At 42.2% G+C, this 110,303-nt stretch overlaps 1 protein-coding gene and 1 long non-coding RNA gene across 2 annotated transcripts; one reads left to right on the plus strand and one right to left on the minus strand.

The window, feature by feature from the left end:
- Positions 1–3,659: 3,659 nt before the first annotated feature.
- Positions 3,660–8,779, minus strand: LOC133217032 (uncharacterized). The gene is made up of 3 exons (XR_009726797.1): positions 8,288–8,779; positions 5,378–5,461; positions 3,660–5,240 (listed from the first exon to the last, which is right to left on the minus strand). It is a non-coding gene; the product is annotated as an uncharacterized LOC133217032 (long non-coding RNA).
- A 2-nt stretch (positions 8,780–8,781) lies between these two features.
- MAF (MAF bZIP transcription factor) lies at positions 8,782–69,271 on the plus strand. The gene is made up of 3 exons (XM_061362154.1): positions 8,782–10,913; positions 21,043–21,114; positions 68,482–69,271. Exons 1-2 carry the CDS (start codon positions 9,841–9,843, stop codon positions 21,074–21,076), a joined length of 1,107 nt encoding a protein of 368 aa, XP_061218138.1. The 5' UTR covers positions 8,782–9,840; the 3' UTR covers positions 21,077–21,114; positions 68,482–69,271.
- The last annotated feature ends 41,032 nt before the right edge of the window (positions 69,272–110,303 follow it).

The raw sequence follows: 110,303 nt of genomic DNA on the forward strand, positions 1-110,303 counted from the left end.
TTTTGGATCATCGTTTGCAAAAGGACACAGGAAAGTGCTGTTGGAATCAACTTTAGGCTGAATCTTGAATTTCAGGCAGATAGAAAAATGAATCTCTGTTAGAAGAGACTGCAGGGGATGGAATCTAAACCTGCTGGGGCTAAACTAACACCAGAAAGTGCTAGCCTGCCACTAGACGAGGCCAGTCTCTAAGTAGTTCAGTAGTTACCTTAACAGCTATAAAAGGTGTAAATCTGTAGAGGGGACAGAAAGAATAGAGAGAAGCTGCCCTACCTGTCTTCTACTCCACAGGGAATAACACAAGCTACATTCTCAGTAGCTGATCCTAGTAAATGCTCTAAATGGAAAGAAAAAAAGCTGTGACTGAAATCTCTGTACAAATTACAGGGAGGCAAGTCTGTATCTCCATTTCTTTCTCTCAGTCTAATTCCTGTGCTGTGCAAATAAGTAAGATCCACTACTGCTAAAGAACTTTAAGCCCCTTTATATGACATTGTAAATATGGAACTAAACAACTTCAGGTATGGAAATACCTCTCCAGCAGCACCATGAGGTTATTTTTATTTCCCAGCGCAATAGATGCAGTAGAGTGTGATAGGTGTGTATTGCGTTAAAAAACAACTCAGGCTTTACATTAAGAAGAAGCAACAGACCACCTTCTTTTTGTTATGAATACAAGTAGTTGTAGAAATGTGCTCGCACCCTGTGCAGATGGCTCCTGGGGCACTGGTAATAGTTTTTTTTGCTTTTTTTGAGCCATGCTGGTCTTGAGAGCAGAGGAGAACAAAGTGAAATTGGTAGTTACAGTTCATATACTCAGAGCATATCACATGTGGCCATTTAGGGCAGGATTAAACAAACATAATTAGAGAAATTCCATCTGAAAGATGGTTCTGCAAAAGGATTCAAGTGCACACCTATTCTGCTCCCTGCTTGAAGTACTAATGCTGCTCCACTGCTAGAAGCAAATGCCTTTTGAAGGCAGTTCAGAGCCACAGCGCAGTCACTTAGCTTTATAGTTTGCTAGCTGCATGTCATCTTTGAAGGCTGGGAAATTGCAGAGGCAGTACCGTGATTCCCAGCCGAGTGAAGCAGACATTTGACACATTTCATCCCTGCAATTAAGGGAGAAAAGCAGAACCGGGGGAAAATTCAAGCAGCATTTTAGCAATAGACCACTCCCTTATCAAGATGAAGTACAAGCATCACCCACAGATATATGCAGGACTGATGCTAAGCACAGACAGTAATAAATGCATGTGAACTTTGCATGAAGAAGCTTCACACTTAGAAGAGTTCATTTATTGCTTTTAGTCATTTACACACATCTTTCTAAAGTGAGGAGGCTCAAACATAATCAAACCCTGTGTGCAAATTACCAAGTCAAATGCTGTTGTTCTGTTCTGTTCTCTTTTAATATCAGAGCGCAAACCTCCCAGTGCAAAAATACAATCTTGTGATAAAATGACTAATACATGACTAAAGCCATTTTCCATTGTGCAGGCATAGCTCTGGGGATCATTTGTTTTTCATGGTAGATCCCTCAGACAGTGAATTCCTCTGGTGGTTGGGATTATATTAATGTCCAGGACTGTTAGTCACCTCAAGGGAGCTGAAATAGGATGCCACTCTGGTTGCCATTGTTAATTCCAACTCCAGGTGTGAAAATTAATTTCATGGGTATTTTTATCATTTCCTTTTAGTTAAGGATTAGAGTTTCCGAATGACCCAGACTCCGGATGGAGACAAATCTGAACCGGGTCTGCCCAGCACTCCTGTAACAGGGAATTCTTATGGAGGGGATAAAAATGGGGTATAAGACTTTCCATCCCTTGCCTGGTGAAGACAGTGAAGACACTGAGAAATATCAGATGTCATCATGACTTATACTTCTTTGCACCAACACTCTGCATAGCAATCCAGTAAATTGCAGGTTGTTTTCATTTCTGTGGAAGAATAACACATTTGCCAATAGCGGGAGGAAAAAAAGGAGAAGTTAAATATATCAAACCAAATCAAATGTAGCTGATTAGAAAGCTACAGTTTCCATTTGCTGGCACTGGCACTGTTTTCACATAGATTTTGTGACAGATGCTGCTATATCTCTATAGTTAAGAAGACAGCTTGAGCAGCCAAGCTTCTGCCACAGAAATCAAACCTGGCATTGTTAACCACAGGTGAAGCTGGGCCATTGAATTTGGGGAATGGGAGGGGGAAGGCTGGGAGGGGAGCTAGCTCACCTTAGTTGGAGAGGACAAGAGACGTAATCAGCTGGATCCATTATGGAGGGGCAGGCCTGAAGGGGGTAAACCCCCTCTCCCAGTTTCTGCCCACAATAAAGCTTCAATTCCTGCCAGTTCAACTGGTGAAGGTGTTGGCTGCAAACCTGTCCCATATACATTGACACCTCCTCCTGCCAGAGCTCGGTGAGTAATGCTCAGAAGATAAGCAGGTTAGGCCAGATTCAGTCAGATAATTAAAGGTTGGAGGTAACATAAGAACCTTATGTGCTCTTATATGCACAGCTCATCTGGGGTTTTGATTTATAATACATTGTGCTCATAACCACCTTTCATCCTACAGCTCTCCTCATGTATAAGGCATCTCTGTTGTGTGCGCAAGCACTCTACGTACTCCAGAGATGGACAGAGTTCCAGAATTCCTGCTCGGGGGGCATGCACTGCTCGAAGCTCGTTTTTCATCTGTGCCGCACTCATCAAGCTCTCCATCTGTCTTTATTTCTAAGTGTCTCTCCCTATTGCTCCTGTGCAAAGCTTTTTGACCTGATCTTTCTCCCCATGCACCTCCTGTGGCTGTTTCTATCGGCACCACCTGAGTGCGGGAAACGCTGCCGCTTGGAATTGGCTTCACTTTACACCTCCCTCCCTGTGCCGAGAGTGACCCTCCCTGCGCAGAGAGCATCAAGAGCTGGGGAGGGCTCAACGCCAGCCCTACTCTGTTATAATGAACCTTTTTAGGTCATGTAAGCCAAGAACCTTGTGTTGTTACAGACCCCATTAGTGACTTCAAGCAGTTATCATGCTTTACTGTTTACAGTGAATAAGCCCAGAGCATGGCGCTCAGCCCATTGCACACAGCGCAGTTTATCACCAAAAATTAATGAGTCTGTGCCATCTCGCACTTCAAGACATTAAATCACAGATTTGTTTAAAATTCACTGAAGTTCGTAACTTTTAATAAAGACCGTCTCAACCTTCACAGTTATACATCAAAACATCACATCAGAATCATGCTCTCCTCACCACTTACTGATGGGTGACTTTAAGGAGATAGCATATAAAATTCGCTTATTTTTTCATGCTGCCTCTGCATCCATTCCTTACTGTTGAAATAACCTAATGCGGAACAGAAAGGAGAAAAGCAGCATAGATTCTTGTGAGCTAAAATAGATATAAATGCAGCGTGCATATTGCAGGACATTATCAGGACAGCTCAGGTACATAACATTAATGTAATTGTTTTACTCTCTTCCCTTAACTAATACTAGTTTTCTGCCTCTGTAGAGTTTTCAGATTAATTTCTGCACAAGTTTTTGCCAGGTTCTCTGTTTATCCACTTCAGCTAATGTGAGAGCAAATACCACACTGTATAACTGAATGTGATCATCCAAGTTATAGATGATAAATTCCACCATAAAGTTTGATAAAAATCTTTATTGCAATTTCAGGTTTTATTTCTTATAGATAAATAGATTATTTTTTTAGCATCAAAATGTCTTCATTGATTTTTACATTTAGGCAAAGCCATTCATGAAAATTAGTAAACTAGGGCATGCATCATGAAACAAGCACAGTACAAAGCTTGTGACACCAACCTTCAGACATATATTAGAGTCACCTGCAGCTTTTCAGTCTCACCTCTGTGCTCTCTTCCCTTCAGATAGAGAAACTGTTTCTGGATCATGAAAAGTTAACTTGGACTATTTCTAGCATTTTACAAACATTATAAGCAAACAATGGAAATATTTTGATTGCTAAAAAGCCATCACCTCATTTGGACTCAGGGTACACAGATCAAACTCACGCACTCAGGTGTAGCACCAATGCTGCATCTTCCATATAGTGACTGTCAGTCACTTCCAGGGGAATAAAATCAAAGCAGCTGCTAATACCTTGCAATTCCCAGAGGTAAAACACAAGCCCTCTTGGATGTGACACAAAAACAACCAAAATATGTGTTTAAGCCTGCCTTTTCAAGCTACTTTTCTTCTAATTTAGCAATAGAAACTTTACAGTCAAATGAATAGAGGCTGTACATTTAGAGTCTGTGCAGAGTGGCAAAATAGGAGACTATACAGGAAAAAAACTACTTTTTTTTTTTTTCCCCTTCTCCTTTGCACAGTTTTGAAACAGGGCAGGTCTGGTGGTTTCAGTAACACTAATGCAAAACTGTAGAATGAAGGAAGAAGTTGTATTAACAGAGAGAATTCTACATAAAATATACTGGAGCTGATGGAGGAAAGGAAGAGACAGCCAAGATGTTCAGCTGCAAGTGGAGTCCAATTTGATGCTCAGCATGAGTTTAAAGGGAAGATTTTCTCAGCCTTAAAATAAAAGAGCAGTATCAGATGCGTGTGGGGCAGAAAACTGTCGTCACAGAAATGGATTGTACCAGGCTCAGAAAAAGCACGAGTGGCAAAAGTAGCTCATTTTACTGTGCTACATTTATAGATGTGCTCATCTGAATGCTCCCAGGAGGACTGGCTTTATGCTTGCGGACAAAATACACAGGCATCCCAGCATGCAGATGGTAAAACCTGAGTGTAAAGATGACCCACCACAAGTGAATTCTGCCTTTGAATTTTGGGGTGCAGACGTGTATTCTTGCCAGTAGATCTGCTATGTCCTTCACTTCTTGTAGCCCTCTGACTTAAACAAATTGCTAACATGAAGGACCCAATCCTGCTTCCATTGCAATCTATACAAGTTTTGTCATTGGTTTCAATGGGATCAAGGATTCAATCCTGCAGTTCTTGAAGTCAATAAAGTTGGGGTTTTCTCTGCATAAGTAAGGTTGCATTAATAGTGCAGAATGGGCCTAAATTATATTGATTATTTGGATTTAAAGCCAAGCATAGACACAGGATTAGGGGAAAGAGAGAAATGTTTGAGAAAGTGAGTTCAGAGCAGCATATGTTCATGGCGTGGACCTGGTCAGCAGGAATGCAGCTGGAGCAAAGGCTGCAGTGGCACAGTCTCAGCCAAGTCCATCGGGAAGTACTGGGGGAAACAGAGGAAAGAAATTCACCGTGGAGATCCTTTTTCATCTGCTCCTTCTAAAGTAAACCTTTGAGTCACTCATTCTTTATTAAAAATAAACAAAACATTGACAGAAGGAATTACTGTCACATACATACACACAGTAATTGATTCTGCTTCTTTGCTGCAGCTTCTTTCCCCTCTTCTCTGATACAGGGTTGTTCTGTGTTTCTGTAACACCACTGGCAAATAAGAATTTATTGTACATATGTTTGTGTTCCACTTAGTAAAAAATACACCTATATTTTCAGATAAACTTAGTAATTCATGAGGTAAGTGACTAGTCATGCTAATAAGGGAGAAATATACTCTAAAGCATAATGCATTACATAAATTTGAATGTAAAATGTTCAATTATGAAGTAAATACAGGTAATGCAAATATTAAATTACATCCAATAAAAATATATAAAGAATGTGTCTTCAAAGGCAGAGGCTTTTATTTGCGTCTGTAAATTGTTTAAAGAGAAAAGAATTAATAAATACTGAATTACTCTAACAATGATTTAGTTCATAATTCACCAATCCATAATGACTCCCAGTAATCAGACTGTTGTTTCATGCCCCCCGATGTAAGGCTGGACTGTTTCCTCAGCAATTTTATCCCTACCAGATTATCTCGTCTGATTCTATTAATTCTTTCCCATAAATCTGCTAACAGTGATATGTGATTTACTTACCCTGTTAACTGATCTGAAGACTGTTAAAAGGATTTATCTAGCCCTGCACCTAGGAGCAGTTTATGCCTTATCACTCTGTTACTCTGAAGAAGTCTTTCTGAAATCAATTTGGCTGGTTTCATAGTTAAATTCAGTGGACACTGTTTAGTTCTGCACCATAAAATAAGACACTAGATAAACAAAAGGAGCAGTAACTGTACTTAATGTGTTGGTCTTGATATGTGTTTAAGTTATAACAAATTACACTCTGAGTCCATATAACTCATAACCTGCACGTTCTCTTCTGCTAAATCTTCTGTGTGAGATACACACGCACGCAGGCTTCAGCGATGGAAGTTCCTGCACACACTGCTGGCATGCTCATCCCAGTGCAGGCCGACCAGAGTGTATTGGGAGTTAATGTTTCACATCCCCCTGCATGATTTGTCAGAACACTCTCCCACAATAAATATGTGTTAGTTTGAACGCTTATGAACCAGGTCAGCAGCAATCAGGGAGCAAGCAGGGCTCCACATTGTGTCGTCGAACGGCGATGCTTAAAAACAAACGGGAGCAAGAGGCTGTGAAAGGGACGCTGGAGTTTTCCCTCTGTGCCTGGCTCAGGGCAGGATTGTTACAAACAGTGGTGGGAAAAGGGAGCAGTCTGGGGGAATTGGCCTGCGATAATTGTGGAAAAACTGGAGACTGAATAGCTCTAATTGAAATGAAAGTGTGTGATTGTTATGGAAGAAACACTGTTAATAGAGGACTGTAAATGTTTAGACACCCATTGTGAATAGCCAAATAATAAAGAAAAATACTACTAAAATGAGAATTATATAGCGTAGGGAGGAGAATGTTGCTTCTGAAGGTTATCCAGAAATTGCTAACAATCTTTTTTTCTCTGCTGCGCTGAACAGTAGAGACATTTTGGTGCAGCAGTTCTGTGTAACAATCACACGAGAACAATAGTGTACAACTAATAATTTTACTCACTGTTCTGGTAGGTCAGAGCTTCAATTAATTTGCAGCTTACATTGGTATCAATTAAGGGATGGTCCCCATTAGCTCACACAATTTCATACTCTTTGTCTAGAGTTCAGAGTTTACTCAGGAAATTTACTCGTTTGCAAATGTAGCACTTTGAATCCTCACGTCCAAACAAACTATTTTATGGGGCTGGAGCCACACTTCCACAGCCATCTATTAAACGGGCAAGTGAAATACTATGACTGTACGTTCTGAAAAGCAATAACCTTTTCATTTAAAAATATTAGCACACATTTTATGTCTCTCATAGGTGTGCATGTTAAGTGATATACAGTATCACATTCATCTTGCTCGGGGAAAAAACAAATACAGGGAATTAGACTGTCCGGGGGGGATTTATGCCGTGAGCCTGGAAGTTTTGTTGATTCCAACAATGCGAAGAAATAGGAAAGCCAGCCCGAGTAGTTAGGTTGTACTAACTTTGTCATGAATTGTAATCTGTAAGATAAAGCTAGCAGATGTCAACGGCTCTGTGTATGTGCATGTGTTTTGGGACCGTGCAGAACTCCATTTTAATTTTGCCAGTGATGCTGGTAGCATTTTTTAGCTTTACAGAATTGCCTCTATGATAATTTCTAGATGTAGTTATCTTCCTAAATTTGCAGTATGCCCTACCTTTCTTAGCTGCCAGGAACAGTACATGCTGTATGACTTTCAGATGTTAGTACTGGCACTCATACTGATAATGGCATAGTCAGAAGATGTTATCCATTTGTAAATCCACTAGCCAAGCACTATTTTCTAAGCAGAGATTCTTTGGCTTTTGCAAATGATGATTTTCACAGTCGGCGAAAAATCACCCAGAGACTTGCCCGCACCTACAAAGTAATGCCCTGTGTGCAGTTATAAATAGCAAATTCCGAGGGGGAAGGGACCGGGCAAGGGGAGCAGGGAGGATTTGAAGTACAATGTTCAAGAAGCTGGTTTAATATATGACCAAGTGTCAGAAGTCAGGTTTCTGAGAATTACTTTTCAGATAAACAACTTTATAGCACTGCACTTAATCTTACTTACTAGAGACATCTCATTTATCACGGAATTACAAGTAACTTTAATTCTATCGATATTCCCATAAAGCCCGGCCGGAAAATCGAGCATGGCAGTCCCGGAGGCTGCGGCGTTCCCCGGCCCGCAGAAGGGGACCGCGGTGCGGCCGGGCCTGGCTGGGCCGAGCCCAGCCTCGTCGGGTCCGGGCCCGGGCGGGGACACCGGCGGCTGCGGCGGGGCCACCCCCCGACGGCGGGACCCGGCCCGACAGCACCGCGGCCCCGCACCGGTCGGGGACCGTCTCGGCACTGACCTTTCGACGAGAGATGGCGCTGTCGAGGTTTAAACCGAGCCGATCAGCCGCTCCGCGTCCAGCCCGCTCGCCGTTTCCACGGCCCCCCCAGCCTCGGCCCCATCCCCCTCCCGGAGGATGGGGGGTGCGGCAGGGGAGGCTAAAGTAAATACAATTAGTTCTAAGTGTATTAAATTAATTAGTACGGGCCACCAGTCCAACTGCAGGGGGGGGGAGAGCTTGCAAACTTGCAGGGCTTTCGCACCTCTTGGCAGGGAAAAGGGGGGAATCGATGCCCCGTCCCCGTGAAAAAATCATCGCTATGTGACGGGGGCGCAGAGCGGAGCGAGTGGCCGGCGGCCGGCACAGGGGACGGCAAGGACCGTCCCGCAGCAAGTACCCGCGCCTGGCACAGCGGACCCGCGCTGCGACCGGCCCCGGCGGCAGCGCCGCGTTCTCGGGTCCCTGCAGGGTCCCGGCGCCCGGTGCTCCCCGGCGGAAGGAGCTCCCCGCCGTCCCGCATCGTTCGTCCGAGCGGGGGCAGCTCCCGGGCACCCCATCCCCGGGGCAGGGCGCTTGCCCGAAAGCGCGCAAGGAGCGCGGCTGCCGGGACCGACCCGGCGCGATAGCGAAGCGCAGCGGCCCCCTCCGCGGCCCCGTCCCGCACCCGCTTGCCCGGTGAGTGCGGCGGACGGCGGTGGGTAGGAAGGGGTTAAGACGCTCCCCAGCTGACAGTCAGCTGATGGGGCCCTGATTGACAGCTCCGAAAAGTTTCCTTGTTTCTATACTATTATGCTAATGAGGGCCGGGAGGCGGCAGCCCATTGGCCCGGCGGCCGAGCCAATTTCCCATTTGACGTCAGGAGCGCTATAAAACTCAGCAATGCTTTTAAACTCTCCTGCTGGATGAAACCTTTAAAATATTTTTCATCTTCTTGCTGTAGCTTTGGGGTCGAGTGTTTTTGCGTTGTTTCCCCCCTTTTTCTTCTTTTTAAACTGTTTTTGTTATTTAGTTGCGATACCGACTTTGATTTTTTGTGTTTCTTTTTTTTTTTTTTTTGCCTTCGCTTCTCTTTTTCCCTCCTCCCTTCCCCGATGAACGTCTCTTCTCGCTCTGCACTTTGCATGAGAAAGCCCAGAGGAAAGGCACCATGAAGTGTTAAAAATAACAAAACAAACCAACAACAACAACAAATTTACTTGCAACACCACCAGCTAACACTTCCAGCTGCAGTTTGCAAGCTGCAAAAAGAGAGAGGAGGCAGAGAAGGGAGGGAGAGAGGAGGAAAAGGAGGAAAAAAAAAAAAAAAAAAAAACCTTTATGCAAAAGGCGAATAGCAAGAGCCCCTCGCTCTGATGCATCAGCGGCAGCGGAGACTCTGCAAGGGATAACGCGGAGCGGGAGCGCCGGGGCGAATTGGAGCGAAGGCTGCGCGGGGCCGTGGCGAGAGGCAGAGGCAGGAGAGAGCGGAGCGGAGCTCGCCAAAAATCAAGCTGGCTCACCCGGTGGCAACTCAGAGCAGTCCCCTCGCTCCCGGAGCGCACCCTTTCTGGAGGACTCTCAGCAGCAAAAGGATGGCATCAGAACTGGCAATGAGCAGCTCCGACCTGCCCACCAGTCCCCTGGCCATGGAATATGTTAATGACTTCGATCTGATGAAGTTTGAAGTGAAAAAGGAGCCGGTGGAGACCGATCGCATTATCAGCCAGTGCGGCCGCTTGATCGCCGGGGGATCGCTCTCTTCCACCCCGATGAGCACGCCCTGCAGCTCGGTGCCCCCGTCCCCCAGCTTCTCGGCGCCCAGCCCCGGCTCAGGCACCGACCAGAAGACCCACCTTGAAGACTACTACTGGATGACGGGCTACCCGCAGCAGCTCAACCCGGAGGCGCTGGGCTTCAGCCCCGAGGACGCGGTGGAGGCGCTGATCAACAGCAGCCACCACCCGCTGCCCGGCGCCTTCGATGGCTATGCTAGAGGGCAGCAGCTGGCCGCGGCCGCCGGCGCCGGCGGCTCCGTGCCGGCCGAGGAGATGGGCTCGGCGGCCGCCGTGGTGTCGGCGGTGATCGCCGCGGCGGCGGCGCAGGGCGGCGCGCCCCACTACCACCACCACCACCACCACCCGCACCACGGCGGCGGCGGCGGCGGCGGCGGGCACCCCCACGCCGCGGCGCCGGGCAGCGCGCCGCCTTCCTCCGCCTCCTCGGCCGCTGGCTCCGGCGGCGGCGGCGGTGGCGGCGGCGGCGGCGCCGGGGGGCTGCACCATCCGCACCACGGCGGCGGCGGCGGCGGCCTCCACTTCGACGACCGCTTCTCCGACGAGCAGCTGGTGACCATGTCGGTGCGGGAGCTGAACCGGCAGCTGCGGGGCGTCAGCAAGGAAGAGGTGATCCGGCTGAAGCAGAAGAGGAGGACCCTCAAAAACAGGGGCTATGCCCAGTCCTGCCGCTTCAAGAGGGTCCAGCAGCGGCACGTCCTGGAGTCGGAGAAGAACCAGCTGCTGCAGCAAGTGGAGCACCTAAAGCAGGAGATCTCCAGGCTGGTCCGGGAGAGGGACGCCTACAAGGAAAAGTACGAGAAGTTGGTCAGCAATGGCTTCAGAGAAAACGGATCCAGCAGTGACAACCCTTCCTCTCCAGAGTTTTTCATGTGAGTGCCCACAGCCTTGCCACCTTAACTAAAAGTTCTCCGTGTGAGTTGTTGTTGGGGGCTTTGCTAGAGCGACAACCCGGCTTGCCACCTTGTATTACCTTTTTTTAAAAAAACAAAACTCAAAACAATTTTAAAACAAAGTTGTGTTTTGGGGGGTTGGTTATTTTCTTTTTGCCTTTTCTTTCTTTTTTTTTTTTTTTTTTTTAAGGTGGGCTGGCTCCGTGTTGGCCAACCAAGTTCTACATGAGTTTCTTTCCTGTTTATTATTTTTTTCATTTTTGTGGGGTCTTGCTGTTGTATTTCCTTTTTTTTTTTTTTCTTAAATTTAAAAGATCCAACTCGCCACCAACTCAGTTCTTCATATGAAGCTCGCTCTTCTTTGAAACCTGCCATCCACATTATATATATATATATTTTTAAGTTCATGAGGTTTTTTTCTTTTGAGCTTGCTGTGTCCAAAAAAAAGTCAGATTTTTCTTTTTTTTTTTTTTGCCATCCTGAGTTCTTCATATGAGATTTAAGCTTTGCAAAAAGAAAAATAATATTAAAAGAAAAAAAAATAAAAAAATCAAAACAAAAACAAAAAATACAAAAACAATGTGAAATTTTTAGACTCCAGCTTGCTGAGTTCCATCAGTTTTTAGCGTTGTTGTGCAAAACTAGAGATAAGCCTAGATCAACTTGCCAAAATCAAGCCTGCATCAACCTTCGGTGTGTTCATGTGAGTTTTGGCCTTAATCAGCCAAATGTGAGACTATAGTCTGCCATTAGAATCCCATACTCATCTCATGCATTACGCTTGCTATTTTGTCTTAGCAACAATGAACTATAACTGTTTCAAAAGACTATGAAAAAGAGACATTATATAAATAAAAAACCCTGCATGCTGGTCATGTATGGTATAGTTATTTTTTTTTTTCTTTTGCTTGGAAGTGGAACTTTGGAGACTATTATGGCATGGCATTCATCCTTTTGTTTTATTGCCTCATCACTTTTTTGGGTTGAAAGCAAAAAAGTGCAACCTTTGATCTTCCTCCTCCTCTTCCTCCCCATTAAAGTTTGCATCTGCTCTAAAACTGCTTTGAGTTACTCAAAACTTCAGACTTCCTTTTAAATGCACTGAAGCATTCCCTCTCAAAAAACCTGCCAGAACGGATTTTGATAACCTTAAGTGGAAAAAAAAAAAAAAAAAAAAAAAAATAAAAAATACAAAAAAAATCACAAGAACTTTGTAAAGACGTTTGAACACAAAATTCACGTCTTGCTTGGGGGATTGATACTGAAACCATGCTGTTGACTAAAACAGTCTAAATATTAATTTTAGGTGATCTGCCCCATTTTTTTTTTCCTTTTGCATTTGGTCATTGTCAAATGTGGAATGCTCTGGGTTCCTAGTATATATAATTTAATTCTAGTTTCTGTCATCTGTTAGCCCAGTTAAAATGTATGCTACAGATAAAGGAATGTTATAGATAAATTCGAAAGAGTTAGGTCTGTTTAGATGTAGATTTTTTTTTTTAAGATTGATGCACTAAATTGTTTACTGTCGTGATGTAAAGGGGGGTAGAATTTGCAACGGGACTGTTTTAAAAAAGTAGTTTATGCAGCATGTGCTTGCAACTTAAATATAAGTTGGGTATATGTAGTCCTTGCTATACCACTGACTGTATTTGAAAACCAAAGTATTAAAAGGGGAAGGCACCTCTGTGTATATCTACAGAGGTATTTTACATTAAAAATGTATAGGTTGTTTTTGGTTTTTTGTTTTGTTGTTTGTTGTTTTGTTGTTTTTCTTTTTTTCAAAATTGAAGTATTGGGGACTGAATTGCACTAAGATATAATCTGCAAACATATAATACAAAAACAACAAAAAAAATTACGAACCTGTTTAGAACGCTAATACAGTTTATGCAGTTATAAAGATGGCATTACTGCACAGTTTTAAAATGATGCAGATTTTTTTACAGTTGTATTGTGGTGCAGAACTGGATTTTCTGTAACTTCAAAAAATTCCACAGTTTTAAAGGCAATAATCAGTAAATTTTATTTTCAGGGACTGATATCCTGTCTTTTAAAAAAAAAAAAAAGAAAATGGAAAAGTAAATCTTACCACAATAAATATAAAAAAATCTTGTCAGTTACTTTTTCTTTTACATATTTTGCTGTGCAAAATTGTTTTATATCTTGAGTTACTAACTAACCACGTGTGATGTTCCTATGTGCTTTTCTTTCATTTTCGACTCTATGGTTATATCAAAAGAGAGAATAATCTACAATAATAAACTGCATTTTTTTGATTCCGTACTCAGTTTCTTAGTCTGTAGTTCAAAGTTCAATAACTCTGAGAGCAGTACTTCAGCATACTGCCTGGCAAAGGGGTGATGCTGGCACAAGAGCTGGACTCAATAATATTCAGGAGGGGAGAAGGGAGAAGATAGCTTTGTGTGAAATGGAAAGCTGTCGCCCGCTAGAAATCAAGTTATCTTTCAGGTAGATGAAAAACATGAGTTTTCAGGTGCTGCTTCTGACTTCTCAGTATTGCAGTGAGCTCAGTTTCAGTGACTCAGATCATCCCACCGGGTTTTAGAAGATCTCAAAGGGGAGGTCTGCTTAAAAACCTGATGACATGATATGGCCCTGTATTTTGATTGTTTTATGATGGAGCGAAGTGAAAGGGAAGACTTCACATCCTCTTATCATCTGATCTAAGCATGCCTGTCTCTAGTAAGAGATGACACCGCATCAGGCTTGGCTTGTCACAGAGCCACTTAACACTAGATCGAAAGATTTCTTGCCATTTGGGTCCATACTGCCTCCTTTTTTTTTTTTTTCCCTTTGCTTTCCCCCCACTTTCTTTCGTTTGTCTTGTGGCTTTCTCTTTCCCCTCAACCCCTTTTTTTCTTTGCTGCAGGCCTTAGAAAGCCCAGAGAGAGCTGAGGAGCAGAGAGGAAAAAAAAAACCCAAATTCAAAGGACTTCCTCCAACTTTTGACAGTTATTTGTTCTAGACAATGAATCCCCAAAGGTTAATGTGCTAGAGACATTCAGGTCTCCGAGCCCCTCTTCACTGCACTTCTCCATGTCAAAGGGCATTTTGACTTCGAAAGGCTCCTCAAACCCTCAACCCGGTTCATTTAAAGCCACCTTCCCCAACAGCTTCCAGTGTCCATTCACAGAGTCCTCTCCCACCTTTTGAATGGGTATATCTGCCCGGTTCGAGAAGTGGAGGGCTCTCCAAAGGATGCTTCAGCCCTCCCAGTATCGGGGTTTTATCTCCAGACCAAGGTTTATAAACACCAGCAGGTGTTTATTCCCTTATATCTCCCTTCCCCACTGTTGGTGCAGCTGTAAGGTCATCCCTCCTGAGCACTGATGGCAGTGGAAGGTGGGGACTTGTTGCTGATCCTCTGCCGTGCCGGTCCAGCCCATGGCTTGGACCCCATCCTGCTCTGAGCGCTGAGGTTAGGATGTGGTCCCAAGTCCCCTGCCGTGCCTGCAGCAACAAGAGCCTGCATTTGTGGGCGCTGAGTGCTGCTGAAGGTCAGCATGCTCCTGTTCAGGTCCCTCTGGAAGGGGATGGACACCCAGCCCTGCCGTTGGTGACAGCCGTGGTCCCCGATGCCGATGCGGCGCCTCACCCCTCCCCAGCACCAGGGCACCAACCTGCCCTTTGGCATCTGACCTGCTGTTGCACCAGGGTTTGAGTAATGGTTCAAGCTCCAGATTCTGGTTAATTCAAGTTCCATTTTCTGGTTAATGTGTAATCTGTGGGTAAACTGGTTGCTATTGGCCGAGCAGAGAATTATCTCCTCTCATAAAGACAGGGCTGCTTTTTATTTCTTCTTCCACCTCTAGTTCCCTGGCTGAGCCTTTACTGATGCCCAGTTTTTTTCACAGGGGGTCACTTAGAGGCTTCGCCGTGGCCCTTTCCAAGAGCTCCTGAAGGAGCCCTGCCCTACGGAAGGGAAAGAACGAGGCCTCTCCTTGGGAAAGCCCCCACCGAGGGAGCATGGAGCCCCAAGCACCCAAAGCAGGACCCACTTCTGGTCCAGTCTCATTCCTGCACTCCTCTGCTGCTCTGGATTTCCTCTCAGGTGGAGTAAGGAGCAGGCACTAAGAATTAGTAGTAGCGCAGAGCGAGGGGAGCAATGCTGCATCCCTGAAGTATCTTTTTTCTCGGAGGGAAAAAAAAAATCCACCCTGTTTGAACAGCGATAAGAAATCCTTCCTAGAAATAGACTGGGTGAAGAAGGGAGAATTCCCGTCACACACCCAACCTGAGGGGGAAAAAACGCTCTCTCCCAGTTTGACATCGTTATGACACATTGCAGTCTTGCTTTGCAAATAAAAGAGAATACAGCCTTCTTAGGGTGCACTTGAATTTGAGCCTGAAACACGCCAACTGGCCAACGCGGGGGGGGGGGGAGTGGTGGGAAATAGATGCACATTTTAATGTTACTAAAGCGAAGGGAGTATTGGGGTTCTCTATATAAATCATGGCAGGGGAGTGCCCACCTTTGCCGAAGGACTGCTTGCTGGGGACTAATTGGAACCGCTCTGCTCTGAATAACCTACATTCATTAATCACCCCTTGCTTGACTCTGGCCTCAATCCTGCTCCCACTGAGCTTGGAGGTACAATCCCCAACGATTTCAAAGGGGAGCAGGATCCCACTGCTCTCCTGCAGGTACCTCACCAGCTAAAGCAGGAGGAACGCCACCCGAGCTGGGCAATCATGTATCAAAAGGCATGTGTGGTCTTAACCTACCCATCACTAACAGCATCCTATTTCTCCCATAGTCCTGTAGTGCTTTCCTGTTTATTAACTACATTACAAAGAACTTTCATGTGACCGATGCGAGAGATGCATGCACGGAGAGTGGCCCTTCCTTTGCTGGCTGGGAAATGGTGTGTGCACTGCAGCTCAGGCTCCACTTTTCTCCCCATCCCACCTCACCTTAAGCTTTTTTCATTCCTCCCCCGCCCCGAAATGAAACAGAACCCAATGCCAGACCTCCGAGCTGCTTCTGAGCAGAGTCCAGGAGTATTTTTGTGTTTGTGCTGCAGCGTTTTCCCTGCTCAAGAACTGCTATCCTGAACCACATCCTAAAGAAAACAGGGGAGAAGGGAAGCAAATATCCCTGTCACACCAGTGTGTATTTATTTCTTGGGCAGTTTCTCACCATCGCTGTGCAGGCGCTGTGCGGGAAGTGCCCATTTGCAAACGGAGCGCCGAGAGCTTCTATTTATTAGAAAGTCGTCTTCATCCTTTTAACACAGAACGGCCCGTGCTGAATCAAAATGCCACTTGAAAACTACCCCCACGCAAAACATGGCAGTAAATTTTCAGTTTAAAACATAAACTTTCCCAGCTCTTTTTTCTTTCCCCTTTCCCCCTTCTGAAAGCTTTTGCGCAGCTGTTTCCTCCCCCTCCCTCTGCATAGTGTGTAGGAAGTTCTCGATCTAGAATCATTCATAATTTTAATACCAATTTCTATTTGACATAATATACTAATATCAGATAGAGAGTGTAGCTGCTTCCTGGATTTAGGGAGGAAATGATGCATATATCAGAATTATCTGCTCAGATGCCAGAACTACATTGGTGTCATTTCAGCATATGCTGCATTGAAAGGAAATCCTCTATATTTATTACTGCGATCATCAGAGGAGCTAAATGGACCCACTGTTTCTGACACCTGTTCAGATGGCTGAATTTAAAATTTCACGCAGGGGAAAGAAAGAAAACAATCCTGCATACTTCAGTGTTAGGAATTAAGATTTTTCAATAAACTTTATTCCCTTCCTCTTTCCAAATCACCGTGTTGTAAGCGGCTGCCACAGGGCTTGGGCATTCCAGGGGTAGCTATGGAGAATGGGATAGGTTTTGTTTGCTCAGCCAGGACAGAACCCAGTCCTGCTTGTACACACACACACACACTCGAGCTGTCTGTAGTCAAATGCTTCACATATCTGTTTGAAGTGCAGGTCTCGGTATGAAAAACTTGAGGTAGCACACTTCAGGACGTGGCAGAGGTGAGTGGCTGTGGAGAGAATTCATCTTTTCTGGGGGAGAGCCGAGCGCTCAACCACTTCACACTTCTTATGGCTCCTCTAATGATTTTTTTTTGGGTGCAGCAGATACAAATCAATAGATTAAAATACTGTATACTCTTGCTGCATCTAATTCTTGACTGCCTGAAATTGTGGGGGAGGACCGTGAATAACATTTGTCACTTTTTGAGGGCTGAGTGCATTCAGATTTGTGAGCTCAAAGCCAACACGATGCAAAAATAGTCCAGGATGTGACTTAACTTTTCAAGTGAGAAGCAAAAGGCCAGGGATCGGCAAGGCTGTAGCCAGGTATAATGGCAGATAGGCAGCTCCAGCCCCGGCTATCTACCACCATATCAGGTTGACCTGGCACAGTGTGATAACGTCTCAGTGCCCTTGATGCAAGCTGCCTGTATCGAACTGCTCTCTGAAATGATATTTTTTTTTGCTGTTGCTGTACCCACTGTTCTTCCCACCGAAGTCTAGCTTTTACACCCATGCCACTTCTGCAGCAGGAAAGCATTCAGGCTTCTAGTTGTGGTGCAGTGGGTTTCAGGGATGGAGATTGCCCTGCCTCTTCCCTTGCTTGGTTTGAAGCCCTATGGACTTTGTGTCATGCTTTCCCTTATTTTACTTTATTTTTATATATTTTTTTAATTCATCTCTGTAAGATACCTTGCATGGAGGGAAGTCAAAACCAGAGCAGAAGTTTGCTAGAAGTGGTGCTTCTGCGCCACGCATTGAAAAAACTACCCAGCGACCAACAAAATCAAGCAGTGTCTTCAAGTTTCCAGCGGGGGTAGGGAATGGAGTGTCCCTGGTAGCTGCTCTCAATTGTTAATTCATAAAGAAGCACAGTCCTGAAAAACGTTCTCAGCAGCTTGTCCCCCGTTAAGCAGAAATGTCAATGGCTGCGCACGGAGGCGTTAAAGCTCAGCACCCTGTGTCAGCGGGAGCTCAGGCATCTCCTTGCCCTTCGTCCCTTGGTTTTCAGTGCGAAAACCGTGTGTTCCCAAAGGCTGCGGGGGATCGGGGTGCGCGGGGACACACATTGGCCTCCCCTCCTTTTGCCTCGGCCGGGAACCAAACGCACATTTTGGGAGGGTTCGGGCACGGATTTTAAATCCCTACTTCCAGCAGCTTGGCGATAGAGCGGGCCGGGCAGGGGTCTCGAACGGTGCAACCCCCCCGATCTTCCCCCGACGAGCAGCGCTTCACGGGCAGCAGGGACAGCACCGGCGCCCGCAGCGGGGCGGGGACGGGCAGGCACGGACCTTCCGCGACCCCAGCACAGCCCTGCAGGCAAAGGGGCTCACACACACAAACATACGCGGTGAGACTGCCCCCGGCGTCCCACCGCGGCCAGGTACGGGAGGGAAGGACCGGGACAGGGACCCGGACCAGGACCCTGACACGGATCCGGTCCCGGGCCAGGTCTGGGAAGGGGAAGGACGAGGGCAGCATCCTTTGTTTGTTTGTTTGTTTGTTTGCTTGTTTGTTCGTTTATAAATTCAATACGTGGAACAAAAGGGGATTCTATGCGTAAGTAAAGGATCCTTCCCTGCATCCAAAGCTTAGCTCCGATATGTCACCCAGGCGGCTTCAGCTGGCTGACCGTCCTCTAGGTATGTTCCTAGAGCACTTCCCTTTGGTTTTGTTTACACTCTCCTTTCTCTTTTGCTCTTTTTTTTCCTCTTTTACTTCTCTCGTTCTTTTGTTGTTGTTCTTGTTTTTCCTTTTCTTTCACTTTTTCATTTCACCTATGCTCACATGGCGATCAGTCTAAACCCCACCCCATTCAAAGGGAGCTATTTAAATGACATTTTGCATCAGGCCCGGCATCTCTGCAGGGAGCAAGATGAGGGGTGGGCAGGATTTACAATTCATGGCTTTTAAGGAATCTGAACTATGGAGAGCAGCGCTTTCTGAGGCTGTTTCCTGAGTCTGTGTGGATGTATCTCAGAATATGTATGTGATTACGCTTAAAGCCATTTTCTATAAGAAACCAGCCAGATTCACTTCCCTGCAGCCTCAACTTCTCCACTTCTCCAATTTTGAAATAAAAGTGCTTTCCAAGGCCTTGACAATAAGCTGTCAGGATGCTAAAGGGGATGGGGACAGAATCAGTTATACTTGTGGTAGCAGCTTCTAAAGCCATGGCTCTCTCCACTGCAAACAGCCCTTGCTCCCTCAAGCACTTGCAGCTTAGAGCACAAAAGTGAACCAAACAAGACCTGTTGTTTTTTTTTTTTTTTTTTTTCTCCTCTCCCCTCTGCCCAACTTAACTGCCTTCAAATTCCCTGATGAAAGCATTTTAGTATGTAGGAAGAGCTGCTGGAGCCTGCAATGCAATTCAGTGTTTTGTGGTGTGGGATGAACAGATTTTCCTTTCCGTAGGATTTCCTCCTGCAAAGTCATTGTAGAGGAGGGAATACGGTAAGATTAAATCTGGTTAAAATACTATATTCATGTCACACCAGATACAGTCTCCAGACTGTGCACAGTCTTTCAGCTTCCTTTATTGTGAAATCCTTTTAAAATAGCACAGTATAGAGTAGAAAACTTACTCAAGTAAAACTCTTCTTGCACCAACTCTGTCAGATAAAATGAAGGAAAGTGATCAGCCTTCTTAAATTAATAAATCTGTTTAGTGTTAAATTAATAAATCTGGCTGCCTTTGTGCTGTCTTACTTTCTTTGACTCCTTCGTTGTTAATGAACTGATAGTTAAATAAAGCTACTAAATGAATCAATGTGCCTCTCTTGTGAAAGTGGATTAAGGTCCTGCTTAAGGTCTCCTATGATGTATCTGAATGGTTGTGGTTTTAGAGCAGGGGTGGCCACAATGAAGGCTGAGACTGCTAAAAGCAGGCTGACCACATCTCTTTCCGGATGCTCTTCAGGTGTGAGTCTTGAGTACCTATTCCTCTCAGCCCCATGCATTAATAACAGGATGGATTCACTGATTGGCATCAAAGCAGAGGTCATCTTGAGGAAAATGACACTAAAGGTCTACGGGAGTCATTTGCTTTAAGAGATCCTGGGCTGTGGGCCAAGTATTGCATTTAAGGAAGCACCATACTCCTTTTTTTATAAAAAAAAAAAAAAAAAAGGAAAAACAAAACAAACAAAAAAAAATGAACTGTTGCTTTCAGGGGCATGATGCAGGGACCATTTCAATGCGCCTGTCCCACCTTTGGGAGAGATGAGGGAAAGGGGTCATTCAACTGGTACCAAATGTGCAGCGGACTTCTGTTTTCAAAGCCGATCTGGAAACAGAATGCTGGGAAAGTGCCTATAGCTTGTCTTCTTTTTGTTTCTCCAAACTGATCAGACTTGTGGTTTGTCCTTGCTCTGATTATGCTATATGGTTACAATGGATGGAGCTGAAGCATTCCTGCAGAAAATATGTGTATGTGCTTGTGTATGCACACTCAGAGAGAGAAAGCTAACTAAAGGGGACACAGCAAAATACCCATATTTAGGAAATGTGGATTGACTCATTGACTTATCTCACTTATTGTACAAGGATCCGCTCTATGTTGATTCTTTTGGTTTAAATTAGATTTTAAATATGTGTTGACAGGATGAATTTGTACAGTGTGAGTAACTGCAGGGAGAAATGACAGTTCTGCTTTTGTTATTAAACTACTGTCTGGAAAATAATAGAGTGTGTACAAAAATTGATTATTATTTTGCCAATTACATTAGTGCAGCTAATAAAAATCATTAAGAGAGAAATGCAGGAAGCTGTGTGCTTTGAAGTCCTAGAAGCTGATATTCACTGGTGAGGCAAAAATATGTGTTTTTAAGGTAATTTGTCAGTAGGAATCTCCTGCTATTAATGTGAAGTAAAGAGTAAATGTGTGAGCTAGAAATGTTTCCCTTCAAACTGTGTTAATTTTCCCTTCACTCACTCACAGTCAGTGAACAGTGTAAGAGAATTTCTAAATTTGATTTTGGATTTGAACATTAAAAGTCCTATTCTGTACCATAGTGGCACGATAGACATGTTTTACAATGTTAAAAATTCCTTCTAATAATGTTTTATTTTTAATCTATTTACTAAATTAGGTACCCGAGAGAATCGTCTACAACGGTGATGTGAAAATCCTGTTACCTGAGGTCAAAACAAAAAAATAAAAGGTATGTTTCCATTTTCATTAGCAGTTTGACATATTTCAGCAGGGGTGGTAATTTAACTGCTTTGCTTTCTGCTGCTAAGACAGTGCTTTTTGCTCCAGCCCCGGGGAGCTGGTGACAGTCGGTGGTGCAGTTTCCTGGGCTTTCAGATGAGGCTGACTTTCAGGTGCCTACAAGAACCATTTGTAATGATGGGGCTTTGTACTTTTGTCAGCCAGGCAGCTCTCCCGTGTCCCACAACTCATATATAATCCTTTGCAAATGTTTTCTTTCTTTTCCTTCAAATGCTAGCGTTCAGACATCAGCTACGGGGATTAAGGATGGGTCTTCTGAAGATCTCCCTCAGATCTTGATGAAAATCATGACTCTGTGTTAGGCACCTTCTGTACTTACAAATTACAGTCGAGTTTAATTCACAGCACTGCGTTCCTCTGGAAATTCATGTTCATTCAGTCTGTCAACATTGACTAAAATATACTCCACTAATGAAAATGTGGGAATTTAAACTTTCAGTCCCTTCCGCTGCTAGACTCAAAACAGGCACTTTATTTTTCCCATGGAATCTGATTTTTATTGACCTTGACTATAAAAAATACTAAGTGGCTTAAATGAGCACCAAGGTTGTAATGACAGATTCCTGTGTGAATATTTTTTTTTGAAACCTCCTGTTTTTGTTAAGGACACAGGCTACCCTACAGCGTACCACACTTTGATCAACACTTACATGCTATTAGAAAGCAGCTAAATTTTATCAGCTATTAGAATTAGGCTTGTTTTATTCTTTATTATTTGTTATTTCATGTTATTTAAAATGTTAGGATGGGGAAGATGTAATTGGTATTCTACACTATGTTATATAGCACCAAGAGGTGTTCTTGGTGTTTAGGCTGCGGGAATAGGTTTCTCAAGAAGCACCAAAAAAGGTTTATTTTGATCCTGATGCTCCTCTCACTCTCCTGAGGAACACCCAGATAGGGTTTTGCCTGCAAAGCAGTTTTGTTCCTGTGTTACACCACTGTAAATGAGAGGGAAACGAAACCACTTTTTTTTTTTTTTTGTGAGACCTTATAGTGCAATATGCTTTTTGCAAGAGCAGAGCCAAGTCATGATTCAGCTGAAATAAACACATCAAGTATGTATCTTCATCGCAAAGGTGAAGCACATGTTCCATCACCTTTTTCCTAGTGTAACAGTTCTAATGTCAATAACCCCATAGGAAAACTTGTGGTTCCTGTAACTTATACATGTAACTATTAGATTTGTATAACTAAGTGATATACATTCTTCTTATCCATATAACAATTGTTATACATATATGTTATCCATATATATATATATATATATATATACACACACACACACACACATATAAAAGCAAAAGCTTTTTCCATGATGGACACTTGTGATCTCAAGACTTGCTTAGCCTGCTGCTTCACGGGACAATTCCTTGTGCCTTCCCTACAATATTTTGTGGTTGCACGTTCACATATTATAGAAAAAAAAAGAAAAATCTGTTACTTTTAAGCAAATAGCTCTCGGGTCTCAGAAGAGTTAACGAACTTTTATGGCAAGTTCAGACAATTCTGACCCCTATGGTAATATTTCATCTAAGGTTACTGTTGGGAGAGAAATCAAATTTCAGCTGTGAACATGATTGACAGGTGAAAGCAAGAGAGAGAAAGACGTCTGGTCAGATGGGGAATTTGGGAATGAGAAGGACAATTCAGGGAAGTGTCTCTGTGATATTAGGAATAATAAGCTTAGATATGAAAACTCCAATTCTCCACGCTGTCGGGAGGCATGATTACTTGATATTCACGGAGGTGGTTCGGTTTGGGTAATTTAAGACTGTACATTTATAATAGTGGACAGTAGTCTCTATGGTTTAACTTACTAACTTGACTTCTTTGAAGGAATTATGTTATTTCTGGCATACTTTTAGCCTTTCAAGGCAATTCATTTTATGAGTGTGACTGGAATATTTGGTGGTCGCTGGTTAAGAGGTTCTCACCATAAGGTCTCTCATGGGTCAGACAGCAGCAGGGTTTTTGGGGCTCACTTGGTGGTGTTGCTCCATGTCCCCATGCCTGGGGGTATGCTGGGAGATTTCAAAGCAAGCACTGCAGGGCAAAATTTGTGTTTATGATATATGGTGTTAAGCAGATTGCAAACCTAGTTGCTATCCCATAAAATCCCACCAAGGGTACGTTGTGGTATTTTACAAGGCAACTGTTATTTTCCACTCTTCTTAATTTTTTGCCTGTTCCATCTCCTAGCAGCTTTGGGGAACGTCCCTTACAATACATATATAACCCCGACACGTTTTATCCTACTTCAGTGTATTTTGATTGCAGGAGAGCTTTTCTGTCCTTCAACATCGTGGAACGAGCAGGAACAAAATATATCTCTAATTATGTCCTGATCAGTGTGATGATGCTGGAAAGTAGAATTTGCTTCTAATATAAATAAAATTGTAGCCAGAATTTCTCTTGAAAATGAAGTTTGAGAAAAAAAAAAAAATCTGTTTTTTTGTATCCATGTGGGTAACACTTAATGTTTCAGTTTTCAAAGAGGCTCTGAAGGACTTCTGTATTGCTCCAAGGGCAGGATGTGGCTGTGAGGGACCATGGGATCTAAACTTCATCCTACCTGCATCTCAGGTGAGAGGAAAGGTCCTGGGTGGGCTCCTGGCCCCACTGCAGGCTTTGGTAAGATCCCTATTGAATTACTACACTTCCACCACAGTGGGATAGTCTACAGGGCAGGTTGTACAAATAAAAAGCAAGATCTGAACTCATATCACAGTAGCTGTGCTGTGAATTCCCTGGATGGATGTGCTTATTCGGGAGTAAGGATGTATTTTCCCCCCCTTCAATATAGCCTAAGCTGCTTTCAAAATAAAATAAATTAACCAGGAAAATCTACTTTTACTCTAGAGGAGGAGTGTCCACACAGGGAATGAATAGCACTGCAGTATAGTTTACTACCTAATTTCCCCATATGGATGAGCCCTAAAACTAAGGAGAGAATAAGGGGCAGTAAAGAACAGAAATATATTTTCTGTTCCTTTTCCAGTTTACCTCTAAGACCTTTCACACAGGGGAAATCATAGAACTCTTAAAGTATACATTTACTTACTTTTCATTGCTATTTCTGCATTCACACATGCATTTTTAAGAGAGATTTGTGTTTTGTGCAAGACCTTTTGCATCCTTACACTGTTCATGTGTATTTTTGATGTGCAGTCCAGTCAGACTGTTGTTCATGACATCATTTTTCTTTTCGTGGCCACAGCCTGTGATGTTAAACCGTCTAACTTCACTGCAAACTAGACCTTATCGCCTTAGTTTTATTCCTAGACCATATATCTGATAAAATTGAAAAATAGATCTAAGAACTGTAAAAGTCGTAAAATTTCTTTGCATATGAGTGACTTATTTTTAGCTTTCCATTGTTGAATTATCACTCTCTGTAAAAATGTCTTTATTTGCCGAAGCTGATGCAAAGATAACTCCCATGAAATATTATTGGCAAATTTCCCTCTTCAACGGGAGTCAGTGGGAGCCTTGTATATGTTTTTCAAGCAGATGTGCTATTTTAAGTCTAAACAAGTATCTTTTATTTTAAATGGGATGCAGAATGTTATTCTTGGTTAAAAAATTGGTAGTAACCTCTCCCCCTCCCTTTCCTCGCCCCAGACATATTTTATACAATTTACAGGTCATTTTAGTTAGGTAAAGAAAAATGTTCTCTAGTACTCAAAAAAAGCATCACTTCACTATGTCTCAAACTCCTCTCTAACTCATTCGTATGAATTTGAAGTATGAAAATATCTTGAGTCCTTATGAGCAAAGAGAAAGTATATGCCTTATGTGACAGGTTTTACTCCCCTCAAATTCCTAGCATAGTCTATTTAAAATTTTCCACTACATTTAGAATAAGCTCTAAAATATTTTCCAATGATGTGGCTTTTGCTGTTGTTTAGTTCTAATAGAGGATTTTAAATTAAATGCTAAAGAAAAAAAAGAAATATTTTTACCGTCTCTTCTGGGTTTTCTAATTTGTGCCACTTACCAAATGATTCACACTGTACCAAAATACAGGAGATTGATGAGACAGGAGAAGTACTGATTTAACATCCCACATATAAAATTACTTCTCAGGCTTCCACATATAGTTCCGATGTTTAGAGAGTGAAGAAACAGGGAGTTGGGAGTTGCAGTCTGACTCACTTGTGAGACTTTGACCCAGTTATTTGATTCTAGATTCAGCAAAATACTGAAGCACTTTAAACTTGTTATCTGAGGTTTCTTCTAAAGGTCTGTTACTGTTGATCTCTTTATATCTCAGTTTACACAGTTATAAACCTAGATAATTAATTCTTACCTTCTAGGCTTTTGTGGGAGTTAAAAAATAGCTGTAATGTTCCTTGAAGCCCTTTAATGAAAGCTGGTGTGTTGAAGTACTTGTCATTTACTTCATTTTATACCCTAGGTACAAAAATCATTGGTGTTACCCAATGTTACAAGTCCCAAGCACCATTTATGCCAGGATAAGCATTTAGCCCCCCAAGCATACCAGGCACCCAGACTGGGTGCTTTGGGAACTGGTAATTTTCTGAATTACACATAATTTAGCTTTACCTTGGTTTTGAATGAGTCAAATGTAAGCAAAACCATGGCTCAGTTATGTGCCCCCTCTCTCTCTTAAACACAACACATCTTTAATACCTCTATGTACACACGCATATGTGGAATAACACTTGTGCACCTGCAAGACATGCAGAGGTCACACTGTCCTTGTAATTCCTCCCTTTTCTGCCATAACCTTTATTTCCCAAGGTTCGAGCCATTATCATTCAGCAGTTGTGCAGCGTTTCTTCTCTTCCACCCCCAAATTATTACTGTTTCCCTCCTACCTTCTACCCCTCCCAAGCCATAATGGAGTCCTCAGCTGTACATTTGCTAACCATAAAGATTTTTGCTTCAAATATGTTGAAAATGCTCTCTGTGTGGGATAAAAAAAGAGCCTATGAACAACACGCTGTGCCATGCTTCAGCATTGCACTTCTACAGGAAAGATAATAAAGATATTAGCACTCATATAATTTCAGATAGGAAATGAAACCAGACATGAAAGAAACACTAGCTCCAGCTGTTGAGTGGGAATCAAACTAGCTATGGGAATTACAGGTACTGTCACCGGAGACAGCCTGACTTCTGAGAAATGACCTCAGGTGTAGGAGCTTGCTGTGGCCCCTTGCAGATATTAACACCTAATTAACAATCTGTGAGAGCATCCTACATCTTAATCACCAGTGAGGTGAGAATGACAATCACAAGGAGGAGAAGAAGGAAAATGGTAATTTTTCCTCTGCACACATCATCTAATAACCATGGTTATTCAGATGCAGCTAAATGCGATTTCCTTTTAGTCATTTCTGTCTATTGGAAGGCACAGTAAGTTCATTTGCTAGCAGGTAGGCAGCGGAGGTGAGAATTGAATTGATCTGAGATACTCTGAAAAATTGACCCTGAGGTCATTCCTAGTTTAAATTGGGAAGTAAGGCTGAGTTTATGTCTTCTTTTTCTTCCCTCTCTGTACTCCCCCTCTTTTTTTGTTTCCAGGCATGTTAGTCTGTACTGTGTAATTATTTAACCATACTCCAATGGTGGGGAAACTTGTTCCCTCAAAGTTAATCAAAATAAAGGGAGCTTTTGTTAGCGGTGATAGGTAATTAAATAGCTGGCTTCATGTTGTGCAGAGGCATTGTGCAGGGTTATTGACATCCCAGAGCTGGGCTCCCCAGCTCTTCTGCACGCAGCCCAAAGTCACCAAGATTAAGGTGCAGGCTAAGTTAGGGAAAGAAAGTGTGAAGGTACGCGAATGATTAATGAGGCCAGGCTGTAAAGGAGAAGGGTGCTCTGTAGCATAAGCAGAGTCTCCCAGAGGACAGCCTGTTTCCCTCGGGAGGGGTATGACTTTTAAAAGGATAAAATTACACGTGGTATTTTTCCTTTATGGTTGTTATTTTCTGGTCGTGGTTTTAGCCTGGAACAGCTTTAAGTGTACATAGGAACAATCTGCTTACCCAATTCATAGACACATAGGGCCAAAATCTGCTCCCAGTTTCCTGGTGTGAATGCCCAAGAGTGTGAGGGAGCTGATGGGGAGGCTCTGAGCTTAGACCCTCACCAGAGGGCTCATCTTAGTAAAAAGCGAGGAAGAAAGTAAAGCAAGGTCCAGGTTCACTCAGTCCCACCAAAGCCAAGGCAGAAGTAGCTTCTCTAGGCACCATGATGGTGCTCCAGCTTGCCTCTGCATCATTTGGGCAGGATCTGAGAGAGTTTTAATGTAATGCCTTTTAATGGATGCTTTTATGTGCACTTCCAAACAGCTTTATGACAGAGTTAAACTGGCAGGCAGGCAGGGAGCAAGGAATGCACACATACGCACATCTTGTAGACCTCATTCTGCATTGGCTCTACCCACAGCCGTGTTCAGTAACACTCTCTTTCCATATCACTTGGACCAAAGTTGCATTATAATAAAGAGAGAATGGCAAAGCAAAGAGCCTTGAGTTACCCGCTCAGCTTCCTTGAAAACTCCCATCGTTCTTTCCCAAGACAAGAGATAATCTCTAAGTTTCCTGTTATGCTCACTTCTTCAACTCCATTAGCTTTGTTTCCATATGTTGGCCTTGCACTAAAAAATAGAACTTGACATCTTGTGTCTTCTCAGCTAAAAAGGTATCAATTCCTGGACTTAATGTCAGCTGTACCCAGATCAAAGGCAAGAAACATAAAAGTTGACATATATTATTTATTTCATGGTTTACATCAATGAAGTTTCTCTCTTCCCTTTTTTGTTATTATTGCTGATGTTTTGCCCATAATGTTGCTCTTGCTTCTCAAAAGTGTTTGTCCCCTACAGACAAATATTCATATTAATGTAATCCATCAGCAGTTAACAAATGTGAGCTCACGCAGGCATTTCCCGCACACCCAAACATCCCATTGTTCTTGCACTCCTCTTTGGGTGTGAGAAGAATGCAGGATTGGGCCTGGGGAGGGTGAATTTCAGAGCTGGAGACTGTCTCTCCCAGACCCAGAAATGCACAGGATTGGTTGGAGCAGCAGCCCGTGGTGCTGGCACCAGGAGTGGGAGATGCTGCATTCTCTCCCTGAGTTGTGTGAGTTGCTGCAGAGGCGATGCGAATGCCAGGCTTTGAGGGGAGTGAAAGCACAAAAAAGACTGGATTTTTTAGTTGTTTGGGTTTCTTTTTTTACTTGCCTTTCTACGTTTTTCTTGCCTGCCTTTGGAGTTCTGAGTGAGGAATACAGGGTCTGGCTTACAATTGTGCCTGGAAAATTACCTGAGGTCAGTCAGAAATGCTGCTCCAACCTATGCATCCCTCTGATCACTCAGTTTAGTGTGAAACTTTCATTTTTTTCCCTCTTTGTCAACAACTATCACAGGTTTTACTTCCTGAGTTACAGAATCAGCTGAAATGCTGACTCTGATTTTGCCCCTTACCCTCCTACGAGCTTTCTTTTTTTTTTTTTTTTCTGCAATGAAAATAATAATGCTTGAGAAAGTTCCTTGGGATTTCTGGTTTGTTTTCTTTTGTTTAGTTTGGTTTTATTTTAAAGCTTGCTGACAATTGTCAAGTGTTCATTCTAGCAAAGAAGTCCTCAGAGGGTATAGCCGACAGGAGTCATCTGCAGTGCTCCTTAGAGCTCAGCTATTCAGCCAATGTGTGTCGCTTTACTATTTCTTTAAAATTTAATTGGTATCAGGCAATCAAGTGTCTCCAAATTTTTACCTCTTCAAGGCTGCAATAAAGCCACTTATAATTTATAATCAAAGTTTGGTATCGTTAAACTCAACTGTAAAACTAACTTCGGGGTTTCAGTCGTAAAATACATATACAATAAATATTGCAATGGGGCTTGAGTAGCACACCCAACAACAGCACAGTGAATACATCTACACGCACACACATATAAATATTTTTGACTGTGTGTGTGTATGTTTAGTTCCAGAGGTAAGAATGATCTAAATAATAGATAGACCACTGACATGTATTGTTTCTTGGTAGAATTGAAACTAAGATAGATTTATAGCCCAAGTAGTTAATTTAAATGCAAAATGAAGTGTTAATTTATTAAAGTCATTTATGCATCAACATTATTTTTATGTCTTTATTTATATTTTCCTGTAATACGGAGCAGTGTAGTGTTCATTCCAGGTTTTTCTGTCTGTTGACTGTAGTGCTCCTTTGCTTAGATTTTTTTCTAACAAGGCAGCTCATTTAGAAAGAAATGTTTATGTGAAGTGCTTGTCAGTTGGCATTTTTACTGGTGCGCTAACCCAAAGGTAAAATATAAAAGCACGTCTTTTCCTTGCTGGCTTGTTGCTACTAGAAGGGTTCCTCCCTTGTTAGCTTGATAAATAATTTTACTAGCGGGAATCTGCTGAATTTTTATGCTTGCTGTCTATTTTCTGCTTGCTGCAAATAAATTCCAGCACTCAGAGGGCACTAAAACTCCAAACACATGGTATTTTCCCATTTTGTTGCTGGTTGCCTAAAATATTTATTTCATCTTGTGTTTTTAATTAAATCTTATTTTTAAAAAAGAAAAAAAAAAAACAAACCCAAACCCTGAATTTTGAAATTATTTCCAAATTAAGGTCCAGATTGTACTTAATATAAAGTCTTTGAGTTTAGATACACATTATCACAGGTAAAATATATGTGTAGTGTTAAATAAGTCACCCCTCCAACTACCTAATATTTTTTAGACTAAATGCAGGGATTATTTATTGATTTATCATCCATTTAAGCATTTCCTGTGATTTTTTTATATACTTTTAGTTTTCCCAGTTCACAGTCACGAAAGGTAACTTAATTTGGGAAATAAATACTCTAGTTTGGTGAGAGAATGCACTGAAAATATTTAGATTATGGGTATATATTGCCACAGTTTATATGGCAAAAAAAAGTTGTCAAGAAATAAATCTGGGGAGGCTAAAGTGGAAAAGACATTAGTTCACTTTTTTTTCTTACGTTTATCAAAAAAAAAAACTTTTTTTTTTTTTTTTTTTTTTTACAGTTACTGAAGCTTTATGCATTTTAAAATAGAATTTAATTCAGGCAAGAAAGAAAATCCTACCTCAGTGTCCCACATTCCTGGGGGACTTTTTAGAGTGGGCTTTGCAGACTTGCATGGATTTAGGAGCTGGCTTTTGTAAGGATTTTTCCTCAGTAGTGCCAGTGTTTGGATCTGCCTGAGGTCAGTCCCTCTTGCAATGCTTGTGGGTGCTGGTGGCAGGGGAGCTGATTTCTTTTTGCTACCAACAGGATCCCTCCCTGCGGCTTCTACGGGGCAGTCACACATCTTCCCAACCAGCTGCAGGGGTGCAGCCAGCACTGCTTCCTTGCGCATCTGCACAGTTCAGGGGTGAGCAGTTAGAGGACCTGAATGTAGGCTAGTTACACTGCTGCTCCATCCTATGCCCACCCTATCCCCACTAAGAAAAGCCTCTCTGGGTGTAGGGGAGCTGAGCAGTGTGCCCCTTCAGACACTCCCTCAAAAAGCAAAAACCCACGTACCCTTGAAGATGCCAGGCAAAGCCACCCACAATTTTAGAATTATTTGTGTACTTTTAGCACAATTCACCTCAAAGCAATTCTCAAGCTTTGGCCCAATTTTTTTACATTCTTACACCAACCCCCCTTACGTATTTCCATAAGAAGCAGGTGACTGATGTGAGTGGTATAAGCCCATGCTGCAGCTCGGCTGCCCTACAGACACCAGCCTTTTCATTTCCGTGAGCACATCCCATATCGAGTGTGGTGGGAAGAACCGATGTGCCAGCACTGAACAGATAAGGGAAAAGCTGGGGCAGTGGGGGAAATTACCATTGGGGACCCAGCCATATAGCATCATAAATGAAACAGGGTTACAGGAAATCTCAGGAGGCGATGTAATCCATCCCTGTGCTGCGAGAAAGGGTCAGACAGACTTACACTATCCCTGACAGATATTTGCATAACCTGTTGTTAAAGCCCCCTACGGAGAGTGTGACACCTCCCTAGAGCCTCCCTGGCAGACCTTCTCCACTATTCCTTCTCAAAAGCATTTCTCCTTGTCTAACCCATGGCATAGATCCCTTATGTCCTGGTTACCGCAGACACCGAGGACATCCCGTTCCTTTCCTCTTTGCACTGACCCTTTGCATATTTAAAGGCTGCTGTTATGGCTTGATGCAGCCTTCTTTTCCTTAAAGACTCCACGTTTTTCAGTCTTTCTTCACAGGTTATGGTTATGATGTTATTATTTAATATCTCCTCTGAAGAGTCCACATACAGTAAACTTCCTGGAATTCAATTTACCTGTGTTGAAAAGGACTGTGAGGATGCTTCCTGGAGGCTTTCAGTGTCTGAAAGGGGAATAATTTAATTCTTACTCTGATAACTTTAATTCTGCAGGCTGGAGGGTAGGGAGCTTTTCTTTACCTGGGAGTGTTAACTGCAGCCTCCCCACAAATTACACTGGTAACAGGAATATTGTAGTGCAACATACAGTCAGAGTTTACTGACAGGCTTCAGGAAGCATGTTTAAACATTTTATAACGTTACATATACAAGTAAGAATGGGAGATAGGATGCAGCCTCTGTGGTTGCAGGCAACACTTTGGGGTGTACCTTCATGGTGTTACATGTAGATTTTGTCACATGAATTTCAATAGCAGCTGAGCAGCTACAGCCATCCACGCAGCACCTTCCCTCCACTGGTGGTGTTGCTTGTTTCCAGTGTTTCAAAAGCTTCCAGATTCAGCGTAGGTTTGGGTAGATCTAGCTTTTCCTTTGTGACAGAAGGAAGCTTTCTTCAAAATGCCAGAGATAAAGGTGGACCAAGGAGGTTTTTTCAGCCATCTGCACAGACCTGGGTTTTGCTGTTGGCTCCAAGTTGATTTTTCAAAAGTTGGAAAAGACACCAGAGCTCTTTCAGTGAAGATGCACTTTGTTCCTTGGCAAAAATGAGGGGAAACAGAGCCTGCTAATAAGTAAAGCAGACATTTTAGCCCAAGAATTTTCTAGCTCTAAGGGAAGATCTCTTTGAGGAATACTAGCGCAGCTCGGCTATGTGGGAAGTATAATGAGGGTGACCTTGCTGAGCCATCGGCTCAAGTCAGAGATGTATGAAAATATATGCTTCCATCTTTAAAGAATGGAGTTAGGGACCAGTTCTTACCACAGGGAAGAAGAGAGAGGAAAATGTATTGTCTTTCTTTCAGTAGTTCATTTTTCTTCACAAAGTGATTAATGCATTACTATAGTGAATTTATTGTATAGCCTGATTACCATTGCATAATAAATCTAAACAACTGTGACTGTCACGGTAATAAGGCTGGCATGATTTTGTCCCTCTTAAAAAAGGTTTATAAGTTAAGCTTAACTTTTAGCTTTCTGCGTTTCTGAGATAAAATTTATTTTGGCCATTACAGCTCTATCTGTTTGAAACTGCACCAAAAGGAAATAAGTTGTTCAAAAAGATGGTATATTGTTGAGAGAGAGTTTTACCTTCACTCAATTTGCAAAAGAAACTGAACATCAGCATTAAAATGGAAATGGAGTTCAGGAGAAAATAATAACTCAGTTGCTTAAAAAAAAAATTGTAACATTTAAAAGGGACTTTTCAAATATCAAGGATGGACAACCCAATTAAATTAACTGCATTATATTCACAGCCGTTAACACCTTGGGCTCAGCTTTTCTCAGGCTTCCAGAATTTGCTGAGGGCTTGTCTAAGCTTGGATGAGAGAATTCCAAGGAGCTGCAGGAAGAAGTGCTTGTGACTAATTAGGGTCATTTTCTCTGAATTGTGGGGAAACTGGTACTCCACCATTAGTACTTTGATTGTGTGGAGCCAGAGCCTGAGCAAGTGCTGGATTTGGGAAGGATCTTTTGGCCATGTGGGGACTACCCAGTGCCCAGGCTCCCCTTCTCTCTGACCTGTCACTTTAGACATAGAGATCAGTTATTGTTTTCCTTTCACTCCCTTTTCTCCATGAACACACATGGAAGGGCATTGCACCTCTTTGCTCATCGTTGATTTGTCTTCCTTCCAGTCTTCTGAGCAAGGTTTGGGACCAAGGCAGAGAGTGTTGTTAGAAAACTTGGCTGACTCTCAAGCTGAGTAATAGCTGTAAGTGGCAAATTGCTTGTAAAAAGACACAATTGAAATTTCTTGCGTAATTGTATGAATTTTTTAGTGTAAAGAAAGACCAGAAACAGATCATGTGTCACTCCAGGCTTCAACTAAAGCCTGCTGCAGCCAAACTCTGGGAATAACACATTTGGATTAGAAGCACCAGATAAATTTTGCCTTGGTAGTGAGGACATGTGAAGGTGATAAAGGTGACATTCTCTTCTCTAGCCTCTGAACACCCTGCAGTTTCTCTTTGTGAAGGAGATATCTCAATTTCCCATTTCTGAAGACCTCCTGCCTCACAGATTCCTTGTTTCTATGTATGTATTCTTGATGGTCACTGTGGGAAATAATCCTCAGTGGTGGTTGTGAGGTGATTGGAAGAGCTTTCTCCCTGCAGTACCCAGGTGAAAGCATGCCCTTTCAACAAATGAAACCGTTGCTTGATTTGGACTAACAATACTAGTGTTTGGGTCTGGGAAACTGAATTCAGCCTCTCAAAACCATCAAGGCTTGCAACAAGGATTAGCACTAACTGGTAGTTTGTTTTTAAACAGTTTAGTGTCTTTGTCTGATTTTAAGTCCCTGTCTCCTGGAAGAAAAAAAGAAAACAATCTATTATTAATTATTATTAATATTAGTATTAATTATTCTCATTATATTATTTCACTTTTTCTCAAGTTACATTGTAGACTGTTATGAAACCAGTAAGGTTCAATGTGGTACAATGGTGGGGGGGACCTAAAGCTTTTGCATAGGCTTTCAAAGCTTCAAAACTTCCTTTTTTCCCTCAGTATGTTGAAAATAAACCAGCATGTTTCAAAAGAGAAGATAGATATGCCTGCTCAAATAGGCATTGCATTTTGAGTTGGTGCCTCTGGTTGTTAAACAGAACCCTTGTTTAATATCCTCATTAAGAACTGTGACTTGCCACCAGTTTTATGAAGATCAAGTAATTTACTTTTAAAGTAAATTAAAGCAAATTTCGCTGTGGTGACAAGTCAATAAAACAATGGAAGGCTCAAGTTTTTCAATCACCCAACATCTGTTCCTTGTTTTCCTTTAGATGTAAATGCCCTGCGTACAGCAATAGGTGAACAGAGAGCCAACAGCTGTAATGTTTTGGTTTTAGTGGTGGTAGTGTGGTTGGGTTTAGTTGTTTGTTTGTTTATTTTTTAGCTGTCCATTTTTGGAAAGGGTAATTTTGTAGTTTCCTGTGGCAGCACTTTCCGAGCTCCATTGACATGGGAGTGGTGACAGTTGATAGTTCTGATGCTGTATTTTGTTGCTGGAAGCACAATATGCTGTTGCAGAGTAGTGTAAGTGATGAGCTAGTCAGCGCAAAAGAGATCCCCGTCTTTTGTCCAAGCCACCCACACCACCAGCAAACACCTCAGAAGCAGAGGGTATTCGAATGCTCTCCAAGCCATGGTGGGAACTAGGTTGCAGAAAACCTCATTGAAACCACTTCCACGTTGTACCCACGCTCAACCTGTTTGTCTTGAAACGTTGTCTCAGAGAGAAGTCATCAGATGCAAAACAAGGTATTAGACCCATTTCATATTTCAACAAGTGCAGGATGCAAACTGCAGTGTGTTTGTTTTAAGTGTTCTGGAGGGTTTGGCATTTCATGGTGTGAGAATTGGCTCACTGTTGTGTGAAGTATTCACATGTGGATTTGTGCTGCGTGGGAAATGCTGGCATAGTGGAAAAGAGAGGGGAAAGCTCTGCTGGGAAAGTAAGAGGGGGCTGGATATTATTCACTTGGGGCAGAAGTCTTTTCCTAATTCATCTTAAGAGGGCAGTTTGTCTTGGACAGTGTAGCATTGACTTTTGGAGTGGTTGTGGAGGACAGGAAGTCATTACTGGATGCACATGAACATTAGAGAGCCCAGATAATTTTAGAGATACACCAGAAAGGTCAGTGCAAGTCCTGAGGCCACTGCAGCTCAAACTATCCCAGCCTTTGAAATCTGCCTGCTCTCACACATATGGTTATGGATCTCTTCTCCCGCGGTGTAGGTATGCCTTTTGTCTCATGGTGTCTTCTTCTGGGTCCTCTGGTTCAGAAGAAGACACTGGTAGGGACTGGTTTACCCTCACTCAGATCTTCACGGGGCCAGGAAATGAGCTGCTTTACCTTATGGGAAATGAGTAACTGGGTCTCACCAAATTCAAGGTACCTGGCTTTGGGGAGCAGGCAACTTCTCCGTTGCTGGTTCTTCTAGAAAAGGGCTGAGAAATTCCTAGCATTTTTGTGAAGTGCTGCACTAGATTTTAATATGCAGAAGTACATATATTCATTGAGCAATTCTGAAATTTGTTTTGTCCAAAGGATGATGTAATCATGTGTCATATTTAAATAAATAAAAAAAAAAAAAACAAAACCGAAACGCTGAGATTTTGGATAACAACAGAAATAGTAGTGGTAAGTCCACCTGGATTATTATTTTTTTTTTTAACTGCTGTCTATTTGCAGCTTAATAACTTAATATGGAAAGCTATAATTTTAAATATCTTTCTCTGCTTTTTTTTTGTTTTCTTCTCGGCAAGATGCTATAACAACAGGTGCCAGTTTTGCACTCTATATGCCATTTTTATTGTTACTGTTTTACTAGTTTTGCAGGGCCAGAGTTAGGGGCATACATCCTTCACTCTGACCCTTGCATCTCCATGTCATATTCCTCTATATCTCTGAGCACTCCTTTCTTTTAGGACTAGTTGTGTATAAAGACCTCAGATTATAATGACCTCAAACCTCAGCTGTATAATGACTGGCATGATTTCTCCTTTGAGCAGTCAGACTCTCACTAAACCCAATGGAAAAGCTTCCTTTGACTTTGATGGTGGTTGTCCTGAGCTGTTACCAGAAGCATAGAAGAGGTGTGTTAAATCGCAAGTGCGTTTTCCTCAAAGGCAACTTTGTTTTGTGAGTAGCTGAGCATCTCCTGCTGCATGAGAAGCACTCTCAATTTCTCTTGGGTTCAGTGGCAGCTTTGGTGCTCAGCTTCTCCTGGGTAATGCTCAGACTTGGACAGAATAGGACCTTTCTGTTCGAGGAACCATTCGGGGATCCAATGCTGAAATATATTAATGTAACTGAATTCCCAGGTCATGGAGTTTGTCTAGAGATCTGCTCAGAGGTGTGAAATAATAATGCTTGCACTTCCTGGGTGCCTTTTGCTTTTCCAAATATTTATTAATTAGCCCTCAAAACACCCCTGTGAGGCAGATAAGAGATGGATGGGTACGGCTTCTTTTATGCACCAGTGAAACCAAGCAGCTGTCTGGCTGTATAAAACAACACTGCCCACAGTTTGGGGCAGATTAGGAAGTAGATAACAAACCTGTATCTTGTTGTGGGTGCAGAGAGAATTTAGCTTGGCAGAATTTAATTACCTCTGCTGGAGCTTGGCCAGTAAATCAAGGCTCTTGCCTTCCTCCCTACATTTCATTCACTGCAGAATCTGTAGCTCCATCAGGTTCCTGCCCCATTCAGAGGATAATTTTGCACCCTGCTCTGGCTGGAGTGACTGTGGAGTTGGGACCAGAGAGCCCATTCTGGGACTCTGAGCATCTCTTTTTTTATCCCAAAGATTCTCCCTAGTGCCTTTTATCCTGGTAAGCAAAGTTCTGTACCTAACATGGAGATTCCCTCTCTGGTGTCCCCAGGGCAATCAGAGCTGTGCAACACAAATTCCCTTTTGTTTGCATTTGCAGCATGTAATTCTAGAGCATGAAAATGTTGAAGGCAGAACTCAAATTTTACCTATTTTATGTTAATACTTTTTATTAAATCTCCAGGCTGTCTTTAAAGCCTCATAGAGAGCAATTTATTGTAAAGCTACACTTACTGTATTTTATGTCCAATGTAATTGCTTGTTTCATCTAATTCAGATTATACTCATGTATAACGAAAACTAGCCGAAGATAGGAAGAGATGAATTATAAATCAAGAAAGTTTTGAAATTAAGATTTTAAACATACATACCAGATATATGTGTAATATTTAGAAACAGATCTGAAAGGACATAAGCAATATGCTTTAATAAAATTTTGAAAAGAAAATGACCAATACATCAAATTTTGAAAAGGAATTGACCAATAAATCAGATCTGGAGATGGAAGTGATGAGTAAATCAGGTCTAAAAAAGCAAACAACCAATATGTCAAATGCACAGTGTGTTTATTTAAGTAAGGAATTGCTTATGCGTGACTGAATCTGAATACTACTACAATCATGCAATTAAATACTTGAAATACTTAGATAACAAATTATATGTGCAGGTGCACACACACGTGCTTTTATATATGTACACAAAGTAAACATGTTTTGGTTGGTTTGAGCCCCACTAGCAGCATAAGGTATTTGCTGAAGTCTTCTAGGTGTTACCTGGGATTTCTGTTTGAAATCTCCATTTCAATGTTCACATGTTAATAGACCTGCTCTTTTTAAAATGGTGACTGTTAGTATAGCCCAGATTTTAAAAATTATGAGACGTGCCTTGTTCTGAAAGCTTTCTGCTTTTGTTTTCTGATTCTAATTGTACACTAGCAGCAGCACAAACTCCTTTGGCTAATTGAAAGGGTTTTGATAGACAGCTTGGGCCCAAAGCATATTTTCAAGATCAAGGCTATAAAAATCTCACTATGGAAAAATCATCATTTGCCTCACTGACTTTGATTTACATCTGTGTTACAGAGCCATGAAATTTAAAATAAGATGACCTAAATTGTCCTATAATAATGTGGGCATGAATGTATACTCCTGGTGGCAGAGTTTTTCTGTCACTATACCAAATGAAATCTAGTTTTTAATGCCAATCAGTTAGGCATCATTAACCCTTTAAGAATGTTATTAGCATTCTCACAGAGCTTTTCATCATGTAACAAATGTTTTCAGACTAAACTTGTTGAGGTCAAAGAATCCAAGTCAGTAAGGTTTAGGACTTTCTGTCCTCTGCAATAATATGTATAAACTCTCCATCACACCAAATATACATTATTATCAGTGGTTTTAAAAAGCTTGCAAAAATGTGGTATTTAAGCTGAAAAGCAGTCCTTCTTAAGCTGTCCCCAACTTTTGCTGTAAATGTGTGTTCCCCCCACTCATCCCTTTTTTGCTGTATAGTAGAAAAAAATGCCACATACGTGCACCCTCCAGGATCCAGGAACGAAAATTGCTTTGCATTTGCTATTACATTATGGTGCTTTCCATTCTGATTTTTTTTTTTCTCAGTTCATGTTGTTCTTTTTGCAATAAGTGTATGTTTGAATTGAATTGAAGAGCAGCATATTAAAGAACTGGTTTTCATAGCTGTTTATGTCCTTTCATCCAAAGAAGTGTGAGAAAAGCAATCAAGGTTTCAGATTGACATGCTAAAGCAAGAGCTATCAGAGAAAGCATCTTGCTGTTGGATACCTATTTGCATACCTAGTTTGTTTGAATTAGTCCAGACTAAACCTAGTTGTTTATAGGACTAGCTTCAGCCTGTGGTCAGACCTCTGAAGAACAACTGATTTAATTTCAGGTAAAGTAATTATTAATCCATTCCCTCCAGCTTTATACCTCTGAGTATGTCAAAATGTAGCATCTATAACCCTGACTCAGTGTATTATTCAGACTTTCCATCACTTTGTTTTTCAACAGATGGCACCTAGGTGACTTGCAGTCTTACGAGTGGGATTGATGATGTGAAATAGAGGAGCTTAAAAAGTAATTGCAATGACAGGAGGAAAAATTAGAAATTAATATCACTGCAGGAAACAGAAAGCAGCCTCACATGGAAGTGAAATTCTCAATTGGTAGCTTTTATATCAAAAGTGGTGTTTGATTTGTATTTATTGCAATATAAATAAAGTGATGTAGTCAGTGGTACTGTGTTCAGTAATTTCTCTTGTAGGCATATGGGATGAGCTTCCCATGAAACACAAGTGAGTGAGAAGCTGCATGCCTAGCTACTCCTCTGCTCACAGAGAGCACCACATCCTTCAGCTCGGATTTGGGAAAGATGCTGCTTGTGCAGCCTAAGTAAAACATCCTGTGGGTTTTGGTTTTAAAAAGCTCATGTTAACATTTTGCTGATGAATCAACATGGCCCGTGAAACAACCTGTATTACTCAGAGACACTCAATGTGAACATATGTGAATTCAGGCTGGGTAAACAGTCAACTTTAAGGGAAGGATGAGGACTTAGAAAATCAAGAGTAGGATTTACATGATTGATGAATAATATATTCAAGTGCTATTGATGAATCTGAGCAGTTTTTATAATGGATTTATGTATTACTAGCAAAGAGTGATTTTCTCTGTGATCAGTCAGTGGAATTATAAGGGGTCAGCATCATGGGCTACATCATGACCACTGCTTAAAATCAGCAGAAGTAAGTTGCCACATTTTGACTAGGACAAATCCTTCTTAGCTCTGAGGTGGAGTATGAATCATGCACCGTCAGTGAACAGAGATTCATAGCCAACTCCAGGTAATCAGTGCTCAGAGTCCTACAAGAATTCCCATGGGTATACATTCATCTATGCTTGCTGGATGTGTGCTAGCAGTGTGGTGCAGTGGTGGTTTTGAAAGAAAGCATGAATAGAGTGTGTGATTTCCTCTTTCCAGTGCTGCTTCTGTGAACCAAAATCCCTATGTAAATAAAAACAAGTTGATCTCCAGCCCTTATGATTTCAGTGAGAGTCAACTATATGTGTCTAAATATGAACTTAACACTTTAATGAATCACGATCTAAATTCACAGCTTAGTAAGACTGAAGGTCAAGAATGAAGAGGTTATTTGTCTGTCCTAGTGGAATCCTTTTTGGCAGAACATACTTTTCAGCTATACGTAAATTCACAGAGGTATATGAAATACTTTTCCCAATCATATACTGTCTTTGTCACTACCTTCTCATAACCTTTATCTCAGTAGAAAAGAACATTTAGAAAAGCACACTTTAAAATGTGTGCTAAAAACTTACTGCCTGAAAACACAGAAATTGTTTCAACTAAACGTTTTTGAGGCTTAAGCAACTTCAAAAAGAAATCGGGAATCTGAAAAATTCTGAAGGTATTTCTGTTTGGGTTTTTTTTTTTTTTTGCTGGTGTTTGAAAAATGAAAGTAATAGCTTTAAAATATGTGCACTGAAGAGATGAGGCTTTTGTTCTGACAGCTTGTACATCAAGTTTCAGTGTGATGGGTTTGAAACCGTAAAAGTTAGAATTTGATAAAACAAGCTTTTTGGGGTCCATTCTCTAAAAGATTCCTTCATGCTGTATGAACTCAGGAAAAAAAATGTGGAAATTGAGTGGATTTTTTTAAACTGCATGCAGCTGTTAAGGCAACAGAAGTGCAAAATGTACTTTGAGATATGGTGCAGAATATTGTGCAGGCCAGAATATTGTGGTAATATTGTCAGTGTTGAAATCAGCTTATTTGCTGTAGTTCTTTAGTATTTTGGCATAGGGAAACATGTAATTTCAACAGTTCCCCAGTGCAGCAAAGAATGCTTTTGAAGTTTGATTAGTTTCTTGTTTTCTTTGGGTTTCTACTTTTGCACTCTTTCTGCATTTCTCAAACAGCATGGCAATACCAGATAAAATGTAGAAGGCTTTTTAAGTGGATTTTAGAAGTTTTCTGTCATGCTTAACGTCACTGGGGTAAAATATATTGCCATCAATAAATAGAACAGAAAGATACTTTTCCCATATTATATGCTACCATGAAGGCCCTGTGTCCCAGGTCTCAGGACAGGGGCTCTGGTAGCAGCCAGAGAAGAAAATATGATATACAGGATGTAAGTGGTTCCTTGGCAAAAGACAGTGCCTGAGAGTGGCTGAGGGGAGTGTGCATGAGGTTAGAAAATTTAGGGCAGGTATTTTGAGAATTGGAGCTGTGATGCTCAGCCAGAGCACAGGGCTGGAGGAGGACTGGGGCAACCCTGCTGTGAGCAGGATAAATCACTTCTCACTGGTCCTAACCACTTGGGTGGGATGGAGGTCAGGGGACATCCCCTGTCTTAATCTCAGGTCAAGAAGAAAGTGGAAGGCAAATGAACCTGCTCTCCCATCCAGTTTGATGGTTTGGGTCTTCCTCAAAGAAAGGAAGAGCAGAGTCTGAATTTCGAGGAGGAGATGGAAAGGGTTGGGGATGTCAAGGCGATATCCATATTCCCCTCTTCTCAATGAGCTTAGCAAAACAAAATAGAGAAAGAAAAGCCTCCAGCAGCAGGGAGTGAACGGATGGAATTTCCTTAATATTAACTGAGCTTTAGGCAGCAAGCCTTAACGTGGAGAATTATTTTTAATTAATAGCATTTCCCCTACTTTGGAGCTCAGCAGGATGATCTTTGCATTGCACAAGGAGGAGAGATAGGAGCAGTCCTGGTTTTGTAACTGATAACTATTTCAGGCCAAATGCATTGCCTGGAATAACTTTGTATTCAGAAACAGGAACAAAATGTTACATCAAAAGATACCTCCTTCTGGTTCTTGGATTTAAATTGCCTCTCTAGATAAACCCACAGCCTGGCCAGAAATGAGTTGATGGATTTTTAAGAGTCTCCTGGCCAAATTATTCTCTCTCACCTCTGTGTTATCAGCATGGCATTTGGCCCTGAGAGGGGACCTTTCAAGGATGATGAGCAGCCACAGCTCCTTGAGGGTCTGAGGGCACGGGGTTTGTGCCATGTGGTGGGGTCCTTTACCCACAACAGCCCAGATCCAGAAGGAGAAAGAGGCAGAAAGTTGTGAATTTGTATTACTTCAACACAATGGGTTTGTTCAGAGACAGTTTTCAGGCAATAAATGGCTCCATTGTGTTACTTCCATCCCCACAGTAGCTTTCGGAGCTGTGTATGTGCATATCATTTTGCCTCTGTATTAACAAGCAGGAAGGCTCCCTAGCTTCGGACTCCCTTCTTCTCCCCCTCTCCTTCTTCTCCCCATCAGTACCCTCTGCCCCAGCACACAATTCAAACTGAATTAGCAAAATAATGAGTTTATGGGTGGAAAAGAAAATCCTTACTCTTTGCTTTTCTTGTTCTGAGGACTGTAAGAGTCTGTAGTGCATCTTTTTATGCGCGGCTTCATGGGAGTCGGGACATTTGCTTGTTATACTGTGGCACTGTAAGAGGGTGATCGTCATGGACTATAAAGTAACGGGAAGTCTCCCAGCACCTCCAGCTCTGTAACACAGTAGCTTGCTCACACAAGAGAGAGGGATTTATAGCATTGCCTTGTATTTTTTAACATATTTTTTCTGCTTTTTATTTACAACCTAGTCCAACAGTTGTTGCTTTGTCCCCTGTCTCCCTCCTCTCCTATCTTAATTCTTCTTGCTCCTTTTTGTGTACTGGAGCCCCAGTAAGGTCCAAAATATTGTCAGTTTAGGTGGAGGAGCAACATGGATAAAGACTGAACTTTGAGGTGTTCACATCCCCTTTCAAGCACTTGCCTAAGCAGAAGCAAGTGAGGAATAAACACCTGCTTTTAGAAGTTGTGGGGAAGGCAAGGATAGGGTGGAGCTGGGAAGGAGAGGAAAGAGTACAAAAAAAAGTGTGTTCCTTGTTATCATAGAATCATATACTTTTGTCTGGTTTGGAAGGGACTTTAAAGATCACTTATTTCTGATCCCGCTGTCATGGGCAGGGACACCTTCCACAGACTTGTCAAGCTATTTTCCTTATGAGCTTTTATTAAAGCCCAGTGTCTTTCTCTTAATTAAATAAGTATAATTTCTAAAGGAGTTTTGAGTTGCAGCTTTTCAAAGCAATGGGGTGTAGTTCCATTTTATTAGCTGTCATTGAAGATCTGATGCAGTCATGTTGGAGGCTGTAAATGCCTTGATGCTGTCAAGCCAAAGCAGTTGCTAGCGAGGGTGGGTGCCTGCCTTCCCTGGCACTGCCTTCAGAGTTGGAGTTTTCCAGCTGCTGGGGCTCACAAGCAGCATTTACCAGATTTTGGCTTTGATTCGGTGTCATTCATGAGGTGACCGTGCCCTGGTCTGGTTGAAGCATTAGTAAATGCAGTTAGTGCTTACCAGATGAAGAGGAAAGATTGCAAATGATACAGGCATCACCTTAATAATTAAAGCAGCTTTTGGGAGACAATGTCTCTCTGTTAGCAATGGAGTCTGGTTCCCAGCTCCCTTCCATTTGCGTTGATAAAGCACAGGATTGCATTGCTGGCCATGGCTTGGCTTCGGTATTATCTGTTCCCATTGAAACAACTCCTCCAGAAGCTGCACCAATCACTTAACTATCTGAGGTCAAGAAGAGGGCATTAATCAGCAACTCTCTTAATCTTAGGAGGAGAATCCTAGTTTACTTGAACATGTGTGCTGGTCAAATCACAATAGGAGCTGGGATTCCATACAGGAGCAGCTATTTCCCAGGAAGGTTGGATTGCGTTTTGGGGTTTTTTTCGTTGTTTTTAAGGTCAGAAAAGAAAAGCACCAGGAATTTTGAATCATTGGAACTTTTCCTCCTGTGATTCAACTAATGCAGTGTCTGGAATAAACTGCACCTGACCAGTGCTTATACATGTTAACTATCAGCTAACATAATCTGAAGCCCTAGGAAAATAGGTTGTAGCACAGATGTAAGACACTGAAGGAAGACAGTAATTTTTTCCTGTAGATGGGAAATGCATATGTTGCCTCACTCACTTGTCATTACTGAAACTATAGGTAGGGACAAAAATAGAAACTACTGACAGCTTGATTTCTTCATGCTGGCACTGAGCTACAGCAGAGCTCTACAAGACCCTATAAATATGCAAGCGAGGGGAAATCCTACACAAGTGCTATCATACTGCTATAGGACTGAATAGAATTAGCTTTATTGCAACCAAACAGTATGGACAGAGTCTGCTTTTCAAAGCTTCCCTATCTCGTGAACAATGTAAAATGCGAACCAAAGGCAGCTAATCTGGCCTGTTTACTGGGAACAGTTCCAAAATATATTGTTGGAAATGACTAGAAAAAGCTTTGCACTGCACAGCCCTTATGGTGCAGCCCTTTCTTCCTTTTAAAGGGAAATGTCCTTGCAGAAATTAAACACTGTAAAAAAAAAAAAAAAAAGAGGGGAGGGGGGAAGGAAAGGGATCACTGTGGCTTAAAGCACTTATTAAAATTTGTGGAGGATGCAGAGTGCATTGAAAATGCTCCCCCTCCCCCCAAGCCTAACCAACAAAAACAAGCCAACCCCATGAATAGCTCTTCCGAGCTTCCTGCACATTGAATATGTATGTTAAAGGACAAGGAGCCAAGATTTGCTCTGTTTTGCTTTGCTTGGAATATTTTTTGCTATGAAAATATTTCATATTTCATTTTCATATTGCTATTTTTGCTATATGAAAGTTAGGGGCTATGCCAAGGAGAGGCTGGTGAGCTGGCCATCGCAGAGATTTCTGCAATGGTTCACAGTGGTGTGCAGAAGCAATATGTATCCTACTGTGTAAACGATGCTTCCTGCACCTACAAGTAGGGTTCAAAAGGTTTGCACGGCAAGAGAAGAAAAAACTGCTGCTAGGGCTGTGAGTGGAGTAGCTGTGGTGAAACAAGAATCAAGCAGAATTCAGGGAAAAGGGACCCCCCAAATTGGGAAGTACTTAAGCATGGACTTCTGGAAATTTTTGTCATTATTTTTCACATTGTTCTTGACCGAAGATGCTATTTGTGCCATCTTGTGAGCCCTGCCAAGTGTGCTTCTTCTCAAGAGGACTTTAATCCTCTTACTTTCATTCACATCTCTAAAGCGCCTACATCTCCCTCATTTTTATAAGCTGCTGTTGTAAGTTTGCTTCATGATTTAGCTGTTCTCTTTTTTTTTTTTTTCATTTCCAAAGGTGGCAGCTGATTGTGAGCTCTCTCTTCCTTGTTAGAAATGAGCAGTTTACACAGCTACTGAATAAACATTTCTATCTTGCTCCTGGTTCAAGCAAAAAGCCTTGACCCCTGTGCCGGTGGAAGTGAAACCTGTCCAAAACACACAGGCGACTGTGGAGATGTGACTGTGTTTAAAACCCTCCAATTTAAACACAGTTATCCAGGAAACCATGACCAGCAGAACATGACTAGTCCCTGACAAGAGGTTTAACTCAGTAACAATTTGTTGGCTACTTCTACATTATTGTTTTATTGTCTGTACTGTGGAGCACTTACCTCTTAATATGCATGTTAATAAAAATCCCACAGAAGTTTAAATTAGAGTAAGGCTCAGGAATCAGGCTTAGCTGTGATCTGGGGTCGATTCATATCAAATTATGCCACTTTCATCCATAACTGAACCATTGACCCTGAAACTCAAGCAGCTTTCCCCTGATTTCCCAAAATCTAGAGTTGCTATTCTGTCAACTACAAACTCTTAAGGAGCAGTGTGCTCCCCTCTGGCCAAGGATTTGAACCTGTCCTTTTTGCTGCTTCACAGCTTTTCTGCTGTAAGCTGGTTCTTGGCTTTGTCCACATTGGTGTATTCTACCTCAGACTGTGTTGTGTAGTCAGTGCAGTACAACCAGCATCAAGTGAGGCTGAGAGAGAACAAGCACCTGAGCAGGGCTTCTGCCTGCCCGAGGGTGCAAGGTCCTCAATGAGGGGCTATGCATTACATCCAGACCTTTGAAAGACATGAAGGCAGCATTGCCCCTATCTCTTTTGGTCTTATTTGAAGAGATGATCTTTTCTTCTCTTTGAGAGAGCTGACCTTTCTAAATTGGTCTGATTGCTGTCACTATTCACAGCGGAGTGAACAGAGATGGACCCATTATTTCATTGTGCTGTCCCACACACCAGACTTGCCTTCATGCTTCCTCCAAAATCTCTCCAGAGTTGCTAGAAGTGGAGAAAGCAGTGGTTTAATTTTCTATTGTCTTGCCAAGTTAGAATGGGATTAAATGCTCTCAAGGTCTCTGGACTATCACCTTACCCAAAACATCCATCCCAAGCATTCAAAGAAGCATAGAGACTCTGCATAGCTATTTATTTTAAATGCCTGATTAAAATTTCATGAAAACAGGAAGTCAGGGGAAAAGAATAGATTGCAAGAACGCCGAAATCGAGGGCTTTATCATTTTTAGCTCAACAACACACAACAATGAAGGAAAAAAAACAGCACCCAGCACGTTCAATTGTAAGCAAGGGATATTTCCACAACTGTACTGAGGCCACTAATAGCATATTTTGTCTTTGGCAATATAGTTCACGAAATAAGAATGATTATTTTTTGCTTAACCTATTATGCAGTTTTTATTCTGTTTATAAATTGTCACCTTAAGGGAACCTAGAACTGTTGTAGTTAAACCCTACAAAAATTAAGGATTCTTTTTTTTTTATGCTCAGTTTTTTTCCTCTTTTTTTTTTTTTTTTTTTTGTTTGTTTCCTATCTCAGCAGCAACAAATTTTGCAAGACCACATCCTTAACAGTGCTGCAGCTCTTCTGTCCTGGTATGTTTCTGGCTTCTCCATTCTTAAGGATATCTAATCATCCAAAAAAAGAGGGGACAGGGACAAAACACTGATTTTTCTGGATACCTGTCATGTGCAAAGGATCTTCATGGTTCAGCTGTCTTCTAGAAAGCTTTTTTCTTATACATAGCTTCTGCCCTTCCTTTATAGGAAATATCCTCCTTGCTAAAGACATATGAATCAGAAGCAATGTTTAGATACGCTGCATTATGAAAGGAGTTAGAGTCCGCTGGAGTCTTCCTGCCTTTTTAGGCTTCAGGTAGCAGGACCTCTATTAACAAGCTGCAGATGCCCCTCAGCTATTTTCTAGTGCCTCTGTCACCTTGGCTACCTGCAGGTAGTCGTGGGACCCTTATGAAACAGCAGTGTCCCAATCTGTACCAATTCCATCAAAAATAGATGGATGTTAAAATTCTGTATTAGCCTCTCGCTGCAAAGACAACATATGTAGGGTTCTCAGCTAGGGCATCCGTTGGCTCTGGACGTGGTATAATTATGATAGCTTAATGACAAAATAAGTTTTCACTTGCCAGTGTCAAATTAATACTGTCAGTATGTACGTCACTGTGAGTGCATTGCTCAGTGTACCCTTACAATATGCATAATACCATGTTTCCTTTCTTCTGCTTCACATCATGTGGTCCTCTTGGTGCAGATGCTGTTCAGGCACTTAAAGAGCTGTAACACTACCAGGGGAAAGAAGAAGAAAAAAAACAAGTGTGATATAGTGGAACAAATATAATGAGCCTAAATCCTTGGAAGTCATCCTTTATGTATCATTCTTGCTGCAGTCACAGCCTTCTGGATTCCTCTATTTCAGGTGTAAAAATCATATAGAATTTTGATGGGAATTATTGTTGGAGTTAGTTAATTGGCTAGCTAGATGTATATGTGAGTGGAGTTAGCAGGGAGCCCACAAATGACCTTTTCCCTTGTTAGATTGGTTCCCGGCCAGCTGGACATTCGGTATCCTGAGGTGAAGAGTTTTTTAAATGATAGTTCCATCTCCTTGCCACTTTACAGGGTGGCAAGTTCCTCATTTTAATTCATTGTATTGAAAGGAACTAAAACCTCAGCTGCTGCGGAATGTCCATTATGCTTTAAGAAAGCACGGCAGTAATTGCTGGGAGACTTTTGCAAATCAAAATACCGTGTGGCTCAGTCCACGCCTGCACACTCCAGTCGTCCCTGCTCTGTGCCAACATGTCACAGGTGCACACCACAAGGGACAATGCAGCAAATGTAATTGGGAGGCAGGTGGCGATGGCTTGGACTCTGTAACACATTCATCCCAAGGTGTGCTTGTGCATCTGTTAGAAAGTGGAGTAATTTATTTATTTATATTTTTTTTACATACTGTTGGGTTAAGAGAGATTTGGGCCACAGGAAAACATTTCCCATCTCCTAAATACGACAGAGAGAAAGTTACCAAAATACATGGGGACCAGGGGTGATGTGGGCTGGTGGCTGCTGAGCTCAGGGGAAAAGGAAGGGGTTGTAGGTTTACACAGGAGTGGGTCAAGTGTTTTTAAGAGACTTGACAGGGCTTTCCCCCCCTTTGCTATCACTGTAATATCAAAGCAAGCTTTTCCTTTTTAGATATCAGCCTTTTGTAATCGCATTAGCACTGTGTGCTCTGGCTGAGCTTTTCACTCACGTGTGTTCAACCCGAGCTGCATCTCTTCAAGAGCCAGAGCTGAGTGTCTCATTAGGGGAACCTTTGTATTTCTGCTCTGAGTCCCAACCAGTGGTGTTCATCCCCTCTCTAAAACAATAACAGGACCCCAAATACTTGTACTTTCATAGGGAGCATGAAAGCAAATCTTCCAGAGCTGAACTGCAGCAATCTCTGTGGTAGAGTACAATGGCTATAGCATAGCATGCACAGTTCCTCTATAGGAGAGGGTGACTAGTGCCAATTCTGGGCAAAAAATGTGAGGAACAGGATTCAAATAATTGCACATGCAGTGTTGCTGACAGACAAAAATTAACAAACACACTACTGCTAATGTGCACGTAGGTTTTAGTAGCTTTTGGTGGACAAAATCCTGCTTTTATATGAAGGTTATGCAAACAAGACAGGCAACATAAAAAAATATATCACATGTTTTGAACGCCAAATGCTTTGTAATCCTTAGAGGAGGATTTTTCCCTGGCTGTTCCAGTTCCTACCCCTGCTATTCAACTCTCCTTTTAATCTGGAGTTGAGTCCTGCCATAATCCACAGATACTTGGAGTGATTTGCAGGTGAAACTGTTGGAAGGGCCCCTTTTGCTCCTCTCCCAAGGTTCCCAGTAGCTTGCAGATCTTCGTTCTCCCTCATAGCGACTCATTGGCTGGTAGCATGGCCAGGTGAGCTGCAAGAGTAAGGTTTTGATAACCCGCGGCAAATGTTTTCTGTCTCCCAGAAGAGCGTCACGTCGGGAAACAATTTGCAGGAGACAGAAGCAGAGATCTGGTTTCATTTTTGGTGCAGCTACTAGAGTTTCTAGCTGTAAACCGTTATCAGCAGAGTCCTTGTATAGCTGCTCATCAGCAGAGATCCTGCAGGCGAACGCAGTATTATTGCTTCATCCCATGTGGCTTTTTTTATCAGTGCTGTTCTGACTTCTAAACCTTCTGGAGACACAGTAATTGGTACTTTGAGTGGCTTGGCTTCTTTTATAGCACGAGTTAAGTTTTTAGACCGGGATTTGGAAGTAAAAGGAAATAAAGTAAAATATAAGAGAGCAAAAGAAAATAATGTAAAATAAAATAAAATTAAATGAAAAAAAGAAAAAGTATCAGTAGTTAGCAAAAAAGAAATAAAGTCCCTAATAAATAAATTTTACTTTTATTTCTTTAAGTGATCGAGGACAGCTGATGGAGATTGACACTCTAAGTTACATGAGTGTTTTAAATGTGTAAAGAATCCTTTATAAGTTCAGCTCTGTTTGGTATGGTACACTTTCCAAATTAGGATACTGCGGAGCAGATTGCGAAGCGGTGATTTACATGACTTGAGGATTTTGCTCTGTGTGATTAAACACAATAGCACTTGGGTTCCATTTAGAATTCATTTTTATTAAATGTATTTAAATGCATGCAAAAAAATGTATTTAAAATACAGGTTTTTTCCAACAAGAGCAAAAATATTGGGCAAAAAGTTATTATTGAGTACTGTGTAAAATACAGCTAAGTATCTCTGGAACTGAAGCATTCTAAAGGTGGAAATAAATGTTAAAATTGCAACTAGGAAAAATATTCAATATATCCTTTTTTTTTTTTTTAATCTGGCAGGAAAGTGAAAACATGGAATTTTGTTGGCTCATTCGTCCTTTTGCAAAGGATTTAGTGTTGAGCTTTTACCTTGCTACATGATATACTGCAGTGAAATGCACAGAAATTCAGGATTAGATGTGAGTTGTAACATCGAGTAAATTTTATGTTGAGAAATTTAGAGCATGCCAAATGGCTAGCTACACAGACAAAAGACTAATATGAATAGGTTAGAGAATTATTAGCCTCCAATAATAGATGATATATTATATATCAAGTAATGACTACTTACTATCCTGCATTTATCTGCTACATGATGTCCTTTCTAATTACCTATCCTGATGTCACAGAGGCCAGCAGCTGGTGCCGGAAATGCTGCAAAGCTTATTCCTTCTTCCACCATAAAATGGAAATATATTCCCAGTCCGTGCCCTTGTTAGACATGGGATTCCCAGGAAAAAGCATCCAAAGCATGTCTTCTTTGCACTGTAGTTTTTAAGGAAGGTTATCTTACTGAAATCATTCGCAACACGCTTCGAGCCGGTGGAGAGCAAGACTCTGCCGATTGAACTTACTGTGGCCTCTTCCCTTCAGATTTTAATTCCTTCTGCTGCTTGTCTAGGTGAGAAGCAGATAAAAATAGATTGTTAGATGAGGCTGTTGCTTTTAATTACGCTCATAATGAGCATTCACTATCCTTAATTCAATAGTGCAGTATAAAAGGAGGGAGGGCAGGGTTTTTTAACATCATTTCCTAAAGAAACGAGGCATATAGCAACCCACCACCCACCCACCTGAACCCAGTCCTCTCCCAACAATATACGAACACCTTGCAAGTGGGTTTGAAAGGGAAGGACACCTGAAACATAACAAAGTCTTCAGGAAAATCAAAGTGAGTGAAACAAAATGATCTATATTGGTGTCTGTGCCAGATAACAGGTAAATTCAGTCTTTATCCATGCCGATAGCAGCCCATGACAAGTCACATCCTGTGCCTGCTGGGGCAGAGCAGGATCAAAGGAACTGGGCATCAGGCTTATTGCTGGAGCTGGGTTTGAAACAGGCAGCACAGCACATAACCAGAAGAAATCACTTCTCCTGCTTATAATTTATTTTTTGGTAAGAACATAAATTCTGTGAACCTAATTTTGTGTCAGTGCAGGCAGCCTCCTCATTTTGGTGAAATCGGGGCAGAATGAGGAGCTGGCGTGCTTTCTGGGAGCAGAACAAAGCTCAGCTCAAAGCTTGCTGCCATGCTTTTGGAGGTGCCGTGTTGCCGGGGTCTTTTCCTTTACTGTGCCCTCCAAAGATCAGCTCTCCTCTGTGCTCCCCTCCTTCCACCTGCTTCCACACCAACTGCTCTCAGAGGTGGCAGTGCATTAATAAAAAAAGTAAGTTTTATGGGACAAAGTAAATAAGGGAATTCATATATCATTCCTAAGACACACAGAAAGAAGGCAGAGAAAAATAACCATCCAATATTTTATATGAGGATATTTCCATGAGTCAGCTCATTTTCAGGTTTCTGGGCTTCCAGCTGCAAGCTCTGCTGTGTTGGCTTATCTTCTACTTGAGGCCTGGCATGTGCCAGAAGTAGCTTATAATTGGCTGTGTTTCCCCCTTTGTAAATGGCAATAATAGAGCCTTTATCAGCAGAGAATGGCTAAAAATTTGGATGTCTTTAATTTCATCACAACTTGTAATTTTTTTCAGGTCTAATATTACATGAATAGATGTCAGTGTTCCTTTTTCTGTTTGCAGAGCTGACAGCAGAGGGGATGATTTTTTTAGGTGGGATATTGAGCTGCCCTTCAAGTGTCCCCTAAGCAGTGGCCGTAGAGCTGAATTTATCCTTTAGCCGTTATAGCATGTGTTTCATTAACCTCTAGGCTTATGGAAAGTTGCAGTTGTTGCTGCTCTACTTGGCTGAGAGAGGCTGATGCATTTCTTGGAGCAGCTTGGGTGTTTATTGCAGGGGAAAAATGCAAGGTATTTTCAATGTATTCTAATTCACTTGAGGTTTTCAATGAACTTACCTCAGCCTTCTATGCTCCTTCTGAGATTGCTTCCTGTGGATTTCAAGATGACTAAATTTAACTGATAAAAAAGAAGAAAGGCAGCTCATTCAGTATGACTTCTAAAGACAATTATGCAAGCTTTATAGAAAACGAACTTCAAATTTGTACATGGTGGAAGAATGTGGTTGATCACAGGCATAGGAAGGATGTAGCAAGATTTATTTGGCCAGTCACAACTTGAATTTTGAATAAATCCTGTCAAGCTGTTTAAAAAAAAAAAATAGTATGGAAATGTATCACTTGATGCATTCAAATCACAAATATGTTTGAAGGGAACTGCAATCTGTTCATAGATGTCCTGTGAATAGGAAAGATTTCACATGTGTTTAACATATTCATTTTGGGGAATTAATTGTCCACTAGCACTGACAAGCATGGGGAATGGAGGAGTGGAATGGGAGCGATTTGCGGTTCTTAGTGGGAATTAGTGGCATGACTATATTATAACAATCATAATTAAGCTTTGTACTTGAATAGTGCCTTTCCTTGGGGAATCTCAAGGCACTCTGTCAAACTTATAAGGAAATACTGGGGAAATAAGTGATTTCCCTACAGATCTGCAGAAATCCAGTGGCAGAGCTGTGAGCAGACCCCAGGTTTCCAGGCTCCTGCACGGTGGCTCTAGTTTGCAACAGGAGCTGCCTTATTCCTCTGTCTTAGCCTGCATAGGACTTGGGGGCTCTGAGCTTGCTGGTGCCATGTAATGTATCCCTGTGGGTACTGGGGCTGCTGTGCATCATTGTAAAACTTTTGGGAAGTGCTGACTCCTCCAGGCCTCAGTTTATCCACGTATACAGTACTACAGCACTACAGGGTACTGCAGGTGGAGATTTGGAAATGGATGCTTTATGGCAACAAGAATGAAAAATTGGGGAATTTTATCAAGGAATATGGTGCATTTGCCATCAATTGAAATTTTTCATCAAGGTTGAAGTCCTTACCAGAAAAAAAATTCTACTTTATTTTGTAATTAAGGGTTCATGCAAGAAGTACACAAGAAAATTATTTCTTTGTCATGAAGGAAGAGCTGATGAAATGGTCACAGGGATCTGTTCCATTAGAAGTCCCCAGGGTTAAAAATCTGTGCAATTTAACGTTTTTAACATGCTTTGAGACCTTCAGAAACAAGGTCTCTTTGGACTCAATGGGATGAATTAGCCTCCTCAAATAAGCTGATTTGAGCATTGTGCGTAAGACAAGAAACTATAGCATTAGGGGTCGGTTTGTTCTCTTGACTGGTTTCACCAGTTTGTGTAGCCTGGTGAAAAAAACAAATTAACTTGACTCCATAGACAGAGCAGAGCTGACAGTAAGTTTTTCATCTAAGTGCCTGCAAAGGATGACAAAGTGTTTAAACAACTGGACTTACATTATTGAGTACATTTAAAGTAAGCAGTAAAACCTTAAACATTGATTTGGTGTTTTACTGGAACAAATAGATTCAAAAATAGTGGTTACATGCTGAAAAGCACAGCTCTGGTGAAAATCTCCATATTTGCACTGAATAAATCCTCTCCCTCCTGGGAGCAGGCTGAGTTGGAGGGAAATGGAGTTATCAGTATCTGTTGTTAGGTTCAGGCTGTGCATTTGGTTTGATGATGATAGGCAAAAGGGTGGTTTGGGCTGTGTGTGAAGGAATCTAACAAGAAGCAATGGCCAACACTCCCCTGGATAGGAGTACACGGTATTTTAGAGGGAGCTGAGTTGTTGTTGATGTGCAGAGAAATCCACCCTCTTTGCCCCAGGACCAGGGGTCCTGGTGGTGGCATTGTGTATGGGGGGTGTCACTCCCAGCAACACTGCTGGCATCTCCATGAGCCTCAGGGCATAAGCCAAGGGTATCCCACCAGAAATGGGACAGTTGGCAATCCTCATTCTTGTGCAGACTGTGTGAAATGCACAGCATTCCCTAGAGCTTACAGGCACAGTTACAAATGAAGCAAAGATGGCAGGAATGACATTCCCTTGCTAATTATAGTGTGGTCCCATCTGTATATTTGGTGTTATGTCACCAGCTCCAGCCTGCTTTTTTTTTCTAGCAGGGAACTACTGCTGTAGGTCGAAGCACAGCACAAAAGGCTCCAGGCCTCTAGTAATGTTATATTCACTTGTTTAATGGGGGCAAACCAGCCACCACTAAGGGCTACCAGTTGGAAACCTGAGAGTATGTTGGCTGAAGTGTTTTTTAGGTAACTCGGCAGTCCATATTTAAAAGGCACTTGGATGTGGATAAATGTAACAGAGTACAGTGGCTGGACATCTCATTGAACCCCACTGGCTCCATTGGCAATTTGTGCATGGCAGCAAAGCTGTAAGCCTGGTTACATCCCTCCCACATGGAGAAGGTGTGAGAGCAGTTAGCTTCCTGATCATCAATGCTTTTCTTATCTCTAGGCTTTTTGGTGCAGTAGGTAGTTTGGGAAGACTTTGGGCTGTAGGACATGTGCATCACCCTCCAGCGATACCCCCAGAAGATGTAAAGACAAAACCAGCCTTCTAGGTCACCCCATGGGGTGTTTCCATTCAATATTCAGGGCTCTCATGAATCCTCCTTGAAGCCCAGATAAAGTACTGAGTACATATCTGTGTTTCTGCTGGTGGAATTTCCTGGCTCCTACCTATGAAATCAAGATATATCTCTGTGATTAAAAGACCTTAAATTTGCTTATGTAAGGGGTCATGAGACAGTACAGATGAGCCCATAGAGTGCTTTGTTTTTGCATGTCACACTTGTGATCTGTATTGGTGACCTCATGCTAAATCATATAGGACTGAGGATTTTTAATTAGGGTAGAGATGGTAGCCTCCAAATCTCATGTGACTAAAGAGTTCTTATAACTTTTACATTTATTATATATTCCAATTAGCATATTTCTTACTTTAATGTCTGTATTGCCCTGTTCAGTGTTGGGATCCAAAAAGAAGAGAACGTTGCTCAAACTTGAAAGCCTTGAAGTGAAAATAGACCAGAAACACAAGTAAAAAGAAGTGTTCCTAATTTAATTCACTGTTTTGGGTAAAAAAACAATGGACAAACCACAGATAATGATAGGGAAGCTAAAATCTCTAAACCATCCACCTTACTGGTTGTAACAGAGGTAAAAGAATTAGAAAAAGAGTTGTGTAAGGTTTTAAGCCATCCCAAATGGAGGCATATATGAGGAGGTGTAGAAGCACCATGCAAGGTTTCATCTCTTGGGACCTGCACCTATCCCCTAAACTTGACGCCTGTCTCTGCTCATAGTGTACTGGTGCACGGCAAGGGTGTTCAGCAGAGCTCATGTGGCAGGAGGGGAAGCAGTTGTCAAACAGCTTTACGGGTGAGGAGCTGAAACACGAAGGCCACGGTGTCTCTTAAAGTCAAGGAGAATTTGTACCAGCAGAAATAGGCTTTGGTTTCTTGTCATGCAGGAAGCCGTTGGTGGAGTAGGATTTTAACAAGTTCACAACTTAACAAGTCCCAGCCTAGTGTCTGGACTACCAGAATAGATTTTTTTCTCAAATAACCCCAAACGCTCAATGCTTTTGTCAAATTCCTGTCTCTCTGTACTCAGTGTCAGCCTCAGCTTAACAATGAAGGTAGTCCCAGAAAACTTCTCACAAATAAGCAGCTTATGCTTCCTGTTATGGAAGCAGCCTCCTACTGTCTTGTATATTAATTCTGTACCTGTAGGGCACTGCAGAGGTTAAATCTTCTCTACCTGGTTTTGTTGTTTCCATGGCTTTCATTTTTGGGGAATTTTCTCCAAGTTTCTTAAGGCTTAGTGAGAGCTATGAAGGCACCACCTCTTTCTTGGCCCTGCAACCCATGAGCAGTTCAGCTGAGGCTAGGGGATTTGTGTATAATGATTTAGAAAAGTTGTGAGTATAAATAGAAAGGAATTTGAGATGTTTTTCCCCCTCTGTAATTCAACACTCAATAGCTTCCCCTTCCACCCTGCACATAAGGTGCTGTACCAAAACCATGGAAAGAATTTGTGGAGCTTCAGACCAAGGAAGTTCATAAGCTAGCAGGCTTTTCTCTCACTTGCTCTTTTTTAATATCTGATAATATCATCTCCTCTGGGGAAGAGCATGGCCAGAGGATCTTACACATTTTCACCAGATTTGCCCCTGGACAGGGATAGTCAGGGCAGCCTCTGACTTGGACACAATATATAAAGGGCAGGAACCTGGAATAATGTTTGACCTGGTCTTTTTCCTTTCTCTTTCCTCCTTTCTCTTCCTAGTAGCACTTACTGCTGAGAGAACATGTTGAACCTGCTGTAAGTTCCAATGTCAGCCTTTCTTCGCCTTCCACATCTTGCTGTATGAGGGCATTGCATTGGGTTGCAGCAAATCTCAGACCAAGCTCTGTAAGATGTGCCCATTAGCCGGGGGTCAAGCCCTGCAACTGGCACCCTGAGCTCTGAGGCTGCTGTTGCATTTGGCAACAGTGCTTAGATCTGGTCCCAGGCAGCTCAGTAGCGACAGGCTTGCTTTGAAGTGACCCTCAGGTTCCTTTCTTCTCCACAGTCATCTTTGTCTTAATTTCTCCTGTGCTTTAAACTCTGCACACAAACACGAAGTAAACCTCAAAAAGCCTCATTTGTTCTAACAGGTCTTAGCAGTGTCTGCACAAATTCTTCATAGCCCCCATGATTTCAGCACAGTGATGGCTCTCTGTTCTGCACTTCATCCCCAAAGCTTGATTGAAAACTCCTTGTGCAACTGCAGTTACGCTTATTCAGGCACAGATAAATGGTGATCGCAACATATATTCACATACATTCATTGCCAGGCATTTGATGTATGGTTTCATTTTTGAATCTCAACTTCATTTTGCACAATGGTATTTGGGCATGCAGATTTACAAATCAGGCTCTGTCAATATTGTTTAAAGAACCCTCAATGCTTTTTGGTAAAAACCTGACTAAGTATTTGTTATATTTAGAGGCAATTCTGCTCATTGTCTCTTCATACTGAAGCTTTTCACTGACCTAGATTTTGCTATTCCATTTTCCATTTGCTGTCCCATGTTACATTTGCATGGAAGCAAAGTCTTTTGTCTTTTAGTGTTATCTTGCACTTGCTATTTCATCCACCAGCCAAAAGTGCACTTGCTGCCCTGTGATGGTGTGAACAGCTTTGCTGGAAATGATTGTATCATTGAGGATTCTGGCTTCAAACTAGAAGTAAAAAGCTATTGTAGGTGAATTCTTAGGCTGAATAGACCTGGAGGACCAGCCAGCAGCAGAAGAGCATGCAAAGAGAAAAGGTTTATGTGTTTTCCAGCAGTTGCAATTTTTATAGAAAGAAAAGAAACTTGGGACAGAATCAGAGACTGCCTTCCTTTCAGTTGAATGGAGTAGTCCTCTCCTTGAACGTATATTACAACTATCACTAAAGACACAAAAAACTACATCTTGGTTCTGCTTCTACTCTCAGTTTTAGCATGTCATTAAAGGGATACCTGTATTGACAGGAAGAGTTGTAATGCTTTTGAGGAGTTCTTATTATCGTATTACATGATGGTGGTGTTTATTGCAGTAGTGCCTTAGGGCTGAATTTACAAACATTGTGGATGGATTACATGGGTATTATGCCGCGCATAAACATTTTGCTGTGTGTTCCTGTTGAAATCGTCTGAACTGGACAACGTAAACAAATTAGCAGTATCACGGAAAACCTGTTTTTTAAGTCAACTTTCCCTGAAGACTACACTTGACTAAAGGACACTTGCAGTAACTCTCACATCCCCTGTGTCTCTACTGCTTTCAAAAATGTTTTTACTAGCACATATTAACCAAAACCTCTTCCTCTTCAGAAAAAAAAAAAGCAGGCATGTTTAAAAGTGCATTTGATCCAACTAGCTGGTGTATTTTTAAACATGACTGTGTTATGTTTAACAGCCTGTAAGCATATGTCAATTAGCTTGTTTCCGCAGAGTGCTGACAGAAGTGCCCCTGCCGCCGCCAGCCCTGAGGGGCCCCGGAGCTCGGCCGAGTCAGCAGAAGGGAGCATGTGCCCGCACCTTCAGCCCACTGAAATTCAGCACTGACTTCTCATGGGCAGTATTAGGATGCTGGACTTTGCTCTGGAATGGTGGATGTGAAAGCATGCCTCCTTCTGCTGGCTGCAGTCTAGGGGTAACCCACCCACACACAGCATGGGGCACCCACCAGGGCTCATCTGTCAGCACCCCAAATGATGTCTCCTATGATCATGCATGGGATCTGAGAAGGTTTTATTGCACACAATGCTGTTGCAGACAGAATAAATAGAGACTTTTTCTCACACTGCCATGAGATTGCACGCCTTCCCTGTGCCAGATATAGACTACATGGAGGAGAGAAGGTGCACATGCACATAGCTTGTAAAGCTCCACCGTGCCCAGACTAGGTAGTGAGCATGGCTGTGCAGGGCTGGGGTACTTCATGTGCTGAGTCATGTCCATAGCCATGCAGTCTCCTCACCACTCTGCTGCTTCCAGATCATGCTGGCCAGTGCAAAGGGAACATTTTAATCTGTTGTAGAAAGTGGCAGTGAGCTTTTTCTATAGGAGGCTGGCATGTGCTGCTGGATAGAGCCCTTGAAGTGTGTGAACTAACCAGTCTTTTCCTGTCAGGACCTTCTTCTGCATCCTGGCTATGGAATTGTGTGTAATGAGAAGTAAACAGGGTGGGAAGCACACAAGTCAGTTCTCAGTGGCATCATGCTGTGGGAATGCACATTGTTTTCCCACAAGGATGTACAGGTGCTCATCTATGCATGGCAGCTGCAGAACCCCGGGTGGGTGTTTGGTTGGGGTTCATCTGCTACTGCATGTGCAGAGGGTATGAAGACAAATACGTGGATAAAAGCAGAGTAGGTTTTCAGGGTCTGCCCTGCTGATGTGGGCTGCATGGCATACCTGTGTCCCAACCATACCCTGTATGCGGGAGCAGCCCTGGGCAGACAGACCCACCTTTGCTCCTGTTCTTCATCCAGGGAATTTGGGTCATCTTCCTTTTTTGTTTCATGATTAATAAATGCATGAATGACTCCCATGTCTTCTGGGACAGTGTTAAGAGTATCAGTAGAAATACCTAGCATAGACAGCATCCAAAAATAGGTCCCTTGTCCTGCCAACGTCTTGCACATGTCCTTAACTTTCCTGCCTTGGGAAGCAAGTCCTGGCACCCCACAGGGCAAGACAGTTTTTCCATTCACTTCAGTGGGTGCGGGATTTCATTCTGCCTTATAGACCTGTGGATTTTAAAGGGACTGTCCACTGGGCCCAGTTGAGATCTTTGCAGGGTTGAAGTGCTTTAAATTTTTAGCATTGACATGATGATCATGAGGAAAAAGTGTATGTTTTTCCCCTGCTCATAGGGCATGGTCAGACATGCTGCTCTGCTAGAGCTGCTCAGGGTCAAGTTGTTACTGGCCCTGGACCATTTCTTTTGGGTGCTGCGCCTTCCTGCCATGCAGCTTGGCTGCTGTAATTGGGGTTGTGAATCTGACCCACACTGACTGAAACACGTTTTTGAAAGTGAGGTTTTATAAATAGACCATAGGGACAAAAACTGTCTGTTCTGGAGTGGTTATGGGGCCAGGGAGAGGAGCTCGGGGCAGGGGAGGGAGCCCAACAGATCCTGGTGAACCAGCACAGCCTTCTATACAAAGCAGCAACCACAATTCCTGCGGCGAGCCCTCCACAAAGGGAAGGACGGAGAGGCCATGACCTGGGGTGTGGGCGCTCAGCTATTTTCTCCCTGTGAGACTGGCTCCCAGACCTTTGCTCACACAAACCCTGCCAGATGCTGTCTAAATGAGTAGTTGGAAATTATGTGCTCCCTCCCTGGTTTGGGCTGGGGCTGAATTTCACCTGCTGGGTTTGGAGAGTAAGTTTTGCGACTGAACATAATTAAGAGCATCAGAACCTGGCGCTGTGGGATCTAGCCTATCCCTCATAGCCAGGGTGATTGACACTGGATCCTTTGATTTCTCCAGAGGCGTCATAATATTTTAAACTTATTATTAATTACAAGTGTATTCATCTCTGAATAGTATTAACAGTATTTCAAAATATAATTTTATCCTATCCAACCCACTGGGAAAAAGAAAATAGGTTTGGATGAACTGAACAACTTTATAGACAGCGTGCTTTATAACCAGATGGATTTTCCCTAGTTAGTTCCATTTCCATCTAATATTGGCATAGGATTAAAGATACTGAATCAATGGCTGTAAAAGCTCACATTAAAAATTTGCAGCAAATGAGAAGAGAAAATTTCATTAGAGGCATAAATTGTAGCAACTGGGGTGCAGGCAACTTATTTTTAGTATTCTACCAGCAGTCACCTTTGAAAGTCTTTTTAAAAAAATGTTTTCTTTTCTCAGATGAAAAAAAAAAAAAAAAAGAAAAGAAGAAAATGACCTCTAATTTTTTGAAATATAGAACAGTTAATTACAGTAGGGAGTGATACTAATTCCACTGAAGTCAACTATGGCATTCTTTATGACATTGCAGGATAGTGCCTCTATAAAGAAATAATAAGGAAACGAGATACTTTAAAGTGAGGGGTTTAAAACGAACTGGTTCTGTTGGCCTCTTTTGTAAAAATACCTTAGAGCCACTTTTATCAAGTCAAAAGGTTCATTGAAAAGAGAGAAATTAAAAGATACTGCTCATGGAGCCTGGCAAAACATGAAGTTCGCAATAAATATCTCTCCAATCCAATTATAACATTCAAGCCAAGGAGCAAAAAAAATTATGAAATATAATGAAAGCTTTCTTTCTACTGAAAAAGTCTACTAGGAGGTGTCCAGATCCAAGGGAATTTCCAAGTCAGCATTATAGTGGGTAAAAAAATGTAATGTAAACGAGAGTGAAATAATCAAATTTTTCTGGTGGAAATAAGTGCAGTTGTTTGACGTAATTTTGACACACAGCATAATTTCAGCATCAACACTGGAGTTTAAAGGATCAGTGTGTCTTCATGAGATTTCTGTGCAGAAAAGCCATTCAACGGGAAAATCTAAATCAGACTTCAGTATGCACATTGGGCCTCTCTGCGATGGAAAGCCTTGTATTATATTAGTTGCAAATAGAAAAATAGAGATGACCCATTTTCAGTAATTTCTAAGCACCTTTTCCACTTGAAAGTCCAGTGTGATTGTGGCATATAAAGCACAAGAAATGCACTGTGTGAATGTTTTCAAGCTCACAAAATCAAACTTTGTTTTATGCCTCTAACACCAGCTTGACCATTTAAAGATGAACACTTGTTTTCAACAGTGAGTTACACTGGGCTCATGTTGCCATGTTTGTTTCAGATGTAACTTTTAATATCATGGGGATATATTCCAAACTATTAAAACAATTAAAGCAGGGCATGTCTTTGGCATTTTACTCAATCTTTTAGCCTGTATGAAATAGATTTGTAATTTTGGGTGCATTTCCAAATGGAGACAGATTCACACACCCGCACAGCCAAACTCAGCACAAGAACCAACAATTAAATGAAGCCTGAGATCCAGTCCAAAGGAGGCATATACTCAATTTAATTTTTAAATAGCTTAATTAATAGTCTCAGTTAAAGCAAAGAAGTGAAAATGGGTCAAACTATGTAAACATCGGTTAGAAAAACACACTGTCCAGCCAAAGCATTGTAGAAGTGCTCTTAAGAAGAATGGTTTTTAAACTTAATTTAAACATGGTTTTCTAACTTGGGTAAAAACTCAGTTCAGACAAGGCTTAAGCCACTTTTTTATGCCACAAAGAATTACTGAGGCATGCTGAGAGTTTATTTAGTCTTTGCTTGTTCTGAGGCTGTGTTTCACTCTGCAGTCATTGTTTGCTCCTTGCTGTCAGCATGTTGTTACCTCTCGGCAGCTCAGGATTCACTGAGAGCCTCAGTGTGTTTTGAAGCAGAGTTTAATCGCCAATGGGACCTGTACGAATGCTACAAAACATTGTTCACAAATATTTACTCGAATTTTGAAATGAATTGAGGTAGACTCTGCTATTGAACTCTTAGTGTTTGCTTTCTGCAAACATTCAGGTTCAAGTTCTTATTGACATGGCTGTGATGGATGGGATCCTTTACATAAGTCTCAAGGCCAGGAGGGTGCTTTTGCACCAGAGCAATCAGGAGTAGAAGAAATATCACGTGCCATATCTGAGCAGTCACTGCTAAGTAGCAGCCGTCAGATAATGAGAAGATACAATTACTGATTTATTGGTAGTACCTGAGTTCCAGAGGAACAAAATTTTAAAATTCAGAAAAATTCTCTCTCTGTTCCAGGGAAGGTCTCTATATACAAACAAAAATATGTTCTTTATTAAAAAAAATTTTTTTTTCAAAGTTTTTCTTTGTTTGTTATGTTTCATCTTACATGAAATAAGGGCAAAATCATTTGAAGGTGGTCGAGAATGTGTTTTTTAAGAATAATTTATTTAGTATGCAGTAACATTTGCATGACTCTGTATGTTTGTATTTTAAAGTTTTGTGCTTCAGTGAAGACAGTGATTTATTTGCAGATTTGCTGATTTACCCTAAACTTCCAGGGTTTTAATGTTTTTGGTTAGAGTGACAGAATGTTTTAAATTTGTTTGGGGCTTTTTATTTTTTTTGTTTGCTTGTTTTAGTCTGATTAAGTTAAGAGAGGTGGAATAATGAAGAAAAATTATAGCTGATAGATATAAAAACTTGCTCATTTTTGGCATTATGGTATACTGCTTTAGGAACCTGTTCCTGACATCCCCTTCATCCACACCTCTTACTGGTGTGTTAAATGTTGGGAGTTTGAACCTAAAATTTGGCCAAGTTGTATTACATAGAAGCATTCCCCAGATACCTCAATGTGCGCAGGGCAAGTCATACAACGTAAGCTCACTGTATCGGAAGGCATCACTGCTGTATACCAGCTATATGCTTGGGAGCATGAAGTCAGATTTTGGGGGAGAAAGCCACTGCCCGTGGCTTTTACTGGAGTTCATGTCTGGCAACTGAGACTGATCATTGTTTCGGCTTACCTGATCTGAACACTTCTGCTTCCATTGTAAAGGACATATTCTTCACAGTGGAATGAAAACCAGCTGGTTCTTCTCACCATCTGCAGTACCTCTGCAGAAGTAGGGAGACTTACCAAAGATCATCATAATGAGGAACGTTTTGTACTGATGATGGTCAAAATGCAAAACCACAATGGGAGAAAGGATTGTCTTCAAGGGAAACAAACAAACATTTTGGGTTGAAGAGCAGCCCAGATGAGATGGCTTTCTTCAGCTTGTCTGTGAGGTTAAACTTGTCAAAGGATTCTCTGCTAAGCATAGGAGATAATTTTATAAATGGCAGTTGGGCAATTAATGTTAACCATCAATATCAGAATGGCTTAGATTGCATGATTAACTAGTAAGAGTTTTGAGCTGGCTGGTAATTTTAGATTAAATAGCCAGGGAGCCAGTGACTTGAATATTGATGAATATCCTGTGTTTTATTAATATGCATTCTCTATAAATTAGAAGCTTAGTACACAATGAAGAAACCTAATGCTCTTGCTATTTTTCATTGCCACAGGTAAAGCTGAATAATTCATGGCAATTAATTTATTTCACTGATTTAGCCTTTTGGAGGGGGTGGGGGGGTGGAAGTTGAGCACAAGTAATCTGCAGGTATTTATTTTTTTTCATGATTATTTATTGTAAATAACTCACAAAACACATTTGAAGACTAATTCTTAGTTGAAGGAATTTTTTTGTATTCTTCAACTGGAGAAATTAGGAGGAATATGGGCAGAACTGCAAGTATCCCACTAGTCATTACAAGAGCCCAAATGAATTTTAAATTGCAAAAAAGCACAGCTACTTGCAAATACAACCCAGTTAGGATCAGACTCATGTTGATCTGTATTGATTGGTGCAATACTGGTTACATTACATGTTTCTGCTCCTCCTTCGATTAATTGTAGTTCTTTAGGACCAAGATTTTCTTATAAATATTTTTATGTGTGCAGAATTTGCTATCCGTACTTAGCCCCTAAGGCGTTAAAAATGGCATAGGTGAAATTCTGCCCCTTTGCAATCCAAGGGGAGATTTACCATTGATTTTGGAAGATCCAGGATTCCACCTACTGAAGGAAACATTCTTGAAAATCCTTTTTGTGCAAATAGAGCAATAACGCATCCAGCACAGATGACATTTTGTATTTGAGCGAGGCTTCAGAGAATCCAAATATAGATTCTAAATTCTTTTTTATGTAGGGGGAGATGGTGCAGCTTTAAGTACAAGATGAAATGTTGCAGCACTATGATCATTTGCCAGTTCTGCAGCTCAGGGTGGCTGCAGCTCCGTTTCAGTGTCATGCAGTCATATCCAGAGTAAGTAATATCCAGAAACACAAGAGGAGGAGGAGGCTGTATGATTACTGGCTCTCCCTTTTGCTGGTTCTTATAACATGATGCACAGTATTGAGAGTTGCATAGCATGCAATAAATTATTGGCTCACTATGCTCCTTCTATAGGTTTGTTTAGGGCACTACTCTAGTACCAGCTCTGGAGGATCATTTGTCCTTCCCAGAAATTCCTCTCAGATATAAACTTCTGGCTTGATTCGCAGAGGGAAAAAAAACAACACCAACTCCATGTCTTATTTTTACCGTAATTTCTTAGTGTACACAACAATTTACATTACAGAACTACTTAAGAAAATAGTTCTGGCAATATCTGGAGATTATTTTAATTTGTAGGTGAATGATTTTGTCAAGAGGAGGCAAGAGGTTAAGGAAGGTTTTTGTGTTTTTGTGACTTGTCAACATGAAGTATTAGCAAATGAAACACAGGGTCTTCCTCCTCTCCTTTCTTCCTTCCTTCCTCTCTTCTTTCCTGCGTTCCTTTTTCCTTTCATTCTTCCCTTCGTTCTTTCTTTTTTGTGTACAGAGAAGCTTCTGATCCGTTACCTAGCCAGATTATGTTGAATTGTGTTTGGCTGTAAAAGAAACCTAAAGTACCTCATCAAAAAGTATTGTGAGGTCCTCATTCACTTTTTCCATTTGTCTAGCACAGATGGTGCAGGAGGGCACCAGTCTTATTGATAGAATAAGGATTTTTGACACTTGGTTTTGATTTAAACAGACAAATCCTCTTAAGAAAATGTGTTCATTAGTTGGCCTAATTTACTAATGAGGAGAGGTATTCAGCATTGCTGATTTTAATAAAACTGTATTTATTTAACACTGCACAAAGCAAATGCTGGAATAACCTAGATTGTACCTGCAGTGAATTTGAATGCCTAGAGCTGAGACTTTAGAGAGGAGGTAGATACATTGCAACACGGCTAGGTTTTGCTGCAGTGTGACAATGTGATCTAGGATCCAATCCAGACTTCTCAGAAATCAATGGAAATTCTACCCTTGACTTTACTGGGCTTTGGATCCAGCTCCAGTTGTGCCAGAGCAGTAATGAAATGACTCCAGCTTGAGGGAAGAATTTTCTGTCTTAACAAATTCAGTGGTTTGTATTGATAAATTTATTTATATAGGGGGTCCTGATGTCAAGTTGGAATGGTTTTCACACATGCCTTTCTCTGACCCTCCCTCTTAATCACAGTTCCTTGAAATGAAATAAATTTCTGTTTTCTGACCACTAACATACGTCTCAGCTGAACAATGAAATTTCATAGATGATTATGATGTGAAAATCAAATTAATTGTAAGCTTGCTTAAAATGTGACCTGACTGTACACAAAAACTCCTTGAGCTTTCTGAACCCTTCAGCAAAATTGGTTGTGTTCAAAACCATGACAAAACATAAAACTAAGTCAGTTTTGTGTAATTTGGGGTTTTATTATGCGTACTTCTGCATCACTTCAGAGTCCTCGATATAATTCTTATTTGATCCTAAACTCTTACAAAGAGCCCAAGAATAGAAGATGTGCTGAGGTTAGGACCAGAAAAGACTATTTCCAACATCTATTGCAACCTGAGTCCCCCATAAACATCTAGGACTCAGCGAGAATCGTACCCAGCTCTTTTTGGTGGAAGTACAGTGGTGACCTTCTAGATTGATTAAAGACGTGACATTGATTGACTTTGAAGGGAGCCACATCCACCCTTCTTCTGCCAAAAAGGCAGTGGCTGCAATGTGAAGCCTTAAGAATGGGGCATTGCTCTTCCAAGTACATGGAAGGCATCCAAGGGTAACGGGATAATGCAGATAATGGGATAGGGTTTCTCCCCTCCACTCCCTCAAATACCATATAGCTAGATTTTAGCTATCTAGATTCAGGCCTTAGAAGACTTTTCTCTGATAGCTGTTTAAAAGATGAAATAGCTAAGGAAATGAGCTCTTTTTATAGGTTATGTAGGATGTTCGGTGGTTGAGAATGTCAAAAAGGACTGGTAATGTTGACTCCGCAGGGACCTTTAATGGTGATGGAAGATGATGCTGTGAGGACTGCTGTGAACAGCACAGTGGAAAGGACAGTGTGGTGAGGAAAGAGCTTTGTTCCTCTGGCAAACCCACCTCCGATGGTTTTACATGCTGTCACTTTGGGGTATCTAGTTTGAAAGATGCTAGAATGGCCCAATTTTCCAAAGATACACAGTATCTTAGCAATATCTGGTCTAAGGCACCTTTGGTGGGCACCGAGAAATATTGGTCTCTAAAATTGCCGCTTCTGAAAATCTAGACCACTGAACCTGATATGAACTATCAGAAACCACAGACAAGGGAACATTTATGTTGAAGAATGCATAACGTCTTGAAAACTACAAATCAAAATAATTCACCCTTTTATGTGTAAATCTCCTCTTTGATGCAGGAATTGAAAAGCTGTCTGGTTTCCTTGTAGGTTCCATAAGCAAGCAGCGTGCGACTGTATCCTCTAGAATGCTATTTAAGTGCTATTTAAAGTGCAGACCTGTTAAGGTCAGTCAAGCTCATCTGTATGCTAAACTGAACCCACCAAACTTACACCTAAAATCGGCAAGCAAGGAGGTCTCGAGTTCCATAGTTCCCTTCTGACAAGGGTACAGCCTGACAAATGGTGAAGCACTGGAATATCAAAGTGCCTTTTCAGGAATAACAATAAAATCAGAGGCAGAAACACACCAAGTCCTGATACAGGTGTCTGCTGTTCTACAATAGTCTTTCTCAGGTATAGCACCATTGGCTCGTTGCAAGGGGGCAGAGGCAGGAGCTGCAAACTGCCACAATAGCATCAGCAAATTTAGATCCTTCATGGTGCATTTTGGAGCTGGTAGAAAGACTGAAAAGTCACTGCAAGAAGCTCACGAGGAAGGGATTACTGTAACTTGCTGGATTTACTGTAAGCATATTGAAAAGAAACTTTTCGATGCAAACATGGAAAGGCAGTGTGATGTGTTTTGCTCATATTCCAGTTGCTTTCCTCTGTCCTGGTGCCTTAATACAGATCCTGTTGAAGTCAATAGCTGTCTTGACTTTCAGAAGGATGATGCCCCTAAATAGCTACTTTAGGAAGTGTACTTTGCTTGGTGATAACACAAAGCAGAGGGTGGATGATTAACACCAATTAGGATTATTTAGGAGAACCTAGAAAACAATAGGTCCATAAATCTTTGTCTTATCAATTGTAGTTCCTCCTGAGTAATTTAGTCATCATTGGTCAACCTGTGTGTTTCACTGTTTGTTAAATAGAGATCTGATTGATGTTAACTGAAGTTTTGTGGAAATGTTGAAGGTACAATATGACTTAGTAAACCAGCAGAGTGTTAAAAAAAAAGAAAAAGAAATCTGTTGTTTTTCAACGTTTCTAATTTATAGCAAATCCTCTACAGTTTTTCCCCAGGTTATATTTAGTAAATTTAAGGTGACTATAATAGCCTTGCTTCTCTTGGGTTGCACTTCAGTTCTATTCCAGTGTCTCAGTTTGGAGCCTGGGTTGGTTTTGCAGTAAGCCCCTGATTGTCTCCATTTGCTGGTCACTTGTGCAGCTGCAGAGCAGCTTCAGTGTGCACAGATTCCTTCCAGAGAAGACCCACTGTAGAGCTCTCTCCAAAAGCAAGCCAGGGCTTGGAGCATTCAGCTCTGATCCAAGGGGTCAGGCACACCACCACAAAGTCCTTCAGGGTGTATGTAACCCTGCTTTGCAAGAGGATTGCTATCAAACTGCCCAGCCTCAAGTGGAGTTGTGCTATAGAAAAGGTTAAATGCTTTATGTGACACCCTTTTTTCGTAGTGACTGGCAGTCTTGTGACTCCTGCTCCTCTTTCTTTCACCAAGACTTCTGGTTCATTATCCTTTCTGTTCATTAACTGCCCCATCTTCTGTGGCTGTTCCTCCTTGCTGCTGTCATTTTCTTCTTCTGCTTTCATCACTTTTTGTCATCCCTTTTCCAATTTCCAACCTTAGTCTCCCAGAAGACCTGGAGTGGTGACACCTGGATGCAGAGGAGATCACACTGCTTATAAATCTGAATCATAAGGAGGCCAAAAGTTTCTTCAGAAGCAGGAGGTAAGCCAGGACTGCTGGTGGGTGTGAGGAACAGGAGCAATGCCACATTCGTTTCAGAAGATGAAGGCAGCATTCCTGAGGATGGAGACTTTGGGGCAGTATCACGATCCTGTACAGGAAGCTTGAAGAGATGTTCAGTGGGGGAGCACACCGTCCAGCCGGCTGCTCTGTTTGGTTTAGTATATGGACCTTTGGGGTCTGCACACCAGAGACTGAAAACTCTTGACTTACCCTAAATTCCCTCTTTGTGGACCTCTGATGTGATAGGAACAGCACAAAAAATACTATATACCTGCTCTGCTGTAATTTTTTCAGCCTGTTAACTTTCCCAGGACTACTTTCTGCTCAAATTACTGGAACTTAATTACATGAGGCTTAATTTCAGTTGCCTGGGCAGCTTTAAAAACCATATATTCAAATTTGAACCACAAAGGCAGAATTTTGGGAGCCTCTTTGTCCTCTCATTTTGTGTTAGTTTAAATGAAGAAACTGTGCCTGTGAATCTCTGCTTCATTGCACCTATTCCAAGTCAGTCGCACTTTGGGAGAGACTTCCCAGACTCTCAACAGTTTAAGGGGAACACAGCCTACACTTATGTTTTTAGTTTATGTTTTTGAAACTGTGCAAACAATAGATGTTTGTCTTCTGCTTATGCATTTTCTTGTAAATAAAATGTGTTGAGACCATAGATGGAGTTACACTGACTTTATGCTGGATAAAAATTTGTATTGACATTTTACACAGACGTGTTATATTATCTGTACATTTTTCTCTTAGATATTGCTACATTTAATTGCAACAACAACAACAACAAAAAAAAAAAAAGTAAAAGGGAGAACCAAGGGAGAAGTGTGGAGGAGAAAGAAGAGGAAAGGACACAGATGGGGAATGGTGGAGTTGGAGGATAGCACTAGCTATCAAAGCATTATCTGAGAATTCTTATGATTAGGACTTAACATCTTTCTGACCTCTCCATTTCATTATGATCTTCTGCTTAGGTGATAAGTAATAAATGGCCTCTAAATTTTATTGCATTTGATAACTTTCTTTTTGCATTGGTTTATTCGCCTCCATTAGATCTTATCTGTGTTAAGGCATGAAGACTTAATGTTTCTGCTGAGGCTGACTTGTTCTGGTATATCTGTGTTGTTATTTAGCTAGTAAGTGTCCCACAGCAATTCATCGAGTAACACTTCTATCTATCACACTGGGATGATCAAGAATACATCGCAGCTGATGTGTAAACACCGATGGGTATCTGGGGTTGGGCACCCACCTCCAAGTCAGCAGATAAAAAACTCTCCAAAGAGCCAACAAAAGAGGGCTTTTTTTAAACATCCCAACCCACCAGTGGATTATCCTTAATGCATTGGCATTATTCCCCTTCCTTCCTCTGCAGGAATGTTCGCCTGGCTCTGCAGCCCTGGGGATTTTTCTGTTACAGCATGCAGAAGAAATGAAGTGCAAGACTGATTTGTAATAGTTCACAGCACTTCTTTTCTCTGCAGCTTGGGATCATCTTATTTACCTCCAAAGAGGCAAGTGTAGTAAGCAGCACCTCTTTTTCAGGAGTAATGTTGCCTCATCAGCATGGCCATGCACGAGAGGGCTCCTTGCAGGGGCTGGCTGTTGTTTCTAGGAGCGCACTGACATATCTTCAAGGGCTGAGGGTTCAGCTTCTTCTGCGTGAGAGGGGAAAGGAAATGACCTTCACCCAACTGAGCGGGGAACAACAGGAAACCTTCACAGCCTGAAGCTCCTGCCATTTCCCACCCCCCATAATCCGGCATTCAGGGACCATTTTGACAAACTGTCAGGGGTTTTGTTGGGGTTTAGCTGCCGCAAATATATTAGCAAAGTATGGTGATGATTCATGGCGAAATGGTATACACTGATTTAAGTGATGGACTAGTCATTCTGTAATGGACTTGAGAATTCCCAATCAGATTGTACTTAGTTTTATCAAGCAGGAAGCTGGCAGGCTATGTTTTAATCAACTGATAGCATCGCTTGGCAATTGGCATCCAGCTAGTGAACAGAGTATTTCTCAAAGACCAGCTCTCTCAGCTGCAAACAGCAACATCCACTGAGATGTTTCAGGTTTACCTCCTATTTCTGTTTAGCATATTTCTTTCCCAAATGAAACTTTCAGCTGGAAGTTCAGAGAGATGCAGCACATCAGTTCCTCTGCTGCTCTTTCTCCAGTGTTAGAGGGGGAATGGATGAGGCAGAACACATTTGCTCCACCCTCCAGGAAGCTATGTTGAAACAACCTCCTGGATATAGCAGAGAATCTCAGAACCATGCAAATTCAAGAATTTGATGCTGGCACAAGTTTTTGAGTGTTCACATTGTGTAGGTGCACTAAATCTAAAACGTGGGGCCACACTAGGCCAGACATGGCCTTTTCTCCTTTGAGTCAGGCTTTTTCATGACCCATTATCTACTTTATCACCAAAGATGTACCCTGTGTTCTGACCTGTGCCAATAGACAGCAAGAATGGTTTCCTTTCTGATAAAACTCATCAGCATCTTCATTACTTCTGGGAAAGGCCAGCTCCCATTGAGTATCTTCACAGTACAAATAGCTACTTAAATAATTTCCTAATCAGGATTTGTATTCTATCACAACTATTGAGTGTGCAGCCATCTACACCTAAGTAACTACACTCAAGCACAGAGTCAAACCTGGGGAGCTCGTTTGTTGTGCCTAGCTCCTGTATAGTAGTTACTGTGCTTAGCAACCCACCTCCAATATAAATATATCTGCTACTCTGAAGAACAGGCTTTGAAAAGCACCAGAAGGGATCACTCCCCCATAAGGGTTTTTTCCAACATTGCAGAGCAGTTAGGATTTTCAAGGAGAATTTTTTCTCCCAGTTAGGTTTCCCATCCAGTCAGATCAAGATTTCACCCTGTGCTGGAAAAGCTCTGGTGCAACTTGCTGCTATGGGTCATGAACCCCATCTAAAAATGGGTTCTGTCCAAACTGCTCTTGAGCCATGCAGGCATGGAGGGAGATAGCATATGTCCATGAAGCTGGCTATAGGGAACCATCCATGATGTCTTTGCATAGGGGTCAGTGGTCCGCTAGCCAAAATATATAATCCTGTTGGTTTAAAAGTGATCAAATATTTGGGGCCCTTGGAAAAGACTGATGATTGACAGGATGCAAAATAATCATATTCCCCAAAAGTAATAAAAATGAAAGTGAAGTATAAGGAACAGAACACTTCAGCAGACAATATCACCTGCCTCAAAAACTGACGTTAAAGTTTCTAATGTTAGAAGCACCAAAAGGACATGTGAAAGCAAAGCTGAAAAGAAGTCTTCTGTCTTCTTTCCCTGCAGCAGAGAGCATATCATTTCCCAGGGGTCATTTTCTGTGTAAAAATTCCTATTTGTACGTTTTAGATATTAAAATAAAAATGTATCTTGCAAATATATCCAATAAGTCAATTTTAAAGCAAGTTAATTCACATATCCAAGCGTTATCACAGAATAAGTGGGAAAAATCCCCCAGCCAGATGTGAAGAGTCTAATCTTGACATTCTTGCTTTTTGGGTTCATTTATTCCAGTGTTTGCTCACTTTTATGAAAACTTTGCTGATGGAATGATCTATTTTTAAGAGCATCTCTAGGGACAGGAGGCCACATTACAATATGTCATTCAGGCAGTCTCTCCCAGATCATAAACTCTATGGAAACAGAATAGCACTGGAATAGCAGATTCCTCCTCCTTTTCCTTTTTCTTAGCATACCTTTTCCAGCCCAGTGTACTCTTCCTCATACTATCTGAGCCCATGCAGGCAGGCTGCTCATCTCCGTGTTGTAGAGAAATAGACTGCAACATGCATCAGCCCTTGCTCTACCTGGCTGGCTCATCCTGTCTCACATTACCTCATACACAGATTGGGATTTTCCCTTCTGTTTCTGGGCTTTCACTTGTATTACCTCGCTTTTCATATTTTGTGTCTATAGGTGCTACTATGTGAACTGATGAACTGGAGAACTGATCCTGATGAAAAAAATACCTGAAAATAAAAGCCCAAGTTTCAGACTGTTTTCCCTTGTCTGAATCACTGCATTTCTGTCAAAAAGTTGGCCACTGATCCATTTATGTCCACATAGACAGGGCTTCCACTTTTAAGATTCATTGCCTGTTATCATGGAATTCTGCTAATTACCATAGAACCTTGCTAGCAACTTGCTTGAGACACCAATTTCAATGTAGTAAAGCACTTGCAACTTGCATAAATCTCAATGTGCAAATCTATGTGCGTCCTTTGAGTAAAAATAGGTTTTCTGGGATCCTGTTTCTCTAGATACTAACATTCAAATCTAAAGCCAGGTCTTCAATTCCCAGCTCATCCGGTTGACCCCAAAAACCATAATAAATTTTATTTTGTATGGTAAATCTGTTCCAGGTTACCACACCCACTGCATATTTCTGCATGTAGGAATTGTGCACCAAACTATCTGGTCTAACTAATACTAGGTTATTGTGCCTACTACTGCACTTACAACACAACTTTGCAACAGGAAAATAATCCTTGTCTTTTTAAACACTGAGGAGAGCAGAAAAAAGGACAACATCAGGTCTAAGCCTGCTCTGACAATTTCTCATTTCCATTTATTCAGAAAAAAATCATAATTGAGACTTAAGAAAGAAAGAAAAGCCCTCCATGACTTTAAGTGTAAAATCCATTTTAGTAGCAGGAAGCTGTTATATGGTTAGAGCAGTTATTTTTATTGTCTGTCTGGGTATAGTTTTTAACTGCAGGCACAGAATAAATCAATAGTGTCATAAAGCTACTCTCACCCTCTGCCCTTTCTAAAGGGACATTGTTCAGTGTCTGTGCTGGATGTGACACAGACTACTGCTTTGATGCGCAGAATTACTCCACAACTAATGTGCTAAGGAGAGCTGTGAGTGTGAACCGTATTTACCTGTGTCTCTTTGTCTGTATCATCTCAGAATCATCAGATTAAAAGCAAAATAAAACATGGATACATACAGAAAAATGTGCAGAAGTTCTTCATTGGAACAAAGGGTCATTCAGGTTATTCTCTTAGAAATTATATTTTCAATGAATTAGTCCATTCATAAATCTCCTCAAGTGACATATTTCCTAGACTATCCAAGAAGAGAAAGCATACAATGATTCATAGGAGAGTCCCCACAACTTCAACCTGATTTCAATCTGCTCCTTAATACAAAGGAAGGACATGGCAGGATCTGAGTGTAGGAAGTTGAAGCAAGATAAAATTGCCCTGGGAGTGAGACTTTTTAATAGCAAGAGTAGCTAACGGCTGGAACAGTTGGTTTAGGAATGTGGCAGATTTAGGATTACTTTCAGTCTCTAAATCAAGAGTGTTTCTTTCTAAAGATATGTAATAGCTTCAGCAGAAGTTATGGCTTTGATGCTGAAATGAGTGGATGAAGTTCTTCAGCTGTGTTACATAGGAAACAAAACCAGATGATTATGATGGTGCTTTTCAGCCTTTCTAATCCATTAAATCCTGGTCTGGGGCCTTTCACATGTTGGGGTTTAAAGCAGCTTCTAAGGTTTTCTGGATGGTTTCTGCAGGCAATACATGTTCCAGAGCTGGCTCTGACAAACCCATCCAAATGAGTGCCCAGAATTTACACACTTTATAATTTATATATGAATCACTGCCTCTGAATGCAGTTCCAGATCCATTTCTCTGTGTGGCTGTGCTCACTTTATTCTAAGCAGTGGGGATTTTCTTTTGCAAATCAGATATGCATCTGAGCCAAAATATGCACCATGTGCCACTGGACACGCCAAGAACAGTAATCCCTAACATGGGCCACAGAGAAGTAAACCTTTATGGATCAAATTCTTAAAAGATTTATTGTCAGCAACGCACATTGTCAAGTTATTTCATCACTCCTCTCCTTGATTGTGCATCACAACTTCCCCAGGTTGGCACTTCTGACAAAGGCATGAAAACTGTACTTGTGCTGCAAGTGGGAGGTGGAGACAGAGAAAATCTGTGCTCTGTCTGAAGGACTCTGTGCTGAGACAGCTCTATTTTCACATCTAGTCACAAACTGATCAGTATTACCTCTGTTATTTGTTTTCAGGATGGCTCTCAAGAAATGGAATTAGAGTTTGAATTCAGTAAGATTAAAGAAAGTAACCCATAAAATAATGCAAGTGGTTTCTGCAGGTAGTACCACTCATGTGTAGCTTAGTGCTTAGTGGACAGAGACCACAGGATTTTGCATACCTCTTGGTGAGCATGAAAGTTGTTGACTGTAAATACCGTTCATCTGGGTAACCTAATCTTTGTTTTCCTTCCCTCTGCAAAATGCTTAGTGCTGGATTTTGATGTCTATAAATACTGATTTGGATTTCCCTTCCTTTCCTCCCCACACTCTATTGAAAGCAAAGCCATCTCAGCCCACCACGAGTTGCTGACTCCTTCCCTCCGGCTCTTCCCCATTCCCGCCGTGCATGAGCTCGGTTGCGTGCGGCCCCTCAGCTTCCCCTCGGGACACTGTCACTTGGGAATGAGAATAACAAATGTTGGGGAACAAATGAGACCCCAGCGGGTATGAAAAACAGTTTGGAAAGAAAAAACAACCCACATGAACTTCCTGGATTCTCAAACTTTTTCATAAATAGCCAGTGGCCTCCTGTATAAGCAGCAAGAAGCAACAACAACAATAAATTACAGTAAATATCATGCTGCCATAAGTGACAGCAAACGAAACCCACTGCTGTTCAGAAATGAATTGGAGGAAATATTTCTTAATCTCTTTTTGTATTATTCAGCCCTCTGTAATGATTTATAATACTAGAAGAGAAGTCTCTATACAGGGCTGTTTCTTAATCATCTGTCTTAGCATCTTGCTATTATCTGCATGTGTCTGTGCTTTGGTGGGGGCTTCAGCACTGCTTGATGCAATGGTTTCACCATCAGCTGCCTAACTCGGTGCACGATGGCTGTGCATGGGCTGGGGTCGGGGCCTTGTGTGCTCACCCTGGGAATAAACTGATTTAATGCAAGGGACATCTCAGTCTTTCTGTGGGACCCTGTTCTCTTTAGGGACAAATCTGCTATTAGGAGGAGATGGTTTGAAATAGGAAAGCTGAGCAAGGGTCAGCCCCATAGTGGTGCCTTGAATGAAGGTGTTGCCCCAGAAGCTGTCTGATTTGAGCCCAGTCGGCTGTAAATAATCTCATCCGTCATACATGGGGTCTTTGGTGCTGGTGTGTATCAGATGGATGCCCTCCAGATGAGTCTGTCCCCCTGTGAGTCTGCAAGCACACTTGCTATCAGCACAGGAAAATAAAATGGTGGGGGATAAATTAAACTGGGAACATGGTATCAATCGCTGCTGTCTTTGTCAACTTATTACCAAAGATTTATACGTGATGCAGTACGAACTGCTCACTGACACATTTTAATTTAATTAAATTTCCTGTTGGATTGATGTCTGATCAATCAATAATGTTAATGTTTTTGCAGTTTAGAGATTAAAGTGTGGTTGAGAGGATATTGAAATACTCTAACATCCAGCTGCCTGGGAATTTCTTCTTCTGCTTCCATTTCTCAGAAAGACTCTTTTAGGTGAGGATGCATCGTGGGGCTTTCCATGTTCCTACGCCAAGCCTGAAAGCTTTGCCCCATCCTGACAGAGGGCAGGGGAGCTGTGAAGCAGTGTCACTTCTCAAAAAAGACAGAATTGCATACAGCTAAGATCTGGGTTTGTGTAAAATCTGTATAGCTCTGTATATTTTCTCTCTGATGTTCAATACAGGAGAAAGTTTGAAGAACAGGCCATTAATGACCAAGGCCAAGAGACTTCTGTTTGCTACGTGGTCCATCAGCAGTGTAGGGGTTGCACCTTAGGTTTTGAACCTAATTACCACCAAGGGTCTTTCCTTCAGAGATTCTCCAGTCCACTCCAGATCCCACTCAGTCCTCTAGCCTCCACAGCCTCTTGAGACAATGAGTTCCCCAGTTCAGCTGCTGATTTCTAAGCTGCCATCTGGGATTCAAAAGGATGTTGGTCTGGAGCTGAGTTTAACACTTCTGGAAGCTCCTTGCTTGCCTAAATTTCTCACAGATGAGCTAATTGTACCCCACCTTCTTCAGGCTGTGAAGATAAAGAGATGCTGTAGCATGTCCACAGAACCTTTTTTTACCTCTTATTGCCTTGTTTCATTTAGTGCCTCAAATATTTCAGCAGTGAGGTCAGAACAGGCTTTAACTTACTTGGGGAGTTATTCAGTGCTGGCTTTTCTGTGAGGTCTTGGGGTCTTGCTTGGTTCTTTAAAGACTTATGGCTGAAGATAAAATTACAATCCACATTTTCAAACTTGTAAAAGTGTGAACCCAAATTTCATCATAGTTGCAGCTGTGGCCATAGTCTCAATAAGTCAAATTAATTTGTCAGGTCTTAACACCATCAAAACTCCGGTCTGCAGGCTCAAGCATCCCTCTCTGGTCTCCAGGTGTGTACCATAGCTGGCTCTGTGCTATGCAGGGTGGTTATATTATGCTTGTATTTAAGGGAGCATTAAAAGGGGCAATTTCTACCTAGCTTTACTTCAAAATCTGTAAAATCTTTCTACGTTTTTTCTCTTAAGGATGCTCTGATGACTGTTTGCTCTGTACCTGTCCCTCAGACAGCTCCAAAGTAATGCACAGAGGGAAGAAGGGAGAGAGAAGGAAAGGAGGGGGGCGGGGGGGGGGAGAAAGAGCAGCTCATTTTCCACTCTAGCACAGACACCTGAGGGGTAGAAGTCAGCATCTTTTTGACAGTACAAGAACTTGGTAATTTAAAACAGGAAGCAAAAGAAATGCCGTGACCAAGTAACTTTGCCTTGACCTCCTCCTAAGAAAGTCAATGTCTTTAAAGTAAACTGGAACTTCTTGCTGGAGTTTATTTGGATGTTAGTTGCTCCTCACCTCATTAGAACAGCAGTACTTCAGCAATGTGACAAAAGATTTAGTCAGGTTGTAGGATGCAATTAAGCTAATTTTGGGGGAATAGCAGTTTGGTCTGCAAGAGTCTGCTTTTGATTTTTGTTGTGAGCTTTACAGACTTGTGTCTCACTATTGAAATACCCTTTACTGCAGAGTTTATTCCACTGAAATACGTCATGTGTGTTGAGTTTTGTTTCTTGTTATGTTGTAAGCTCCACCAGACCAATGAGGGGTCAGATTGCCTAAGGTGCCCACCTATGGCTGAGGTGAGGGTGGTTTGGAGGGGGTGTCAGTGCCTCTGTGTGTGCATGCACCTGTGTGGGGAAGGCAGGGGAGAAAGGTAAGTTGGTCCCACTTGCTGAGAGATCATCTGAGAAATAAGTTTTATTCTTTTTTTTCCTTCTTCCTTTTCCCTTCCTCTATCTCCACCTTTCTTTCTCCCCCCACCCTTTTCTGTGGGCTTCAGTGCCAGTATCGTCTGTGGTCCTGACCATCAGGGGTTTGCTGTGCCCTTTTCAGTACAGTGAGGAAGAAGAAGTACACTTCTGGATTTTTGATGCACAGTGTCTGCAGCAGCTTGTGCTGGTAACACCATCTCCCAGCAACTGGATTTCAGCTCTGCTTGCTCATGTCTTTGCTGGTTTCAGATACGCTGTTTCACAGCCAAAAGGCATGATAAGCCCTGAGAAAATGGTGTCCCAGGGAGCAGCCCAAGCTTTTGCCCCATTTGATGGTTGAGTGTTTGTGATTTAGAATTCCCTTTCTTGCTCAGTCTGCTGCTTTGCTCACTGGGCCATGCTGGATTAGACCCTGGTCAGTTTACTAGTTTGGGGGAGCTTAACCTGTAAGGAAGGTGGGAGTGCAAGTCCCACGATCCTCATCCTGCAATGAAATTCATTTAGACAGCGTCACCAGACTTTAGAGTTGTTCATCTTACCCTGAAGAGTAAATTTCTATAGGAAAGTAATTTATGATCTGGGAGGGCTGTTACTTACAAGCTAGTAAAATAACTTTAGCTGGACTTTTACTACCTTCAGCAGCAAGCATCCATGCTGAAGCCAGGAATGAGTATTTTCTTGCTTGCTGTGATACAGCATGATCTATAACAGAGCCACATGGGTTTTTGGCTTGCATTCATCTTGTTTCCATGCAGTGTGCTTAAAAAAAAATAAGTGATCTCTACTTGCAGTGTTTACAGTCAAGTCACGTTGTTTCAGCAAATGCATGAGCTTTCTGTAATTTATGCATGGGTAGGATCAGGATGGCTCCTAGCATAACTTGGGCACCCTGCTTGAGATGTGTTCCCCCAACTTTAGATGTCCAGAAATTAGCTGTCTCCTCAATGCCAATAATCCAGGATCCCTCCATCCAGGTGGCATGAATCGTCCTTTCAAGATAGGTTGTTGGCAACCATCAAGATAGTTGATGGCAAGTGAGGTTGGACTTGGTGCTTAACCTTTAGACCACTAAAAAAGGTAATCACAAGTGTACTGTATTATAACCCTCACAGTTACATCTGCACCCTTCACTGCAGAGGGATTCCTACCTGATTCTGCTTCACAAACTGAGTACTGCTGACTATTGGCTTCAGCATGGAAATGGGTTACCTACAGGTGGCTGAGTCTGGGTCTCATCACACATTTTTTCCAAGTAATTAAAGCCAGAGAAGCACAGAAACACCGGGCCAAGCATTCTGTAAGAATAACGTAAATAACAAAATGACTGAGGCCCATGCTGGTGCCACTCTGATAGCAGAGCAGAGTTGGGCCCATGTCATCACTTGTAAAGCATCCCTCGTAAAGTATCCCTCAAGAATGCTGAGTGAGCCTTAGCTGAAATTTTCTTGGGTCTTTCACTGGGTCTTTCTAACCTTTAGACGAAGAAAGCTGCTTTACCTTTTACCATATTCAGCACAAGAGAAGAACTGCAGGACAAATGTTTGAGAATGCCCTAGTCAGCAAATTAGAATCCAGATTACTTCTTTTATACAATGACTTATGACCTCTCTTCCAGGCCACAATATGTATTTGGGAGTATACACCAACAGTTGGCACTTTCATGCTAGCCACAAGTAGCCAAAGCCACTGGGTTTTGCGTTATGCATAGGTAAGGCAAATCAAACCCCTTTGCACCCATCTAGCATGTCTGAAGGAAAAGCAAAATGTTTTAACCTTTATGTTCGGGAGCTGCTGGTTGTGTCCTGAAATTCACTGCGTTTGTGATTATGCCCTCAAAAATAAAGTTTTGAGGAGCTGCATGCCCTCCTGCTGCAAAAGCCTGCATTAGGCTGTGAGCGTGTTTTGGTCATTATGAATTCAAAAACTGGGAGAGATTAAAGGAAAAATGAATGTGTAAAGAAAGCCCCAGCTGAGTGGTCTTCAGATCCTGCTAAGAAGCGCTCAAAAGACCAAAGCTTTGTGTTTAGGTTCAGACCAGGAGCCTCAAAAAGTGGAACGGATGAGGGAGAAAAATGGCTAGTTTCTCTAAGGGAAAGATTTGCTCCAGTTTCTACCATAGTGCAAGAGATCTGGACTTCCCAGGTGGAAGGGAAATAAAGAAGAGTAGAGATATGTGGGTTGTGCTTTCCATGTATATTTTTAATTATGGCACATCTATCATTCTTATCACTGCCTTGAGCAAAAAAAAGATAAAACAGCAAAAGCAATAGCAAGATTTCCACACATGTAGCCAGCCTCAAAATCAATGGGAGTTTGGTATCTAAATACCTTTAGAAACCTGATCACTATTTCCCTGAGGCTCCCTGTGAATATCACAACCTTAAATCCTGGTGGATGTCCTGATGTTGCTTAGCCTGTGGAAGGCAGGTGTTGCAGTCAGGACAGCATTTGGTTTGTAATGTGAAGGGCTAAAAAAATGTTCCCTTTAAGATTGGCCATCTTAAGACTGCATACTCTTATTCTTCAGCATCTCATTGGTTACAGGTAGTGTTTAACCATTTACCAGCAGTCACTGAGAAGAATTTGGTGACTGTCCAGAAATGCATTTTAGTAAATGTTCAATACCCCTCACACATTTAAATATTCCATGGGGGAAAATGCAAAAATTTACTAAGTCTTAGTAGGAGAGGAGGAACAAAAAGATGCTGTTTACATTTACTCTTCTGCATACAAGTGGAACCAATAAATATTCAGATAAATTAAAAACCCAGTTTCCAATGAAGATGAGGGATTCTGATGAGGTCTTGCCATGCGAAGGATGTGAATGAGGAATCTCACCGTGCCTCCCTTCCCATCCTGCCGAGGTGGCATCGCAGCACATGCTTATCTTGCTGTTGCGCACCGGAGGCAGCTTGCCCAAGGTTAGGTTACATGAGTGACTTGCTTAGCCAAGGTGACTCCTCTCATCTGTTACATATCAGAGGGTTATAAATAACAAAGCAACCTCCGTTTGATCAGGCAGGGGAAGCTGACAGCCCCCTCCCTCCTTCAAGATGCTGAAACGATTACACGCAGGAGGAAGCCTGCGAGTGCTTGTGTCTATACTGCAAGACAGGGGATGGGTTGGTCTTTGCTCCTCTTTAATTGGAGTTTATTGGTAAAGCAATCCCATTTTTCTGTTCCTGGAAAATCTGGGCTGTCAAAGCCTAATTCCTTGGGCCTATCAAGTGTGAGATATGTTTACCAAGTCCCTCCAAGATTAGCTGGGTTGCTATCAAAACCAAGGAGTATATTTCTATCAATGAACACCACTATGACAAGGTCTGTCCCCTGAGACAAACGGCCTGTTCCATGGAAGCTTTAAATAGGAGCTATAATGGTAGTGAGCAGCACTGAGTTGAATAATTAGATTGTTCTTCATAAATCCTCAAGTGAAGACTTCCAAGCAGGTCCATTATGTGTGTCGTATGTTAGCACTGAGCTTTATGTGGTGTGGACACTGCTCTGCGCCTGGCTGCTGTGATGGGTGAGTAAATCACCAAAGATTGGGACAGGAGGAGTACAGCTCTTTCCTCTCCTGCCTTTTTCCCCACAGAGATCATCTGCTCCGAACTGAAAACGCCCGTATTATTTATTTTATTGCTCAAAGGGTTTTCAAGAAGACTAACTGCAGTAATCTCTGAATATTTATGTTTTGTTTGTTTATATTCAGAGACTGGAAAACACACATATTTTGTTCACGTCCCCAGACTGGTTCATTTGCTGATGCACTTAAAACACCCTTGCAGATCCATTGAGAGGTACCTTCTTCCTCAAAGGGATGCAGTCGTATAATAGCAGCTCAGTATTATCTCTACATATCCTTGGTGGGATTTCCTCTTGCCAGCTGAGAACTTATTTCTTCCTAAAAAAAAAAAAAAAAAAAAACAAAAAAACCCACAACCTTCTCCTTTCTCCCATTTCAATTACTCAGGTTTTCTCTTTTTCTTTCTCTCTGTCTTAGCTACAAAAAAAAAGTCTCAGATAAGCAAATGGCATCTAACCCTTATGGGTAATTTTTAGACATTTTGGAGGCAATCCTGGAAGGCAGCAGTGTTTGCAGGCAGGGACTCACACCCACCCGATGCACAATGTGTGTGCATGTTCCGGCAAGCACTTCAGCGAGACCCAGATGCACTCCCTTCACTTAGAAACACATTTGTCAGACCTGGTTAAATAATGTTGGTAAGAAGAACAAGAAATCATGTTATTCCCCTGAGAACGGTGTATACACCTAACTATTTTGTCTGCCAGTAAGAATCTTGTGTCAGTGTAAGGTTTATAGGAGCTGACTGGCAAGGGAAGCCCTGATGATAAATAAAGTGTCCCTGTGCCATGTCCCATGACTCTGCATCTGAGCAACTGCAGTGCTCTTTTCAGGTACCTCAGCTATGAAGATGTGACATCTACCTTCGGACCAGGCCCTTTGTCATAGGTACCTTTTGAGGTCCCAGGAGGGGCATATCATGCAATAGGGCCAGGAACAAGCACCAGCCATGAGCCAGCTGCTGATAAAGCTCATGGCCTGCTGACAGGTTCTTCACCTTACACACAAGTGTTAGAATGAGGTCTGGGATTGGTGTAATCCAGCAGTTCCACTGTGACATGGTACTGACAACCTTGCTTTTAGGTCATCCCTTAAAATTGTTCCTAATGGGAAAACCTCTCCAGTGTCAAAACACTGCCAGGATAAGCAGTGTTAAACATTTTACAAGACAATTCAGGTGATAAACATTAGGGTAATACAAAAATATTGTCCATACTTGTTTAAAGGTGTGCTGTGCTTTCCTTTCTGATTAACGTAAGAAACTCCTTGCCAGGCTGTAAAAATAAAGGGACTGTGAGAACTTTTAAAGGCACATTCCTCCTCACATCATAAGAGCCTGAATTCCAGGAATTTCCTATCCATAAAACGTTTGCATTCCTGGGACTCCCTTGAACATAAAATTTCTTGGTGCTGCAGCAGAAGCCAGCCCTGCTCTTTTCTGCTGTGCTTGGGCAGCCCGATGGAGGTTGCAGAGTTTCTTAGTTTGACCCTGAGCTGCAAGTGCTGAGCACAGCCAAGAGTCAGGACACATTCATCCAAAGGTGGATTTTGGTGTGATGCCTGGCAATTTACGTATGACCTTGTTTCTTAAGATCTGGTTTTCCTTTAGGCTTGTTCTGCTTTGAGCTGAGCTGCCCACAGGCAGGAAGGCTTTGTGCCCATTAGGCAGAGCCAGCAGCGAGGATGTCTTCCAGTGAGTCTGTCTGTGTGGTCTGAGAAGGAACCAAGTGGCATTTAGCTCTTGGGCACAGTAGTAATTCAGGTGAATTCACTAGTTTTCTCCCTCCTCCCCCAAAAAAGCAGTATGAGATATTTTAACATTGTAGGTTCTGACCTGGATATTGGTTTAGGAGAGGACAGCTCTGGGCAGATCTGGGGACTCCTGTCTCACCAGAGGCAATTCAGAACACGTAGTAAAATCCACAGATCCTGCACTAAAAGCAACTTATATTCTGTAAAAGCAGCGTTAGGTCTTAACAGGGTCCAGGCAGGTAAAACTGGTCGCAGTTTGGAGACAGGACTGAGTCATCAGCCCCACTCCTTGTTGCACCCTGTGCTTCTGGCGGAGAGCTGCTGATCTGTAATGTAGCTGGACTGAGGCACCCAGGACAGTCAAAGGAAATGGGAAATGTGTCTGCGGACATTAGATGATTCAGGGTTTGCTGGCAGCTGAACAGAAGTTTTCTGGATTTCAGTTTTTAACTCAGGCAGCTTTATTCCACCCTGTTCCCACGGTGGGCACCTCCATCCTCTTATGAGTCTGGCCTTAGCGCTACGTTAGCGCATGGCATTAACGGCACTTGCTTGCCTTGGAGGCACACTGAGGAGTTGAAAGCACAGTCTCAGAATCAGAGCACTTCAGTCACAGGACTATGTACAAGCCTTAGATACATTGATTTCATCTGCCTGAAGATAAGGTTCAATTTTCAGAAGGCTGTAGGAAGTATCTTCCTAAACCAAAAGCTGGTTCACCACCGTCTTGCTGCATGCATTTGCTGGCTGGTCTGATGCCAGAATCCTTCCCAGTGCTGATATCCCTTATGAAAGTAAAAGTAGTCAGTTTTTGCATGCATCAAAAAGCCTCTCATGATCACGAAATATTTGCTGTGAAAACACAAGGTGTTTTTTTGCTCTCCAGAGATTTCTTTATAAGCCTAAAACACATCAGGCCCCAAAATTTTTGTAGTTTGTCTGAATTTCCTAAAGCAGGTTTAATAAATAAAGACTCAAGACTGAAAACACTGTTTGCAGTAAGATTTCTCATTACATTTTATGCTTATTTCAGCTTTATGAAGATATGCTGGTTTAACTCCTTTCTGATACTGTTTCTTAATATAAACAGATTTTCTAGATTAGTAAAGGTATATGAAATGAAAACCTGGAATTAGATTTGCAGAAAATCTGTTATTTATACTAGGTAATAGACGTTAAACCAAGACAAAAGAAATTCACTGTCACGATAACAAATCCATTTTTAAATCCATTTTCAAAGCAATCAAATCACTGCAGAAACCCAGTGACAAATGTACAACAATAATGTATATTTATGTAGTAACTTTCACCCTGAAGAACCCAGAACCTCAAAATATCAGTGTAGGAGTGGCTCTGGGGTGAAGGCATCCCAGTGAGTGACTGGGTTTTCATAGCAGCACTGGCAAGGTCACTCTAACAAACTTGCCTTCACTTAAAAGACCCCTGGCATTGCAGGAAATACGAGTTATGCTTCCAGGCAGACTGCTGTACCCATGGACAGCATGCACGTGAATGAGAGATGAACTTTGCCTCTCTTTGCAAAGGGCCAAACAACAACAAAAAAAGGCAGTTTCCCCTTTTAAGGGCATAAACAGGATGAAAGTGCTGCTTCAGCCTGGGGTTGTCCTCCTGCTTGAGGCTTCTCTGCACTCTGAGTGCACAATCACAGTAGTTTTGAAAGGGGATTTTTAAATGTCTTTTGAAAAACACCAGTATTTTTACTAAATGTTAATGGAAGCTTGACTTGATGTCAGCTTGAGCTCCATAACAGTGCTTATAGTAATGACTTATGTATTAAATACAGCTGATCTGTTATTTTTATTATCTTGATGTGGTTTTGATGTTCGGTTTTCATAAGAACAGCAGCCAAGTGGCACTGAAACCGGCTTTGAACATGTGCATATGTGCATGCCTTAACAAACATGACTCATGTATGTTGTTTTAATTAGGGCTCTGAATAATCAGGAGTAAGTAATAGGCAGTGCTTCCTGGGATGTCATCACTCCATCAGTTTCGATATGACGGAGTCGTCTGTAGCCAGAGTCATTGCTTCTGATGAGGTTTTGTTATTATCTGCAGGATTTTTTTTTTGTCTTATCTGTGGAAAATTGATCCATACAGTCTCTTTAGAGACATCAAATATTAATTTTGCCTATTCATTCGATGTAATTAGCAGGTGTGATTAATCAATTAATCAATCTGTGATTCCTATCTGTGCCACAAACAGCTTGCTGTGCTAGGCAGGGACACAGTGAGCAGCAATCCCACAAACACCTCTTGGTTCCCCATTGCAGGGGCTCTTCCTGACCCCATGTTGAGGTCTGCAGCCACCGAGGTCTAGTGCCACCACTTTTGCTACCCAGAGTGCCTGGAGGGCACAGCAACATCAACAAAGCCTTTGGATGAGCTCCAGAAGTGGGGCTGGATTGCATTGAGATTTGGGAAGCTGGATCACATTGAACGAGGGAATGAGCACCCTTGGGTGTTCCCATTCCCTGGAGTGCTTATTTGGGGGCAGTGGGAGGGGTATGACCACGGATATTACAGGCAAAGCAGGGAGACATACCCCTGTGCTAAATTGCAAGGTATGAGGCTCTGCATTTCCGGGTGGTAGGTGGTGAGGACCCAGCAGAGCAGCATGACAGGACCTTGGGATTTGCTCTAGCCATGGGCAGGGGGTTGAACCAGTGCAAGTACAAGAACCTTCAAAGCAGGATGGTCCAGAGTTTGTAGAGAAGGCCCAAAGTTCTTCATAAGGTCTAGACTTTGTAGAGGACATGCTGAGGGACATTACCACAGTCTCCAGCTTGCACAGGGTTTCTTCCAACACTGTGGTAACATCTGCTCTGCATTTTAGTACAAGTGGCTTGACCCAGGTGGTCAGTTACACAGCCGAAATCTAAGTAAGTCCTCTCTGAATCACTGCCTCTCTTTTGGTGTCACATTTTGGACCATCTATATCCTACCCTGCTTCTTTCTCTTCTTTACCCTTGCTACTGGGAGTCCATGTATGTTGTGCTCTGCCCAGCATCACCCTGGAGAACGTGGACCAAACTGCACATAAGGTATGAATGTAATCTAGGAGTAACCAGACTGATGCTGTGTGCTGACAACCCTTGGGTCTGCCTTAAATCCTTTTCCTGTTCTATGATCTTCTAGTTCAGCAAACCCTACCACTGTCATATATATCCCTCTGGCCAGACTGACCTTACCCTGGACTAGGGTAGGGTGCTTTTTTCTCATTTATTGGGCTCATTGGGCCTGATTTCATTTCTGTGCATTGTATGCTTTGCTGACCCTGGAAGATTTGATGTTCCACAAAGGCAAATGCCCCCCCAGAAGATGAACTGATCTTGGTTTCAGTGTGATTTTTGGATTAGAACTGCCAAGGGTAGCAGTTCCCTCAGAATAGTTTTTCCATGGAGTAAAGGTATGAGTCTCCATCTGATGCCTTGAACTATCATCATAATAACCTCAAATATAGCTGTCTTCACCACATCACCGTCCTCCTCTCTGACCCATAAAGTTTTACCATTACAACCTGCCCTTAATCACCTAACCATTTCCTTAGTCTTTCAAGGACAATGGTTTTTATGCCATACTTGCTAACCTTATGTATTAGTCTACCATCCTGGGCTGCGTTTAAATGTCTTTTCTGAAATCTATGGGGATTAGCTCCACTGCTTCGCTCCTGCCTGTTTTTCACGTCAGGTCCTAAAGCAAATTCTGCCAGATTTGTCAGACAAGATTTACCCTTTATGGAGCTGGGCAGATACTTTTTTATCAGTTCATATTTCTCCAGATGTTGGGTGATCTCATCCCTGCTAACATCTCTAAAAAATCACATTCTGCAGGTTCGGGGCCAGATTCTGAGCTATTGGGAGTGAGTGTGTGTGCATCAGTTTTTACAAGCATTCACATCATCTGATAATCTCCTCCAAATATGTCTTGGTTTCTGCCTATCTCTTCTTGTAGATGCTCAGAGATCTTTGCTTTATATCAGTTTCTCTTTACCTCTTCTTTTTATCTTCAAGAAACGACTCGAAACCTCTGTTATTTGGCACTTAATCTCTCCTGCTGTTCCATTAAGCAGCATGGGCTAAAAGTACTCCCTTCTCACTCAGCGCTGCCTCCTTCTCAATGGTATGAGCTTGCTTTGGTGATTATTCATGCTTTCAGCTCTTCCCTGCTTGGCTGTCACAGGAAACTTTCCTTCTGTGTCTGTCATCTTACCTGCAGGTTCCCCCACGAGCACCAGCCAGGGGAAATAATTGAATTTTCTTCATTTCAGTCCCCCTCCCTGTGTTATTAAGCTTTCTTGACCACCTTTCCGTGGTCCAGAGGCCTCCCTGTTAATCTTGTCTCCGTTACCTGTTTGAAAGAAATCCTTTATTGTTTTTATTCACCCCATGGGCAATTCTTCTCTCTCTGTCATATTTGGTTTCCTAATCAGCTTTTTACATCTTTTCAGCTTTGCTTTATAATCCCTTTCATCCCCTTAATATTTGCCTTCTTACCCATGTCACCTGCCTCTCTCCTCTCTCCGATAGCTTTTATGACTTCCTCAGTCATCAGCCTTCATCGGAAACAGTGCTCGCCCATCCCTGCTTGACAGAGATCACTGTTTCCAAGTGCTACACTCATTTCCTGAGTTCGAGTTGCTGTATGTAAACGAGGGCACAGTGAATAGGCACCAGTGCCTCTTATATTGACTTTTATTTCTTTCTTGCTGCTGTTTGCTCATGAGCAAATGGCAGTATTCTCACATGCACTCATTGCTCCAATTTGCTTCTGAGTACCTCAGTGATTTTTTTTTTTTTTTTTTTCTTTTTCCTTTGCAAATTAAAACCACCCCAAAACAGAGAGCTGACATACAGACTGACAGGGATCCATAAAAAAGGTCTCATAATCTTTCTAGGGGGACTTTAAATATTGTGGGGCTGTAGCTGGCCCATTCTGCTCACAGAACAGCACTAAAATACCCTTTGTTGTTAACACATCTCAAAACTCTTACAAAGAAAGTCAGTGGTGCCAAATTAAGCATAGAAAGGGAAGCAGTGAGAGTTAAATGACTTGCCTAAGGCCATCCAGCAGGTAAGTGACAGAGAAGAAAACAGACTCTGCTCTTCTACCCAGGACTGTGTCCGCTGAGCCAGGATAATTCCTGGCAAAGCAGCAACAGTGAGACCATAGAATCAGATCATTACTCATTTGGTTTTATTTGTTCCAGCACTAGGTGATGAAATGCAAATGGTACAGGCAGATGCGCAATTTCAAGTCCTCTGTGTGCAACGACTCAAATATCAGAGCAGGATTTTCTCTCCCTCTGTAGAGCAGTGCTTCTAAAGCTGCACGGGGGCATGGAAAAGGGTCTTCAATGGGTTCACATGCTCAGGGAAACATGAATTTCCAGAAATTTATTTCACAAGCAGCTTTGCTCAATTGCAGTGTGAAAAGATAGATACTTGCATACATATAAATATATGTATATATGTTTTAGGCAGCACAGGTTCCAGTCTCTATTACAGTCTCTTAATCTTCAGGCTGAGGAACTGGGGAGGAGGAAAGAGGCAAAACAGGAGGAGGACCCAGAGTCATCTGTCCTGCCCGGCACCCAGCCCAGATGCACATATCTGACAGCCCTTCTGCAGGGAGAGGGCTGCAGGGGGGCTGGGGGCAGAGGCACATCCAGCTGTTAGCATGGGTGTCCTCTCCCTAACCAAACCCCGTTGGCCAGCAATGAGCAGCAGGCTCTGCAGCAGGACCTGCAGTGGTGCTCAGCCAGCAAAGTGCAGGTTTTTAATATATATTTAAAAGAAAGAGTTGGCACGAAGGGAGGTAAGAAATGAGCTGTGAGTGTGAGAACAAGAATGAAGCCACGCCTTTGTTCCTCCAAATGCTCTTTCCCCTGCTTCGTGGTGATTAGGGCTGGTCAAAAACTTCTTCGTGCTATTTGCATTTTTGACAGAGCATTTTTAGCTTGCTTACCATGTTTTCAGGCTCTTTTTTTTCACAGAACAAAACACTCCTAAGTCTATAGTTAAAATTTAAAAACGTTTCTTTTTTCTTCAACAAAATCTGTTTCAACCCAAAAGAAGATTCTTCAAGAAAAGACACTAATTAACATTTTATTGTTATAATTATTACCATCATATTCCCTCTGCTGTACAGGTCCTCTCTTTCATCATTTATTACAGTGGTGTAACTATACAACAGGGCATGTGTACAAGAAAAAGACAAAGCTGAAGGCTTAATTCAGCATCGCGAGCATGATGAAAGGAACAAAGGGTGATGCAGCTATGCCCTGATCCTGCAAATACTTATGCACATGGATAACTTCACTGCCAGGAGTATTCCTGCTTGCAGTAACTGTGATAAAGCGTCAGCAGACTTTAAGTCATAGGGCCTTATTTAAGCTCTGCCGGAGTCGGTGCACAAACTCTGACACGTTTCAGCAGGGACTTTGCCAGTACTTACTTAGTGAAGCATTTTAGCACTGCTGAGTTTACTTGCAACCTAATCCTGAGCATGCACAGGCTTTCCTGCACTTGGAGCACACTCCTGCTACTAGACCTGACAGTGATTGATGACTTGATTCACTGGCATTCTGTAAAATTACCTCTCACGGGCAGTGCCAGGTGGATCAGCACAGCTCAGCACAGCATCGCCTGCAGCAGGGTTCAGAGAGCAACCAAGCATCTTGGTGGCCGTGGAGCACGGATGCCCAGGGATGCTGCCTGCAGAGCCGGCTGCCTTCCATGGGGACACAGGGCGCTGCTGGGTTTGTGGTGGTTGTCTCTAGAAATGATGTCTCTGGTGAAGGAAGCTCGCAGGGATGACACTACCATGCCAGATAGGCATTTTTCAACCCTGCGGGGGGCATCTCTACACTTCAGTTAGTCCCTTAATTGAGCTATTTGCAGGGGAAGACTCAAGGGAGCTGAACACCTATTTCCTTGCAGTTTAACTACCACCAAATCTAAAGACTTAGTTTGTCCCTTAAATAGGAGCAAATACATAGTGTGTCCACAAAATTTGTCACAATGAATTGCCTAATATTTCCCTGACACAGTAATGGTAGTGTGATCAACTTGTGGTATGAAGGATATTCAATTATAATTGAGGTTTGTTCCCATATTTATTTTTTTTTAAAGTGAATTTTTGGAAAAAACAGTGAACGTTTCCTCCAACTACCTCTAAAGCAAAGGGCTAGCTGAATTTTCAGGACAAATATGATAAACCCAATTCTCTTTTTGTTTAAATCCTCTTTCAAGTTTCAATATGTGCAATCCCAATATAGGATTATAGATATAATCCCAGTGTTTCAGTGATCTAAAGTTCTATGGGAATGGGAAGAGCAACATTGCGTCTATCCTTAAAGCTAAACCAGTATGTGTACCTAACTTAAAGGGGATACCTGAAGTATTAACCCCAGATTCAAAGCTTGCTTTAAGGCCACTGCTGTTACAGGGCTGAGCTTCAGCTGGAACCCCAGCTTGCCCTCCAGCTGTTGTTGAAAAGTAGATGATCATTGCCTGCCAGGCAGTGCTGCAGGAGGCTTGTCGGCAGCAGTGTTAATCTGAGGAGGAAAACATTCCCTTCAGAGTCAGCATCCCTCACCTATACCAAGCCAAGCCACAAATAGCAAGTCACATCAGATTAAAAATCAGTCAGAAAAACAAACAAAATTCTCTATGTGAATACTGCAGCAAGAGCCTTATGTTGAACTCTTCAGTGATCTCTGAGTGTAATATTGCTTCCTGGTCCTACCCCATAGGAGACCAAACTGTGAATATAACCCTAAACCTGAGCTCTGACCCTTAGGTCAGGCCTTTCTTTTGGATTATTCCATCAAGTGTTGTCAAAGCCAAAATTAGCATAGCTATGTGGACCCTGTAAGTAACTGCCTTAGTGAAGCTGAGAGGCTCTTTTTTATGATTCTTCAGTAAGCCAGACTAACCATGCATCTAAAGTCATCCCAAAGGCAAATTATCTTTACGATCAAGGGACTTCATTTGGTCTGGGCAGCTTTCCATTAGGGCCTTATAGCAAAAGCTACTGCAACATCCAACTTCTCTGCAGGGTGACTGGACACAAGTAATAAATGCCTGAGACTGGTGTTTGGCCTGATTTTCATCTCCTGGCTCCTGGTTGAAATAAATGTGCTGTCACATGATATGAATATCCCATGAGACTTATGCATTATTATATCCAACTTCAAAATTAACTCTAATGCGAGTTGCACAGAACACCAATGAAAGCAACCATTAATTGTTAATATAAACTATTAATGAAACACCAGGATGAAGGTCAAAGTGCATGACTGAAACCTCCCGGCAAATGAAGGGATTATTTTGCCTCTTACTGAGCATAACTATCATCTGAATTTCATTGGCTTTCTGATCAAACCACTTCCCTCTGCACTGACCTGTTCCACCACTGCGGTAAATCTGCTCCCCAGACCTGGTATTTGCTTTTTGTTGTCCACCAAGTTTTTTATTAGCATCCTGGAAGTCTGCGAGGAGCAGAGAGCTGGCACCCTTCTGCCTTTGTTCCTATGGGAGCTTTTCTCCCCTGCTTCTATTGTTGATTACTCACAATACATTTGCATTGACCTGGCTCCCCATAAATTATCCTGTCTCCTACTGGTATGCCCTTTAACTGTCCTGCTTCACATTTTGCTGGTCCATGATGTGGTAGACACACCTGAGGGCATGCCTCCTGGAATGAGAGCAGGCCCCTTCCCATGTTACACAGATCAAAATATCAGGGAGATGACAAGCTAGGGGGAAGTTTTGGAATGACTGCCAATCAGTTTTTCTTTCCTCCTGCTCAATGTGACCAACCTCACCCTGCAGTTTTATATTTCGCATACAGGCTTGGGCTGCTCAGATGTTTTCTGCCAAATGTTGGTATTTAGGTTTTTTAAATGTTTTTTTACATACAGAGAAAAAGTTTTTCCTCAGAAAATAGTGTCTTTCTTTTTCCATGGGAAACAGAAATCCCAGAAAATTAAAAACAAACTGGATCTTAGGACAGAAATATTCTGTTTCTGACAAACCCTAAAATAATCTTCAGTTGTGCAAGAAACCAGCTCTCTGTCAGCATTCATTGCTTTGAGGAAATTTCAGAAGTGCAGATCTGACCCAAGATTTCTCAGGAGCAACATCTCTGCCTCAAAAGTTTGCTGCTTCCATCCATGCCTAAGCTGCTAAATTTTCTTGGGGGTGCAGATTAACTCCTGGGCTTTGCCTTTATACTGCCTACCTGCTCTGTGCCCTGCTGGAGAGGAGAGCATTGGCAGTAGAGCATTTGGCTCTGTGGCCACCTAACAGTGATTGCCTGAGGTATGGGGATTGCCTGGAACAGGGTGATGCCATGCTGAGTAGGCTGAGCTCGGAAGGGTCACCCACAAACCCTGTTGAACCAGGCTGAGACAAGAGCCTCCAGGCTTGAGAGTTTTGAGTTGCAGCAGTGAGCACCTATGGATTTAGATGTGGTTTAGTCCTTTTCTGAGCTTTCTGAGACAGAAAAGTAGCTGGGATCTGCAGGTGTAGGTGTCGCTTTTGGCCTGTGTCACCAGAGACCCAGCGGTAGGTAGACCTGTGCTGGAGAGTGGTTGTATGAAGTCCAGACTCTTAGTAAATAGAAGTTCCCATGTCTGAGATTTATTGAGCCAGCTCATGTTGATAGTTACGTTGGGGAGGACTTCAGTTGGGCCTGCTGACCTAATTTCAATAAGTGATTTTATGTGAATGGGCTGCTCAGAGTCTTGTATTTCTGTTTGCAGGTTGTCCGTAGTTTTACCTGATTTTCCATGAAGAGCATGACCCCTCTGCATGGATCTTTCTTGGTTTGGTTTCTTTTACCCTTTTATGGATGCCTTTTATTTTTTTAGAGACTGAAACTACAACCCTTGGGTTGTCTTTACCAGGGGAAAATACTGTGCCACTTTTGTTAGCATGGTCATGTGTAAGCTGCTCCTTTGAAGAGAAGGTCCTAATATGTTAAGGTATGCCAGGCTGTGACAAGCTGAAATCTCAGCTGAAGAGCCCTGTCAGATCTGTTCTCTCATCCATGCCCTCCCTCCGTTCAGACCCTGACCTTCCCCATCAGATAAGCAGCACAGATCTCGGCCCTGCATTCCCTCTGCAGTCTCAGCTCATTAAAAATTCATTGCCTAAAGTGAATCTATTCTGTTGCTGCTGAAGTGTTATTTACCTCGGCCCGGATTTCCTCAGGTTCTGACAATTAAAGGGGGTCCAATGAGAGGGCTGAGTCACAGGATTAAGGCTTGGGCAAGAACTCTCTTGTAGCAAGAGATGATCATGTAAAGCCATAATTTCCCAGCTGCGTTTTGGTTCCCCTTCAGTGCTTCATTAAAGGTGGTGACTCAACAGAAAGGACAGAGGCACAGGTTAACAAGAATCCCTCCTTTTGTGGGATTAGAGCCTTGCATAGCAAGGCTCTTTCAAAGGCAGGAGATGTTGTCAAGCATCATTAGGAAGCCGTTTTAAACAAGAGTCATAAAGCACCCTTTGCGGTCAAACGAATTTATTAGAGAGGCGAGTGAGTGGAGGCAAGCACTGTAGGAGAGAAATAGATGAACAATTTGCACGGCACTGATAACAAAGCAGTGCACCATATTCAGAGCTGCTACCATTAGAACAACTTAAAAGGATTTTGCAAGAATCCCAGGGTGTTTTTCGTTCTGGATGAAAGCAGGGACTTTGTGGATAGTGCTGGCAGACAACGGGCGCGTCTTGAAGTCAAGGTTTGTGTGCAGGTTAACTGTTTCCCACCCTCATGATAATTCCTTCCAACAAGTGGAAATAGGAAGAAACTGGCCTCTTCTTATGCCCCAGTGATCCTGAAAGCCCCCACGAACCGCAGCTTGGATGGCTCTTCACAAAAGCTGAGCAGCTGCAGAAGAAATCTGGGGCTTTGCTCAGAGCTGGGTTTTTCATAGAGAGCACCTCAGTAAAACTATAACCTGGCTTCCTTTGAGAAGATAAAGTATTTGTAGTAATTTCTCAGGTAACTTCTGGAAATATTCTGTAGCAAAGCATTATTCGAAGGGCTGTTGGAGAGACTCCAGATATGATCTGATCTCTGATAGGTTCCCTTTTGGAAGTAAAGCAAATGGTACTCTTGGGTATGATGCAGGGGAGAAGAGAGGGAAAGAGGGGAATGAAAGAGGAACAGTTGAATAAAAGCTACTTGTTTGGACGTAGGTGAGCAGCTTAATTATGCAGTTAGCATGATGGACTATGTACTGTGTTTGTTTATTGAATCAACAGCATAAATCTAAATGAACCAGTAGCTCAAATCTAAACCAGCTGTGGCTGAAGATAGAGGAATGCCAGATACTAATCATCCAGACAGAACCAGGGGATGGGGATTTCCTTCCCCCCACCATAGCTGAGAAATGTGCAGAAAAATTCCATCTTCTTTGTGTGTTCACTTGGGCCACACAAGCCACGGGTTCAGCAGGCTCATGTGAGCCCCACAGGTTCCCCTGTGTCTCCTGGGTGCATGCACGCTTTGCTGCCCAGAGGAAGGACAGAGGCTGGCAGTGGGACAGACAGAGCAGGAGCTTGAATGGACTGTTATTTTTGGAGTGGTTTCTTCCAAGCCGTTTGAAGGGCTCTTACTAGGGCATGTTTGGAAAGAGGCGATGCTAACATTGCAGGGAGCTTGCATGAGAGATGAGCCATGGACAAAGGAGTGGGTATTTGTGCTGTCTCTTTAGAGATTGAAGGGTAGCTGTTCATCACTGAGGTTCTTTGGAGTGGAAAGCAGTGGCCAAAAGTACATCTCCTGGCGAGGAAGGGTTTTTTTAAATTTGGTATTAAATTATTCATTATGTCTTAGCTGGTTTGCAGATGGAGCTGCAGGTCCTTCCCCTCCTCCAAATGCACATGGAGTCAGGGAGCTGGGAGTGCCCTAGCTGGCATACCATGCTGGGATGCTCTTGGACACGTAGGATGGTGAAAGTGCGGTGTCCACTTTTGGAATCCTTAATTCCCTTCAGGGTTCCTACTCTTCATGTTCTCTCACTGCATTTGTGCTGCTCCTCCAGCAGCTCCACAATCCTTTCCTCTCCTCCCCTCCCCACGTCTCTTTGCAGAGGATTCCAGGGTGATTGGTCACAAATCCATGGCCCCTTTTTCTCAGGCGGCAGTGAAGGGGAACAGCACACAGGCTTTGCTCACAGGGCCCTGGTAGAGCAAGGAAGGGTACCAGGAGCATTGTCTGGACATAATTTAGGCACTATAAACAGTGGCAGTGAGGGGTCATGCTTTCTATTCTCATTTTACCCCCTGCAATTTCTCTGCTAACTGGTGCATACAACTTGAACTCTTGTAAAAATTAGCAGAGAGCACAGTACCAGTGACAGAAAGCTGAACTTTTCAAGCAGCAGGCTCTAAACACACTGTGTGCACTGAATCCACTTAAACTTTAAAGAGACAGCCTGCTTGCTATTCTTTCCACCGCTTAGTTTGGAAATGACTGCAGTACTAATTAAAAGCAAATTGCTTAATCTTGGTACGTCAGGAAGGGAGTCTCTCTTCAGAGAGGATGCCTCCTGCGAAAGGCCTGGAAACGTGGGACCCCCGCAGGGCAGCAGAGCCGAGTGAGGCAGCCCGTGAGCGCGCTGCTCCATCAATTACCCAGCGCGCTTGTGTTCAGGCCAGCAGCCGTATCACAGCCCTGCCTCTGCCAGCAGGTATCAGAGCAGCGATAATGATATTTGTGTTGACTCATTATATAATAATCCGAATTTCCTTTGGAAGGGATGCTGGAGCCACAGCAGAGATGTATTCCTCGCCTTAGCATTACCAAGGATCCCCAGCTCACTGCTCACCCATTTCAGGCTCAGCTCAGCTCGGAGTGAGTGTGGCAGTGAGGAGCATCATTGGGTTTAATACTGAAAGCCCAAAGTGTAAATAAAATCCACTGTGTACAACATCCACAAAGATCCCAGCTCTTCCAGGGCTGAATGGAGCAAACTCCTTGCTCCTTCACCCACCAAAACTTCTGATTGGTGCACTTTTACCCATGAGGAAAAGCCTTTTTTCTTATTTTTCTGGATGATCATATCAGCCTGCACTAATGATTTCATATGACCTCAGCATAATAGAAATGTGCTTCTTTTTTTTTTTTTTTTTTCTTTTTCCCCAAGTTTACATTTGCACGCAAGCATGTGTAACAACACGGAGAATTGATTTCTTCCCCTGTATTATCTTTGGATAACATGCATACCATCTTTGCTGGCTAACAAAGAAATAGGAAACCTCTCTTCTTTTGCTTCAGGATACCCATATGACACCCTGTTCCTGTATTTACTCTAAAGCAGCTGGGCATTGATAGCGAATTAACTAAAAGCTATACAAGAAGTCCATACCCATTTTCCTCCCTACCATGTGTAAGGAGAATGACTACAATGTACCTTTTTTTAACAAGATTTTTATTGAGTTATATAATATGTTAATGGTTTTAAATTCAAGTCAATTGAGGCAAGGCCACATTATTCCTGTAGCAGGCCGGAAAAGAGCAGTGAATAGAGAAAAATCAAGTCACTGCAAATTAGAGTGGGATTTGCTGCTACTCCAGGAGAAGTCTGCATTCAGCTAATGTTCATAGGGAGGCATGCCCGTGCCTATTGATGCTGTTCCTACCTATAGCTGATTTTGGCAGACACAGAGGGTTTTGTGTGCTTGGGAGTCAGAGCTGAGCCTTGGTGCTTAATACACTCAACATCCTTAAATCATCATTATCCTGAAGGACTGTGGTTCCCCAATAGCAATCAGGACAGAAATACTCCTGGGTTTTGCTGTTCTATGAAGAGCACTAGAAATCTCTGTTCCCCCTCTGTGGGAAATGGGAAGGCCGAGGCCGTGCTCTGCATCCATTAGGGATGATGGGAGAAGGGACCTGTGGGAGTCCAGGCTCAGCAGCTTCCCAGCCTGTTTGGCCCAGGAAAGACAGATGTCTTTGGCTGCTTGTTCATCATGAATTGGACCTCTAAGGTAAGAAGCTGGAAGAGCCAACGGTCTAACATGCTTGAAGCTTGCATGCTTGCCTTTTTTAATGAAAGGTCCCAAATGCAACTCAGAGGAAGGTGATCTTTAGAGCAGCAGAGGTGGCAAGTTTCTTGTGTGCTTTCTGCTATGAGTCTGTTGGGTAAGGCCGATTTTAGGCTGCTTCTTTTGCTGTAAGAGGGTGGAGACCACTAAACTGTTTTGCACCGTGACTGGCTTTGCACAATGATGTTATGCTTCCAATAGGGGCCTCTGATGCAGAGCCCACATATGTATTGCTCCAGTGATGTGAAGGGCACTCAGGCTGAGCTGGGTGCTTGCACCAGGTTTGTGCTGACAGGATTCCCTTTGTTTTGGTATGATTTTAATTCACACCGCTGTAAATTCAAGCCTGATCTGGCTTACTGACTTGGTGTGCTTTTCTAATTCCCCCTGTAAAATAGAGATCTTTCCAGGAATCTGGTGGCTGTAGGTCTGGTGTCCAGCTGTTTCACAGAATACCTACAGTAGAATGCTGAGCATCATGGGTTCTGCTGTCTGCACCTTTTAGTAGAGGAAGTATTAGTTTTAATGGGTGGCAGCCTATGAAATAATAAATATGTCTTCATTTATTTGAGTGCTGCAGCATCCTAATGGAGCTTAACAATATTATAAACCACATAATGTGAACCAAATCAGGTATTTTGCCAATTTCAAGACTTCTGCTTAATAAACCTGAAGCCTTTCCTGTTTAATGTTTATCCAGGAAGGCTGAAGTCAAAGCAATGTTAAAAACACTGTGAGAGGGAGGGGGAAGCTAGGATTATATACAGACTCCCTAAAATAATGACTCCGTGGTTATTACATCGTGTGTTATTTATGCTCCCCTCTTATAATTCTGTATTACACTGCCCTTCTTGTATCTGTACTCCCACTTTGTGGGTCATTGTATATATACTGTATAGTACCTCATGAATGCTTGTAAATGCATTGACTCCCACAGTTGTTATTTCTTCATTCCAAAAGAATCCACAGCAGGGATAATGATTTTTCCTATTTTTCTGCTTTTAGTGCCTTTTAAATGGCAACTTGGTGACAGTATCTGCTTCAAAATTTCTAAAACTCTGCTGTAAAATAAATTCTATTACTGTTACAGATTTTGTGTTCACTCAGTTTTCTCTGAAAGGATGTGTGGACACGTATGCACAATGTGTGATTATTAGAAATTCTCTCCTGTGTTTGTAGAGTCCCAGACTTTTGTCTGTTTGGTAATATATCATGGAAACAGTGCAAAGCATTGCCTTGTGCATGAATGATCCTGTAGTGTTTGTGCTGATCTTTATATGTTTTTTTAACATGTGAAAAGAGAAGGCTGTGAAGTGCATATTTTTCATTTCCTGATAATTGTAGTAGGTAGTTACAGAGAGTGAATGAAGTGAGGCACACTTTAAATGTGCATTTTCTGTTCAGATACAATCTTTCATTGTATTAGAATGGGGCATTGCTGTATTAAATGTTACTGTTGTAGATGGCAAACGTATAGTCGTCAATGCTGATAAAAGAGTAGGGAGTTCATGTGTGATACAGTGACTGGCAGAGGAGAAAATAGATGCATATTAACAGAGGAATTGCTGCAGTGTATTGTGGTGATACAGAGTAAGCAAACATGATGCAGGGACTGCTAACTTGTAGTAGGTTACATGGTAGGTACTTCTTTCAGTTTCTCTGACTATTTTTCACCCAAATATATCTGTTTTCTGGATTCAGGGGGAAACAGAAGTTGAGGCACTGTGTGTGACTATGGAAATCATAACTGCTAAAATATTGCAGTTTAGGCCTAAGGACAAGTTTAAAAGTTGCCCCAAAACTGTGTAATTCTGTGAGGTCCAGAAGTGAGGGTGTTGTATGGAAAGGGTAGCACAATCCTGTGCCACCAAAGATAAAATATATGAAAAATGGTGGGCAAAATACTCAATGGTTACAAGGCGACTTAACTGAAGTCAGAGCACCAATTTACATCGGGTAAACACTGGGGTTTCAGCAAAGATTAGGTTGACGTTAACTCTTTTCTGGAAGAGTCCCCTCTGAAAATTAGGGTACCAATTCCTTCTCTTATTAAAAGGCCCAAACCCTGAGTTTTCTCTTCATCTTCTGCCTGGAAAGTTTAACACTTCCACTCTTGACTTTTACTGCCAGGGCTTGACACAGCCTTTTAAACTGAAAGCGCGTCTGACATGATTCTCCATTTCATTGCTCATTTCTTTCTGTAGGAAAGCTTGCTGTGGTGCCATGCTCCCACGACTGTCTGGAAGATCCTGCTATTTAGCACAGGTCCTCTTCCACCTCGACTTCAGAAATAGATTCTGTGTCCCCTAGTGCCACTTTCATTTTTCTGCACACTTTATGTAAAAATAGCACTGTTAGCCATTCCAGAACTCTGATCCACATCTATAAACGGTGTAGATGAATGATCAATTTTATTGATTTCTTTCAAGTGCCTCTGTCAAAATGATCACACAGTGCTAGACTCTTTTCCAAACCTGCAGGTACGTTACTGGACTAATTCTATTCTTCTGGTATCTCTACTTCAGGTATCTATACTTTTTATGATTTTTTTTATTTTCTTTCTAATTGTGTCTTCTGCATTAATTTATTTTTGAGTGGGGGAGCAAACCTGGATTACGAAGAATTGATTATACTTGTCAAACAAGTTGATTTGTTTGTACACAAGGGAAGTGCATTTAACCTGCTCTTTTGAAATAATAGTTGTTTAGATGCGTGAGTCAGGGAGCAGGCTGTTATTTGGTCTAAATCAGTAATGGTTTCAGTGGCACTTGCAGAAAGATCTGCCCCTTATGCCTGTGAATGACACTACAAAGTTACAGCTCAACTGAGTCATTGATTTAAACCTTGAGTTAACGATAGGTAGAACAGTGATGCTTTCAGCACTTAACCAGTGCAATGCTTTCTTCTGTGGAGATCGTGGATTTAAGGCTAATTTTTTTTACTTTGCAAGAGTCTGATCATTACTTATTATTATTGAGACTAGTGCTTATTAGCTATAAAAAAATCATCCCAGGGAGGTGGATGATATGAGTTGATGTTGATGGTTGGGGTTCAGAAAGCAAACGGGGAGGGTAGAGAGGAATATTGATGATAATAAAGGAAATGTGCATGAAGAGGAAAATACCATTGGGGTGAGAGATGGTGAGCACAGAGGTGCTGAGCATGTTAGCAATCACAGCAACCAGTGAAGCTGGTTATTTTCTTCCTGTGATGCCCCACTAATGTTTATGATGCCTTGTCCTTCATTGATAGCCAAAATACCTGTCAAAGACAACAGCGATGGCTGCAGCCAATTCTGAACTCTTGACAGATTTTTCACTTCCTCTTGTTTATTGTTTTCACTAAATCTCCTTATTCATGCTGGTCCCAATATAAGTGAAAGGTGAAGGCTTGTGACACCAAAAACTGGAGCAGTGTCTCAGCGAAACATTGTGATAAGCAGTTTCCTTCCTTTAAAATGCACAAAGGCTCAGGCAGGGCCATCTCCCTGGGTCTGTGCCAGAGCCATGGTTTGGAGAGCTCAGCTCCCACCACACCTGCATGGATTCCTCTGGGAATGTGGAGAACCCACCTGGGTTTGTTGGGCTTTTTGTTAGCACCAAAGCTCATGCGTTTCCTGGAGAAATCCTGCCGATGCTCTGGACTTTTAACTTATTAAAGGCAGATAATACAGTTCTCATTAACATAGAATAAAAGATCTAGAGTAACTCATCTTAATCCTTTAAATTCTTGCTTCTTTTCTTGCCTCTTTTTGTCTTAGGTAGGGAATGGAAACCAAGCTGTTCCCCTTGTGCCTTGGCCCATTCCTGCTGCCACCATGGTCCCTGAGCTTGGTATATGCTCTGTTGGACCCACTGTGCTGATAGCATGTTAGTTTACATCTTCCTATTATGCAAGAAATGGCCCTCTGTGTGTTTGCTCAGGATGTAAGAACATGAAAAATTGCTGATCATAGATCATCTCCATAAATCTTACAGACAATAAGTCATAAAACCCTGTGTCCTTACATATGGCGGTAGTCCAGGGACAGCTTTACCAGATGTGAGCAACAGTCCCTGGGAAAAGAAAAAATCAGTTGAGAAACTTCTCCCACCATTTACAGTGCCTGGAGTTGGAGCTTGGGAAGGCTGGAGCTGCTGGTAGTGTTGCTTTTCCCTTTTTCCTTTTCTTTAATATCTCCTTAGTGTTACGCTGACATGTCTATTGCATGGTGAGAATTCCCTGTGCACTAATTAAAAGCACTATCATTTGTTAAATTCTCCTCTGCATCAGTTGCAACAGGACAACAGCATGACAGACCGTAAGGAGACTGTCAGGTACTCCCATGCATTGTGCATCTCTCCTCTCAGCATCCCTCCTCCTGCCTCCATGCCAGGTGTAAGGTTTTTTCTCTGACAGCTTAAAAGAAAGGCAACTGGGTTATGGTCTGGAAATTGTCTTCTGTCAATAAGGGAGGCCTGGTTAATTTTTTCCTCCCCTGGTTTGCATATCTATCAAGGCAAATTAAAGGAGGCACAGGAAGGAGTCTAATAATTGTCTAATAATCATGCCAGGCTCCTAATTCTCCCTGCTTATGAATGGAACCAAAACGTTTTGGCACAGTGAGTGAAACCCGTGTGATGTTGCCAGGCTTTGCTCTACATTTGCATGTAGTGGTGGAGGCTGGAAATATTGTTCTCCCCCCCTCCCTGTGATGTATCTCTGCTTTTATCGTCATTCTCTTCCTTTTGTAACACTGCAAAAAAAAAAAAAAAAAAAAAAAAAGAAATAATGTAAATAACAGCCAGCACTTTACAATAATTCTCTGTGGGGTAAGGCTTGAACATAGTCACTTTGTGATTTACCATTTCAAAGCACTAATACTTCCAGCCTGAAACACCACGGCTTCATCACAGAAGGGGATGTTGTCCCTGCCTGCATGGAAGGCTCACACTACCTTTCCCTGATGTCTGTAAAGGGACTCTCTTTGTTGGCCCTGTGACAGGCACTGTGCTGCTTGAAGCCCAAAGCTGGGATTTGGTTAGACAGGGATGGAAATGGGGTTTGCAGGTTTTTGTTTTCTCCTTTCCTACTGTCAATCCTCCAAGCCTTGAAAGGCAGTTTCCTCTGTTCTCAGGTTGTTAGTAGTGCCCTCGTTGCTGCATGTGGCTGCATTGGTGAGGGCTTAAATAACCTGTGCAAGTGTGTCCAGAGCTCAGCTGCCAGCATGGGTCTCCCTCCTGCATCCCTAAGTTCAGAGGATGCTTTGCTCCTGTGAGAAAACACAGATGTCCCCATTCTGCTCTGGGCAGCAGTAAATTAATGCAGGAGAGTAGAAAGAAAAGTTATCACCTGATTTTCGTACATATAAAAATCCCCCTTTTGTACTTTGAAAAAGAGGAAAAGGCAAATTCTTGGTTGTGCCCCTAGCAGAGCAATATTAAGCAGGTCAAAACCAGCTGTGCTTTCTCGGTGTCTGAATCCTGCTGCTGTCAATGGGATCTGTAGCTGTAGCACTGGTTTCACTGGGCTGTGGCTGCTATTTGAAGCACAGAAAAAAGAAGTGCCTCCCTGACAGGCTGGAGCCTGTTTATGGCCACTGAGGATTAGACCCTTGGTGCCTGCTGCAAGAGAAGGGAAAAACTGGTTCACAAATAAAGCAATACTTAGCAGAGGTATCCAAGTCCTGGTCCTGCATGAGCCTCTTATTTTCTTCTTCTTCCACTTCCTCCAGGAAGTTTATTTCCTCTGTGCACTGACAGCAAATTAGAGCTTTGTATTAGAGGCACAAATTATAAATACATCAACCAGTGTTAAGAGTGGCTCTGTAACATCTGTCAGGTGAAATCTCTTATCACTCAAGTACGATTTGTTGCCGGGTTAAACCAGGTTGTATTTAAATTAATATTGCACAAGCAAGTAAAACTAATTTCTCCTCACTCTTTTTATAAAAAGAACCCCAAACCCTTGTCTGAACCTTTTAAAGAATTATATATATTTATTTTGTGGGGGATCATCTGATTTCGTCCTAAGCCTTCTCAGAAGAGTTCTCAACATATGCTGAAGTGTTGTTAATGTTTATACCCCAGTTTGAGATGCAAGTGATATCTTAAAAATAGCTGAAAGCCCAATGAACCAGCTTTTGTCAGGGAGTGGAGGAGAAGGGAAGAATGTGTCTGGGTGTGATGGTTTGAGCCATTGCTAGCATTGCTAGCACTGACTAGCAAAAGAATCAAGGTTTGGACCTGAACGCTGTGAGCACTTTAGTGTGTTAAAGTCTTTACAGATTCTCTTCCTCGAGGTGAGGTTATATCCTTTATAGCAACATTTGGTAGTTGCTTTAAATTATTAAAGGTATTTCAAAGGGTTGTAGCTCTTTCAGCATAGTTTGCAAAGACGGCCCCTGCCTGTATTCTTAAGGTAGGTTAATGATGACTTTCCTAGCGCAATGTGTCCAGGACACTGAGGTTAATAAAACCCGTAGCTCTTCTTCATGACTATCATGGGATGTTTAATGTTCAGGAGTGTGCAAGACCTCAGCTTAATGTTCCATATGAAGAATAGTGCTGCCAAGTACTCATCATCCCTAGTGTCGGTGCAGGGCATTAGGGGTGCGAGGAATGGGCCGACCACGCTTGGGAAGAGCTCAAGTACCTCTGAGCAGAGCCGTCCTCCTTTGTAGAATCATGGAATCATTTAGGTTGGAAAAGACCTTTAAGATCATTGAGTCCAACCTTAACAACTGTTGTGCTCAAGGGCAAGGAGTTGGGGCTGGCTTGTGGGGCTTTGTGGCTAGTGGTCCATGGCCATTGCCTGGGCTGAGCAGTATTTTGCTCAAAGAGGGGCTCAGTCTCGATGCAGCATAGCTGATGATTCATTCTGAGCTGGCTCAATGAAAGCATTGGTTTATTTGATATGACCTCTTTATTTTCTTCTTTCCTCCTCTCCTGCCGCCCCCATCCGAGAACGGGAAGGAATTTTTTTGGGGGGTGAGGAATAATGAAAGATTCGTATGGGAGGGCATGGTTTGCTCTTGTGAAAACACTCTCTGAAACAAAGGAAGAAAGGAGGTGGGTGTAAGGGGGAGTTAATTTCTCCCTTCCTCTTTCACCTCCCTCCAAAAGGAGCTTGAGACTTTAAAATAGTCCAGCATTGTTCTGGGACTTAGTGGGCTTTTCTAGCTGTGAATATTGCAGCAAATACCACAGCAATGACAGTATAAAACTGTCTGTATTCTCTCTGTGCACTGGCTGGACAGGGATTTTTCATTTCATGCATCATTTACAGCCTTCTGCATTGATCTACAAAGTCAGTGTGTATTGCTAACACAAAGGAAAAGAAGAAAGGGAAGAGAGAGGCCTGAATGACAAAGTTCAGATCTGAAATCAAGTCTCAGTTCAAACTTCCCCAAAGCACTGGTTGTGCCTTAGTTTGCCTCGTGCTACAAGGATGCTTTATATCACAAAGATCAGATACAGATTTGAGCCAAGTTTTAAAGCCCCCTTAACTCTGGACAAATTTGAGTCAAGATTATATCATAACAAGGAAAGGTCAAAACCATGGGCTGGGATTTTCAACCCTTAGGAGTGGTCACTGCATGTATCCGTCTCCTGAGAATGGTGTTTGCCACCTGCTTTTCCTATAAGCTAAGACAACGGGATATTCCAGAGTACTATGAGGTGGATTTACCAATTTATTTTAACTTCTGACCTTTTCTAATGGATGGCTCACTAAGCTGTTATCCCACATGTTAGCACTTGAGCAACATGTTTTCTCTTAGCAGGATTTCCATATCCTATAGCAGGAGGGAATGAAGATGTGATGGGAGGATACAAGTGGGAGTGAGAGCACAAAGACAGGGGGAAGCACTTAGGGGTTGGGCTGGAATGATTGTGGTGGAGGGGTTGACCAAAAGTATTCCCTTGTGTTTCAGTCCATGTACAGGGGAGCCCACTACTTTATTTTGAAATAAGACATATGTTTTGAAAAATAAAAGGGGAAAGCAGATCTGGTTTGCTTGTCCCACTCAGGGGATTTTTATAGAAAAGGAAGCATAAACTGGAGGAGAAATGTCTTATAGATTTTGCCTTACTTTCCAGGTGTATTTCATATCAAAATCTCCTGCTTTGACAAAATTCTACATCTACCAATACAGTCTTCTTTTAGTTAAAAAGGTAGCATTCTGAGATGTTATTTTTGTAAAAAACAAGCTCTGTCTAGGCATGTTTCACACACATGCAATTTTGCTTTATCATAGTAACAAGCACTCTAATCTTTCTCATCTGCTTTAATGAACTACTAGTATAATCTTGTCATTTCGGTTTGCAATACCTTGCCATTCAGTGAGGTCTCATTTCCCCTGCCAATTGCCCAAGGCTATTAGTCAGCAGCAAAGCTCGCTCTCAAAACCAACCCCAATCCAAAGTAACAATGCCACAAGGTAAAAAGTTTGTCTCAAGCTGCTCCTGTAGCAACCAGGCAAGTTCTTCAGGTTCCTCAGTGGAGGCTGAGCGGGGCAGCCAAGAAAATGTGCCTGCCCAGACTATGATGTGCCCAGCTAGCACCCTGCTTGGGCTGAGCCCAAGGAAGGAAGGACTGACATGTCCCCCGGGATGCAGGTGGCTGGTGTGCAGCACCCTGGGCTCTGTGCACAGAGCCTCTGCTGGTGCAGGAGCTCTGTTGTGCATGGCCACAGGAGTGGTCCGTGTTTTGATGGGGTTTTGGGACCTGTTGCCAAGATCAAAAGCAATACAGAACTTCAGATACTAGAGGTAAAAGAGACATGTTGGCTTCTGTGTAATTCCCAATCAAAGGCAATTTCTCATTTGCAATGAGAGATAGGCAGTTGTGGATTTATAAGCTGTGAACAAAGAAGGGGGAGCCTCCAACTACCTTTGGCAGAGGAGGCAGGAGGATGAAAATGCTGCTTCAACATCAGTTGAAGAATTAATCAATTAATAGAAATCTTGGTGAAACCTAGTGATAACTTGAAATCCAGTTATCATTCTGGAGCAGCCCCATGGCACAGGCAGAGGTGAGCACACACACATGGGGATTTGAGATGCTGAACTTCCCCCTCACATGTATCATGTACCCCACAAAGCCCTGGGCTCATGGAAAGTGCCAGCTGCATGGAATCCAAACCTCCAAGAGCTGGCTCTTCCCACCTACACCACTCCTTCTTCCCCAGCAGCAGGTGTTGGGCAATGCTTGAACCATCAGTTGTACACAGAAACCAGGAGGGTTTCCTAAACCACCCACCTCTGGGTGCTTGAGGACCTGAAAAGTCCTATAAAAAGCAAATCCCAAAGTTCCTATGAGGAAGCTGAGCATAGTGCTGTGGGAATTAACTGATGGCTGACAATCCTCTTGGCCAATATCTTGTCCTGTGGTCTCTTCTGAGCATCTGCAAGTCTTCGTAGGGGCTTCCTGCAGTGCTGTCCTGACCATATGGCCAGTGATGTACATTAAGCAGTGTGTGAAGATGGTGTGTGCTTTCCCTGGGGACCCTTGGGTTGTCCTTGCTTGAGCTATAGAAGCACATGTATAAGTGCCACTGAGTGACCTCAAAGGTGGACCTCAAACTCCTGGTTAAGCAGAGATGACATTCCAGGCAGGAGTCCAGTCCTGTTATGATAACAAATTGCATTTACTTCTAATCTATATATATTGGGCTTTGCAGTGTTCTTTTTTCTGCTTTTGAGTATCAGAAATACCATCCTGTGTAGGTCCTTCTAGATCATCATCAAATTGCCTCCTAAACTTTAGATAATTGACTGGAACTAGGCTTTAAGGTCTTCAGAACAATCTTTAATCTCTGTTTAGGGTGTCTGAAAAGGTAGCTTGTGCCAGATGTAATTGGTGTTAGTGTTGTGGTCATGAGAGCAAATGAAAGCAATCCCATAGTCCTTACTGCCTCCCCAGATTCCTATTGGTTACAATCACCTCAGAGCCAATATCAAGTTATGTCAATCATTACTGCAGGAAATCGGCCCTTGACACAAAGGAATTCCATTCAATAGCTTTCTATATCATGGTTGATTTCAAGACTAAGCATAAAAATGTATCAGAAGGTTCAGAAGATCCACCAAACTTTACATACCCTGTTTTCTTATCCTTCCAATCTGATGAAGATAAATTTTCTGGCCTTTACCTTTTCCTTCATGTGCCTTTGGTATTCTTATTTGTGGTACAGTTGTAATTATTTCTTCCATTTGCCAGTACTTTGAATACAATCTCACTCTGGGTAAATGAGTATTCAACCAAACATTACAAGGTTTAGTAATCTGGAATCTCAAATTAAGTGGCCTCAGAATTGTTACCCTGAGGACCTTTCCTGACTGGAAATTTTCATGTCTGCTTTTCTGAATGATGCATAGCATAAAGTGATTTAAAAGGTTCTCTAAATGACTTTTAGATTAGTGCTCTCAAGCCTAGTCTCATCGGTGAGAGTTGTCCTTTTAAAATACCTGGGCAATAGGAGCCTAAAAGTCTCCTTGAAAGGATTGTGAGATGAAGATGCAACTGATTTATGACCTGGGAGACCAGAGGAGGAGTCAGAATGGGGCTTTGGAGCTGGGCAGGGTAGGTGGCTCTTCTGTGTTCATTTTTTTTCTTTTTAATCAAGTATGTTACTAATAGTGGTATTAACAAGAATTAATTATCAAACTCGATAATTAGCATTGACAGTCATTCCTCCAAGCAGTGACCAGCTTCTCACGATCCACTAAGAGATGTCCTGTCTCCTCATGCTCATCTCCGCTTGGGTCACTTGGCCCTTGATGTATTCTGGATGAAATGGGAACTCTTACAGGTAAGTTGAGCCAGTATTTGTCTCCTCAGATATCAAAATTAATTCCCAGTTAAAAACACTGTTATTTAAACACTGCTTTGGATTTTTCCTTTTTAAACCAGTGTTTCCACCTGGGTCAGTGTCACAGAGGCATCGCCATGAAAAACCAGTAAGAAAGCAGAGTTCTTATCTGCTGTAATCTAATAAGCCGTCAGCATGGAAAAAAAAAGGAGGTCAGCCAAATGCGGCTCCTTTCAGTTTAAAATTCTGAAAATGACTCACTCCTTATTTAGTCTTATAATGAGCTCCCGCCCACTTAGGGCAAGCTTCTAATTTCAGTTGCTCTGGCGTAAATCCAGAGGGCTTCCATTGAAGTGCATGGAGCTCCTGTCTATTTACATAGCTGCAAACGAGATTAGATCCTGGCCTTGTGTGCTCACTGCTGCCCATCATTAGTCAGAGCCTCCTACTCCAGCACAGGAGGCTATTTTCAGTGCAGACAGAATGGGACGTGAGCTCAGGTGTGCATCGCTGCTCCAGAGCGGTAGCTGTGAAGTTTATGAGAACGCGGTTGGTGTCAGAGCAGAACTGTTTACGTATCTCTTTACGTATTGCACTACCAGTTAGTTTAGTTCTCAATGCCCAGGGTTCATCATAGGAGGAAAACATCAAGTACTTTCAAAAGTGAGCGTGAGCATCACAACTTCTCAAAGATTTCCAGTTCAGTATTATTTAGACATCACTGGTTAAGCAGGAAAGCATTGGTTAAGCATTTCTGACTCTTCTAACTTTGCTTGTCTGCTAAAAGAAGTTAAATTTAAGATGTTCTTTTTTCCCCGAACATTTTCTCTTAGACCTCTGTTCCTCTCTGTTCCTCTTTGCACCCATTACTCTTCTGGACAAAAAAACTAGGGTGTGTCTTAGATGTCTGACAGCAGTAATGCAAAGCACAGCGATGCATATGACATTTGGCACTAAAACTCCTTGAATGTTTGTGGGAGGCTGCTAAGGCTTGGTGGCAATGATTGCCTCAGCCCCTTTGCCAAAACCTTGGCATGAAAAGCTTCTTGGAGGGCTTTGGAAGTCACTAATATCTTGAGGCTATCCTGGTTATTAAAGGTGCTTCCTAACACATCAGAAATTGTTCATTTGAGGGTCACTGACTCGGACTGAGGGACAATATCTACCCTAAGGGCAATAACAATGTATGTAGTAAGAGGGTGTTTGAGCTGCTGGAGGGAGATCAGGGATCATAGTCCTTTAAACCTGAGTGTTGACTCACCTAGGGAAAAACACTTTGGCAGGGCAAAGCAGCAAAACCCCACTAGACAAGGACCAACTTCACCTTGTGCATCCAACTTTGCAATGGGAAGGATCACCTGTGTAGAGTGCTGCTGTCCAAATCAGAACTTGACCAAAACACTTGTCTAAGCAGCCATGTACTTGGAGAGCAGAAAACAAGAAAAAAGCGTCAAACCTGAAACCTTTGAGGACCGGATGCAGTCAGGATGTTAGTTTTATATCCACAAGATGACACCTTAAGAAGCGTGGTGGTAGCGCACAGGTTTCAGTGTTGACTCAAACAAAGACTACCACCTACTCAAGCAGAGCAGCATTTCCTGGGCTCCTAGCCTGATGCTGGCCATGCTTGTCCTGGCTAGTGTGCAAAGGTAGTGCTGCAGGACATGCACCAGTCTCAAATATCTTCTTATTTAATGCTGACATTTTGCCTCTTGGAAAAGTGCAGCAGGGGTTATTGCTTTGGTACGGCTCAGTGAGACCTCGTGTGTGAGAATGTCTATAAATGTCCAGGATGAATAGTGTTCAGGCACTTTACAAGCTTAGCCTGTCACAACCTGTTGTGATTTATTATGGTTTAATGTAATTCGTAGAAATTACTCTTGATACACATGTTGTATAACTGTTTCACAGAATGACTGCTTCTAATCACCTGGCAAAAACAAGGTTCAGGCTAAACTCAGGGAGTTTTGACTGAACATGACACAATATTCTAATGCAAATTGTTATGTTTCTATTACATTCTGTAGCTCTTCATGGTGATTTTCAAGTGATTTTTTTTCTGGGCTTTAAACCAGATTAAAGACATATTTTATATATGGGGCCAGGTTCTCAGTAAGACTTCTGTTGCTCATCTG

This window comes from Neopsephotus bourkii, unplaced genomic scaffold (genome assembly GCF_033783945.1).
Source record: "Neopsephotus bourkii isolate Nb327-2 ecotype Australia unplaced genomic scaffold, CSIRO-AGI_Nbou_v1 NB_1082, whole genome shotgun sequence".
In the NCBI taxonomy this organism is placed as follows: domain Eukaryota; kingdom Metazoa; phylum Chordata; class Aves; order Psittaciformes; family Psittacidae; genus Neopsephotus; species Neopsephotus bourkii.

Excerpts from the sequence above, each read along its gene's own strand:
- MAF (XM_061362154.1), top strand. The coding sequence starts at position 9,841 with ATGGCATCAGAACTGGCAATGAGCAGCTCCGACCTGCCCACCAGTCCC. Across the intron at positions 10,914-21,042 it reads TCCTCTCCAGAGTTTTTCAT|GTACCCGAGAGAATCGTCTA; the intron begins GTGAGTGCCCAC and ends TTACTAAATTAG.